General features: G+C 39.0%; 3 protein-coding genes across 4 annotated transcripts in view; 2 read left to right on the forward strand and 1 right to left on the reverse strand.

The window, feature by feature from the left end:
* Nucleotides 1–11,469: 11,469 nt before the first annotated feature.
* adcy6a (adenylate cyclase 6a) lies at nt 11,470–114,853 on the forward strand. Of its 2 annotated transcripts, XM_067446750.1 has the most exons (24): nt 11,470–11,743; nt 18,882–19,095; nt 20,055–20,982; nt 78,618–78,767; nt 80,080–80,201; nt 82,417–82,528; nt 85,830–85,957; nt 88,395–88,553; nt 88,659–88,800; nt 90,688–90,816; nt 90,983–91,011; nt 91,089–91,236; nt 94,353–94,450; nt 95,619–95,706; nt 95,789–95,905; nt 96,217–96,378; nt 96,472–96,647; nt 101,278–101,301; nt 101,401–101,430; nt 101,578–101,710; nt 102,180–102,443; nt 107,826–108,030; nt 112,346–112,470; nt 112,551–114,853. In XM_067446750.1, exons 3-24 carry the CDS (start codon nt 20,056–20,058, stop codon nt 112,677–112,679), a joined length of 3,597 nt encoding a protein of 1,198 aa, XP_067302851.1. In that variant the 5' UTR covers nt 11,470–11,743; nt 18,882–19,095; nt 20,055; the 3' UTR covers nt 112,680–114,853. The 2 variants fall into 2 exon arrangements, with proteins under 2 accessions (XP_067302851.1, XP_067302849.1); XM_067446748.1 differs by lacking the exons at nt 11,470–11,743; nt 18,882–19,095 and having other exon boundaries at nt 20,041–20,982.
* Nucleotides 114,854–118,956: 4,103 nt separating this feature from the next.
* Nucleotides 118,957–121,069, reverse strand: LOC137078921 (sperm microtubule inner protein 11-like). Its single transcript, XM_067446752.1, has 4 exons — nt 120,867–121,069; nt 120,702–120,767; nt 119,686–119,821; nt 118,957–119,582 (listed from the first exon to the last, which is right to left on the reverse strand). Exons 1-4 carry the CDS (start codon nt 120,955–120,957, stop codon nt 119,534–119,536), a joined length of 342 nt encoding a protein of 113 aa, XP_067302853.1. The 5' UTR covers nt 120,958–121,069; the 3' UTR covers nt 118,957–119,533.
* A 16,414-nt stretch (nt 121,070–137,483) lies between these two features.
* The window catches only part of LOC137078920 (polypeptide N-acetylgalactosaminyltransferase 6-like), a 7,995-nt gene continuing 1,299 nt past the window's right edge, over nt 137,484–144,179 (forward strand). Inside the window, exons 1-7 of the mRNA XM_067446751.1 lie at nt 137,484–137,574; nt 139,982–140,461; nt 140,579–140,751; nt 140,913–141,062; nt 143,063–143,291; nt 143,504–143,621; nt 143,914–144,114. Coding sequence (XP_067302852.1) covers nt 139,983–140,461; nt 140,579–140,751; nt 140,913–141,062; nt 143,063–143,291; nt 143,504–143,621; nt 143,914–144,114 — 1,350 coding nt within the window. The 5' untranslated portion in view covers nt 137,484–137,574; nt 139,982. The remainder of the gene's footprint in view (nt 137,575–139,981; nt 140,462–140,578; nt 140,752–140,912; nt 141,063–143,062; nt 143,292–143,503; nt 143,622–143,913; nt 144,115–144,179) is intronic.

Genomic DNA, 144,179 nt, shown 5'->3' on the forward strand with positions numbered 1-144,179 from the left:
AACAAGAAAAAAAAACTGCACCAGTAAACATCACAAGAAAAAAGAAGAGATGTCGCTGCAAGAGAGCAAGGGGAGAGGAAGGGGAAGCTATTTTAATTAAAGATTTTGAGGGCACATGAATAAAAAACATTTTTAAGACTCAGATCAAGAATTGTCCTTTCTGATTTCATGGTGACCTTAATTCTGCTTTAACCACATTTAGAACTGTTTTTACTGTCAGAACAGAAATGGACTGGTGATATTGTGCTTAAATATAAGTTACACCAGCGGTCTATTGCACAAAACTAGGATAAGTGTTTAAGCTGGGATATCTTGGTGATCCTGGCTCAATTTATCCACTAATATAGAGTTATTTTTCTTTATCGGTCTTGGTGTGAGTGTGCCTTCAGGGTACGTCGCTCGACAGCGGTGTACTACATTTTGCATGTAGATAACAAGATCACCAAGATATCCCGGGCCGGCTTAATCCCTTATCCTAGTTTTGTGCAATAGGCCCCAGATCAACGTATTGTTTCTTGAACTGTTTATGAAATATCACAATTGCGAGTCACATGGTGTTGTTCTGAATTTTAGGAATAACATAACTTCCTCCTCCTTCAAATCTTCTATTTAGGTATTGGCTTATAGACTCCTATTTCAACATCCTCATTTCTACAAACAGTATAAAACAGTTTTTGAAAAAAGACATGGCTAAAAAAATTATTTTATAATAGTAGCCTATTCAGCTGCTGATTGGTGTGGGAGTCCAAAGCGTCTTGTGTTGTGTGCATGTCCAAAGGCACTTCCTCCCTGTTTACGCCGTCACACTAAAGCAATCAGGCTGTCAATCACGTGAATGTAAACTCCTTTGGCAGCCACTAATCTTCAGACACTAAAATCATTCGGCCAGTGAGTCGATGTGACAAGTGATGGACCGCTGACAGCTGGACCCTGATTTGACTATGAAACAGCAGGGAGCCGTCTCTGCGTAATTACAGGTGATAAAGAGCTTTATTTGTTTTTTGTTTGTTTGTTTTGATTGTTTTCATGCCAATGGTTTTTATTGCACTTAAATATAAACTGTTATGTAAATGTATAACTTATGTAATATGTTGTTTATAATAGTATTCAGCTTATGTCATATAAGACAAGTGCTAATGTATTTTAAATGCTGGATGTGTAAAACTCAAAGCCTGTCATATGAAATAATAATAAGAAAGATTTTATTTTTAACCTTTAGACAAAATATGTATATTTAAATAAAGTTGCATATGTGTTTTTTTTGTGGGGGTCAGGATTTTATAGATAATATTGTATGATATAGTGAAAATATGGAGCTCACATTCAAAGAGAAATAAACTAATTTTATCCCAGACTGAGCAAAAATATGCAATTGGTTTCAGTTTCTGATATTTATGTCCAAATACCAATACTTTTTACTTGTTAAGAAAGTAGAAAGTATAGACGACATAGACAAATACACTGTAAACTACACTAAGTTTTGAGACGCCTGCCTTTACATGCACATGAACTTTAAAGGGATACTCCACTGTTTGTTTTTTTCATATTAAACTGTTATTCCCTTAATTGAGACAAGTTTATACATCCCTCTCTCGTCTCAGTGTGTGCTCTTAATCTCTCTGACGCGCGGTGATGATCTGATAGCATTTAGCTTAGCCCACTAAGCCCAGTTCATTCACTATGGTACCAAACAGAGATCAAGTTAGAAGCGACCAAACCCTCCACGTTTCCCCTATTTAAATACAGTTACACGAATAGTTGAACGACCAAGTATTGTGACACAAAATAAACGTGCCGCTTTTCAAAGCGGGTTATAAAGGATAACTATAATGTATGGTGGAATAGCACTTTTAAGTACTTTGACTTGGCGCAGTAATGAGTAATGACTTTTACTCTTTAATGAGTGTACCTTTAATGACATTCTTAATCTGTAGGGTTTAATATGGAGTTGGCCCACTCTTTGCAGCTATAACAGCTTCAACCGCTCATCCGCGTCTTTATGGACCTTGCTTTGTGCACAGTCATGTTGGAACAGGAAGTTGCTGAAGTATTAAGAGTTCCTTTCACTGGAACTAAGGCGCCAAGCCCAACCCCTGAAAAAAACAACACCACACCATTATCCCCCCTCCACCAAACTTTACACTTGGCACAATGCTGTCCGACAAGTACTGTTCTCCTGGCAGCTGCCAAACCCAGACTCATCCATCAAATTGCCAGACAGAAGCGTGATTGGTCACTCCAGAGAGCACGTCTCCACTGTTCTAGAGTCCAGTGGCGCCGTACTCTACATCACTGCATCCCACACTTTCCATTGCACTTGGTGATGTAAGGCTTAGATGAGCTGCTCGGCCATGAAAACCCATTCCATGAAGCTCTCTACACACTGTTCCTGAGCTAATCTGACCCCGCTCTGTGATTTTATGTGGCCTACCACTTTGTGGCTGAGTTGCTGTTGTTCCCAATTGCTTCCACTTTGTTATAATATCACTAACAGTTGACTGTGGAATATTTAGTAGTGAGGAAATTTCAATAATTAACAGGTGGCAAGTTGGCAACGTAGCATGGTACCACGCTTGAATTCACTGAGCTCCTAAGAGCGACCCATTCTTTCAAAAATGTTTGTAGAAGCGTCTGCATGCTTGGTTTTGTACACATTTGGCCATGGATGTTATTGGAACACCTAAAGTCAATGTTTCAGAGGGGTGTCCCAATACCCAGTGCGTCTGTGTATGACGCCAAAGGTTTCTCACTGAAATGAATGGAACACCCAGCGCGTCGAAACATGACGCCTTGGGGTACCTTTTGCGTCTTTATTGTGACGCGGAAGGCACTTGACCATGCTTCGGTTTTTGACGCCTTGGGAGTGAGAATGGGTTGCAATACCTTTGGCAATATAGTGTATGATACAGTAGGCTTTTTAGGATTAATTAGTGCACGTATATACTCGCAAGCTTGGCTTCCTAATAACAGAAGAGCTAATTAAGGTATATTATGTTACGGTTTCACCATTACAGTACTAGAATACACAAGTTGCCCTCGGAGGTCGAATTAAACAAACGCTAGCGCTGGTTCAAATAGCAAGAAAATAGCCCTACCTTAAGGCAATCAGGAACCTCTGAAGGGCAAAGATCTGGCAGTCTATCCAAACCTATTTGTCAGCTGAGCATTAGACAAATAGTTCTGTATTTGCTCTACCCTTTTTCATGTCTACCGTCACTACAGAACAGCAACATCCAGTGTACAGCTGCACTACATTACAATTATGTAAACAGCAGACAGAAATCATTCCAAGCTTTTGTTTAAATGAAAAGCATGCTGCTTATATTTGTGTCCTTAATGTGTGTTAGATGTTTAGATCATAATCATTTATCATGCTTGCCAGACATATCCTACTGCACTTCAAGTAGAGGGTGTACTGTGTTGAAATTAAACAGGTTTGTCTTCAGTAGTCTTTAGTATTCTTACTAGCTGTATTTGTATGGGCTCTGTCTATTTAAATGTGCATTGAAGAATGTATATCAAACATTTACACACAATAACCATTCATAGTTTCATATTTGGCTCTCTCTTTGCATAACTACACAATTCAGTACAGCTATAAGAAGTTAGATAAGAATTCATTGCCTAGTTCTGTTTTGCTGTGCATCATAAAAGCAGTTCATTTGGAAAGTCGTATCGGCGCTATTTGAATATACTTGAGTGGTTTAACTCAAATGGGTTTTTATGAGACTGTCTTTATTTGCATTATTCAGTATGGTACATATGAGTTTGAGTCTGCAACCATCTGACCTGCATTTGATGATGTCGACAACATAATGATATGACATTTCTTTTTTAGTATGATGAGACAGTCATAATCATTTACCCTATACAGTTCAATAATTTGCTTACCAAGGCTGCATTAAAAAAAGTAATTTTGGGAAATGTTATTACACTTTAAAATATCTATTTTATATTTTAAAATGTAATTTACTGTGTGATCAAAGCTGAATTTTCAGCACCATTACTCCAGTCTTCAGTGTCACATGATCCTTCAGATATCAGTCTAATATGATGGTTTGATGCTAAAGAAACATATTATTAGCATATTATTATTATCATATTTTTGTTGAAACTGTGATACATTTTATCAGAATAGAACGTTCAGAAGAACGGCATATATTTGTATTACATTCTCTGACCTCAAACTTTTGAAATTACTTTGATGTCAAAAAAATCTGTGTCTAAATCCATCTATTTGGCAAAAAAGACTAAGGTATTCACTGGTGGATCTATGGAGAAAATGTACAATAAGCACACAGAACGGTATATTTTGGCTTTATATTAAAGTTGGGGGAAACATGAGTAACTTAATCCGATTACTTTTTCAAGTTACTAAGTAATGCACTAATTTATACCTGAGTTACTTTTTCAAATAAGAAATGCATCATGGCAATATCCTTAGATAGCTTAGATATCCATGGATAGCTTTCGATTCACTACACGTTTGTCTTGTCTTGCGCTGATTGCCTAGCCTGACAAGCCAGACCCACATCAAGATGTTTGGTCTGGAAACTCACCATAGACAGGGCTCAATCCGAGGGGCGGGATAAACGGTTGTCTTTCAAACTCCCTCTGCACGCGATAGGATAGCGCTACACAAACCGGAGCAACGACGGTGAAGGGGAGCTCGCTGACTGATTAAACATTCGCCGTATCCGGTCGGCTAAACTCCGAACACATCTTCCCTTTTTAAGAATGACTTCAGTGCCGCTCTTTGTTCTTTTCTCAGAGGAAAGCTTAACTCCAAGTCTTCCGGAGGCGTGGTCAGAGCTGATTCGAAAGACCGCCGCCGTTCGCCAGTTTCTGTGTTGACTAGAAGCACGCAAACGCAACTCGACCGTTGTCATTATGCCCGCCGACTCTATACACAACGTGATTGGGCCGTCCAGATTCTGAGGAATACAGCTCAGATAGGAATTGAGAGTTGCTAGACCACACTTGCGGGCAAATTAAATTTGCTGCCGCTAGGGTGCGTCTAGATTTCTAGGCTACTGATTGCCAATAAAACACAGACATTTGATGCAGTTTCACTCACCTCCTGCGGTTTCGACTCATGACGATCCCTTACGAAAAACAAGTACTACAAGTTAATTTTATGAAGAATACTTAAGTAATGTTCAAGTATATTTATGTAGTAAGTATACTAATATCAATGTGTACTAGTAGTAAACTTGTAAGTGTACTATTTCAATACTGCTTGGGACTACATATTTAAGTGTACTATAAGTGTAACAGTAGTAAACTTTAAGTGCACAACTACATTTATCATTTGTACTGCTTCTGTACTACAAGTGAACTTATACGTTTACTAGTAATTTACTATTTTAATATTTGCAGTGCATTCTTTTTTGTTTATGATAGTACACTTTAAAGGGGGGGTGAAATGCTGTTTCATGCATACTGAGCTTTTTACACCTTTAAAGACTTGGATTCCCATCCTAAACATAGACAAAGTTTCAAAAACTAATGTTGGACGTTTGATGGAGTATTTGTGTTAAAAATACTCCTTCCGGTTTCTCACAAGTTTCGGCGAGTTTTTTTCGAGTATGGGTCTACTTGACGTTAAATAGATCGGAAGGTCCTTGTATGGGCCGTACGGGCTCCTGGTAGGGTGCGCGCGCGCGTAACAAGAGGGAGAGAGAGGAAATGCACGCCGTAAACAGTCTCTCAGGTGCAGAACCAGTCGTCCGTGAACACTTATGACGCGCCACGCTCCACTTTATTCCTATGGGTGACGTCGAGCGACTTCAGCGCTTCAGTACAGCATTCCGGGAAGGCAGCGCTGCATTTGAACCGATTTGAACGCAGAAATGACGGGAAGCTTCAAGGCATCGCTTCAGTCGCGTCGCAAAGTGGATTTCCACGGTCACTGCTGTCACAGGACTTCACCAAATCATACCAAAGAAGTGTGTTTTTGACAGAGCGGTCCCAGCGATAAAGGTTCGGTCCTGCTTTGGAAGCAGCCGGTGAGTAAATCAACTTCAAATGTCTCTGCTGTTGGCTACCGTCGCATGAGTAAACATCAGTAAACGATACGATCGCGTGCTTCGTCATTCAAATGCGCTAACGGTTACTCCATTGTTGTTCTGTATAACACTAGTCTGACTCTGACGTGCAAAACCGTTTTGCTTGCTACCTCTAAGGTCTAGTCACATACAATAGTCCATAAACCGAATCATGTCCTCATAAACTGCGCGTAAAGACACGCAAAGGCCCCTAAATATAGTACATACCACAGAGACGGACATCCTGATGTTGCCGTTTCTCCTGTTCAATTTATTTCAGCCTCAGATTTGATTGTGGATCATTATCTGTATTAGCTGAGATAGCCATGGGTTCCTCCACGCTTGAGGACGTCACCGCTTTGTGCACATTCGTCATTCTTTAGCTCCGCCCACACGATACGCCTCCAGGCGGTCGTTTTTTTCCGGAAAGACTCGGTACAGCCCATATTTCTTTTATAAATATGATAAAACTAAAGACTTTTCGGAGATATGAAGGATGCAATACTACTCTATAGGTACTCAAGATTGACATGAGATTGACTGAAACTGAGTGTTTCACCCCCCCTTTAAAGTATATTATCGGTAATCTACTGGTTTAGTAGTTTATACTGCAAGTATACTTGTAAGTTTTCTTCAAGTGAACATAACATCATACTTATAGTTTACTATTTATATATTAATTTTGCAGCACATTAATTTTGCAACACAGAAAACACAGATGGAGTAGATCTAGTTAATACCCCCAAAAGCTTCACAGTCGTTTCCTGTTCATGGGTTCATCATTTCATTCAGTCACATTACGCCGCATTCACACGGGGCGTAGGCGTTAACGCTTCCCATTTACTTTGAATGGGTGACATCATCCGTTGCCGAACTGAATTGTGGGTTCCGTCGCGGCGCTTCACTCGCGTTGCAAGCGGCAGAAGTTGAAGAATTCTCAACTTTTCAAGCGCCAGCGCAGGCGTCATCCAATCAGATCGCCGTATGCAAATATCCTCAGCAGACGCTAGCCAATTGCGTTCATTACTGCTCCGTGAACCATCCAGACCATAGACCGTTAAAAATCCAGACGCAGCTCCTGGACCACTACGTGATATTCTTCCCGCTGTCGGCGCTTTTTCAGGATTTAATGTACTTAACAGCTTCGTGCACCTGTGCAGTGCGCTGACAACAACTACACGGGCAATCGCACTCGCACATACAACCAAAAAAGGCGCTTGTGTTTTGGTCCAAGCGGCAAGTTAATGTGATTGGCTGTTGTCACTATGACGATCGCGTCAGCACCCAGCTTCAGCCACGCCCTCCGTCAAGCGTTAACGCCTACGCCCCGTGTGAATGCGGCGTTAGGCAGTTTTGATTTACATCACGTTTAATGTTTGATGATCACGTTGCAATCTTCTATCACTTGTTTCTGCTTCTTCTTCCCGTGTTTTGATCAGGAGAATCTGTACTCTTTCAGAGGATGTGTAATAGCTCCCCCTACCATATAAAAGTGAAAACACAGATAGCCAGAAAATTCAGTCATGGTTGGGAAAGAGTGAAGTAGATTTTAAGTAAATTCCTATGTACACAAAGTGGACTCATTCATTGATCCTATATGACCACCAGTGGACTAGCCTACACAAATCTGAAACTAAGAATTAGGAACAAATATGCTTTTGTTTCTATCTTTTTTTTTTACAAATCAAAAGTTTTTTATAAGAATGTATGTAAAACTATGTTTAAAAAAAGTATATTTAATAGGCTGCTCAAACAAAAGAGTAAACACAACTACAAGCCAAGCATACTTTGTATATCCCCATAAGAAGACTAAGTATAGGCCAAATATACTAAGACTTTTCTGTCAGTATAAGTCAAGTCATATTAAAGTGCAATTTGAAGTATATTTCTGAGAAGTATACAAAAAGTAGACTGAAAGTATATTTTCTTATTTTTAGTAAAAAGAAGTATACAAGCACACTTGAATAAACATATTTTTCGTAACGGCAGGAACAAACGCACACACTTGTAGAACTTTGTTGCTGCTCCAGAAAAACAAACTGCAACCACTGTTTCCTTAACGCTGGGTTATTTGGGAATCTGAACAAAGTTGTCTTTCCCTCACAACCAGAAACACACTTCTTTAGTGACGTTGTTGATTTTGTGGTCTAAAAACGAAATGACAGCGCTGCCACGGCTTCCATAGCCCGAACGAATATCATTGATCTCGAAGCTCACTCTCCCCCTCACCCTCTCACTTCCGTCAATAGAGGGAGAGGATTTTTCATCCGGGACTTTTTACTGCGCCGAGTCGAAGTACTCTCAAAAGTGCTATTCCACCATACATTATAGTTCTCCTTTTTAACCTGCTTAGAAAAGCGTCATGTTTTATTTTGTGTCACCATACTTGGTCGTTCAGCTATTCGTGTAACTGTATTTAAAAAGGGGAAAGCGTATCTAACTTGATCTCTGTTTGGTACCATAGTGAATGAACTGGGCTTAGTGGGCTAAGCTAAATGCTATCAGGTCGTCACCGCGCTTCAGAACGATTAAGAGCACTCACTGAGACGAGTGTTGAGACGATAGTTTAATATGAAAAAGCGGTAGAGTATCCCTTTAACTTCACTACATTTGAAAGACAAATATCGTACTTTTTACTCCACTACATTTCTATCAAGGTCATCAAAGTCAAAAGTCGTTTCTTTAGCAGCTCTGAAAGTCAGTGGATGATTTTTTTCTTCTTTAAAAGGTGTTTGGATTTTTGCAGAAAGCCTATCAGGAATCACTCTTGTAGAGTCTTGTGAAGTTCAATGATTTCACCGAATTTTTGAACACTGTAGTTTATATCAAAATGGAAGGAAACCGACGTCAAAATGCTCATTTTGTTGAGTATTCACATGAACAAAGTTGATTATGTCTTAAGTGAACGTGAACAGTTGGGAGAATATCAGATGTGTATCAGTGTATTGTATCCATGCATTCGGCCTTAAAGTGACAGCAGCTTTGTAACTTATATAAAAGTATTTAAATGAGTTAATTTAAGTTAGTCATATGCTAGCATCACTGACTGGCTTAAAACATAATGGCATAATGTGCATTCATACAACAATAATTAAATAATGCGTTGACATGAAAAAGGAAATTTACTTTTGATACTTACTTCTGTACTTTTACTTAAGGAAAAATCTGCTTTTTTACAACTTTCACTTGTAACATAGTAATATTTGACCAGCAGTACTTTTACTTTTACTCAAGTGATGAAGTTGTGTACTTTGTCCACCTCTGACATCCAGACGTTCCTCTCTGTCTGGCCACATAATTTCATCTACATCACAGCAAATATCATCTCTTGCAAGGCAGCAAGGAAAGTATCTAGTAAATGTGTAAAATTAGTTTGACAGATTTTGACAACTACTTCAACATTTTGACTCAGGCAATGAAATATGGAATGACTATTCAGCATTCACAAGTATAGTTCACTTTGACTGGCATGACATACGCAAATGATAATGTTATAAAACAGCAGAGTTTTTGCGATTGATGCACGTCCAAAAGCATTTGCAATTTGTTGGAAGGAATGAGAAACTGCTATTATGATGTGCACAAATGACTAAATGTTGTGGAAGTTGAACTAACTGTTGTGCAAATGTAAATAGTGATGTGAGAAATGCGTCAAAGCGACTGAGAAAAACTGTAAATGATTGAATAACAGATAGCAAAATGAGACGGAGATATTTGAGAAGTCAGTGTTCTCCAATGTTATTACCAACTTTCAAAATATCTTCTTTCATGTTCCTCTTAAATGATTAGTTCACTTTAAAATGAAAATTACCCCATGATTTACTCCCCCTCAAGTCATTCTTTCTGATATATACAATCAGAGTTTTATTGATAAATATCCTGACGCTTCCAAACTTTATAATGGCAGTCCATTGAGCTAAACGTAAGCCCATCCATCCATTATAAAAGAGCTCCACAGGAGAGGGGGTTAATAAAGGCCCTACGAAGCGAATCGATGGGGTTTCGCAAGAAAATATCCATATTTAAAACTTTATAAAGTAAAATATGTAGCTTCCCACAGACCGCCTTCCGTATTAATAACTTGCGATAAAAGCATAACTGGTGTGGCGTATCACTAGAACGTAGTGTAAGCGGTTTGAACTGCAATAGTCCTCCTTTCTGCGTAAGTTGAACATGTAAGGTGGTCTGGTGGAAGCTATTTTACTTTATAAAGTTTTAAATATTGATATTGTTCTTACAAAACCCCATCACGTCACTTCAGAAGGCCTTTATTAACTTCCCGGATCCATGTGGATTACTTTTATGATGGATGCACTTTTTTGAGCTACAAACTCAATGGTCTCCTCCACTCCCATAAAGCTTGGAAGAGTCAGGATATTTATTAATATAACGCTGATTGCATTCATCAGACAGAAGAAAGTCATACACACCTTGGATGGCTTGAGGGTGAGTAAATCATGGGGTCATTTTCATTTTACTACTCCTTTAAGAATAAAATTACACATGAGGGTGAGTAAATTATATGCAAGAATGTTCATTTTTGGGCCCTAAGACCATAACCACATTCAATATTTTCTGAAAATATACTTTAGGTTAGATAAATAGACATATATAAGTAATATAAATGTGCTTAAATAAAAATTCCTCACTGAAGAAAGTTCATAAAAAGAGAATTTAAAAATTCATTTAAAGTCATATGTTTCAAGAAAAAAAAAATACTTAAGTAAAGTACAGATACTCAAAAAGTGTACTTGTACTCAAGTTCTCCACCACTGCTGGATGTGCATGAATGATTACAGTATATTGTAATTATATTACAATATTGCAGTATTGAAACTGAACATACAACATATATAGTATATGTTGTATGTTCAGTTCCAATACTGCAATATTGTTTACAGTTGTGCATGGCTCTACCCAAAGGTAGAAGGTAAAGGTAAAGTTTTTTACTGTAAATAAGGGTGTATTTTTTTCTTTTGCATAATGCTGTGAACAAATTAGAATTGCAAAGAGCATATGCAGTAAAAATGTGAAAAATACATATTCAGTGTCTTGTACTCACTAAATACATTAATGTGTAACTGTACTGTATTTTTCAAATGGCTGTGCAAATAGTATAGTGCTGTCTTGAGCATTTTCAGGTAGGAAAAAATTATATATATATATATTGCTTGAAATGGGAACTTGTGGCATGTGGCCACAAATAAATGTCAATGGTTTTGACATTTTATGTAATATAGCCTAACTGTGGTTGGTTAGAGATAGATAGATAGATAGATAGATAGATAGATAGATAGATAGATAGATAGATAGATAGATAGATAGATAGATAGATAGATAGATAGATAGATAGATAGATAGATAGATAGATAGATAGATAGATAGATGAGAGCAGAGGAGGAGGACAGGTAAAGTCAGCTGTCAGTGAGGAGCTGCTTGTTCGCAGGCCTTTAGGGGGAGTGTTGAGACGCGTGGAGACTGACACTGGCACCGCGTCTGTGTGAAGGGGGAGAGGCTGGGAAACGACGGGAGCACAAGCAAGGCAGAGCTTCACCGTCTTTGGCCCTCTGTCCCCTCGTCCTCGATGCCTGCAAAAAACACATCGCCCTACCGATAGCAAGGACACCGAGCGACCGAACGCCCGCGCGCGCTCGAGACGCCACCGCTGCTGCGCCCGACACGGAGAGATGTCCACGGTGAGTCAGATCTTTTTCTAGGGTGATCAGTCATGTTTTATGTAGGGCTGCTTTCTAGCATGGTTTCAGATGGTCAAACGTTATACAAGCGCTTGCCATTTAGCTATAGAGGGCATTTGGAAGAGTCAGATGCGTGCGTGTGAAAGGTTTTAATGCAGCACTAGCGACGAATAAGCAGGGGCCAACTGCAACACCCCTCTCTTCATTCACACCAGCGATACATTCAGGATTAAACGTCCCGATGCGATTCCTATCTTAGCTCGCACTGCTGATGTTGCCCTAAAGGTCGAACGGTCCCGCGGAAAACGTGAAATAAACAGCAAAACACCAGCTGCCGGTTTAAATAGATGTCATACGTGAGGCTTAAGGCATAAGGCTTGATGTCCATTCTGATGGTTGACTTGTGCGTGTTTGCCTGTATAAAAAGAGGCGATGATGACTGATGCGTTGGAATGTTTCGCACGCTATGATCCCCGTAACATGTCCAGCGCATATATGGACGCGTTCACGGCCTGTAGCGCGCTATAATTCAGCTCGTTTGGGTGAAGGACGGGGCTGGATAGACCACACTTGGCGGTCGGGTGTGACATGCTGTGCTGCAAGTATCCGCACACTGTTACTGTAACAGCCTCTACACGGTCACTGCTGCGAATATGGTACACACACAGGCACACTGAACACACACTCCGTGTTATGTAACGAAACATCTCCAAACGGCCTATGGGAGAAATGCTGCATAGTTCTTCTGGCAACATGAGCCATCGATGAAGCGCTGAAATTATGCAGCATGCATATGTTATGGCGATGGCGAACTGTCGATGCTCGAGTAAATATGTTTTTTTTTATATTCGTTTTTAAAGGGCAGCACAATTTGACTGCTCGTTTCTTTAAGATTTAGATTAATAGCAATTAGTGTTAATTGTGACTGAGGCGACACTGCGATTTCTACATTTGCATTATGTAACATCAGCGCGCGGCTGTTGAAATGTCGTGCAAATGTCCCGGAGGAATACAGCACGATACGAGCGGATGCAGGTTACAGACACAGCCACAGCCACATTTGTGCAGTACTCCTCTTTATATAGCCTCTACCAAGACAATGACTCAGAAAAGATTGGTTATGGGTGTTATACGTACTGTAGTGTGGCATTTGTGCGTTTTCGCATCAATGAGCGATGTTCGGTTTGGTCCGTGAACGAATCCTTGTTTGAGTTGGATCTTGTCGTTGAATCGGTTCACAGAACTGAGCTGAATGATTCGTTGGTAAATCGGACTGAAGCGTTCCGAAGCGGTCTCGAATGTACTTAAAGGCACAATACGCAAGATTTTTGGATTAAACTATCCATCCAATTTTCTTGTGTACTTACATTATGCCAGATGTTTCCAAAATGTTTAGAGAGAAATAACCCTTTTTTACCGGGACATGGAGCACCGTGTGTCGCCTATCAATGACATCATACCCTCATTACCCTCGATTTCTGTTTTTTTTTTTGTAGAACCCATGGAAACACCAAAGACTTTTAATGTGTTTATAGACAGAAAGTGAATCATTGTTATAGAGCTCAACACAGTTAGCCTTATTGTTTGAATCTCTTTTTCTTGATTTACCGCGAGTACCATGTTTTACCATGCCTAATATCCATAGGCATCGGAAGCAAAACAAATGTGGGTGGGTCCTCTCTCTCTCAGAATTTTTGTTTTTACTGGAGTAAATGCCATTTACAATAAATACAAATATACAGCTGTTTACTTACCATCTGATTGGGCCAGACAAAATTGCAGAAATCACTGAATCATCTACAGTGGCAATAGTGAAGGGGTAAGGTTCACTCAAGGTTTGAATCCACTTTTTGTCAAAGTCAGTCTACCAGGGGCAGCGTTTACGTATATCTGATTATGGCAGTTGCCATACCCTGGCATTCAGATAAGGAGTCCACTGCGTAACCCGCACCAGTGCGGGCTCGGCAGAAGTGCGCATCTAGGGCACATATCGATCTCAAAGGGGGGAGCTTGTGAAAACACCCTTCTGAGGCTGGCAAAATGGGACAAATGGGACTCTGCGTTCTTGTGGATGCGCACACAGCGGCCATTGTAATACGACAAGATCGAAAGTGCACATGAAGTGTGTCATTTGGGGCAGGGCCTATGTCAGAGACGCGATGCAACAAGATTTTCAGCGGCAAACCTGACACGGCCCGAGATCAATCAATCAAAATTCACAGCCAATCAGAAGAGCTTGTGTGGGCTCTCTGCATGTGCACTGACTGCATTCAAGATGAAATGGATAAGTACCACATTGAGTTCTTAAATCTTACAACATTTTTGCATGATTAAAAATACTTACTGAGTGACTAAAACTAGTTTATTATCATAGAATACACTTGTTTGCTCACCTTGAGTTGACATTTTGTAAAGTTGTTTCCTTTAATTTTTTTGTTAAGGTCTGAGGTGAATTATCCATTGTTGTTTTCAGTAAGGCTGTCTATAAAAGGTCACAAAAAATGATATCAAACTCACTTTAAATTCATTTATTACACGGCTCTGTGAAATACTTGATTCTGATTGGTCAATCGCGCATTCCAGCGGTATGTTATTTCCAGATAACACCCGCTCATACGGGTACTACGAGTTATCTTGACCGGTACTACTTCTATGCTTAACGCTGGCGCCATCTTGTGGCTTAAACAGCCGTGGGTTTCAATGGAAGACTTAAAGGCAGGTTTCCTTTATAACGTTTTTAATATAGATCTTTTTCTTACACAAACGCATCGATTCGAATAAGAAGGCTCTATTAACCCATCGGTGTTGTGTGGAGCACGTTATTTGACGGACAGCTGCATTTTTCATGGACTTCAAACTAGGGATGTCAACGATAAATCGATGATCGATTAATTGTCGATAAGACATTTGATCAATAAGACTTATCGATCATCGATTAAGCAGGGTCATGCGCGTGTCAGCTGCTTGGATTAACGTTAGCCTGGACTTTTTAAATATAACTCCGATTGTATTTGTCTGAAAGAAGAATGTCATATACACCTATAATGACTTGAGGGTGAGTAAATCATAGGCTTGGTTTCATTTTTGGGTGAACTAACCCTTTCAGCATTCATTTTCAACATTTAGCAAGGGCATATGGCAAATCTTCAGCAATAGATAAAGGCTTAAAGCAGGTTGGAACTGTTTTTCTTCGCGGAAGCTTTGCGTAACAGCTAATAAAATATTTAATCTCGAGACAATATTTTGTGTCTAATAATTATTTATTTGAGACTAGTAGCCGTGTAATAAGCGGGATAATGTACACCCTCCGCTTCGCGTCGGGGTCCTGATCACTCTGTCAGGGTTTATTCTGCGATAACAACCGGCTGGGTGTACATTATCCCTTACATAATCTGCACTCATCATACTTTGCGTTCCAGCCACAATGCCGCAAAAAAAAAACAAAAAAAAAACTGTTTGTAAAAATGAATCGCCGTGAATCACCATTGCGTCTGGTTTGTACAAAAAACTGATTAACATGGAAAAGATCATTTTTTTCATGTGTTGCATTTGGTTAGGTCAAAGTGAAGAATTATAAGGCTGTTTCAGTATTTTAGCATTTATTGTTCTTAAGTCTGTTGATAAGTTCTTTTAGTGGATTTTTATCCACATTTTGTTTCGAAATAGGCTAATGTGATTATCTGGGAATGTTTTTGTATGGCCAGAAGGACTCATGCCATACCCTAGGCTTTTGTGAAACGCCGCCACTGCACTTTACTCCTATTTCCCATCACATATCAGATCAAAAAGGTGTTTATTTTCAATAAAAATTAAGAAAATATTAGAAAAGTGGAATTAAAGCATCTAACCTGTGTTTAATAGCATGTGTTTATCGGTTAGGGGTAGGTGAACAGACATGCACTGAATTAGAGACGATAAAAGTGAGTGGGTCCAATATAATTGGTCGTAAAAAGTGGGTGGGTCTAGTCCCACCCATACACAATGGTTTCGACACCCATGCTAATATTGCTCTCGCTCACTGCAGTGTGAACAAGTGTCTCAGAGTAGGTGCCGAGTGAACACACATAGTAGCATTCAACACACTCAAATGTTTCTAATATAAAACAGCACTGTGTTAGCCTTACTGTCAGTGCCGCCGCTCCCACCACGAGCTGCGCGTAGGGCACCAAGTGCTGAGGGGGGCACCACGAGAATTTTCCCCACCCCCTACACTATAAATAGAAGCTGAATCTGCAGCTGAAACCGGTCACTTGTTCACTCATTTACTATTTTCTACATGGTGAATGGCACATAGTGCACTACATAGGGGACAGGGAATGATTCAGACAATGTAGAAATGCTTTCGATTGGGGAGAATGAAGGCTTCACGTTAGTGTCATGCGAACCGCGGCAGTGCGCACACAGTCTGCTCCGGTCCAGAGACACGACAGCACTGAACAGATCATATGCGTGAGTTGGCGCAGACCAGAAAACATATCTGACATGTTTGAATTCTGCACAGGATGCTGTATTTTAAACTGATATGGAGGAGATTAAGAGGAGAAATGGTTAGCGATTAGAGAGAAACTGCAGCTTTACTGTAGTGCATTGGCCAGACTATGACATAAACAAAACACTATTGGCTATTTTAAAAAGGGGAGGAGTTGTTCGATTAGTCCAGCCCTGTCTTCCTTTTTCAATGAATATTACGTCAACATAATGAATAATGCTGTGTGTTTCAAGGCACTTCAGTGGGCCTTTAAGACTTGGCTGACAGTTTATCGCTAAACATATTAAAATAGCTGAATAAATTATGATTAATATTAGTATTTTAAATGTAAATTGTCATGTGACTGATTAATCAGCTGCCTGAATCATAGCTGAAACCAATTGAACTAGTACACTGAATTATGAAATTATAATAAACACACGTTTATTAATTAAATGTAAAATAAAAACCATAATAAACCTCATTATGTGCCTATGTCTTTACTGAAACGTTTTAGAGTAGACTATATAATTTAGTTTATTGGGATGACAGGGACCCCGTCATTACGTAAAGAACCACTGAGTCCTTTTTTTGAGCCGGTTTGAAATGAACGAATTGGAAGAACCGATTCACTGAGTCAGACTTTCCGTTCAAAATGACCTGTACAAACGAATATGTGCCAGTAAAGGGCTGAAGACAGACAGTAACACATTCCTGTTTGTCCATCAATACCTTTCAACATCACCAGCTGGCCCAGATCCTGATATGTGAGACAAAATATTATGCTGTGTGGCTGTGCTCATTTGTATAAGAATATTGTTAATTCATATTCATTCTACTGGTTTAGGCCGGTCAGGACTGAGTGATTGACAGCCGGAGGATCCGTTTAAGTTGATCAAGTCTTACCTCTGATTATCTGTCGTTTTCTGATTAGGCAGGATATACCGGGACTGTTGTTTTCGGATTAAAGAAACAATTATCATTAATAAGGAGTGCCATGTCCTGCTACAGTATATGATTGATTTCTAAATATAATACAGTATGATATAGAAGTGTAAGATAGAATAGTTAGGCAATGAGTATTAATGCAAAGTTATAAATTAATGATGAGCAGTCAGTTATACAGAGTTGCCCCGGGCAACTGTCATTATTCAGAAATGTTTGACTGGATGCCACAACTGGCTGATGAACATCATGTATCCTAGAGAACAGTGTAATATGATCTACTTCATATACAGTGATGATTTTTATATGCAGTGTTGGAGTCATCAAAAATGTATCTGCATGATTGTCAAAATGTCAAAACATAAAATAAACAACACAAACACTAAAGATGATCAGAATAAAGGGCAAAATACAACAAATGGACTCTAGAATCTTTAATGAACCTGTTATAAAAATGTACAGTGCGGCATAAGTGTAAATGGCGATTTAGTATTAAAGAGGTCATGACGTGAGAAATCAAATTTGTCTTGCTTTTTGTTTTTTCAAACAAGGCACAGTGTAATTGAGAGTTAGCAAAGAAGCTTTTTTGTTTTAACCCCTTAAAAGGTTAGTTCACCCAAAATGAAAAGTATCCCATAATTTACTCACTTAAGCCATCCTATAGGACATTCTTCTTTCAGACGAATACAATCAGAGTTATATAAAAATGTTCCTGGCTAATTCAAGCTTTATAATAGCAGTCGAACATTTGAAGACCAAAGAAGTGCATCCATCCTTTATAAAAGTACTCCACACGGCTCCGGGGCCTTCTAATAAAGGCCTTCTGAAGCGATTTGATCGCCTTCTGTATCGCAATTCAAAATGCCTACGCTACGTCTGACATATTGTGCCAGTTACGCTTTTTTTTCATTTTTTGGTGAACTATCCCTTTAAGTAAACAATTTAATAATGCTTTGTCTATAAATGACATTATTCCATATAGTTTTTTTATGTAACATTTTATTAACATTATAGTAGTAAAATGGAGACATGAAATTTGAAAAGAGTATATTTAGATAGAATGACAATGTACTATTTATTATATATGCATTTATCTCACTTGTACTCACAAGTGTGTGGACCTCTTGAATTTCATTTGCTTCAGAGTTAGTTATTTGATCTGGTCATCTAACTGATATGTTGACTCTTCTCTGCTTTCTCATTCATCTTCCAGTCTTGTGACCCACGGCCATGCTAGAATAACATTTAAAGCTCAGAATATCTTAAAACGGCAAGGATTAAATGTGAAGCTTACATCTAATGTTACAGTTTCTGAGCCTTCTTAACTGGTTTACTTAGGCAAATGCTTATTAATCATTGCTGATAAGGAAGTGAAGTGTATATAGATTTAAGAGCTGCCAGTCATTGATTAGAAATACAGTGACAGTTTAGGGAAATGGACCTGGTGCTTTCCATATTTTTTAGCGATTGTTTTATTGCTTTTTTAAGGCACAGTGTAATTTCAACCTGTTAATAGTGTACCTGACAGAGGAAGGGAATGTAAAAGCAAGGGTTGTGATAACCATTTATTACTAATCAAACATTTGCATCCTTAAGTAGGAAAATGCATTTGGATGTCTTATAGAAAATACTGAGTTTTAAATATTCAACAGTGAATCTTTCCACATTTTGTTCATGTATTTTATTGATCTCACATTGTTTCTATTGATGGTTTGTCGTCAACAGATCCAGATGTTGTGAAGATACAGTTGAACAAAGTATCAGTAAAAGATCTTCAAACCCATCGGGCCAGTCTACAGTAACTAAACGCTACTGGACTCCCTGATAGCCATCACTCACTTGTCTGAACTACACATTTTTGCTTTCACTCATCCACGGCTCTAAATGAGTGTCTCAGACAGCAAGATCAGGGCTGGGTCGCACACCAGAACCCACACAGGTAAAGAGATGCACAAAACCTCAATAAAAACACACACATTCGTATCAAATTAGCATGTTTTTAATATCTCAATTCAAATTCCTTTGGATTTTTTTTTTGAGAGCATAAAATATTTCTTATTATTATCATATTACTATCATAATAATAAAAAAATCCTCGTAACAATATTGAAATTCATTAAAAGAATACCTTATTTGGTAGTTTATTGTAAAGTGTGCCCTGTGTTATTATTTAAAAAAAAGCTTATTATCTATGTTAAGCTGTCATATGTCTCGACTTTCCAAGAAGATAATTATGAATACATTTTTTGTGATGTTTGTAAAAAAAAAAATGTTTTAAAGTAGAATTAAGAATTTTTTTTATGATTAACTGTAAGGTACTGAAAGTATGTTATTGCTTTTTTACTTAAAGGGATAGTTCACCCAAAAATGAACCTTTTATTTTTATCTGCTTACCCCCAGGGCATCCAAGATGTAGGTGTGTTTGTTTCTTCAGTAGAACACAAATGAAGATTTATAAATGTCAATGGGGTGTATTTCTATGAGAGTAAAAAACACATAGACATATGAATCCATATTAAACCCTGTGGCTCGTGGCGACACATTGATGTCTTAAAACACACATATATATATATATATATATATATATATAGATATATATATATATATATATATATATATATATATATAGATTCCTTATTAGTGCCTGTGCGGATCGGTCAAATGAGGCACCTATGTACACACATCTATGATCACTATCCCTTTAATAGCTACGCCACTTGACATTTCTTGAAATGTTTTTTCAAAACCATATTAAACCAACATGAATAAATGACTTCAGATGTGGCACATGTCTTTTAAACTAGATTTTTAGACGTTTTTTTGTCTGAACCGCATAAGCATGGTACAATACCATCATACTCTGTCTCTGACTTTGGTTTTCCTCATGTATCCTCGCAGAATGTCCTGGATCAACGGCTTCCTAGTGGCCAGAGTGGATGATCGTAAGACCGTGTGGGGCGAGCGCAATGGCAAGAAGTCCAAGCGCAAGGTTGGCTCCTCTCTCTGCAACCCACGCTACATGAGCTGCCTGCGGGACGTGGAAGCCATGGAGCCTCCTCCCCAGCCGCCCCACTCTCAGGCCACCCGGTCTGGAGGAGGAGGAGGTACGGGCGGAGGCAACTTCGGCATGCGCTGCGGATGGCAGGAAGACCACTACGGGAAAGCAGGGGGTGGGGGGGAGGGGATGGGGCTTAAATCTGTGGACCTGGGTTTCGAGGACGGCGAGGTCAAGGGGCGGAAAGGTGACGGCTCAGGCTGCGACGGGTCCAGCGATGACACGGCCAGTGGGACGGGGTCAGTCTCGGCAGCGGACTGCTGGCAGCGGGTCGTTCGCGTGTTTCAATCCAAGAAGTTCCAGTCGCGCAAACTGGAGCGTCTCTACCAGCGCTACTTCTTTCGGCTCAATCAGAGCTCCCTCACAATGCTGATGGGCGTCCTGGTAATCGTCTGTGGGGTCATGCTCACCTTCCACTGCATCCACGGGCCGCCCGACGTGGTCTACGCCTCTGTGCTGTCCGTGGCGATGGCCCTCTTCTTGGCGCTGATGGTGGTGTGCAACCGAAACGGGTTCCACCAGGACTACATGTGGATGGTCAGCTACCTTGTGATTGGAGTGCTGATCGTGGTGCAGGTGTTCGGGGTGCTGATGGTCGCCCCCCGCAGCGCCTCGGAGGGGATCTGGTGGTCCGTCTTCTTCATCTACATCATCTACACGCTGCTGCCCGTGCGGATGAGGGCGGCTGTGCTCAGCGGAGGAGTGCTGTCCTCCATACACCTCCTCACCACATGGAGGATCAATCAGGAGGATGAGTTCCTCTGGAAACAGGTGGGTCCTGCGCTGTAGTCCTCCATTTTAATTCCAACTTTGATGTTTATCTGATTACTTCTTTATATTTGAGAATTTGACTATGGTTGGGAATTGAGAATGGTTCCATTTGAAAAGAACACCTCCATTTAAATGAATACTAGGGCTGTGCGATGTTGAAGAAAAATGCGATATGCAATACCTTGCTAAATAATGCGATCTTTGATATGCGATATGATAATGCTTTTAGCGTGTAAAATCTATTTAAATTCAGTTAAAACAATTAGTGTGTTTGGTAGTTTGAGTGTGTAACAAGACACGAAACAGAACTGAAGGGGTCACATGCCTTCAGAGAGGCCGCTTGTGCGCACGTTTCGGTGTGTGTGTGTCAGGAAGCGTGAAACTGCAAGTTGTTTTTTGCAAGTTATTATGTATAATAACTCTTTTTTTAAATGGGTGGTTGCATGCGATTTGACTTTTTTAACTTTACTGTTGCTGCTTGAGCATAAACAGTAGCTGCAAAGTTACAGCGCTGAAAGTTCAATGCAAACGGAGATATTGTCTTTTAAAGTTACGGCAGTTTATTGCCTACAAAAACGGCCGGTTTGGACTAAAACAAGCTTCTTCCTGGGTTGGTGACATCATAAACCCTCGCTAGTCTCCGCAGATGTGACTTCTGCCCGTAATGGTGAGGGGTGTGGCGCTTCCAGACAAACTGTGCTTGGCACTTCAGCCAATAAAAACTAAATTTGGCCATCTAATCAATCTAAGACCATTGGGTTTTTCATAGAAGCAGGAAGTAAACGAGCCGTTCAAAGGACAGTAGAGACAGCGGTGTGGAATAAAGGTAAAATATAAGAAAAATACAGCGTTTAAAAAAGTATTAAGACATGTTATACTGCACACCATAAACACAACCAAGCCTAGAAAAAAAAACACGGAACCACCCCTTTAATGTCAAGCAAGTCCCATAAGAAACTGTAGTCGTGTGCCCAGTCTATTCTCTGCTATATGACAACCTAAAAGTTACATTTTTCACAATGTTAATTTCACAAATGCCTATTAAAATCATTCAGATATTGCGTGCCGTTGCGATATGCATATCACGATATGTACATTTGCGATATTTCGATAATTTCGATGTATAGCGCAGCCCTAATGAATACCATTTAAAACCACTGCTAAAGCAATCAAAATGCAGATGCTTCGGTCATGAGCCTTTTCAAGTTAAAAATTGTTTAAAGATGTGAGACAGCTGCATTCTGTCCCATTTTTTTCCTTTGAAGATCACATTTTTTAAAATGAAAATCCCCATAAGAAATGTTAATTGTTAGGGCTTCCAGTTAAGGGAAGTGCATGAAAATGGCATTTAGAGATGCATAGAATTTTTTGACATATCTGAATTGAAATGAAAAAATGCCTCATTAAAAGAGAGAGAGAACCCCTGCAGACGCTCGTGACTGTGCGTCAAGTTCAATGAGTGTCAAATCAGATAATTGGATCGTCATATGACAAGGCTCGGGTTTTGAAATGTAATGCAGTGCAACACCTCAACAACCTAATGATATTTAGGGATTATTAATTATTGATAGTTGTAAATAAATATTTTGAACTAGAATAATATTTAAAAGAGTAAATATGTGTCTTACAGTAAAGACATGCTATATTGTACAGTGTCAATTATGCAAACACTCTGAATTGAATTCCACCATGTAATCAGTCACCTGATCATATGTGCACTTCCACCCACGGCGCTGACATCCGTGAGTTTGTTTGAATTAGTGTTAGTGTCTTTACTGCATTAGCACAATTGCAGGCACATCTAGTATGGACATTTCTCTTCCTTTAATGTGTGTGGCACTGTATGTATGTATCATCTTGGCCATTATATATTAGCCTGTCATTAGGCTAAACCATGTGAAATAGAATGCATTCACAAATATTTCCTAAAAAAAGAAACACTAAGCTCATGGGTTTCAGCAGTTTACATGAACAATAGTAAAGCAGCACAGTGGAAAAACATTGACCTAGCTTCTCAATGAATGGCGCTAATGAAACATCAAACCATTCTTCTACTAATTTAACCAGTCAACTAAATGTTAACTACAACTTTTTCCTCAATAAACTCCTAATTACTGCTTATTAATAGTTGGTTAAGTTTAGGTATTGTGTGGGACTTGGGTAGTATTAACGAATGTAAAAAATGACCATACAGAATAAGGAATTAATATGTGTTTTATAAGTAATAATAAACCGCCGATGTTCTAGTTATATGCATGCTAATAAGCAACTAGTTAAAGGCACAATATGTAATTTTCACCGCTAGAGGGCACTTATTCAAAACAACGTCGTTTGATGACGCCTTGATTTTGCGGGATCATGGGAGATGTTGTCTTCCCCTCAGGCAGAAACCTAATTCATGGATGAGCTAATGCATTAAAGATTTATTCATTTTGAAAGTTATGATATAATGCTACTCTATGCGATCGCTCGGCGGCTACTATGAGACACTTGTTCACACTGCAGTGAGCTAGAGCGATATTAGACATGGTGAAACATGGAACTCGCAGTACAGCAAACAGTTGCTGTCTATTAAAACATCATATATTAAAGTGTCTTTGATGTTTCCATGATTTCTACAAAATAAAACCGGAAATTGAGGGTAACTTGGATATAATGTCAATGATAAGCGACGCACGAACACGGTCCGTGTCCTGGTTAATATCGCTTATTTCACTGGCCTTAAACATTTGGGATAATTTAATACACAATTCAACAAAATATATAACATTGTTCTAGTAGTTTTGGGATATTTTAATCCAAAAATCTTACATATTGTGCCTTTAATTGTGAGAATTGGACCTAAACTAAAGTTTTACCTTTTAACCAGTCAGAAAGGGTCTTTGCTTGTGATTCATGTAGCACTTTTTTGAATGACTGGCATCTGGTTGGCTGAGATGTCTTTGAAGAAAGAGAGAGCGAGGGCGTGTCATCAAAAGAAGCGAAAATGGCGGAAATGATCCAACTGGCTTACCGCAAAACGTATACATTTGATTTGAATAGGGATTTGGTGGTTATGTGTGTGATGTATTTGTTCATATTAGCATGTTAGCATCATCTGTGATGGTAGCATGTTTGAAACCGCTGTGCCAGGCTTTGGCTGTGCTGTCTGTGGCCGCAAGTGTGTTGTTGTGAGTCAAGCCAAGGACCTCAGGGGTAGGATGAAGGTCAGGCAGTGTGGTTGAATGAGCCGCCCCGGCAAAGCTGATCCTTTTCTCTCCTCGCGCTCCTCCCATGAAAATATCAGCATCATGTTAAGCACTGTCACCCAGGCCTCTGTGCTCCTACACAAGGGACGCTTTGTACTTTTCTTCAGGGTGTGTGTGTGTTTGTGAGGAGTTTTTGGGGACGGGAGGAGGTCGTGGGTGTGCATAAAAGGAGGGAGGACGAGGTCTTGACCTCACGGTCAACGTACGACCATAGCGCACTGTACAACTGTTTACTTCTACTGTACAATGCAGTAGGAGAGAATGGGAACAGGAGGTCATTTCATTATAAACAATCAGGAAGACAAAGCAGAATGCTTGGCCCCATTAATGCAGGAAGGAACGCTTGCTTAGAACACATTTCCATCCTTTAATTAAAGGACTGGTTTGCTGGTTAGCAGATCTCTGAGAGGATTCCTTTGCATGTTATGGAGGACTGTAGCCTATATCTAGCTGGATTATTTGCGTTAGTCCCAATGTTTGCAGTATGCCTGTTCCTTTCATCGTAAGCCTTTACATTTGATTAAGTCAACACATATTAAACTGACTGTCCTTCTTTCTTTTTTTTGAGATAAACTATGTAGATCTGGCGAAGTTGGCTTTAGGTATTGAGACATTAAGCAGAGACCTCAGTTATTAATCTGTGGTTGTTAAGAGAGAATCGTGGAATGTAATACGAATATTGTTGGCTCAGCTCAATTGATTTACACTGAAAATTATTTAAACTCGTCCCTGCATTCGTAAAAACAAACAAAATGGGTTGACAGTCAAGAAAATACAATAGAAGTCAATGGTGTGATAATAATGGAATGAGTCATTATGCTCTTTTGTTTGTTTTTCAGAGTCTAAATTATTTTCTGTGCTAGTCGGTACATCTTAAATTTGACCCACTATAATTCCTTCAGGGTTTTCCTTCCTTATCAAAGTTGCTGTTGATTATGTTTTTTTAAGCCATCAAGATTTTAATTAATGGTCCATTTAATGTTTATTCTCCATGCCGTGGGAACCAAAAAATAAAAATAATATTTTCACTGAGGACCAAGATATGAAAGTACAAGATGAACTTTGGCAGAGAGATTAGATGAGGAGCATCTCTCTTATAATTTTTAAAGACATAGTTCTCCCAATGAAAATTCTATAACACAGTCTCATGACAGTGCACAACTACTTTATGTTTTGGCAAATCCATAACGAATCGGTGCGAGTTCTGTCATTTGTGCGTTTTTATGATGCTCATGCCTGAGAATTATGTTTAGCGTTGCATGTAAATTCTTAAGTTGTTTTCATTGCAAATCGGTTCCTACAAACATTCCTACAATTTCCTACAAACCGCATAATACAAATTCATACAACTTTGTGAAATACCTGCTTTATGATGAATAAACAGGTTCTTCTTAACCCTGTTAAACCTGACATGTAAAATAATAGATTTTTTTATTTTGTTTATGGCATCTTCGGACACACACAAAAACGAAAAGAAATGGGTTTTATGTTATGTATCATATTTGATATATCAGGCTTTAATGTCTCATATACTGTAGAATAATTTAATATGAAGAATATGAATATGAGAATATGAAGCTCACAATCAAGAACGAGAAAAAAGAAACTGAGAAAAATATGCAATTTGGTGCAGTGTGTTGTTATTTATATGGCCAAAAAGTATTTTTTTTAAATCAATATAGATCAATATAGCAAAATTATTACTTTCATTAAATGCATATAAATATCAGTTGTCATGTCACTTTATATATTACAATAATATGTCTTATTAAAGGTGTCATAAACTGTTTTAAAAAAAAAACAAATTATACTGTTGTCTTACGACGTTTGCATGGTTTTTACCACATCATAACTAATAAGTAATAGGCTATTTTCTACTCTGGTTTTGAGGCTCTCTCCTGAATGCTGGGTTTTGATGGGCGTGACGCACCGGAGACTTTGAAGTAAACACCCACGGCTAGGATTGGAGAAGATTTGCATATTTAATGAGCTTCAGCTCCCCTGTCAGTTCAGTTCACATGAGGGAGGGATTGTTTTGAAAGCGGCAACCGGAATGATTCTCTCAATCACAGGACTCGTAAACGTCTTTATCAAACAAAAACAATGATTTATCTCTCATCCAGATCGGTGGATATAAGCGCGAACCACACACACACACACACACACACACACACACACACACGCGTGCTTCAAATATCAAGTCAAGAGTAGGGATGGGTACCGAAACCCGGTACTAAACGGACCCCGGGGGTGAATCTTGAAAGACCGTTGTATCGATAAGCTCGGACGTTATCGGTTCTGCTTTCGGTAGCCTACTTTTTTTTTAAAAATACACGTGACGAGAGAGAGAGAGAGAGAGAGAGAGAGAGAGAGAGAGAGAGAGAGAGAGAGAGAGAGAGAGAGAGAGAGAGAGAGAGAGAGAGAGAGAGAGAGAGAGAGAGAGAGAGAGAGAGAGAGAGAGAGAGAGAGAGAGAGAGAGAGAGAGAGAGAGAGAGAGAGAGAGAGACGCAAAACGACAGCCCTAATGAGTGATGACAGAGGACAGAACTAATTTAAACATAGCCTGGTTACACTTTAGATCTGTGATAGTCTGATTTTATTTTAGATTTTGGCTTCCAAAGATTATAATTATAATATTTATGTCCAGCGCAACTTTGCAGCAACGCTGTCATTTCTCACTAAAACTCAAACGCAATGACAGAATCAGCCTGGTCAGTGATTGTTGTAAAATACAGTCTAGCTACTGTTGGTAAATTGTGGGACGCGTTTAATAATAAAAATAGCGATTAAAAGCACAAAAATGTGCTCAAGAGATTGTTCCCAAGTCGGCACGCGCTCCGAAACAGCCCGCAACGAGACGAGCAAATTACACTTTCGGTTTCACACTCGCGTCGAAACGATCAAATGTACACAAACATCTATGTCAAAATGACCGGCCTGGAGAGTCTCTTAAACACAATTTGTGTCTAAAATAAAGGTAGTTTTTATGGATATAGTTGAGATTATATATATATATAATCTCAAAAAGTACCAATAAGAATACCGTTAAAGTACCGGACCGATAAGCAGTATCGATAAGAGTAATACTGTTGAAACCTTAACGATACCCATCCCTAGTCAAGAGTGTGAACAATGCAGATCAAGAAAGGAACGTTATTTCATCCAGTTATATATCCATTTTATTTTTGGAAAGTTTTGATCATGTTTATCATTTTCAGCCCTTACAAACTCATACATTAAAGGTGATACAGTAGGCTTTATAGGGTTAATAAAATAAACCAAAAATATGTTTTTGACTTGAAATCTTTCCAACTCTAATACAGTGAAAATCAATAAAATGACTTGTGTATGATGAATACTTTATTTAAAAACCTGTATATGGTTTTACCTTCTTTTTGGCTACAAGGAAGTATTCAAATAGACAATGATAAATTCCCAATAAACATCCGTCACTGTACCTGCATCTGAAACTACCTTGTTTTTTCATAAATCTTTTCAACGTGACCTTTGTTGTCGGTCAAGTTTTTAAGAAGAGCAAGCCATGATGACACGTGCACTTATCTCTAATAGGCTGAAGCGGATCTGAGTGTGGATTTCTCAGAAAGCTGCAGTGTTATACAGGCCAATTTATCCTGCCGTGTGGACACTGCATCCAGGCATTTCCCCTTTCCTCTGTGACTCATTAAACCAGCACACCACCCCTGCTGGAGCATCTGTGTGTTTCTGCCTTCAATAATCTTTGTGATCTGAGACTTAGCGTTTGTTTGCAGCCGCCCCAGCGGTTAAAACTGACCGCAAGAATTACAACCACACCAAATTTAAGTTAATACCACACCATAGATCCATAGGTCCTATTTATAGAACAATTCAGACAGTCGTAAATCTATTTTTAAGCTGTGCACGTGCGTGCGCTCTCTCTTTCTCTCTCCTACAGATTAATTGTAGTACATTGATGTGGAAGGGGTGTTTGGACTCTGGGTGGATGACTCACAAATCTAGTTTCAAGTCTTATTTTAGTGTGTATGTTTCCCACAATTAGGCACAATTTTCCTTTGTTCTGTCTACACATGCTGCATAATGTGTATTTGCAGGTTGCGTTCATGCCATCAACACAATGTTTTGGAGGGTGTGTGTGATCTTGAGTGCATTAGCCTTTTTGTTTAAGGGGACGGTTCACCCCAAAATAAGAAATTCTGTCATGATTTACGCATTCGTGAGTAAAAGTTAATGGTAAAAATATCTCATGATTCATGAAAAAAATCATTTTTTGAGTCGGATCTATTCAATGTATCGTTTAATCTACTTTCACAAAACCAATTTGCATAATTAATTGATTAATTGGCGACATGAATAACATGAGTGCGAGTAAATAATGGCAGGATTCAAATTTTGGGCAAACAATTTTATTTTATTTTATTTTATTTTACAGTTTAGTGATTTTTTTTCTTCTCCAAAGAAGGAAACTCTAGGTCAGACTCATGGATGAGTCATGGGTTTCTAAATATTGGTTGTCAAGTGCCGATTTTATTCTTAGCCGTTTTTATCCTGAGATAATGATGTTAGAGAAGCACTAGCATCTTCCCAACTAACAGGGAACTTCAGCTAACGTTCTGGCAAGGTTCTCTCTAAGTTATGAACAAACATTAATCCAGTATTATCAATAGATCCTTGGTCAAATTTATCCGGTCTTTAAAAATGTCAAAACATTATTTATAAATCAGTCATGGAGTGTTTGTCTGAATTGTTTTAGGGGAACATTCATATAACATATTCAAGCATTTCTTTAAAAAAAAAAAAACAGAAAAAAGAAGCTAATATTACACGTGGAACTATCTCGAAAACTTTTAGCACATTTGTACTATTACAGATCTCAAGATGAAGTAATCATGAAAAGTGCTGCTTATAGAATTATATTTATATCTATAGCGATCTGTGGCGTTATATTTAGCTTATAGCATTATATTTAGATCTATAGCATTATATTTAGATCTTTGGGATTATATTTAGATCTATAGCTTTATATTTAGATCTATAGCATTATATTTTGATCTATAGCATTATATTTAGGTCTATGGTGTTATATTTAGCTTATAGCATTATATTTAGATCTATAGCATTATATTTAGATCTATGACATTATATTTAGATCTATAGCATTATATTTAGATCTATGGTGTTATATTTAGCTTATAGCATTATATTTAGTTCTATAGCATTACATTTAGATCTATAGCATTATATTTAGATCTATGACATTATATTTAGATCTATAGCATTATGTTTAGCTCTATGGCATTATATTTTGGTCTATAGCATTATATTTAGATCTATAGCATTATATTTAGATCTATGGTGTTATATTTAGATCTATGGTGTTATATTTAGTTCTATGGAATTATATTTAGCTCTATGGAATTATATTTAGATCTATAGCATTATATTTAGATCTATAGCATTATATTTAGATCTATAGCATTATATTTAGATCTATGGTGTTATATTTAGATCTATGGTGTTATATTTAGTTCTATGGAATTATATTTAGCTCTATGGAATTATATTTAGATCTATACCATTACATTTAGCTCTATGGCATTATATTTAGATCTATAGCATTATATTTAGATCTATGGTGTTATATTTAGCTTATAGCATTATATTTAGTTCTATAGCATTACATTTAGTTCTATAGCATTATATTTAGATCTATGACATTATATTTAGATCTATAGCATTATATTTAGATCTATAGCATTATATTTAGATATATGGTGTTATATTTAGCTTATAGCATTATATTTAGTTCTATAGCATTACATTTAGATCTATAGCATTATATTTAGATCTATGACATTATATTTAGATCTATGGTGTTATATTTAGATCTATGGTGTTATATTTAGTTCTATGGAATTATATTTAGCTCTATGGAATTATATTTAGATCTATAGCATTATATTTAGATCTATAGCATTATATTTAGATCTATGGTGTTATATTTAGATCTATGGTGTTATATTTAGTTCTATGGAATTATATTTAGCTCTATGGAATTATATTTAGATCTATACCATTACATTTAGCTCTATGGCATTATATTTAGATCTATAGCATTACATTTAGATCTATGGCATTACATTTAGATCTATAGCATTGTATTTAGGTCTATACCATTACATTTAGCTCTATGGCATTATATTTAGCTTATAGCATTATATTTAGTTCTATAGCATTACATTTAGATCTATAGCATTATATTTAGATCTATGGTGTTATATTTAGATCTATGGTGTTATATTTAGTTCTATGGAATTATATTTAGCTCTATGGAATTATATTTAGATCTATACCATTACATTTAGCTCTATGGCATTATATTTAGATCTATAGCATTACATTTAGATCTATGGCATTACATTTAGATCTATAGCATTGTATTTAGGTCTATACCATTACATTTAGCTCTATGGCATTATATTTAGGTCTATAGCATTATATTTAGATCTATAGCATTATATTTAGACCTATATCATTTTATTTAGATCTATAGCATTATATTTAGATCTATAGCATTATATTTAGATCTATAGCATTATATTTAGCTCTATGGCATTATATTTAGCTCTATGGGTTTATATTTAGATCTATAGCATTATATTTAGATCTATAGCATTATATTTAGACCTATATCATTTTATTTAGTTCTATAGCATTATATTTAGATCTATAGCATTATATTTAGATCTATAGCATTATATTTAGCTCTATGGGTTTATATTTAGATCTATAGCATTATATTTAGATCTATAGCATTATATTTAGATCTATGGTGTTATATTTAAATCTATAGAATTATATTTAGCTCTATGGCATTATATTTAGCTCTATGGGATTATATTTAGATCTATAGCATTATATTTAGCTCTATGGGTTTATATTTAGATCTATAGCATTATTTTTAGCTCTATGGCATTATATTTAGCTCTATGGGATTATATTTAGATCTATAGCATTATATTTAGATCTATAGCATTTAGGTCTATAGCATTATATTTAGTTCTATAGCATTATATTTAGCTCTATGGCATTATATTTAGCTCTATGGGTTTATATTTAGATCTATAGCATTATATTTAGATCTATAGCATTATATTTAGCTCTATAGGATTATATTTAGATCTATAGCATTATATTTAGATCTATAGCATTTAGATCTATAGCATTATATTTAGTTCTATAGCATTATATTTAGATCTATTGCATTATATTTAGCTCTATGGCATTATATTTAGCTCTATGGGATTATATTTAGATCTATAGCATTATATTTAGTTCTATAGCATTATATTTAGATCTATTGCATTATATTTAGCTCTATGGCATTATATTTAGCTCTATGGGATTATATTTAGATCTATAGCATTATATTTAGTTCTATAGCATTATATTTAGCTCTATGGCATTATATTTAGCTCTATGGGTTTATATTTAGTTCTATAGCATTATATTTAGATCTATAGCATTATATTTAGCTCTATAGGATTATATTTAGATCTATAGCATTATATTTAGATCTATAGCATTTAGATCTATAGCATTATATTTAGTTCTATAGCATTATATTTAGATCTATACCATTATATTTAGCTCTATGGGTTTATATTTAGTTCTATAGCATTATATTTAGCTCTATGGGATTATATTTAGATCTATAGCATTATATTTAGATCTATAGCATTATATTTAGATCTATGGGATTATATTTAGATCTATAGCATTATATTTAGATCTATAGCATTATATTTAGACCTATAGCATTATATTTAGATCTATAGCATTATATTTAGTTCTATAGCATTATATTTCGCTCTATGGGATTATATTTAGATCTATAGCATTATATTTAGATCTATAGCATTATATTTAGACCTATAGCATTATATTTAGATCTATAGCATTATATTTAGATCTATAGCATTATATTTAGTTCTATAGCATTATATTTAGCTCTTTGGCATTATATTTAGCTCTATGGGTTTATATTTAGATCTATAGCATTATATTTAGCTCTATGGGATTATATTTAGATCTATAGCATTATATTTAGACTATGGTGTTATATTTAGATCTATAGCATTATATTTAGCTCTATGGGATTATATTTAGATCTATAGCATTATATTTAGACTATGGTGTTATATTTAGTCTATGGTGTTACATTTAGATCTATGGTGTTATATTTAGATCTATGGTGTTATATTTAGATCTATGGTGTTATATTTAGATCTATGGTGTTATATTTAGATTGTGGCATGAAAGGTTGCAGTGATGAGCATTGTAGCCATGTCATGTCATAAACTTGTTGATCACATGAATGCTCATCACTGCAACTATATTTCTGCACACTGATGCTTTCATCATTACTAACAGTACAAAGACAATGTAAAGAGATTTGTTGGAGTTTTGCAGAGAGTCCAGGACTCAATCAATGATAAACGCATGCTGTTTGATTGACAGCTCCAGCGACTATATCGGGTGCTTTCTTTGAGCACTTTATATATAAAATTTAATCACAGTTTAAATAACAGTTTACTTTCATCCTACTAAGAGAAACAATGTGAGGTTGACCATCTAGTCACTGGTACATGAATTAGTCTGACTGGACATGAATCATTACATATCAGAAATCAGGCATTTTTAATTAACACAATTACTGACATGTAGTTGCATTACTGTCAAGTCCATATCATAAATGTCTGTTTGCAAAACCTGCCCCGAAAATTGCTGCTGCTGCACATGTAACATCTACAAATAAACCCCCATAGCAGATCTATACAGGTGGAGCTGGGGAAGGGTTTCTGAAAGCGCACGGCAGACTGCTAACAGCAACGCTACCGATATTTTAATGTTGAGCCGCAGCTCATGGGCTTCTGATGCAACAACCAATCAGCTGTGCTCTGAGATAATGACTCAGTTAAAGACCCATCAACCTGCGCCAGCTACAGTCTCATTCATTATTTATTATTATTATTTTTATTTATTTTTAATTATTATTATTATTATTATTTTTTTTTTATTTTATTATTATTATTATTTTTTTTTAATATTGTGTTTACCATCCCTGTTTTATCTGTCTTGATTTTACAAATGTGTAGTGCTCTGAGAATTTACTTTTAAAAGCGCTATATAAAATAAAGTTATTATTATTATTATTATTATTATTATTATTCCAGAACTAAGTATTGATACAATATTAATTATACTAAAATTATACTTATTTTTTTAACCCTCAATAACTTCTGTTTATATAAAAGAGCATAATGTACAGTTATTGAAATTTACTAACACAAAATTAATTGTGGTTAATTACCTATAATTTACACTACTGTTATTAGCAGTTTTTACTAATAATTTATTGTAGTTAGAGGGAGGATAGGTAGGAATTGGTTAAAAAACTTGTTTTCCACATTTCTTTAAACTTTCTTTATATATCAATACATAATTAAAATGTAAGTACTCTGAAAAAGAAAGTATAAAAATGAGTGTCTTTAGACCTCTCACGACTGTTTTAAAGACAGCTCATTATTTCCATTCACTCCACCTTCTCCCTTCTGGGCTCTTTCCAAAGCCACGCCCCCAAAACACACAAACGCGCCTCACTGGCCGCTCAGCTGGAAGACGCATTTTTGACCTGAGACGAGCAGTGTGCATGTAGTCACATCATGTCAGAATGTAATAAAACATCGAACTTTATCAGTATGAATATAAACAAATAAGATGTATTTTAGTACTCACTATCAAGCTAGAATACCGATACTGGTAAAGTTTAAAATATATTTTTGTTTGATTTGGTAACGAGTTAGTTATATTTATAAGGCAAAGAAAACGGGTAGCATCATGCTTTTCCAATAACATCAGTTATACTGTGATGAAGATGAATTTCGTGTAAGATTTATAACATACTGTGTTTTGCATGTAAGAGTTTCCATGATGAAAGCATTGTTGATCAGTAGCTAAAAAGCTGCGGTGTACTAGCTTTTACACATGCATTTTGTTATCTAAAGTTAAATTTTGCGAAATTCAACACAACGGCGATCAACTTGAGCTAAACATATTGAGTATTTATCATCTCTACTAATGGCTAAGTGTATAACATTGTAACTTTATGCTAAGTAATGTTATGTTAGCTATATTAGGCAGCTTCATGTGCTCTTGATACATGCTTCATGAAAACATAAACTGAAAAAAGGTATAATCAAAATGAAAGATTACCTGTAGGGATGCACGATATTATCGGCACGACATCGGAATCGGCCGATAAACGCTTAAAATATAAAAATCGGCATCGGTCGATATGAAAACATTATGCCGATATGCCTTGCCGATATGATAACGTGTTGATATGCGCCTGCAATAACTCACGTGTGCAAGGAGTGCTACAGCGATAAGACCATGTCAGCACTGCAGTCATTCTTCAAGTGAAAACAAGACAATACATTGCATGTACAGTGATTTATATTGGCTGTTTTTAAATGCTGCCTTGAATTTCTGAATGCACGTACAGAAGGACGTGACCGTCAGCAGCAGATTTGCCACGTTTTCACAACAAAACTAGCCCAAAACAAGCCCAATCGCGTCTCCCCACTCTCTAGCACGTGCGGCAGCCTCCACAGCAGCAGAAGCTCCTCCAGGTCCTAGTGCCCTCCCGCTAGACCGCTATATATTTATACATGTAGTGGGTGCGCTGTTGTTACACTAATACAATGAAAAGTAGAATACACAAATAAATTGAAGTTACTTCTTGTTCTGAATAAACAAATCAGTAATGATGTCATAAATCACAAGCATGACACTTGTAAATTAAATACTTTTATATACAGTGTATTAATCTGTAATAAAATTTTACGAAATGGATGATGAAAAATAATCCAAGGAGCTCTACAATAATTGTAGAATTAAAAGACAGCATCAATGGATGTCATGCCACCCCCACTTCATGTGCACAAACGTTAAATCCAAAAATACAATATTTAGGTTACAGCTGCATCTGGGGTGAAAAATTACTGACTTTATTATTGTTATTTTCAGAGCTTTTAATATACTCTTATCATAAAAAGAACTTTATTAACATTTATTTATCTTCAACAAGAATCCTTTTAGTAAGGATACCTCAGAAATCTGAAACCAGAATGAAAAAAAAATAGTTTTTGCTCAAAATGGTGTTGTTTCCAAACAAAGGGAAAAAATAAACATATATCGGCATTGGTATCGGCATCGGCCTAAATGAGCTGAAAAATATTGGCACATCGGATATCGGCAAAAATCCAATATCGTGCATCCCTAATTACCTGTGTAGCAGAAATACAGCCAGCAATGAGTCGTTTTTCTGGTCCCTCAGTTCTCACCATCGTTGAAAAGCCACGCAGATATTTACTCGCGTTTGATTTCTTTGTTTTCCCAAAAACTTTCTGTGCATTGCCTTTTCTCGTACTGTCTTCCTTTTTTGCATTGTTTGCCTTCGCTGACTGGAAAACCCTGCACTGGGAATTTTGAATGCTCTTTCTCTGCCATTATTTTGCCTATAGGTTTCTTGCCTCTTGAACTGCTCAAATCAAATGAGCGCGTGCATGTGGGCGGATCCTGTAGCGAAAGCGGTGGTTGCCATGGTAGCGAGAGAGAGTGACAGTCGCCCAAGCCAATCATATGTTTCGTCCTGAACGAAAATAATGAGTGGTGTTTATTGCAGATTAAAAAGTCTAGAGTCACTCGATCTTTATACTCTCCTTTTCAGAGTACTTACATTTTAATTATGTATTGATATATAAAGAAAATTTAAACAAATTTGGACAAAAGTGTTTTAGATCAGTCCTACCTACCCTACCTTTAATGTATATTATAGTTATAGTTATTTTACAGGGGGCATTTAAATATTGTGTTGGACGGTTAGAACCATTGATGTAGATAACATTGAAACGATTATTATTACAAATATCATTAAAACCTTTTAAAATACAAAAATATATTAAAAAAAATCCACCATTTGTCTTGAGGGTTCCTTCACCTTTAGCCATAAGAATTCCCATTTGCTTTGAGTTGGTTTACTTCAGGGAACTTCCTTTCTCTTCCTGTCTACTATTTCATTGTGACAGTGTTTCCGTCAGGACTAGGTCATGAATGCACTCTGGCTGGAGACGGATCTTAAATCTAAATCTGATCAGTGTGACATTATGATCTATGGGACACATTTTCAACAATAAAATGGGTGAGAATCCCCCAGACTTACACTGAAGGCGTGATGCAAGCCATCACTAAAGACAGGAATATAATTTTTCTTTGGAAAATGCTAAAAAGATTGAAGTTTAGGGACTGACTTTTGTCATATTTGCTGTAGTAAAGAGCAAGGGCATTACTGCAGTGCCACAGCAGACAATTCTGTCTGAAAACATGGTCATGATCCTGTAGATCTGAATTTATGGTTATCCGTTTACTTATCCTTAAACTTACCTGGGTATGTTGCATAAACTGCTTTCTAGAATGCCCCCGGGTATCAGAAATCTTATTTGCATATACATAGTGTCTGTACTTTGTAGTGCTTAAATAGAAGTATTGCAGTATTTAGCTAGTGCTAGTACAGAGAAGGGGATGCTGGGAGGTGTTTTATAGATGTTAGAGCTTAGAAAAAACAGATAATGAAATAGATTAAATAAAAAAAGCAAAGAAAGACAGAACTAAAGTGTGTGTGAGCTCCTGTTAGATCACCTGCCACTATTTTACTTCCTGTGGGTAAACAGTCATACTGCACTTTCTTTCTCTCACTTTCACTGCCTTTCATTCTTTTTGCTCTTTCCATCCATCTTCTGAACCTATGAGTTGATGTCCTCTCTCTAAAACCAATTGGCACACCAAATACACAAAGGCCCAAACAAGCACGCTCAATACAATCTCCTGTTTCTTCCAGCCAACACCAGACATCAGCTGTTGTGTGTGTGTGTAAGAGAGAGAGAGAGAGAGAGAGAGAGAGAGAGAGAGAGAGAGAGAGAGAGAGAGAGAGAGTGTGAGTGTGTGTGTGTGTGTGTGTGTGTGTTCGTGTGTGTGTGTGTGTGTGTGTGTGTGTGTGTGTGTGTGTGTAAGATAGAATGTGTCTGTGTGTGTGTGTGTGTGTGTGTGTGTGTGTGTGTGTGTGTGTGTGTGTGTGTGTGTGTGTGTGTGTGTGTGTGTGTGTGTGTGTGTGTGTGTGTGTGTGTGTGTGTGTGTGTGTGTGTGCTTGTTTTTGTGAAATATCAGGACACAAATGTGTATAATGACATGGGTATGACAGGTATTACAAGGAGAGGGTGACTTATGAGCACAGTCGCCATTTTCAAAATGCTTATAAATCACAAAGGATGAGTTTTTTTTAAGCAAGTAAACTGTGCAGTTTCCTGTGATTGGGTAGGTATAGAGAATACAGTTTGTAAGGTATAAAAACCATTACACCTATGGAATGTCCCCACAATTAACAAAAACAAACAAGTGTGTGTGTGTGTGTGTGTGTGTGTGTGTGTGTGTGTGTGTGTGTGTGTGTGTGTGTGTGTGTGTGTGTGTGTGTGTGTGTGTGTGTGTGTGTGTGTGTGTGTGTGTGTGTGTGTGTGTGTGTGTGTGGCCTGGTAATCCCTACGTTATGGGGACAAAATGTCCCCACAAAGATGGCAATATCCGAAATCCTTGTCCTTGTGGGGACATTTTTAAGTCCCCATAAGGAAAACATCTTATAAATCACACAGAAGGAGTTTTTTTGAGAAAGTAAAAATGCAGAATGTTTCCTGTGATGGGTAGGTTTAGGGGCAGGGGCCCTAACTGAACTACATTAAACTGAATTAATTTTTTTCAGTTCAGATCTTTTATTAATTTCAAATTATGTTAGAAGTTTAAAGTCTCAGTGAACCGGAAGTAGCAAGTGAGTTTGTTTCAGTGCTGTGGCGTATTTCCAAGTGAAAGTGAATATTGAACAGAGGGCAGAGTTTTACCTCAGCGCTCCTCCTCTCCATCTCTCGCTCGTAGCAGACGAATGGCTGGAGGGGCGTTGTGAAGCATTTTAAACCGCAAGCCGTCAAACTGACATCCAGACCGGAAGTTACTTTTCATATTTTAATTAAAGATTACCATGGCAAACAGTATTTTTCTGTGCATTAACTTGGACTGATGAATTGTTCACCCTAAGACCGTTAACATGTGCGAACAAAGTAAATAAAAAATAAACAAAGTCAATTTTGATTTCATGAGGACTTTAAATGAATTATGTGGGAATGTTTTCCACAATGGCCACTGACCACAGCGCTTCAGAAATGCCTTCTTATATTCTCTGGGGAAGAATTGGCTTTTCTCACTCATTGCCTTTTTCAGTTTGCTGTTTTTGAGCTGATATTTAATACATGGTGTCATGTTTGGTTGGTGTGGATTATATATAAAAAGTAAAAATGTTATGTTAAATAAAACTATGAAAATAGTTTTAGTTATTTGAAATATAGATGAGATCAAAATGAATATATAAAATAAACTTAAAAAAACATTGCCTTGGCAAATAACACAAAGAAATGTTGCCTTGGCAAATAACAGAAATATGTTTATGTTTATGTTGATGTAACGAAAACCAAAGTTAAGTAGAAATATAATTTTTTTTAAAGTAATTAAATGACAAAAGCTGAAATCAAAACTACTGAAACTTTATTTATATTTAAATCAATTATTTTGTTTTAATTATTTAAGTTTTAATTTTTTAAAACTTTATAAAGTAAAATATCTAGCTTCTGGCGGACTGCCTTCCGTATTCAACTTTCGCCTCTTGCAGTTCAAACGATTATTTTACATCCCACGTCATTGTCCTGCCAGTTATGCCAGATATTTTACTTTATCAAATTTTAAATATGGATATTTTTCTTACACAAACCCATCAATTCACTTCAGAAGGCCTTTATTAAAGGGATAGTTACCCAAAAATGAAAATGTGGTTTATCTGTTTACCCCCAGGGCATCCAACATGTAGGTGTGTTTGTTTCTTTAGTAGAACACAAATGAAGATTTTTAACTCAACCGTTGCACTGTGCCAGTCCTATAATGCATGTCAATGGGGTGTAATTCTATGAGAGTAAAAAAAAACATGCACAGACAACTTCAAATTAAACCCCGCGGCTCGTGACGACACATTGGGTGCGCTCTTAAGCTGATTATGCCTAATAAGCCGAAACTGAAGATGGTCTTGTAAACGCGGTAACCCGTTTTCTTTTATCTGTGTCATAAGGTCATAAACGGCGTACGAATAAACCGGTCAGGACAGGTAGTTTTTTGCCTCTTACCCTGATTTTATAATGCATATAAACGCATTAACCTGCTTTCTGTCGGCTTATTGAAGTGCGCATGTGTGATACGTGACAAACGCGCAAACTTAGAGCAGATTTGAATGCATCCAGATAGAGCGAGCTAGCGTTTTGCATTAAATAAAGACATACCGGTATATCACAAGCACAGACTCTTTCAAGACCCAGACAATTGTAAAGATGCGTTCTCATCTCATGCAGCAGAAGTAGAAGAGGTTCAGTCTAAACGCTGCATCTGGAACTGCATGAGGGATTATATGAGCCGTAAATCTCCCACTGACACGCTGCACGCTTTATTTAACATCACAACTGACTAACATTGGGAAAACACTGAGTCAGATAGGGACATTATTATTTTTGACGTCACTACAAGGAAATAACCCGGTTTATTAATAAAGTCATGTAAACGCGGTGTACTTGCGTTGTCAGTTTACTGGTTTGCATGTAAACGGGGAAACTGGTTATTTCAATAAGCTGATATTTGTGAGTTATCAGCTTACTGGTGTGCGTGTAAATGCACCCACTGATGTCTTGAAACGATCGGTTTGTGTGAGAAGCCGAAAAGTATTTGTATAATTTTTTTTACCTCAAAAACAACACTATTTACAACAGCCAGGAGCACGCCATCACTTCAGCTGGGTAAGGTCAAAATACACGATTTCTGACTGACACCTCTAGTCAGTGCAGCTTTCCCAGTGAAGGTATTGTAGCAGCTTAACATTTAACAACAATGCTTTCTGGATGTCTGTATCCAAATATTTGTCAAACTCCATTAAATTCTCTTTTTTCCTGGTCACAGTTGATGTACCTATGACAGAGCATGAGGAAATAAACTCAACCTAGCATTACTGCGACGGTATCAGGGTGAAACCCTCGCTCTGGCCTCCTTCAGTTGTTTTGGGCACCATGGGTTTATCTGTTGACCAGCAGGCTGGGCTTTCTCTGACTGTGCACTTTGCTATCATGGAAGTTGTTTTATTTTGTGCCATATGCAGGATAAGAGATTCCAGAGAGCTGCTACTCTTTGCTGGCCATGATTGCACTAGCCGTCCTTATGATCTTTTAAGTAAAGTTCAAGTAAGACTTGTGACATTTTAACTACAATTTAGTTTGAAACTACTTTTTTAGGTGCACTGTTTGTCCCTAATGCAGCTCTTAGCTGGCTGGAAGCTCTACATAAACTAATTGATTAAGTTATTTCTGATGTTACAATATTTGATTATTTGTTGTTGTTTATCTTATGTATTATAGACAAATTAGTATAGATTTTAATATCAGCCATTTATCAGATATTGGCCATAACATAAAAATAACTATTGCCTTATCAGGACCGTAACTGTTTTTTTGACCACTGTTTTTTTTGTGCTGGCCTGTATTGGTCTACAGGGCCGGCCCGTGGCATAGGCGGAATAGGCAAATGCTAGTCCATAGGGGCGCCAAAATGAGTGATTTTTCCGGTTTTATTACTGCTACTTTTTATTAATATTAATTCGAAATATTACCAAAAAAAACCTTAAACAAATCCCCAGACTCTTCCCAGACCACCGCATGAATCTCCTCCTGCCCAGCGAGTGCTTTAGTGTGTCCGACATTGAACGCGTGATCAGTTTAACGTTGGGAATTTGTTGTCGCGTCGCCTCTCGCGCATCTAACAGACAGGAATGCTTTCGCTTATAATGTGCTTGTTTGCTCGCGCCAGTGAAAGTTGGAAAGTTGCCTAATTATTTATGACGGATGGCCAATGTGTCAAAAAGACCGAAGCCCTCTGATACAGGAATATAAAGAAATAAGGAGATAAAGACGATGAAGGTAAAGTGATGAAATGAATGAACAGTTTATCTAAATGCATTATCTAAATATGAATGTTTGCTAATTACTTCCAGTTATTTTTATCTTAAACTTTATGTAAGCAACTGTTCTGGGTGATCAGAATCTGTAAAAAATCATGTCAGTTGTTTATAAACATAATTTTTTTTTAATAGCCTAATGTTTTTACTCAGTTGTGCAATTTTAAGGGAATATATGGCGTTTGTAAAATGTATTTTCTGAAATTAGTAATGATATTTATATACAGGTTTATATAAAATAGCTAAAAAATAAAATAAAATGCACACTAAATATAAACATTTCTTAAAAAGTTTAATTCATGGTGAAAACATGAGCATGCATAGTTTAGTAGAGGATATACGTACGTATACACACATTTTTGTATATATATATATGTATGTATATGTGTGTGTGTGTGTGTGTGTGTGTGTGTGTGTGTGTGTGTGTGTGTGTGTGTGTGTCCTTGTTTATATTACATTGTGTGGACCAAATGTCCCCATAAGGATAGTAATAGCTGATAGTAGTCACTTTTCAACCGGCTCATTTAAAAGTGAGCCGGTCCCCACTTTTCAAAATGCTTAAAAATCATACAGGATGTGTGTTTTTTTGTGTGCTTTCAATGCTTTCATCATGGATATGTGTACATGTTTTTTTGAGAAAGTAAAAATGCAGAATGTTTCCTGTGATGGGTAGGTTTAGGGGCTGTGTGTGTGTGTGTGATGGGTAGGTTTAGGTTTAGGGGCTGTGAAGGGGGATAGAAAATACGGTTTGTACGTTATAAAAACCATTACGTCTATGGAGAGTCCCCACAAAGATAGTGAACCAGACGTGTGTGTGTTTGTGTGTGTTTGTGTGTGTTTGTTTATTTTTATTTTAAAAATTATAAAAACACAACCAACATATAAAAACCTTGATACAAGGGGCACCAAGTAAAATCTTGCCTAGGGCAGCAAATTGGTCAGGGCCGGCCCTGTTGGTCTATATTGAATATTAGCAGCTGGGTATTTAATTTTGTTGTTGTTGTTGTTATTTACTTTTTCACAAAATTGTTATATATTTAGGCCTTTGGTGTCCTCATCAGAATCACAGTCATCATGAACCGAATGCAAAATAATGAAATACTGAGGTTTAATGATAAATGACAACACACTTACATATAAGTGCAATGATAAATCTCTTGAAGTTGATGAGATTGCTGTCCACCTTTGGGCAGGATGTGGAATAGTATGTTTTGTCAAAAAAAAAGAAAAAAAAGAAATGTGTTCTCCGATTAATCAGCCAGCTATTTGATTATCAAAATCATCATAAGCTTCAGTCCTGAATCATCTATTGGTTATCGGCAATAACATGAAAATGTTTTTTTATATATGTTTTAATACTACAATAGATTTATTTTTATTTTGGGTGGTTATTGGCATAACATTAAAATCATTAGCAGCTTTGAATATTTATGCTGATACAACCAGACCATTACTTAAAGTCGACATGAAACAAGCTGCAATAGTCTTTTCTTCCCTATTATGGTGTATATCCAAGTGCAACGAGAAAAAAATGAGGATGTTGATTGGATGGTTGAATGGTTGTGGTTTGCCTTTGGCCGATCTCATGTGAGCTCTCAGGAGAAGAGAAGAGGTGTCGATGCAAAAAAGAGGGGAAGTTATTTTGATTCAAGATTATTAATTAAAAAATAATAATGATGTGCACAGATGAATCATTTATCATTTAAATGTAAGCATTGCTTGTTTCGTCCCTTGTGAAAGAAAGCCTCAAACAGTAATGCTGACTGTCTGTGTCTGTGTCTGTTTAATCGTATATCTGACGAAACAAAGGTTTAATCATGGTGGCCGAGCTCGTTAGGCTGAAATATGAGGGTGGGAGAGAGGGAATCGTTCTCTCACGCGCTCTCGCAGAAGAATAAAGAATATGAATGGTGCACATTGTTGCAGTTGCTGCATGTTTTTGAGGGGGTGGAGGTTTGGGTGAGTGAGTTGGGAATTTTGTTTGAATGAAGACAAAGCATGTGGTTCACTGGAACGGCATTATCCGTGAGGAACTTAAGATGGCATCCTGAATCCGTCGGACCATCATTTGAATGAGTTTCTTGCCAGAAGAAGAGGCAAAGTATGAGTGTATACCAAAGGTGAACCAAAAAAAAAAATATTACAGAAATTAAAGTAATGTTCTGGTTGCAATGAAACGAAACCCCTAACAATAAAATAGTCACCTTGTCCCTCAGATTATAAAAACAATCTTTAGTAATTTAGTAATTAACTTTGGGGAAGGCATGGCATGAATACACACTCACCTAAAGGATTATTAGGAGCACCATACTAATACTGTGTTTGACCCCCTGTCTCCTTCAGAACTGCCTTAATTCTACGTGGCATTAATTCAACAAGGTGCTGAAAGGGTTCTTTAGAAATGTTGGCCCATATTGATAGGATAGCATCTTGCAGTTGATGGAGATTTGTGGGATGCACATCCAGGGCATGAAGGTCCCTGTGGCGAGGTGAACGAGCGAGAGACATGGGAGGAGCAATTGAGAGTCCTCTCATGAGGGAGCTCGGAGGCATTTAAGGACGAGCGACATCAGTCAAGGACGAGAGAGGACCAGGCCTGGACTTTACGTTGAGTTTTGTTTATGTTTTGTTATGTGTGTGCTAGCAGTCGTCCGTGAGGGGCTGCGGTTTACTTTCGTTTTGTTTATTTAAAAAGATTTGTTGAACGTTCGCCGGTTCCCACCTCCTTCCTTCCCATCTACAAATGTTATTACATTAGTGCTGAAGCCCGGGAGGAAGGAGGGACACGCTGTAGAAGAGCCCTCGCTGCTGAGGGGGATCGCGGTGCTGAGGAGTTCGGGCAGCGCGGATGAGGAAAGGCCGCGAGGGGTGCTGGAGCGAGTGAAGACTGGTGGGACGGAGAGCCCGCTGCCATGCCCTGGGTTGAGGTGGGGTGGCGGCCGTCCTGGAGGGAACGGAGGAGTCAACGGTGTTCGCCGTGGGCCGGAGCCTGCTGCAGTCCGCCATGATGGGGAGGAGCAGGGATCACAGGGCTCACTGCCGACTACCCTCAATCGGAGGAGTCACCGCCGGCCACCAGGGGGCAGAGGAAGATCAGGCCGTCCACCGGGCGTCCAGCACCATCGCATAGCACCGAGAGGAAGAGCCTCTCGGCTGGTGAGGACCGAGCGGCAGTGTGTCGGGGAACGGGACCAGATTTTTAAATTTTGTCCTCTCTCCACTCTCTCGTCCTGTCGCTCGGTCTCCGTCTCCCGCTTCTCTCATCTCGTCTCGTCTGCCCATATCCCAGACGCGTGAGACGCGGAGATTGGGCCCCCTGGAGGGGGGAGTAGGCGCAGTCTCGGGTGTACCCCCCGGCCTGCGAGGGGCGATGGGGGTATGTGGTGAGGTGAATGAGCGAGAGACATGGGAGGAGCGAGTGAGACCGGGGACGTGATTGCGAAGGAGCGTTTTGTTTATTTAATAAAAGTTGTTGAATGTTCGCCGGTTCCCGCCTCCTTCCTTTTCCATCTAACGTTATTAATCTCCCTTTCCACCATATCCCAAAGATGCTCTATTGGGTTGAGATCTGGTGACTGTGGAGGCAATTTTAGTACAGGGAACTCATTGAAATGAGTTTTGAAATGATTCAAACTTTGTGACATGGTGCATTATCCTGCTGGAAGCAGCCATCAGAGGATGGGTACATGGTGGTCATAAAGGGATGGACATGGTCAGAAACAATGCTCAGGTAGGTTGGGCATTTAAACTTAGTGCCCAATTGGCACTAAGGGACCTAAAGTGTGCCAAGAAAACACCCCCCACACCATTACACCACCACCAGCAGCCTGGACACTGGGAACAAAGCATGATGGATCCATGTTCTCATTCTGTTTACGCCAAACTCTACCATCTAAATGTCTCAACAGAAATCGAGACTCATCAGACTAGGCAACATTTTTCCAGTCTTCAACTCTCCAATTTTGGTGAGCTTGTGCAAATTGTAGCCTCTTTTTCCTAATTGTAGTGGAGATGAGTGGTAGCCGGTGGGGTCTTCTGCTGTTGTAGCCCATCTGCCTCAAGGTTGTGCGTGTTGTGGCTTCACAAATGCTTTGCTGCATACCACTGTTTAACGAGTGACCAGGACCACACCCCTAAATGCATTGAAGCAACTGACATGTGATTGGTTAACTAGATATTTGCATTAATGAGAAATTAATAATTGGAATAATCCTTTAGGTGAGTGTATATATATATATATATATATATATATATATATATATATATATATATATATATATATTTAGGGGTGTAACGGTTCACAAAATTCACGGTTCGGTTCGATACGATACACTGGTGTCACGGTTCGGTTCGGTACGGTTCGGTATGTTTTAGATACAGCAAAAAGAAAAAAATGGCAGAAATTACCTTTTTTTTATTATTTTTTTATTAAAACTAACAAAGTATGATTTTTTGTTGTTGTATGATTTTACCCATCTTCTATGTAGTTACAGGAATAAGACATTAGCTCTTTACATTAGCATGTGCGGTGCGTTGCAGGAGCCCCACACCCTGTAGTGCTTTCACATATGCTGCGTTTGCAGTCCGCAACTGATCCGCTGTTGCATATCACAAACACAGCATTTATTCATTATTTTTTATTTAAAATCCAAAAGTTTTTACTGAACATGCCTCGTCAGAATTCCAATTTTCTTTGTTTACTCTTTAATAGAAGTCAGGTTACGTAGCCTACTACATTTAAACATCATTTTATTAAATTCATTTATTCATATTTATATACTTTGGATTTAGCTCACACAAGTGGCAAAACATTTAAACATAGTTTATAGCCTAAATCACAAACATTTTAAATTAGAAACTTACAATAGTCTATTCAAAAACAGCCGACTCTCGTCTTCTCTTTCGTTTTTACACCCTTTTAAAAGAAATCCTGCAGGTCAAAAAGAACTTTGCTTTTCACCTCCAAGAAAGTACGAGTGCTCTCCATTATGGCACATTTTTTTTAACCTAAATGCCAGGTAAGGTGTCGTTTTGTTGCTTTACTTGAGAAAAAAAAAGCCATGTGTTGACTTTGAAACAAGAGTATATTTTAAATGATATGCATCTGTGGTGAAATTACTAGATTTTCGCGTCAGTACATGTTTATTTTAATGCGAACAATGTTCTACCACTTTAATGCAGCAACGCAGCGCAGCAAAAAATAGACTCGGTACGAAAACGATCCGTGCACTGCTGCAGACGCAGCGCATCTGGAACAGACTGACGGACCGCACCCGCGTGCAGTTTGAAAGCTGTCATCCCATGGGTACGGGAAAAAATACACACCGCACACGCACTGCAGACGGAGTATGTGTGAAACGGGCGTTAGGTCTCATATCCGCGGCTATAAATGGACCACTCGCCGCGGTGATGTCTTTTGCCATTTGAATAAGTTGGAAATGTCTGTCTAAATGCTGCGTGGATAGTTTGTGGGATAGTTTGTGGCTGTTTCTCCTTTTTATCGTCTTGTTGTCGGCGTAAAGACAACAAGATCGTCTTGTTGTCGGCTTTGATTGACATGACATGAATTATTCCCGCTGCTGTACCATCAGCAAATGCGACATACCGTTGTTTTTTAATCCATCACTCTTGCCAACACCATCATAGCTTACCAAAGTTCACCCAAACACCAGGACCTGTTGGTTATTGGAGGATCTTCTATTTCTGGTTTGTTAAACGCAATTGCCATTTTGCCACGAGCATTCAGCTGAGTAAGCGAGCACCTGACTGAGCAGCCTAAAACATATTTGGTGTTTTTTTTCTTTCTTCCACTTCGGCGGTGTCAGGGGCATTGGCTGTTATGTCGTTTTGGTTATTGGGCTACCTTGTTGAACGCATATTATTATATTTCACACACTTTTTTATTTTCCAAATCTAATTAATTAGTCCAAGAACCGTTCGGTACATAATGCGTACCGCGTACCGAACCGAAAGCCTCGTACCGAACGGTTCAATACGAATACGCGTATCGTTACACCCCTAATATATATATATATATTTAAAATAATTTAATACATTTTTTTATTTTTTATTTTTTCATTATATTATTTTATGTTTTTTACAATTTTTTAAACTAGAACAGATTAATTTTGAAATGGCTCATCTGAATTTTTCCCGACAGCTTTCAGAATGTATGCTACCCTCTCACATACGTCACACTAGGGGTGTAATGTTACAGATCGCTCACGGTTCGGTTTGTATCATGGTTTTAGGTTCACGGGAAATCAAGTTGAGGAAGACTGGGGAGAAGGAAATGTCAAAATGCCTGAAGTCCAGTGTCAAGTACCCACAGTCAGTGATGGCCTGGGGTGCCATGTCAGCTGCTGGTGTTGGTCCACTGTGTTTTATCAAGGGCAGGGTCAATGCAGCTAGCTATTAGGAGATTTTGGAGCACTTCATGCTTCCATCTGCTGGAAAGCTTTATGGAGATGAAGATTTGGTTTTTCAGCACGACCTGGCACCTGCTCACAGTGCCAAAAACTACTGGTAAATGGTTTACTGACCATGGTATTACTGTGCTCAATTGGCCTGCCAACTCTCCTGACCTGAACCCCATAGAGAATCTGTGGGATATTGTGAAGAGAAAGTTGAGAGACGCAAGACTCAACACTCTGGATGAGCTTAAGGCCGCTATCGAAGCATCCTGGGCCTCCATAACACCTCAGCAGTGCCACAGGCTGATCGCCTCCATGCCACGCCGCACTGAAGCAGTCATTTCTGCAAAAGGATTCCCGACCAAGTATCGAGTGCATAACTGAACATAATTATTTGAAGTTTGACTTTTTTTGCATTAAAAACAATTTTCTTTTATTGGTCGGATGAAATATGCAATTTTTTTAGATTTCATGAGTTGTATGCCAAAAACATCAGTATTAAAACAATAAAAGACCTATTTCAGGAAGAAATATTTCAGTTGGTGTGCAATGAATCTAAAATATATGAAAGTAAAATTTGTATCATTACATTATGGAAAATAATGAACTTTTATCGCATATGCTAATTTTTTGAGAAGGACCTGTACAAGTCTTCTTGAAATACACGTCTAAAGGAACTAGATCTTCAAGATGCAACCATAAAAAGGACAGAATGCTTTTTCTTTTTCTGTTTTTTTTTGTGCCATAAAGTAGTAAGCTGGGGGTTTCGTTAGGCTGGCCACACACTTAAAGATTTTAAGCCCGATTTGCAACCCCAAGCAATCGGGAGGTGTGTGTGCTTCTGTAAATAAAACTTGGCAGCCAAAAACATGCCACAAAAGTGGAGTATTGAGGAAGAAGATCATCCATTTTCTTTTTTCTCCTTTGTTTAACAAAATTCAAGCTGACGACCTCGATCGTCCTACATTTGTTTTTCTCGGGTCACGCGAGTCTCATTGCGGAAATGTTACAATCAGCAGGTGTGTGGTGTCGCAGTCTGGACGGATGTATTCTAGTTTATTCTAGATTCTAGTGTGTGCATTTGGGGGATTATAATGCAAAAAATTGGTTGAAACTGGCTTTATGTCTGTGGTCTCCCACAGTTTTAAAGTTGGTCTAGATTTGAAAATTGTCTAGTGTGTCCCAGGCCTTAGTTAGCTCATGGAGACTCAAATAACAGATCATCTGATTTAGGGTCTGGAGTGTGGAGTTGGATTTGGATTGGGTTTTGACTCTTTTCTCAGTCTGAAGGAGTCATTGCGACCTGATTCGCTGGCAGATCCTACATGTCTAACGGATAAATTCCTGACACTGTTTTGACCCCTTTTATAAGCTTTGTGAGTTCTCAGCTAGTAAAAATACCATCATATGTACACATACAGCGAGCCCAGAAAACAGCATAGTTTTGGGTGTTGGACACCACAAGTTCTCACAAAATGACATTGTGAAAGATAAGCAAACCAGGACTAAATGCAGCAATTTCTTTTTTGGTCCGGACCAAAAGAACCAAGAGAACTGAACATCAAGTGTGATGTTCTATCTATAATAGACCTCTCCAGCCTATTTGCCATTTGGTAACAGACATTGTGGATTAAATTGATCTCTTGTCTTTCTCTAAGTGTATCCATTAAACCGTTAATGTAGAAAAACGAAAAAGATGACTCATCAGTCCATATCACTTTTTTCCATTGCTCAAGTGTCAAGGTTTTGTGGCCCTTGTACTGGATTATGCATCTCTAGGCTTTGTCGCTAGATACACATCGTTTCTGAATAGCAGTCCTGTCATAAATTCCAGCTTTGACATGTACGTTTTGTTGATGCTGGGTCACAGAGAGGCTGATTTAATTCTCTGCTGAATTCTGAAGCTGGGCATTCAGCAATCATCTTATTGAAAGTCTGTGTAAATCCTTGTTGGTGGTTGCCAGTTTGTTGGTGTCAATGTGCCAATGTCTGTTCACCTTGACTCTTTAAATAATTTAGTGTTTTCTGTGAATGATCCTTTTGCAAACATGGCAGCATTTATTTGATCTTTTTGAAACTGTTTTAGCTTCTTTTCTAGCTATCAACATTAATGACATATAATAACTAATGTGACTCACCTTTCCAGCTGCTTTGTTAAGTGAGATTTGATTACTTCAGTAATAAGCTCTTTTTCCTGCAGCGTTTCTGTTAGTTTGTCCCTCCGCTGTATGTTCAAAAATAATTTAAGGGATAGTTCATCCAAAAATGACACTTCTGTCATCCTTTCCTAACCCTCTTTTCATTCAAACCTACATGACTATCTCTCGCGAAACACAAAAGATGTTTAGCAGAATGTTCACGTTGCTCTTTTCCATATGTAAGCCGTATGAATACAATCCGATTTCAGATTCCGAAAGTTTTGTTTATAAGGACACTAAACTTTGTGTTTCAAGCAAAACTTATTTCAGTTTTTTAGAAAATAAATTGTCAGTATCTTGCACTGAACAATTCATAAAATGCAGAAAATAAAAAGGTACATGTACATTTTAAGACATAAATGTATGTAAATACAATTCATGGTAATGCTCTTAAAAATACCATAAAAGTATCATACAAACTTCTCATGTAACTTCAACATCAAGGAATTAATATATTTTAAGGGGGGGGGGGGTGAAATGCTGTTTCATGCATACTGAGCTTTTTACACTGTTAAAGACTTGAAAGTTTCAAAAACTAATGTTGGACGTTTGATGGAGTATTTCTGTGTCAAAAATACTCCTTCCGGTTTCTCACAAGTTTCGGAGAGTTTTTTTCAAGTATGGGTCGGCTTGACGTCGATAGATCGGAAGGTCCTTGTATGGGCCGTACGGGCTCTTCTCCCGGTAGGGTGCGCACGCGCGTGACTAGAGCGAGAGAGGAAATGCACGCCCATAAACACTCTCTCAGCTGCAGATCCAATCGTCCGTGAACACTTATGTCGTTATAGTCCGCGCTGCGCTCCACTTTATTCCTATGGGTGACGTCGAGCGACTTCAACGCTTCAGCACAGCATTCCGGGAAGGCAGCGCTGGATTTGAACCGATTTGAACGCAGAAATGATGGGAAGCTTCACAACATCGCTTCAGTCGCATCGCAAAGTGGATCTCCACGGTCACTGCTGTCACAGGACTTCAACAAATCATACCAAAGAAGTGTGTTTTTGACGGAGCGGTCCCAGCGATAAAGGTTCGGTCCTGCTTTCCTGCTTTCGGTCCTGTTCACGGTCGGTGAGTTAAACTGCTTCAAATGTCTGTGCTGTTGGCTATCGTCGCGTGAGTAAACATCAGTAAACGACACGATCGCCTGCTTCGTCATTCAAATGCGCTAACGGTTACTCCATTTTTGTTCTGTGTATAACGTTACACTAGTCTGACGTGCAAAACCGTTTTGCTTGCTACTGCTAAGGTTAAGTCGCATACAATAGTCCATAAACCGAATCATGTCTAAACTGCGAGTAAACACACACAAATGTTGACAGGCCACTAAATACAGTACCAGAGAGACGGACGTCCTGCTGTTGCTGTTTCTCCTGTTCAATTTATTTCAGCCTCCGAATGTGATTCTGGATCATATCTGTATTAGCTGAATCCGATCGATAGCCATGGGTTTCTCCACGCTTGAGGACGTCACCGCTTTGCACGCACTCGTCATTCTTTAGCTCCGCCCACACGATACGCCTCCAGGCGCTCGTTTTTTTCTGGAAAGACTCGGTAGAGCCTATCTTTCTTTTATAAATATAATAAAACTAAAGACTTTTCGGAGATATGAAGGATGCAATACTACTCTATAGGTACTCAAGATTGACATGAGATTGACTGAAACTGAGTGTTTCACCCCCCCTTTAAGTGACTCAATTTGATAGTTTTAAATTGAATTTTATATGACTCCCTGTCATGATTCAGACATTCAGGCACCCTAGCGGCAGCAAACTTAATCTGCCCACAAGTGTCGTCTAGGAACTCTCAATACCCTTCTGAGCTGTAAACACCAAACTCTTGCCGGGCCAATCACGTCGTGTATAGAGTCGGTGGGCGGGGCCATAATGACGACGGCTGAGTTGCGCTTGCGTGCGTCTAGTAAACACAGAAACTGGCGAACGGCGGTCTTTCGAATCAGCTCTGACCGCGACTCTGGAAGACTTGGAGTTAAGCTTTTCTCTGAGAAAAAAACAAAGAGCGGCACTGAAGTCATTCTTAAAAAGGGAAGATGTGTTCTGAGTTTTGCCAACCGGATTCGGTGAATGTTGAGCCCTGTCTATGGTGAGTTTCCAGACCAAACATCTTGATGTGGGTCTGGCTTGTCAGGCTAGTTAAATGACTGAATTATAATACTGCACTAACTGGTTGACAAACTTGTAGCTAGCAATAGCACATATTAGCATCTTAAATGCTATGCATTAAAAGCTCCTTCAGCAAAGCCGTAATAACATAATTTGTTTTAGTCCACAGCCTAAACAAATGCTCCACTCTTCTCCACAATGGTAACCCACAATAATTTAATTTGTTTTAAAAAAATTCAACATAATTGAATATTAAACTCTATTGAACACAGTCAAGTCTAGTGAAAAGCCCCTTTTTCATTTTGCTAAACACACACACACACACACACACACACACACACACACACACACACACACACACACACACACACACACACACACACACACACACACACACACACACACACACACACAAAAACACCTTTACATATATAATAACAACATTTACTCTTTCTTGATTTATCCATTATGCTGGAACTAACAAGCCCCGCCCGGTTTCAGTTAATGTAATACAAATCATTAATGTAACAACACAGACGGATTAAGTTTGACTTCAATTTGACTTATATTTAAGTGGCTTGAACGCAATCAAATTAAGTTTGGACAAAATGTATAGGAATTGTGTTGCTTCAGCTCATTTTAATTAACCAATTTGAAGAGTGTAGAAGAACAGTAAAATAATTATAATTTATCATAACGTAATCAACTTGAGATATTTGCTAATAATATTTTAATTTTAAATATGCAAACATCTTAATCACAGGCCTAATGTGTCAGAAAATGTTTCTTGTCTAGTCGCTAGTCAAAGCACAAAATTAAAAAAATACAAAGACAAAGTGTGCATCACTGGATATTATTGTCATTTAACATTACTATAAAAAAACATTTCAAATAGCATCAAGAATATCAAATATTGGAGGGACAATTTAGCCATTTCTAATTATTATTTAATCACATTTGCACTTTTTAGTTTTGGTTAGTAGTAGTTTTATTAAACGTTTTAATAATAATGGTGGTCAAAACATAAACAGATAAAACATTAGTACAGTTAAATAACCAAAGTATGTGTTTTATTAAAGAAAAAGCATTTACTGGTAAGAGGTTAAATGTTCTGCAAAAAAGCAAATTTATATTTTTTCAGTCCGATGGTATCTGTGTTGAATTTAGAACCTGAAAGGCCTGTTTTAGTTAACTTGGTTAGCTAAAGGCTGTCATACAACCTGTTTTTTTTTTTTTTTTTGCGTGTGTATCTATGTACATGTCTAATATGTACACTGATTGTTACCTCCCTTAAGAGTGTGTGCTGAATGTCTTTAGCCCATGAAGGCTTGACATGGATGTGAGTGTCAGTTATTTCCATAATCTTGCTGAACATTTAGACGATAAGAGACTAGTTGTGGTGGAGTCTCATCACTTAGTTCTGTATGACTCTGACAGATAAGATAAACTACAGAATGAAATACAGGGAAATGCCTTGCTCTTCTACTGCAACACAGCACATGATTATAGACAAAAAAGTTCATACATTAAACTTCCAGATGTTTCTTCAGAGTCATTGCCCGACACAGGAAACACCTTAGAACTGTTTCAGAAAGTGCAGTCATTGCACTAAGAGGAAATCAACTTTGCAACTTTCCCATCTTCCATGTTTTATTTTTATTTTTAAAGGCACAATATGTTAGATTTTTTAAAATTAAAATAGCCAAAAAAAAACACTAGAACAGTGTTATATATTTTGTTGACTTGTGTACTTGCATTATCCCAAATGTTTCCAAGAATGTTTAAATTGTTATACAGCTCAACAAAGTTTAAATCTTATCTTGATTTACCACAAGTACCATGTTTTACCATGTCTAATATCCATCTAGCTCACTGCAGTGTGAACAAGTGTCTTACCACAGAGTGAATGCACATAATAGCATTATAACATCATTTTAAACACACAGTAACATTAATAAATCTTTAATACTTTAAAGGTAGGATAGGTAGGAATTGGTTAAAAAACTTTTTTTCCAAATTTGTTTAAACTTTCTTTATATATCAATACATAATTAAAATGTAAGTACTCTGAAAAAGAAAGTATAAAAATGAGTGTCTGTAGACCTCTCACGACTGTTTTAAAGACAGCTCATTATTTCCATTCTCTCCACCTTCTCCCTTCAGGGCTCTTTCCAAAGCCACGCCCCCAAAACACACAAACGCGCCTCACTGGCCGCTCAGCTGGAAGACGCATTATTAACCTGAGACGAGCGGTGTGCATGTAGTCACATCATGTCAGAATGTAATAAAACATCGAACTTTATCAGTATGAATATAAACAAATAAGATGTATTTTAGTACTCACTATCAAGCTAGAATACCGATACTGGTAAAGTTTAAAATATATTTTTGTTTGATTTGGTTATGAGCTAGTTATATTTATAAGGCAAAGAAAACGGGTAGCATCATGTTTTTCCAATAACATCAGTTATACTGTGATGAAGATGAATTTCGTGTAAGATTCATAACATACTGTGTTTTGCATGTAAGAGTTTCCATGATGAAAGCATTGTTGATCAGTAGCTAAAGCTAAAGCTAACTTAGCTCTAAAAAAAAAGTTCCTGGATGCGGTGTACTAACTTTACTCATGCATTTTGTTATCTAAAGTTAAATTTTGCGAAATTCAACACAACGGCGATCAACTTGAGCTAAACATATTGAGTATTTATCATCTAATGGCTAAGTGTATAACATTTAGGGCTGTCCTCGACTAAGGATTTAGACATTCGAATCAGAATTGTCGAATCTCTCTATGGTCGACTGATAGTCGAATCATCTGTGTGTGTGAATGGGTTGGGAGGGCCACGACACTTGTCAGCACGAGGGTAAAACTATTTTTATTTTCCTTTAAACACTGCACACAGCAAAAACTTTTAATAAAGCGACCAAAACTGCCTGCCAACTGACAGACGAACTGACAATGGCTTTCTTATTTAGGTTTAAATAAAAGGTAATGTGGTGGATAAACATTTGTAATCCGTTTTCTTATAACATGCTAAAGCCGCGGTCGAAATACAGAACATAAAACAAATATATAAAAGAACATTTTGATAAATAAACCTAAAAAATACCTGCCTAGAGAGGAAATGAGCACTGAGTGCGTTTATATGCACGTTCTTAAACCGATTGTGCCTAAAGGGGGTCGCACACTGGACTGGAGCTCAGCGCCGTCTCTCACACCAGACGTGCACATAATACACGCAAGCTCAATTTTGAATCGACCTCTGACAGAAGAGCTGCACGATGAGTGTATCTTGTAGCACAGGGTGAAATCAGTACATTCACGATTTGAGGGAAATATAGGCTAATATACTGTAAATTTAATCGCCGCGGACAGGTGCCGAATGCCACCGCCGGTGTGTGTGTTCGAATTTTAAAAGCGCTGCACGTCCGGTGCGAAGCTCAGCGCCCTTAAAGGGATCGCTCAGCGCTGCACCACATCTTTTTAACACTGCCTGCGTCTCAATCAGCTCCCTAGTTCAGTAATCAGGGCACTGATCAGGACATAAGTCAATGGGCTGACTCCCTAGTCAGTAGGGAGCTAGTAGGGAACTAGTAGGGAGCTGATTGAGACGCATCCCATTAATATTGAGCACCCTCATATTGCCAAAATGGTATGATCCTCATTTCATAATACCCGCTAAGATTCGACCGTGAGATCGGTGGTCGAATCCGGTCCCGCATATCGATGCATCGAATCTTCGACTATTAGGGGTCACCCCTAATAACATTGTATCTTTATGCTAAGTAATGTTATGTTAGCTATATTAGGCAGCTTCATGTGCTCTTGATACATGCTTCATGAAAACATAAACCAAAAAAATGTATAATCAAAATGAAAGATTACCTGTGCAGCAGAAATACAGCCAGCAATGAGTCGTTTTTCAGGTCCCTCAGTTCTCACCATCGTTGGAAAGCCACGCAGATATTTACTCGCGTTTGATTTCTTTGTTTTTCCAAAGACTTTCTGTGCATTGCCTTTTCTCGTACTGTCTTCCTTTTTTGCATTGTTTGCCTTCGCTGACTGTAAAACCATGCACTGGGAATTTTGAATGCTCTTTCTCTGCCATTATTTTGCCTATAGGTTTCTTGCCTCTTGAAGTGCTCAAATCAAACGAGCGCGCGCATGTGGGCGGATCCTGTAGCGAAAGCGGTGGTCGCCATGGTAGCGAGAGAGAGAGTGACAGTCGCCCAAGCCAATCATTTGTTTCGTCCTGAACGAAAATAATGAGTGGTGTTTATTGCAGATTAAAAAGTCTAGAGTCACTACATTTTTATACTCTCCTTTTCAGAGTACTTACATTTTAATTATGTATTGACATATAAAGAAAGTTTAAACAAATTTGGACAAAAGTGTTTTAGATCAGTCCTACCTATCCCACCTTTAATCCATGAATATGATTTCTGCCAGAGTCCCGTTGGATTCTTACCACCGGCTGTAGAGGTGAAGACAACTCCCATGATCCCACAAAATCAAGCTACGCCTCTGTTTTAAATAAGCGACCTCTAGCAGCCAAACTTACATACTGTGCCTTTAATGGTACAATTCAATTTTCTTAGGCCTCATTTACACTGCATGGTTCAAGTGACCCAATTCCGATTTTTTCCTCTCATGTGGCACAGATCGGATATGACATGTGAACGTGTGAGCAGTAAAAAAACGCATGAATTCCGATATCCTCAGATCGGATTTAGGTCTCACTCATATGTGGTAATAAATCCGATATGATTGGATGCGTGCATTAGCGTCTGCCATGTAAGCGGTCAAATCGGATATCCCCCAGTAAATGCAAGTCGTACGCCACTGAAAAAAGGACGAAGGCGAATGACGTCAACTCAGGTGGACACCAGTGTTGCCAAGTCTGCGATTTTCATGCGGAATTGGGCTACTTTAACACAGTTTTGAGTTGCAATTGGGCGGGTTTTGTTGTGAAAACCTGGCAACCCCGTCAAGGGCTCTCCTCTTTTTCTCCGCCTTAAGAGAGAAATGTTTTGCTGACCTTTAAAGATGTGTGGAACAGTGCAGACAGCAAAACATTGTGCAATCATTTTGTCTGCGTCCATCGCATATTACGCTGTTTTACTTCCTTTCACCGGTTAAGAACGTCTTGGGCTGTTTTGCCAGTGTGCAGTGTAAATGCAAATATCGGATACGGGTCGCTTTTGAAAAGATGATGTAAGCGGGTCGTCAAAAAAATCGGATATAGTTACCAAATCGGAATTGTGCATCAAGACCTGCAGTGTAAATGCAGCCTTAGAGGATGTTTTTATATGCACTACTGGTCAAAGGTCTGGGTTCAGTGAGATTTTTTTTAATGAATGTTTAATGTTTTTAAAATAAGTTTTACTCACCAAGACTGCATTGATTTGATTAAAATGTAAAATGAATAATATAATTAGTATGCATTTTATTCATAGGCACCTGTCAAGGACACCTTACGAGCATTTGAACACATAAAACATAAAATAGCAGAAGGCCATCAGTTTGGCCTTAAAGCACAGAAATCCTCAGTGCTAGCTTAAAAACATAACAAACAATAAAAATGACATTGTCATGTGAAGGTCTGTCTAAAAAGGTATGTTTTTTTTTATCACGAGACTTAAAAAAAGAAAGAGTGTTACAATTTTGACAATCTTTTGGAAGCAAGTTCCAACCCAGCAAGCAATAGCCGTCAATAGCCGTCCAATTTGGATAACTATAGACCCGATATAGTCTATGAGTAACTCACTTCTAGCCAAAATAACTTTGAGTTTGGTTACATGCTGGTTTTGCCAAAATAACTTGAAAAATGTACGATAGCATCATGTATGCAAAGTCAACAGTGATTACAATGTTATTGGTTTTATTTATTTTTTATTTTTGGTTATACATTTATTACATTTTCACTGACAGCCCAAATTATGCCTTGTTTTAGCCTAGACGTCAGGGCTGATATTGATATGTTTGGATGGATATTAGATGTTTTTTTAAATCCAAAATGGCTTGCTGGGATAGATGAGGGGCAGCATAGCTAAAAGCTTGAGATCCCATGAAGTCACACACATGCGTGGAAGAACTAAAGTGAATGCTGAAGATGATCTAAAAGTGGAGGAGGGAGAGATTATGGCAAGAAGATCAGACAAATAACAAGGAGGCAAGTTGTGGAGCCTTATAAGTATACACCAAAATCTCAAATTCAATATGTTGTTTAACGGGAGCCAGTGCAGTTGTTGGAGCACAGGAGAGGTGTGCTCTGAGGAAGGAGTTCTGGTGTTGAGTTCTGGACTAAATGAAGTTTGATTGAAGTTTATCATTACAGTAAGCAATGTGTAATGTGGTAGTAGAGCATGGACCATAAATGGCAGTGCTCCTGTTGATAGAGTCGGAGACAAAGACGGTTAATGTTACATATATGGTAGTAGACTGTCCACATAACATTGTTCATGTGTGCTTGAAATATTGTCAAAAATAACACCCAAGCTCTTACCCTGCATAGAGAGGGATACTGGAGATTCATCAATACACATAAAGAAGCCATTAGACTTTGCCAGATTATTTTTGAACCTTGAAGAAAAATGTTGCTGCGATTAAGTTTCGGAAAATATCTTGAAAAACAAGTTTAAGCTTTGTACAGGCAGTTAGAGAGAGAGAAAGGAAGAACAGAAGTATGCTTAGAGGACAAGATGGGTATCATCAGCATAATAGTGAATGTGAATGCCAGATTTTCTGAAGATGATAAATAGCAGCGGGCCAAAGACTGATCCATGAGGAACACCAAAAGTGATTTGGGATGACTTTGATCGAAACTGCCTTAACTGTACAAATTGAGTGCATCTAAGAGATTTAAAACCAAGCCAAGGAAGTACCAACAATTCCTACAGATTATATATAACCTATCTAGTACAATAGTGTGCAAGATAGTGCCAAGCGCTGCAGTTAAATCAAGAAGCATTCATATAGATCGAAGTCCAGAGTCAGACGCTACCAGTACGATATCAGAAATCTTAACAAGAGCAACCTCAGTACTTTGATTTAAACAAAAGCTCGACTGAAATTGTTCATAAAGGTTGTTTTCAGGGAGATGGTCATGTACCTGAGTTGCAGTATTTTAGATAGATGGTAAATGATGGATAAATGGATAAATGATCAAAGTTACTCATAAGCTCCTGGCTTCATGAGTACCAGAGTTACTATTGCAGTTTTTTAAAGTGAATATGGAACAACAATACCAGAAATAATAGATGAATGAATGATATCAGTGATGAACAAAGAGAGAACAGGTAAACAAACTTTGACTAAGTGGGTTGGTAAAGGGGCTAATTGACACATAGTGGAATTAGATTTTCGAGTAATTGTAGTTATTTCATCTATTGTAGGAAGAACTAGTTTAAATGTAGAGAAGAGCACAAGATGGTTGAGGAAGATGAAAAGACAAGAAGAATAGGCTAAATTCAAAGCCAAATTGTATTATACTAGCATAACTGTTCTCAATATATAAAGTTATTGTCTTTCAAAAATTAAGAGTCAACTCTGAGTCAATTAAACAAATCATTTTTAAAATTAATCCCAAGTCGTTTTGTTGTGTTGTCAAGACGAAACATTAACATATTGCCCGCATTTTCAGCCTCCCTTGGCTTTTACTGAACTATAAAATGTGTGTTACGCTTTACACTGAACTATAAAATAGTGACAGACAACAAAGATTAATCAGATTACAGCACGTCACGTCACTCAGACATTCTTACTCCGATTCTGCAAGTTCAGTCGGCCTGAAGTGCCATAAACTCCATTGACAAAGGCACTGCTCCAGTGGTGTTTGCGATTGACTTTCTGGTTCATCAGCAACTCTGGACATTTCCTCATTGGACTCTGTCTCGAATTGGTATGGCAAAATTGATGCCATGTCTGTTCATACACTGTATACAATTTTTAACACTTGACAAGCCGTAATCCAGTAATCGTGATAGGCGTTCCATGTCCGACATGCTGCAGATTAGCGTCACACAAAGGAGGGGTTTGGAAAAAATCATCTTTGAGGGCATCCTTTGGGAATCATTGAGAAATAAAGGTAAAAATAAATGCATATTATAAGACAATAAAACCTGGCATGCATGCAAACCTGTTGTTGGAGACTTTCAAAACAAAAAAATATTTGTATCTCTTATAAGAGCGAGCCTTTCAAATGGCCTAATAGGGTCAATTTAAGTAAAATCTTACTCAAACCAAAATTTGTAACGGTTTTCATGAATTTTCAGTGTTAGGCGTATTATGGTTTATGGTTGGTTTATATAAATAACAGTCTACAATAAAGAAAAGAAAAATCTGACCCGCTTTATATTAGGTGGCCTTGACTATTATGTACTAACATTTTAATTAATCATTTGATACAATGCACTTAGTGTGTACATAAATGTTTTTACATTGTACTTACATTTTAAAAATACCTGCATGTAATTACGTCTGTAATTAATTTCTGTAGTTACATTTGTAATTACACAGTGGACACTTCCCTTACCCCTAACCCTACCCTTGAACTGACCCACACCACCACACCTGCCCCTAACCCTACCCTTAATCTGACCAACACCACCACACCTGTCCCTAACTCTACCCTTAAACTGACCAACACCACCACACCTGTCCCTAACTCTACCCTTAAACTGACCCACACCACCACACCTGTCCCTAACTCTACCCTTAAACTGACCAACACCACCACACCTGACCCTAACTCTACCCTTAAACTGACCCACACCACCACACCTGTCCCTAACTCTACCCTTAAACTGACCCACACCACCACACCTGTCCCTAACTCTACCCTTAAACTGACCCACACCACACCTGTCACTAACTCTACCCTTAAACTGACCCACACCACACCTGTCCCTAACTCTACCCTTAAACTGACCCACACCACACCTGTCACTAACTCTACCCTTAAACTGACCCACACCACCACACCTGTCACTAACTCTACCCTTAAACTGACCCACACCACCACACCTGTCCCTACCTCTACTCTTAAACTGACCCACACCACCACACCTGTCCCTAACTCTACCCTTAAACTGACCCACACCACCACACCTGTCCCTAACTCTACCCTTAAACTGACCAACACCACCACACCTGTCCCTAACTCTACCCTTAAACTGACCCACACTACCACACCTGACCCTAACCCTACCCTTAAACTGACCCACACCACCACACCTGTCCCTAACTCTACCCTTAAACTGACCCACACCACCACACCTGTCCCTAACTCTACCCTTAAACTGACCCACACCACCACACCTGTCCCTAACCCTACCCTTAAACTGACCCACACCACCACACCTGACCCTAACTCTGCCCTTAAACTGACCCACACCACCACACCTGTCCCTAACTCTACCCTTAAACTGACCCACACCACCACACCTGTCCCTAACTCTACTCTTAAACTGACCCACACCACCACACCTGTCCCTAACTCTACCCTTAAACTGACCCACACCCACACACCTGTCCCTAACTCTACCCTTAAACTGACCCACACCACAACACCTGACCCTAACTCTACCCTTAAACTGACCCACACCACCACACCTGTCCCTAACTCTACCCTTAAACTGACCCACACCACCACACCTGTCCCTAACTCTACCCTTTAACTGACCCACACCACCACACCTGTCCCTAACTCTACCCTTAAACTGACCCACACCACCACACCTGACCCTAACTCTACCCTTAAACTGACCCACACCACCACACCTGTCCCTAACTCTACCCTTAAACTGACCCACACCACCACACCTGTCCCTAACTCTACCCTTAAACTGACCCACACCACCACACCTGTCCCTAACTCTACCCTTTAACTGACCCACACCACCACACCTGTCCCTAACTCTACCCTTAAACTGACCCACACCACCACACCTGTCCCTAACTCTACCCTTAAACTGACCCACACCACCACACCTGTCCCTAACTCTACCCTTAAACTGACCCACACCACCACACCTGTCCCTAACCCTACCCTTAAACTGACCCACACCACCACACCTGACCCTAACCCTACCCTTAAACTGACCCACACCACCACACCTGTCCCTAACTCTACCCTTAAACTGACCCACACCACCACACCTGTCCCTAACTCTACCCTTAAACTGACCCACACCACCACACCTGTCCCTAACTCTACCCTTAAACTGACCCACACCACCACACCTGTCCCTAACTCTACCATTAAACTGACCCACACCACCACACCTTTCCCTAACTCTACCCTTAAACTGACCCACACCACCACACCTGTCCCTAACTCTACCCTTAAACTGACCCACACCACCACACCTGTCCCTAACTCTACCCTTAAACTGACCCACACCACCACACCTGTCCCTAACTCTACCCTTAAACTGACCCACACCACCACACCTGTCCCTAACCCTACCCTTAAACTGACCCACACCACCACACCTGACCCTAACCCTACCCTTAAACTAGGGATGCACCGAAATGAAATTCTTGGCCGAAGCCGAAACCGAATAATAATGAAATGCTTGGCCGAAGACCGAAGGCCGAATACCGAACGCGGTGTTTCGCATTTTTTCCATTTATTTGGCAGTTTTTTTTTACCATTACAATAATTAAATAGTAAAAATTTGCTTTTTACTATTTTGTGTTGCTTTTCAGAGAAATAAATCAAATAACAAAAATACAATTTCAAAATATTTATTTAACACTGAATTTTTTTAACATTCCAGCAGATATTATACAAACTAAGCACAACATAACTTAAAATAAATAATTAGTAAAATAAAAAATATATTTTTATTTGGCCATCTTAGAAGCCCCCCTTCTTGAATAGCCTACGTTAGGCCTATAACTGACTGCTGAAAGAATGTAACTCTGTATGTCTACAACAACTAATGTGCATTGAATAGTGCAAAAAATGTGGATGAACCCACAACAAATAAATAACTGTCTTAGACATAAGCCTACTTAGCCTACTTCTTCAGGAAAAGTGGCAGGTTCTTCTTTATGAAAAGTAGCTTCTCTGCTTTCTCACATGAAAGTCGGTTCCTCTTCTCATCGATGACATGAGCACTAAATTTCAGCACTAAACAGTGCTTCCACACTGCTGACATGTTTGCTGCATAAAGCACGCAGCTCTCACTCTACGTGGGTTACTTTTTGATCGCGTCATTAAAAACGTCATTGTTCGGCCAAAATTATTCGGCCTTTTTACTTATTCGGCCGAATGCCGAAAGTGCTTTTTTTGGCTATTTTCGGCCGAATAATTTCGGTTGCCGAATATTCGGTGCATCCCTACCTTAAACTGACCCACACCACCACACCTGTCCCTAACTCTACCCTTAAACTGACCCACACCACCACACCTGTCCCTAACTCTACCCTTAAACTGACCCACACCTCCACACCTGTCCCTAACTCTACCCTTAAACTGACCCACACCACCACACCTGACCCTAACTCTAATAATAATAATAATAATAATAATAATAATAATAATAGATTTTATTTATAATGCACTTTTCATTCCGAAGAATCTCAAAGTGCAACAAAGGGGGGAAAAAAAAACCAAAACAAAACAATGAATAACAAGTAAAAATGGATACTACAAACAATCAACCAACACAGAAAACAGAACAGAAACAGAGCTGATGGTGAACAGAAAACAGCTGATGGTGGAAGTCTCTGTTAGCTCCGCAGCACACTGTGGTCCACTCCATGTTTTAAATTTCTCCCAGCGGCAGTGTGTCCTGATGACATCGTCGAGACATGACAGCTGAAGACCAGAGATGATGGGTCCTCATGACGATTCAAACGATGGGGATCGCCGCAGCACCAAGCAGGAGGCAGAACATTTTTCCGGGCACTTCTGTGGACACACCGGGGTCGGCGCAGAAGTCCAAGCCGCTCCACGGCCGCAATGCAGGACGGAACAGCGGCGCAGCCGAGAAGCGGAACATCCCAACATCATGCCGGACGCCGACGACGAGAGCCCGAATGACGCTAGCCCGGTGCAAACTTCAGCCACCATGCAGCTCAAGCCTGAGGGAGACAACCAGTGAGCAGCCGCGGCGAGCAACATCAAATGTCCTCCAAACCAGAACCAACCGCAGCAATTCAAACATAAACATCAGAGAAGCGGTGGAAAACGGCGAAGAGACGTCCTCTCAGTGGCTGCCAGCAATCAGCAACAGTCCCAATTGTAGCTCTGACTGTAAGACTAGTCACAAACATAAGAAAATAAAATAAAATCTAAATCTAATAGTACATTAACATGATTTGTGGGTGGAGAAGCGGCGAACAGACAACGCCAGCGTCCTCTCCCCCACGTTGCCTAGCAACCCAACTCTACCCTTAAACTGACCCACACCACCACACCTGTCCCTAACTCTACCCTTAAACTGACCCACACCACCACACCTGTCCCTAACTCTACCCTTAAACTGACCCACACCACCACACCTGTCCCTAACTCTACCCTTAAACTGACCCACACCACCACACCTGACCCTAACTCTACCCTTAAACTGACCCACACCACCACACCTGTCCCTAACTCTACCCTTAAACTGACCCACACCACCACACCTGTCCCTAACTCTACCCTTAAACTGACCCACACCACCACACCTGTCCCTAACTCTACCCTTAAACTGACCCACACCACCACCCCTGACCCTAACTCTACCCTTAAACCGACCCACACCACCACACCTGACCCTAACTCTACCCTTAAACCGACCCACACCACCACACCTGTCCCTAACTCTACCCTTAAACTGACCCACACCACCACACCTGACCCTAACTCTACCCTTAAACTGACCCACACCACCACACCTGTCCCTAACCTCTACCCTTAAACTGACCCACACCACCACACCTGTCCCTAACTCTACCCTTAAACTGACCCACACCTCCACACCTGTCCCTAACCCTACCCTTAAACTGACCCACACCTCCACACCTGTCCCTAACTCTACCCTTAAACTGACCCACACCACCACACCTGTCCCTAACTCTACCCTTAAACTGACCCACACCACCACACCTGACCCTAACTCTACCCTTAAACCGACCCACACCACCACACCTGTCCCTAACTCTACCCTTAAACTGACCCAGACCACCACACCTGTCCCTAACCCTACCCTTAAACTGACCCACACCACCACACCTGACCCTAACTCTACCCTTAAACTGACCCACACCACCACACCTGTCCCTAACTCTACCCTTAAACTGACCCACACCACCACACCTGTCCCTAACTCTACCCTTAAACTGACCCACACCACCACACCTGACCCTAACTCTACCCTTAAACTGACCCACACCACCACACCTGTCCCTAACCTCTACCCTTAAACTGACCCACACCACCACACCTGTCCCTAACTCTACCCTTAAACTGACCCACACCTCCACACCTGTCCCTAACCCTACCCTTAAACTGACCCACACCTCCACACCTGTCCCTAACTCTACCCTTAAACTGACCCACACCACCACACCTGTCCCTAACTCTACCCTTAAACTGACCCACACCACCACACCTGTCCCTAACTCTACCCTTAAACTGACCCACACCACCACACTTGTCCCTAACTTTACCCTTAAACTGACCCACACCACCACACCTGTCCCTAACTCTACCCTTAAACTGACCCACACCACCACACCTGACCCTAACTCTACCCTTAAACTGACCCACACCACCACACCTGTCCCTAACTCTACCCTTAAACTGACCCACACCACCACACCTGACCCTAACTCTACCCTTAAACTGACCCACACCACCACACCTGTCCCTAACTCTACCCTTAAACTGACCCACACCACCACACTTGTCCCTAACTTTACCCTTAAACTGACCCACATCACCACACCTAACCCTAACTCTACCCTTAAACTGACCCACACCACCACACCTGTCCCTAACCGTACCCTTAAACTGACCCACACTACCACACCTGACCCTAACCCTACCCTTAAACTGACCCACACCACCACACCTGTCCCTAACTCTACCCTTAAACTGACCCACACCACCACACCTGTCCCTAACTCTACCCTTAAACTGACCCACACCACCACACCTGTCCCTAACTCTACCCTTAAACTGACCCACACCACCACACCTGTCCCTAACTCTACCCTTAAACTGACCCACACCACCACACCTGTCCCTAACTCTACCCTTAAACTGACCCACACCACCACACCTGTCCCTAACTCTACCCTTAAACTGACCCACACCACCACACCTGTCCCTAACTCTACCCTTAAACTGACCCACACCACCACACTTGTCCCTAACTCTACCCTTAAGTTTTTATAAATCTAAAATTTTATGATAATGGTATGAAATAACTTTTATACCATTATCAATAAATGCCACAAGAAAGAATCATATGAATGTTAACATCCTAATAATTATTTTAAGTTTTTTAAGTTTTTTAAAGCACTTTTTATTAACAAATGTAATTTATCATTTTTAAAGATTTTGGGAAGTTGCATCACATGACATTTTACAATCTGATTTTAATAAATTAATAAATTATTAATTTATTAATAATTCATAAATTCCTTGTCATGAATAGTTCAAATGATCTTGTTGATACATTAGGGTCTACAAGGTTCCTCTCTGATATAATTAACTGTTTTATGTTTAGTTTTTTTTCTGCATGCATCACTTGACTTAGATTTGGCGAATAAACGTATGTTAATAAAAAAAAAATCTGAAATAAAAAAAATGTCATAGAGGTGTATTCTGTATGTACTAATCGCATGTTTGATGCATTTTTGAATAAATCAATAGATCCAGACACAAATTAAGAATCATGTCACTGGCCCTTATGTGCTCAGATCATGGCATCACTCACTCCTGCAAATCAAATTTCAGATGAAAGTGACATGTAGTCAATCTCAAGAGTTATGAGAATTAAAGTTGTGTTTAATGAGAGTGGAAGAGAGCGCTGTTCATTTACTCCCACATTACCTGCCAGTACTGATTCTCGAACCCATGTCCTTTGGGTTAATCTGACTCTCTACATTAGGCCCTATGAATTCATGAAGCATGTATTTTGTATGATGACAGAAGAATAGCATTAGACTGTGCATGACTGGCGCAATTTGGAGATGATTGAGATTTAAGATTGTTGGTTTGAACACATTTCTCGGTTGAGGGGAGCCTATTATCTTGTTATCTGTGACACTGATACTCTGATGAAAACAGTGAGCCATTGCCATTTAGCAAATTGCATTTCCATTGAATTCTTGCTTTATAATTTTTTTTATTATCATTTTGCAGTTTTTTCTTCGCCAAGAACTGCCCACATAAACAGGAAGAGGCCATCTGACCAGCATGTACAGTGACCAGCCACAATTTGTTTTCCTTTTATGTTTAGTGGCAGGTAAATCTGAAATGAGTGAATCCACAATAGTATCCCTTTAAAAATGAGTATAAACCTGCCAATCAGAGCTTGAGATTTTGCCAAGTGCTTGATGTTTTTGTTTGCATTACTCATCCTGTGGTCTCTGAATGGACTGTGGGCTGGTACTAGTTCATATGCAACTGGACGATGGGCTCTCTGGTCATGTGAGCCTTTGGAAGGACATTGTGGAATTTGGGCTAGAGTCGCTGAAAGAAAGTCAAAGTCGTGATGGCTTGTGGACAGCTTGCCATCCTCACGCCTTTACAGGAGCACTGCAAGCTTGCTTGATGACACTTCTGCACTCTCCTGCTTATTAAAAGATCAGTTTTGCAGTTTATAGGAAAAGTTGGGTTACTTAGACAGTATCCCTCGGCCAGCTTTAAAGGTTGAATTAATGCAGCAGAGGGTCTCGAAGGCATTAGCTCAGTGTTAAATATTCTTGCTGCTCGACTGCTATGCCACTGAGGTAGCACATAGTCACTAACCTCTTGTGTGTAGAAGATTAAAGTTCATGTGGACACAGACACTAGCTTGGTTAAAAAACGGTGTGTTGCCCACATCAGTACACTGTAAAAAAGGAATTGTTGAAAAAACCTTACAAATTTGACCAGACCTGATGCATTCAGATTATCATTGCTATTATTATTTTTTACTATATTTACCTACATTTTGTTTGCTTGTACATATACAGAATCTCAGCACTATCAGTGATTGGGGAACACATTACAAGACATGTAATCAGATTACTTTTTGAAAGAACTAATAAAGTAACAGATTACTTTTAAATTCACAAAAAAATATCTGTTACTTTTTTTAAAATTAGTGCAAGTTACTTTGTTTTTCAATTTATTGACTGACAGCTCTCCTGTCCGAATGTTGAGAGAAATCAGAAGTAGTTTTAGACTAAATATTTTGTCATGTTATTGTAGTTTTTGTTCCTTTTTTCTGACAGTGTTCTAGACAATAAGGTCTCTATTTCAACAATTGAAGCACATGGTCTAAAGTAGGCTAGACGGCGCAAGAGCACTTAGGGCATGTCCGAATCTACTTTTGCTAGTTTAATGTCAGGAAACATGGTCTAATAGGGTAGCCCCTCGTCTCTTAATGAGGCATGGGTGTTTTTTGGGTGTAACATGCAATTAACCAATCAGGGTCTCATCTTCCATTCCCTTTAAAAGCCACCATGGTGAATTCACTATTTACATGGTGGAATTTAGTAGACACCCTCAACCTGACGAGTCAGTTTAAAAATGGGTTAAATAAGTAGCCAATATAATTCGTCATTACTGCAGATGATACATGCAATGATCATGGCATGTAGGCATTTTTATCATTATGAACACAATAATAATATTTCACCTTGTAATGTCCTAAATCATTTTATTTTTAATATTTGGCATGTTTATGTGCTGCACATCCCTTTGTGTGTAACAATCAGAGTGTACGCACGTTGTGCACCCGCCTATAGGTGCACATTACTATCTTGCCCTTTAAATAACCAAAAAAATACTACATTTTCAGTAGCCCACGTGCCAACAATGCGCCTGAACACACCTGGTTTTCAGACCAGCACGCCCATTGGTGCACAAATGGCGATGAGTGCATTTGCTATTTAAAAAAAGAAAAGAAACCTACGTCAGAATTAAACTAGCAAAAAAAAAAAAAAACACTTGCCTGGCGCCACATTGCACCAGGTGTATGACAGGACCCTTAAATGTGAGCATGGATTTACTCATTTCACTTGCAAAAAAACAGATTCAGTATACCTTAAAATGAATAAATATTTTAAATACAGAAAATTACACAAACCTGCAAAAATGCAATGTTAAATAACAAAAATATACTTTATGTATTTAATCTCACTTTATTAACCAATGTCTTTGCTGCTGACTTTTGTTGATCCAATTCAGCCATACAAATAAGCAAAAAATGACTTTAGATAAACATCACATTTGTTTCATCTTGTTGTATTTATGTCTGAATTAAGTCGTGATTAGACTGGGTAAACCCAGCCTGATCTGCCGGTGATTTGATTTCTCTCTGCAGCTCTGGAAACCTGTACATTCATTTCTACTGCTTCTGTTACACTTTTGCGGGAACCAATCACAGACTGGTTTATCCACCTGACGCGCTATTGGAGGGTTTAACATGATGACGGATAGAGAAGCGCTGGGTCGTTGCCCGTTGATCACGCCTCTTGTGCTCTGATTGGTTGATGGACTATCTAACTGCGTACAGAGTTATTTGAATAATGCCCGTTGATCACGCCTCTTGTGCTCTGATTGGTTGATGGGCTATCTAACTGCGTACAGAGTTATTTGAATAATGCCCGTTGATCACGCCTCTTGTTCAGTAGAAAATACAGAGCAGACTGACTCTCAGTGTTCAATCTTAAATTGAGCTTGGTCTGGTGATAGCCAGACAAAGTCCTGATATTCTGAGATCCAGAATAGCAGCACAGCCTGTTTGTTTGAATTGTGCCTTCTACTTTATATGAATTTGCCTTTTCTTTTATGTTTGCACTTTTAGTGTGTGAAATGGCCAAAATGTAACTTTTTTATTATTATTAAAAGACAAACCAACAAACCCATCCCAGGTGAAAAAACGTGAAAGAAATATAACACTTTAATTTCCATACAAAATGACTAAATAAAGCATTTTACAATATATAGCAAATCTCTTCAGCACAATTTTATATTTTGACACACAATGTAACTATATTATTGCCCTGTTCTTAATCTAAAATTGGATATAAATGTATACCCAAGTTTATCCCCATACATACAGTACATTCACATGGGCGATGTGCAGGCTACTATACAGCAAATACAAATTGCTTGTAATGTTGCGAAATCTAAACTGTATTATATAAACTGCTACATATGACTATAAGGCATGGCGATATTATGATATTGTTACTGATATTGATATTGAACATCGTGATTTCCTGTAAAACTGCTTTGAAACCATTTGTATTGGGAAAAAGTGCTATATATGACTAACAATAATGACACACTCAAAAAATGTATGATGCTGTTTACTTTATTTAAGCAATTCATCTTGATTTAACGCCATTATATCAGGTTTCTGGTTCAAATGTAATTGCTTCATGTTATAATGACTTAAAACCGTTACTCTTTGACATAACTTGATGTTTTTATTTTCAAATAACATGTTTCAATCAAGTAATCCAATCAAACAGGACATTCACTTCCCATCATGCTTTGCAAAAGGGCTGAATTCGGAGAGTAAATGTTTAAATAAAGTGCTATTTTATGCATTTTTAACAAGATGGAAAAAAGGAGACTTTTTAATGTTTAATGTTCTGTTATGTTGGTATTTAAAGGTTTGTGTTATGTCAGTGTACTGTTTTTAGAGGTTACCATTGTGGTGAAGTGTAAAGCATGTGCTCAGGGTGAGGACCTGCTAGGTAAAAAACTAATATTTTGGCCAGGCGATGGATGGAACAAAATGTCTTCTAAGATTTTGTAAAAGATTTTCTTGTTAGATAACATTTGTAATTTTGTATTTAGACTGGATTTGATATGTTTTTTGTTTGATATTAATTTTAGATTAATTGTATTTAATCATTTTGGACAAAATTAAGAATGGTTACCTGATTCAACTAAATAGCATTTAATTAACCTTACGTTAAAATATATATATTTACTAAAATAAACAATGTTAATTAAATTCAACATAACCCAGTTACGTGGAATCTGTTGTCATAAAAAAAAATAGGTAAACCCAACATATAATTTTTACTACACAAAAGTAAAAAAATAAAATAATAATATTAATAATAGCAGTAACTGCATAATTATTCATGCTATTTTCTAACTGTTGGACTTACTGGGACTGCAACAGATTCCACATAACTGGGTTATGTTGACATAAAAAAAAATAGGTAAACCCAACATATAATTTTTACTACACAAAAGTAAAAAAATAAAATAATAATATTAATAATAGCAGTAACTGCATAATTATTCATGCTATTTTCTAACTGTTGGACTTACTGGGACAACATTTGTGGGAATTCTGATGGTCTAACAAGGGTTTTTATGTAGTGTCAAGTAATTCACTTTACTTTACTAGTATTTGTAACACCAAAGGTCCCGCAAACTGTATAGCAAATAAGTAGATGTCGACCGATCATCTTTTTTGATGATGCTCATGTAAATTGACCTAATGCCACATTAAGCGCTTGTTCAGACTAAGTCATTCATCATATAAGAGCGGTACTGTACCTTTTTAAACACCATCTGTCTTTTAAGGTTGTCATCATGGAACATGTTTCAATCACTGTCCCACTGTTCTCTCACTATCTATTTCCGTCCCTCTTACTTCATCCTCATAAATCCCATCCAGATTTTCAAGGCGACAGTTTTCTACATGTGGGAATGGACTATTTGTCAAAGCCCAGTAGTTTCATGTTTCCACAGGTTTCATTGCAGAAGCGAGGCGTATTGTCCCACCCCACCCCCTTTAGCGGCATCACAGCGGCCAGACATAATCTCCAATGATCATAATGGCTTTATGTAATATCTGGAGCAGCCACAGGTAGATAAACACAGACCAGCACAAAAGAGGATGAATGGGCCTACAAACACAAATGATCTGAAAAACATCACAAATACCTGGAAGCGGTGAATTGACAGATGAACAGAAGTAAAAGTAGACATGCGCTATAAGCAAAATCATACTTTTATGCACCTGATTTTTCTGGGATCTGCCTGGTTTGTGTCTTGAAATTGCCTGACACAGAAAAAACAACCCTCAAGTCGGCATGAAATGGAATATTATGATAATCTTTTCTTCATAGCTTGATAGGACAAATAAATAAAAAACTTGTACTGAACAATACAAGCTGCACGCTTTTGCTTTCGATGTGTTGTCCCATATTCTTCCACTGTTAGCATAACTGTAAACTTTTTTTTTTTTTTAGCTCTTATATTACATTCCTTGGTAACCGACATCATGCTGCAGATGCTGTTCATGGATATTACGCCCGGATTCCTTAAATGTTCTTTGTCTCACCAGTCTGAGTAATAAAAAGACTGCAGTGGACATTTGAATTGAGCTGTAGTTTTATGAAGGTTTCTACATGTCGCTTGTTGACTTTTACTAGAAAAATTTGGCAAGACACAAGATGGCTATCTAGACATATTTTAAGGAAAGAGATGTTCTCAGTGTCAGCAAATATGTCACTTTGAAGCTAGTGTGTGCTGCGAGGGAGTCAGGAAAATATATATTTTTGATGATTTGTGAGTAAAAGGCTAAGAAAAAGAAACAAAGGGGAAGATTGACAGAGCGTAAAGAGGTGAAGGTGTCTCTCTCTCTCTCTCTCTCTCTGTGTGTGTGTGTGTCTCCCAGCGCTTGTGATGGTTATAAATGTGATGCATATAAATCTTTAGCGTGAAGGAGAGAGGTGTCAAGTTGCGCAAACAGAACGGCCAAGTGTGTGCGTGTGTGTAAACCCACTGACCTCGCCCTCTGGTGAAGAGCGAGCAATTAGGACCTGCCTGTGATATACACACACACAGCTGACAACACACACCGATCATAACCATTTCTTGAGTGCAAGCAAATATTCAGTCACATGAAGGCGAATGTTTGGAAGTTGTCATTTTTGTCAAACAAACATGATTAGATTAGAACTGCTAATCGATTTTAAAATGTAATCAAATTAATTAAGATCTGCTGATTATAAAGAGAAATTATTACATCATACATTATACAATATACATATACATTATTATTTATAATTATGTTATATTGTTTATAATTTATTATTATTTAGATAATAATTTTGGTGACATAAGTAAAGAGAAATTATAAGAAATCAGTATAGAGGTGCACTAATATTGAAATTCTTCAATAATATTAATAATATTATTTAAAAAAAATAATTAAAGCAACTATTTTCATGTTAAAACATAAAAATAATGTAATAATCATTATTTTATGGTCTAACTGATAAAAGATAAAGTGCCTACAATGGGAAGAAGGTTGCCTGGTCCAATGCGTCCTGTTTTCTTTGGTGTGCGCCATTTACCTGGGGAAGTGATACACTAGGATGTACTGTAGGACGATGACAAGCCAGTGGAAGGAGTGTGATGCGCTGGGAAACAATGGGTCCAGCCAATCATGTGGATGTGAATTTGACATGTGCCACCAACCTAAACATTGTTGCAGACCAGGTAAAACCATTCATGACACTGGTGTTCCCTGGGGGAAGGGCCCTCTTTCAGCAGGATAATACACCATGTCACTCGGCGCAAATTGCTCAGGAATGGTTTGAGGAACATTATGAACAGTACAAGGCGAATATGTCATGTCTTTCTGTTCTTGGCAAATTGCACCTATTTTAAGATCCTTTGTCAAATTAAATACTTAAATACTTAAATCCAAATTAAGGTCCTATAATGCCCCTTTTTACAAGATATACATCTCTTATGTCCTCAGACTGAGTATGTGAAGTTTCAACTCAAAATATCCCACAGGTAATTTTTTATAGCATGTTAAAATTGTCACTTTGAGGGTGAGCAAAGTTTTTGCTTTTTTTCACCTTTAAATGCAAATTAAAGGGGGGTTGAAACACTCAGTTTCAGTCAATCTCAAGTCAATCTTGAGTACCTATCGAGTAGTAATGCATCCTTCATATCTCCAAAAAGTCTTTCGTTTTATTATATTTATAAAAGAAATATAGGCTGTACCGAGTCTTTCCGTAAAAAACCGAGCGCCTGGAGGCGTATCGTGTGGGCGGAGCTAAAGAATGACGAGTGCGCGCAAAGCGGTGACGTCCTCAAGCGTTGAGAAACCCATCGCTATCTCAGCTAATACAGATAATGATCCAGAATCATTCGGAGGCTGAAATAAATTGAACAGGAGAAACAGCAACAGCAGGACGTCCGTCTCTGTGATATGTACTGTATTTAGTGGCCTGTCAACATTTGTGTGTCTTTACTCGCAGTTTATGAGGACATGATTCGGTTTATGGACTACTGTATGCGACTAAACCTTAGCAGTAGCAAGCAAAACGGTTTTGCACGTCACTAGTGTAACGTTATACACAGAACAACAATGGAGTCCGTTAGCGCATTTGAATGACGAAGCACGCGATCGTGTCGTTTACTGATGTTTACTCACGCGACGGTAGCCGACAGCAGAGACATTTGAAGCAGTTTTACTCACCGGCTGCTTCCAAAGCAGGACCGAACCTTTATCGCTGGGACCGCTCCGTCAAAAACACACTTCTTTGGTATGATTTGTTGAAGTCCTGTGACAGCAGTGACCGTGGAAATCCACTTTGCGATGCGACTGAAGCGATGTTGTGAAGCTTCCCGTCATTACTGCGTTCAAATCGGTTCAAATGCAGCGCTGCCTTCCCGGAATGCTGTGCTGAAGCGTTGAAGTCGTTTGATGTCCCCCATAGGAATAAAGTGGAGCGCGGCGTGACAGAAGTGTTCACGGACGACTGGATCTGCACCTGAGCGAGTGTTTATGGGGCGTGCATTTGCTCTCTCGCTCTAGTCACACGCGCGCGCACCCTACCGGGAGAAGAGCCCGTACGGCCCATACAAGGACCTTCCGTTCTTATTAACGTCAAACCGACCCATACTCGAAAAAAACTCTCCGAAACTTGTGAGAAACCGGAAGGAGTATTTTTGATACAGAAATACTCCATCAAACGTCCAACATTAGTGTTTGAATCTTTGTCTATGTTTAGGATGGGAATCCAAGTCTTTAACAGTGTAAAAAGCTAGTATGCATGAAACAGCATTTCACCCCCCCTTTAAGCTCCAAGAGCTCGTGTTAGCAGCTCCAATTACCTCATGCAGACATTCATTGAAAATGTAGGAAACTGTTCAGCCTTTTATGTTCAAAATGAAGTTGTGGACAATGATGGAGAGACTCAAGAAGAATTGACAACATGTAGAATGAGACAGGATGTTTCTGAATGCCTAGTTGATTCATTTATGTAGCAGATGAGGAGTTACTGTCTTTAAGTCATTGATTAGCATATTCTGTCATGATAATCTATAAATCGCTCATGTGAGAACTGATGTAAGATGCTCAGAGCCAGATAAGATAGAAGGTGTAGTTTAGTTTAATTACGGTTATAACTCATGTTGTCATCGTGCTCTTATGACATGCTATTGGATTTGTGTTACGTACTATATTGCAATAAATGTGAAAAACGGATGCGACAGCTTGAGCAGTCTCCCAAATGTGCTTTACCACAACAACTCTTCCTCTTCTCAACATGGCCTTGTTGCGTGTTCCCATGGGCAGGGCTTAGGGTTTAAATGTAAGGGTTAGGGATGTCACTAACACATGAAGAAGCTTGTTGTAGTCCCTACCAGCTGTTTGTTGTAGTCGTAAAAAAGTGATTTCTTTAAAAATAAATATTTCCTTTTGCTTTGAACTTTGAGCGTTGTAACTTTGCAGATATTGTGTATGCTCAAACAGCAACATTACATGCTAAATAAAGTTTAAAAAAAAACTGAAATCATAATAAACCCTAATCACCACTTTAAAAGTAGTTAAAATTATTTCAAAATGTATCCCAACCCTTTAGTCTTAATGTCTCAATATATTTGAGCACAAGAACACATTTTATGTGGACGGCAAAACGTTCTTAACATTTCGATGTTATTTCAAGGCTAAATTGGTATGTACAAGTCAGAGGGCATGATTAAAAGCATACATTTGTTAAAATACATTTTTCATGATTAAAAGTGTTCAGTTTTTAACTAATATTCTGTAATAAATTCTATTAAATTAACATGTTAGACTGACAGCTTGGATATAGCGCAATTGTTGATGTCTATTGTTGATGCACTAAAAGTGTCCATTTGTGTGTCCACACACACACACACACACACACGCACACACACACACACACACACACACACACACACACACACACACACACACACACACACACACACACACACACACACACACACACACACACACACACACACACACACACACACACACACAACCAGGCCTGGTTTTGCTTGAACAGAAACTCTAATGTAAACAGAGCTCACAGCCATCTGCCTAATGTCAGTGTGGCCAGCAGGCTCTGTCTCTCTCTCACACACACACACACACGTTGTGTTTTACAGGGACTCTCCATAGCCGTAATGGTTTTTATACGGTACAAACCGTATTTTCTATCCCCCTACACTGCCACTGCCCCTAAACCTACCCATCACAGGAAACATTCTGCATTTTTACTTTCTCAAAAAACATCACTTAGTATGATTTATAAGATGTTTTCCTCATGGGGACCAAAAATGTCCCCACAAGGACAAGTATTTTGGATATTGCAATCATTGTGGGGACATTTTGTCCCCGTAACGTAGTTTACCAGGCCACACACACACACACACACACACACACACACACACACACACACAACGCTCTACAGCTTCACCTCTTGCCTGTCCCTTTGGTTTCTCATTTCGTATACTGTGTGCTGGAGCAAACCATTGTTTGTAAAATCCATTGTTTTATCTTTTGTATAGCAGCATATAGTACAACATTGTCTCTGCTATCATTTCAGATAAATCCTCTGTAGTTTTCTAAACCGCACAGACATAAACTATCCAGTTAGTTATAAGAGGCTATTAGAATGATATGGCTACTATAAACCTGCCTGTTTGACACAGTAAAGTGGCACTGAGAAATTATTTAAGTTTATTGCTTACTCTTAATATCAAATGGTCATGCTTGGTCTGCGCATTGCTTAGTGGATGACAGTGGAAGAAGGGTATAATATCGGCTGATTGCTTTTCCACCATTAACAGCTCTTAATTTAGTGTCGATTGACCGCTGACTGTGTCCATGCTGCAAAAAACAGAGCTACGGCTCATCCAAGAACAATAACTATAAAGAAAATGATAACTGGGCAGAATCCACACCAATGCACAATATCGTTCGGTTTATTATAAGCATGCTGCAGTTTTGTTGTCTGCCGCTTTGAATGCTTGAGCTCTTTAAAGCAGGAGGGATTCTGATTGGTTGTCAGTGTGTTTTCATTCATCAGCTGGAAAAAATGGTTCGGAAAGCGATCCCAATGACATCATTTCTCTGTGCCGATAGCGTTATAGTTGTGTACTCTGCTATTCATTAATATTCAGAACAACTTTACATCTTTATCGTTATCAACATACCATTATTATCATGACAGATATCTTTTTTAATTATTATTATTTGTATTTATTTTTTTAGGTTTCTGGTATCACAGCATAGATATTTTAATATATTTTATTTAAACCATATAATGCTGGCCACTATATATATATATATATATATATATATATATATATATATATATATATATATATATATATATATATATATATATATATATATATATATGTTTTTTTTTTTTTTTTTTTTTTTATAAATGGCTCAAATATATTTTGGCCAGTATCCCCTACAATACAAAATCTGAACTGGATGGAATCTGCAGTGGCAATATCAATTTGACTTTTTAAAGACTTACGCTTACCCACAGCCACGTGTGTCCTCTGGTGTGACACGGAAGTAATTATTTAGCATATATTGATAGGCCAACAAGTGGTTAATAATGATCCTGCAATGCTTTTAGCAGAGTGTAATGGTGTGAACCATGTGACCTGGAGTAACCCATCACTCTCCCATTACCCCCTCTCTTCGTTTACCCAAAGGAAGTAACAGTGTTGGCTCTGCTTCAGGCTCCATTTTTAGCTCCGTTCTGGCTCCCCTAGTGTAAACTTCTCTACAGGAAGTAGCCTCTCTGGGTCAGAGGTTGGCTTTTTTCCCATACTACAGTAGAGTAAAGCCCCAGAGAACGATAGATGTCCCAGGGCTACAGAGTGCTGATCTAAAGCTGGTTTTGTTGAAACTAAAGTTTAACTGATCACTAGAGAGACATTGAATGAGTCTTTTTTTCCTCTCCTCAGTTGAGTGCAAACGTGCTGATCTTCCTGTGCACCAACATCATTGGGATCTGCACCCACTACCCAGCTGAGGTCTCTCAGAGACAAGCCTTTCAGGAGACGCGAGGCTACATCCAGGCCCGACTGCACCTGCAAAGAGAGAATCAGCAGCAGGTCTGTTATCACATGGCTCTTAAAGGGATAGTTCACCCAAAAATGAAAAGTATCCCATAATTCACACTCAAGCCATCCTAGGTGTATATAACATTCTTCTTTCAGATGAATACAATCAGAGATACATTAAAACATTTTCTGGTTAATCCACGCATTATAATGGCACTGAATGGGAGCCCAAAACTTTATGCCCATAAAAGTGCATTCATCCATTATAAAAGTGCTCCACATGGCTCCAGAGGTTAATAAAGTTCTGAAGTGAATCGGTGGGTTTGTGTAACAAAAATATCCATATTTACAACTTTATAAAGTAAAATATCTAGCTTCCACCAGACCGCATATTCAACTTACGTCATTGTCGTGCCAGTTACAAAAACGCTATTTTCGTAAGTTTCATATTTTTGTAAGTTTCGTAGATATAAATAGAATAATAAAAGGCAGTGGACCAGCCACCAGTATATATACAGGTGCTGGTCATATAATAATCATCAAAAAGTTGAAAAAGTGAAACTTGTATATTGTATTCATTCATTACACACAGACTGATATATTTTAATTTTGATGATTGTAACTGACCACTAAAGAAAATCCCAAATTCAGTATCTCAGAAAATAAGAATATTACTTAAAACCAATACAAGGAATGCGACAGCTGAAACCCATGTACACTTGTACACTTTTTTCTAACACTTCTTTTCCTTCTCTTCGCCTCTCTATTAATGTGCTTGGACACCGAGCTCTGTGAACATTGATCTTTTGCAATGACATTTTGTGTCTTGCCCTCCTTGTGCAAGGTGTCAATGGTCGTATTTTGGACAACTGTCAAGTCAGCAGTTTCCCCATGATAGTGTAGGCTACAGAACTAGACTGAGAGATCATTTAAAGGCCTTTGCAGGTGTTTTGAGTTAACTGGCTGATTAGAGTGTGGCACCAGGTGTCTTCAATATTGAAATATTTCATAATATTCAAATTTTCTGTGATACTGAATGTGGGATTTTCCTTAGTTGTCAGTTATAATCATCAACATTTAAATAAATAAACATTTGAAATATATCAGTATGTGTATAATGAATGAATATAATATACAAGTTTGACTTTTGGAATGGAATTAGTGAAGTAAATAAATATTTTGTTGATATTCTAATTATATAACCTGCACCTGTATAGACTGGGTTGCAGAGGTTTTACATGCAATGAGCAACTACATAAAGAAAGGATGGTTGATCTTCAGTGAGAAGAACTGCACAGTAATCTTTCTTTCTCTCTCTCACACACACAAATTCCCCCTCTTCTCTCCTCCCTACAATTTACAGGAACGCCTGTTGTTGTCTGTTTTGCCAAGGCATGTTGCCATGGAAATGAAGGCTGACATAAATGCAAAAAAAGAAGACATGATGTTTCACAAGATCTACATTCAGAAACACGACAATGTCAGGTGAGCATTGCTGTGTCAAACTGTGCCACATTAACTGTGAATTATTTGATCTGAATGTAAAAAGCAAAGCATGCTAGCTTATGACATTCAATATTTTTTCTACCACCCTCATGGCTTTAATTACATCAGAACAAAAGAAAAGTTAATTCAGAGTTGGAGAAACTTGTTGTTTATGAAAAGGCAAACATTTGTTCAATTCTCAAGTGAATGACCTCAAAGACAATTATTTTATTTAGAAAGAAAATGGGGTCCGTTTTTTTTAACCTGCAGAACTATTGACTGTTAGCATTAGCCTTTAGCTTGGTAGTTCATCTGCTTTTGATCATCTCCTTTGGCCATGTGTCCCTTTCTTTCTATGTTTATCGTCACTCTTCATTTACATCTACTGCTACTTTTACTCTTTTCTCTTTTCATTCAGCTCTGTGAGCTGGTAATAGGGAGCAATGGGGCTTTATTTTGAAAGGCGGTCAGCTAATTACGGCGAAAGAGGGAATAGTTAGGCCCTGTCCCAAATGGCACACTTCATGTGCACTTTCGGTCTTGTGGACTTACAATGGCCGCTGCGTGTGCGTGCCCGTTAAGTCCATGAGACTGCAGGGTGTCCCATTTGTCATTTTAGGTCTCAGAAGGGTGCTCGCGAGCGCCCCCCTTAGCGGCCGTTATGCGCCCTCGATGCGCACTTCTGCCGAGCCCACACTGGTGCGAGCTACGCAGACGACTTCTACCCGGCAGTCAAAGCGGCATTACGTCGTGAAAGTGCGGACTCAGAGGAAGAACGTGAGGGTTTAGGGTGTCATTTGGGACAGGGCCTTAATTATCAGTCACTAGGCTAGCGCTAACCCCAGAAGATACTGAAATGAAGCCGCGATTCAATTAAAGTGCTCCACAGCGTCTGCCACTACACAGCCACAGAGTGACTTTCCCCTCAGCTCAAGGGATTCAAACACAAATATTTTTCACCTAGTTGTTTAAAAAAGGTGATGTTATTGACCTATGTACATTCATGTACATTAATTCACCATGTACTTAAAGGTAGGGTAGGTAAGAATTGTTTAAACTTTATTTATAAATCAATACATAATTAAAATGTAAGTACTCTGAAAAAGAAAGCATAAAAATTGAGTCTCTGTAGACCTCTCAGGACTGTTTTAAAGACAGCTCATTATTTCCATTCACTCCACCTTCTCCCTTCAGGGCTCTTTCCAAAGCCACGCCCCCAAAACACACAGACACGCCTCACCGGCCACTCAGCTGGAAGACGCATTATTTACCTGAGACAAGCAGAGAAGAAGGAGCAGAGTGCGTAGTGACATCATCATTCAAATGTCACATTGCACGCATAAACAGTCCTTTGACAGTCCATTCTGTCACATTTGCCGGTGTTCTCCTCCGAGATGTGCTTTGATTCATGACGGGCAGCATATATCTGCTGCAAATGCCCCATTCCCAAACACACATGGATATAATGTGCTGTATACGTTGTTCACTTGATAAATGTAACATTAAAGTTAAGATAAGCTTAGTTTAATCATTTAAACAGGCCTTCGAAGCTTTGGGCAAAATCTTGGGAAAAAAATCTTCTGGCAGTGATGTGTTTTCGCGTATTTTATTATTTATTTCACAGCACTGGTTGTTATGTGGTGATTGTGAAAATCACAGAACACTGCACTTTAAATACTCTTACATTTAGTTTAATTTAAACACTTTCAAAGGGTCAATGTTTTTTTTCACCTACATTTTCCATCTACGTATACATATCTAAGCTTGAACTCCTCAAATCAAGTGGGTGCGCACATGTCGGAAGATCTGGTTGTAAAAGTGGTGCAAAAGAGAGAGTGACATTCGCCCAAGCCAATCACTTGTTTCGTCCCGGACAAAAATAATGAGCGGTGTTTATTGCAGATTAAAAAGTCTAGAGTCAATCGATTTTTATACTCTCTTTTATAGAGTACTTACATTTGAATTATGTATTGACATATTAAGAAAGTTTAAAAAAATGTGGACAAAAGTGTTTTAGATAATTCTTACCTACCCTACTTTTAATTCATCGTTTTATTGGTATGACTTTTTGCCATTCAATATTACCAAAGCGTTTAATCAATACAGGAACATTGTTATGAATGTTATGGTATGTTATGTTATGAAAAAAGCAACAGTGCATAGTTTAAATGTCTCTCTCTGTCTCTCTCTGGCTCTCTGTTTCTGTGTCTGTCAGTATTCTGTTTGCAGACATTGAGGGTTTCACTAGTCTGGCGTCGCAGTGCACTGCTCAGGAGCTGGTCATGACTTTAAACGAGCTGTTTGCCCGCTTCGACAAGCTGGCCTCGGTGAGCACGACTACTAACACTACTCTAAAGATGTAACTGGATCATTGTTGCAGCATTATATGTTTATTATGGTGACAAGATGAAGTGGTATATTCAGTAAAACAGATTGCAAGATATTAGTTCTATATTACACTTACCATTTACAGTTTTCATTTGAATGTTAATACATGTTTAAATTATAAAATAATACAAAATACACTACCATTCAAAAGTTTGGTTGGCTCCTTTTTAAGTGATTATATTTAGTAAAGACGTTCATCTGTTTCCACCTATATAATAATCAGCAAAACTGTTTTCAATATAGATAATAATATGAAATGTTTCTTTAGCAGCAAATCAGTGTATCTGAATGATTTCTGCAGGATCACGTGACACTGAAGACTGGAGTAATGATCACAGAAATAAATTGCATTTTAAAATATATTAAAATAGTTGTTTGAAAAGTAACATTACAGTACTGTATTACTGTATTTTTGTCTTGGCGAGTCTTGGCGAGCAAAGGAGACTTCTTACAAAAAATCTTAACCCAATATTTAAACGTTATTGTGTATTATCTAACTGTAAAATATTATTTTGATCAAAAGAAAACAGTTAAATTATTAGGGTCAGTGAGAGGATAAAAAATGTCTATGCATGAAAACCGCATTTATGTTTTTGGTGAAATTTTCCATTATATGGGTGATTTTTTTACCAATAGTATAGGGCTGGAGTTTACCAATAGGGCAAATGTGTGAGCCACCGGTAAATGAGGCACATAGGTTGTGAGTCTAAACTCCAGGCTGTGGGAATGAGGCTTCCCATTGGGCATCCTCTGCACGGGCTCCTCCACAGCGCAGAAGCGGTTTTAATGGCCCAGTGTGGTGCATAAAAACAGGCTCTGTGTCCTCCAAAAGAGCCGAGGCGTGAGCCCTTGTGGGTGCTGGACGAAATGTTGGAATGACAGCACTATTTCTAATGTAGTGCTCCTCCAAACCCCAGCCACTTGGGCAGCCTGGCCTTTCTACCTTTTCTTTATGAGGGCTTCATTGAATTGTTCACTCAAATGATTTGTTCAAAAGAGTTGCTCTGAATTGACTTCATTCATTACCTGTTACTCGCATGTCCATTGTCAAAGGTTTCTGTCTGTTCTCTTGAATTTGTTCACACATTAGCTGTGTCCCAATTCATAGGATGCATCCTTCAAAGGACACGAACTTCAAAGTCTATCCATTGCCTAAAGAGGATAGCTCGAGCGGCGAGTTTATTGAAAGTTATATTCAACTGTCTGAAAACAACACAGGGATCCCAATCTGTCTAAATATGCTCCGCTTGATCTATTCATATACATAATAAAGAGTATAAACTCTATAAAATAACATTTTACTAAGACAAATCAACATTTGAGCTGCTTTAAAGTTTTTTTTTTTTTTTATCACTAGATAATCTAGTTAGTAACCCAATACTTACAGTTACCCTTTAAATGCATGGATGTTACAACAATCATTATTACATATTTGGATCTTTGGCAACCCGGATAAATATCTAACATGGATGGATCTCTACTTGTCGTGATAATATAAAACTCTCCTTGTATTAGAGTAACAGCTACAAAAGAATACAATAAAGCATATTTTGTTAACTTTTGGATGTTGGAAGGGTTCAGTTTGAGCAGATGTTTTATACCATCATCACTGTCCTCATCAGAGCTCATTTCCCAGTACATTCAGCATCTGCCTCATATTCAACATCTCAAACATATTCTCAAAACTATCATTTTCAACATCTTCCCAGATCCACCATCAAGTTTGTCTGGCTATCACTAGACCAAGCTCAATTTAAGATTGAACACTGTTCTGGGGAGTCTGCTCTGTATTTTCTACTGAACAAGAGGCGTGATCAACGGGCATTATTCAAATGACTCTGTACGCAGTTAGATAGTCCATCAACCAATCAGAGCACAAGAGGCGTGATCAACAGGCATTATTCAAATAACTCTGTACGCAGTTAGATAGTCCATCAACCAATCAGAGCACAAGAGGCGTGATCAACAGGCATTATTCAAATAACTCTGTACGCAGTTAGATAGTCCATCAACCAATCAGAGCACAAGAGACGTGATCAACAGGCATTATTCAAATGACTCTGTACGCAGTTAGATAGTCCATCAACCAATCAGAGCACAAGAGGCGTGATCAACGGGCATTATTCAAATAACTCTGTACGCAGTTAGATAGTCCATCAACCAATCAGAGCACAAGAGGCGTGATCAACGGGCAACGACCCATCGCTTCTCTATCCGTCATTGTGTTAAACCTGCCAATAGCACACCAGGTGGATAAAACAGTCTGTAATTGGTTCCCGCAAAAGTGTAACAGAAGCAGTAGAAATGAATGTACAGGTTTCCAGACTGAGCTGCAGAGAGAAATCAAATCACCGGCAGATCAGGCTGGGTTTACCCAGTCTACCATCAAGTGGCAGTGACAGTAATATTTGACTGCGTTGTACTTGCTTTGCAGTAAATCACTGAGCCATTTCAAGGTTTGCTGATGATGCTTCATATTCTTTTGTTTTCTGCCTGCGATAACTATGAATGAAGTGTCACTTCATCATTGTGTAAGACATTGCCACCTTGTGGAATAAAGGTGAACTGCACTTATTCAGTCATCAAAGATTCAATTATTGTTGTGCAGAAAAAATATAATTACACTGTTACACACCTCGGGTCTTTAACGAACCTAACTTTTACAACAAAATTTAAACAGGCATACTTTTATCATTTTATAATTTTTTCTTGTTATATTGTTTATAATGAATTGATTTAGAAATACTAAGAAGGCTGATATCTAACTTTAAAAAATGAATGAGGTGGGGGGACATCCCGGGTCACTGAAGACCCCAGGTATGCCTTCAAGAGTTCAAAGTGTAATCTGGAAATTTCTGTCCAAAAAAGTCCAGTCCTCCCTTGTGCACAATGATTCTTGGGATAGGCTAGTCTACATAGAATCCACTCGTTCTATCATTCTTGGCCTGGAAAACAAAGGCCACATTTGTAGGCCGGATTTGAAGAAGCCTTCGAATTAGGACAAACGTTGTCGCGCCACTGTGACGCATTTGGCCTCCTAATACAGCCTTTGAAGGATGCAGTGTCTGAATTGGGACTCAGCTAGTATGTCACACGCACACACAAAAATCACACACACTCTCTCTGTATCACACACTAAGCAGAATGACTACCCTCTTTTTACACCTCAGCGTGAAGCTGCCATCTTCCCAGCTTGAAACTTTCTAATTAACTTCTGTTCCCTCTTGTGTGTGTGTGCAGGAGAACCATTGCTTACGGATCAAGATCCTGGGTGATTGTTACTACTGCGTGTCAGGCTTACCTGAGCCCAGAGCGGACCACGCTCACTGCTGTGTGGAAATGGGGGTGGACATGATCGAAGCCATTTCGTAAGTCTCACTTCGCTGTCAGACAATAACATTCATCTGACCTTTTTGAAATGTATTCCATGTGAACAGTTGTGAGGTTAAATTATATCATTTCTGATAGTGATCTGTTAGTTTTGTTGAATATTAAATGTTTTATGAGGGATTTGTGAACAAAATAACACAATTAGATTTTTATGATAACAAATATGAATTTTTTATTAAATATGTTTATTATTTAGAAACCCTTGTTCCCAGCGACACCAGTAGCCACTCATGCACACAAAATGCCCGTTATACTCACAGTGAACCGGAATCGGAACCGGAATCGTTAGGCGGAAAATTTCTCACGATTCCCAACCCTAGTCTTCTAGTAGTTGTGGAAAGTGAAATCTGAATCATGTTGTTTAAATGTTTTCTCCCGTTGCTTTTGGCTCACTATCCGCTTCTCCCCATTCTTCTCCCTTGACTTTATCAGACTTTATGTCTCCACGTCCCCCCGACTGCCTCATAGACAGTAAAAGATTGCTTTTGAGCGTCTCCTCCTGTCTATACGGTAATTTCTCAACTGTGCGACAGAGTCGCGTTGGTTATGACGCAATCGTTAGCCTATTTTTACAAAAACAGCTTCTACGGGGCGATAGTGTAAGATACAAGGTAATGGAGCCTTTTATGCATTGTCGTGTTTCTTTATAAATAAACAATGGACAAATGCCCTGCGTCCCAATTCGCATACTATCCATCCTAAATAGTATTCGAAAATAGAATTAGTATGTCCCAAATCATAGTATGTTGAAAAGAGTATTCCAAAGATTCCCGGATGGTTTACTATTTCCGGTCCGAATTCGAAGTATGAATCGATGGGCACTCTAACCTGGGCTGATATTGCCCACAACCCACTGCGAGGTGTATGGGATTCGACTAGAACTACAAACGCGGATAAAAAGCGTTAAAAACTACAAACATGACGGATGTGCGAGTTCGACGGTTAAGTAGAGAAGTTTAGATAAAGGGGATTGAGTGACCAACTATCAATATTTAACCTGACAAAAATATATTTATTCAGTGTAGTCACATTATATTTCACCTGCAGCAGCATTGTGAACTTTTGTAATGACACGTTTGGCCATTAACTTTTAAATGCATCATTATATTGCAAATACATGAGGAGAGTCTGCATTAAAGACCCACAAATGGCAGATCAACGAGCGGCTACATTTCTGTCCGATACGGTAAGAGATTAATCTGAATGTGGAGGATTTGAACTGACGAATCTGACGATGATTGACAGGGCAGATAAACTGTGACGGGATGCACGTAACTAAGCGACAGAGTCCGTTAAAGATGGCGAAGTAGTGTGTCCCGAAGCTTGCATACTTTTCTGCTACACACTCAAAAGTATATACTTTTTCTTCACAAAAAGAGTACATACTTTTAGGACGTAGTATAAGTAGGCGAATTGGGACGCAGCAATGGAGTCTTTAAACGCCTCAGATGTAAAGTTATTCACTGTCAAAGTGACTCAAAAGTGAATGGGAGTCAATGGGATGATAACAGCAGGTGAAGGCTTGGTTAGCAATGGCAGCCCCTATGGGTGGAATGCTTTCCGAGTGCTAGATTACCCCCTTGTTGAAAACATGCAGAAATGGCTCCCTCTGCTGGCTGTAGTCTTTAGCCTCTGGCCAAAAATTCCTCCGATGACACAAATTGACGATATTTGCATCATCGGAGGAATTATTCCAGAAATAAAATGCCTAAATCTCTTGTCTCAGGGGGATATTAGCGGGGAGAGCACAATCATTCGAATATACTCCAGGGTTTCTACTGATACAAAGCCATATGCTAATCGCTGAAGTAAGTCAGAGAATGTCTTGTTTTTCATTAAGCTGTTCACACATTAGCCAAAAAAAAAGTTTACATGTTGTCCCTTTAAATTTTTAATTTAAAGTTAGACCCCTGGGATAAGATGTCGGCATGATGGTTGGGCAAATGGCTAGCGTTTTATTCAATGTAATAGTTATTTATATTATTTGATAATGGTTATTTTTTAATAACTATTAATAATTATTTAAAATTATTATATGTACAATCATAGAATTATATATTGCAGCCACTGTTGTTTAACTAAAAGTATATTAATTATATAAGTAATTTTTGTTTATTTAAATAAAGCTGAAATAAATTAAAATATTACATGAAAAACTTTGCTTTAGCAACTAATTGAAATACGTTGAAGTACTACATTTACTAGAACTAAAACTGAAATCAAAATAAATTAAAGTTAAATAGATTTTTTTTAAAAATAAAACAAAGAAAAACAAAGCTTAAACTAAAATGCCAAAGCTAAAACTAAAGCTAATTCAAAATATGAATAAATACTATAATAGTATACAATTAATACTAAAAAAACACTAATTGCAGCATGTGTTTTATTGATAATATGCTTATGTTTGTGTCACAGATTGGTGCGAGAGGTCACGGGGGTCAATGTGAACATGCGGGTCGGTATCCACAGTGGTCGCGTTCACTGTGGAGTTCTTGGATTGAGAAAGTGGCAATTCGACGTGTGGTCCAACGACGTCACGCTGGCCAACCACATGGAGGCTGGAGGCAAAGCCGGGTGAGAGTCTAAGACTGTACACAGATACACGCGTCACACATGTACACACAGCTATACATAAAACTGGACAGACTGTTTAGTAACGGCAAAATAAATGTTTCTCAGGAGGATCCACATCACTAAAGCTACCCTGCAGTACCTGAATGGAGACTATGAAGTGGAACCAGGTTTTGGAGGGGAGAGAAACGCCTATTTGAAAGAGAACAGCATTGAGACCTTCCTAGTGTTGGGCTGCAGTCAGAAGCGGGTTAGACACGTCAACAACTCTTTCCCTACCAGTGGTTTTCTTTTTTAAATGTTGCCAGCTGCCAATAATTTTTGTGATCCTTTTCACAAAACTTTCATGGCCCCTAGAATATTTTGTTGTATAAATATCTTATATCTGAACATGCAATGTATCAAAAGAAAGAACAGACCCTCTGTTTAAAATATATTTTTCATGCATTCTTTTTTAAACAACACTTAAATTTGGGTAAGTTTAATAAAAAAGCAATTTTGAACAAAAAGACTACAACATGCCAACATTCAAAGACTACAACATGCATGAGCAATGCTTTTATCGCTTGTTTATGCTCCTTTTTCACCTGTGTTTTGATCTGGAGATTCAGAGGTGATGCGTAATAGCAACATATCTTATAACAGAGAAAACACGGAAAACCGAAAAATTCCATCAGTGCCGGGGAGAGAATGAAAGATATTTGAGCTATATCTTTAATCTTCAAATGCCACCATCGACCCACATTTCAGTTATGAATATATATATATATATATATATATATATATATATATATATATATATATATATATTCATAACTGAAATGTGGGTCGATGGTGGCAGTGGCATTTGAAGATTTGAAAATTATAAAAATATTAAGAAAATTAAGTTGTCCAACTGGAGTCCTTAGCAAGGCATATTACTACTAATTATTAGGGCTGTCAAAATTAACGTGTTAATCATTTTAACAGCACTAGTTTTATTAACATGCGATTAACGCAGCGTGCATTTTCTGTTTGATCCATGGCCCATAGTTGGAGAAATTGAGATCAGCCATAGACATTAATAGGGAAAGAAAAGAGTTAGCAATAACATTACTCTGAAACAAGTGCGGTTATAGCCTACATAAGCTACCATATTTTCTGCTTTACTTTTATTAGACTCCAGGTCGAAAGAAAAGTGTGTTTTTTCACTGAGCACATTCTCTGCAGTCCGAGCGTGATGCACTACAAACTCACTCTCGCTCAGGTAAATCATTAACACCATCAATTACAATACGTGTTTTATTAACTAAATACATTACAGTCGGCTAAATCAAATACACAGGTTACTTTTCTGAACAAGAGCGCTCCCGAATCCATGTTCTTCACACTGTTCACGTAAATCGCGTCACAGTTCGGCGGACACACACAAAATACCAGCAGTTCAATAGGCAGCGCGCATCTCTTAAAGTGGCCGCACTATATTCCTACTCCAGGTGTGGACCTCCTCCAGGTATGTTGTGGTACTGGTGCGCTCTCAGGTCCGCATGACAGCTTTCTAATTTTTCATGCAAACTGTGCCCTGTTCTGAATTAAACTGCAGTGTGAAAACACCCTTTATTTACATTCTTAAAATGAGAGAAATCACTGCTTATTCTGAATTTTTAAGCTTAGGCTTAAGAGACATGAACAAGTTACTCAAGTAATTAGCTCTAGTATTCATGCCAGGCCGGTAGATGGCGAAATCCCTTTGCAAAGAAATACTACGCACCAATTGACTCAACACATAATATGCATGATGTCACTCTTTCCACAAATTCACATTTTTGTAGTTTACATGGCGACGATAATGGTAGCATTTTACAAAAAGGTGCACTTTGAAACCGGTTTTCAAAAGTTAGCATTTGCAGGCCTCAAATGGCGTTGCTGTGTACACTAAATATACAGCCAAAATGCATACAACTGTTTTTAGTTGAAAACTGTCTTTTATTGTTTTAGTTTAATCTATTTAGACAAAAAAAGATCATTTTTAATATTGGTTAAGATTTATTGGTAATGTGCATGAAGATCCTTTTAATATTGCTACATCCCTAATATTCATTCATTTTATTCAAGAATCTTGAGCACAGTACTTTTCCTTTGCCCTTGACTGTTTCAGAAAGATGAGAAGGCCATGATGGCTAAGATGCAGCGCACGCGGACAAACTCTAACGAGGGTCTGGTACCGCGATGGGTGCCTGACAGATCCTTCTCCAGGACTAAAGACTCCAAAGTCTTCAGACAGATGGTGAGACCCCACATGACCTGTCGCTCAATCTGTCACCCACTCCCTATGGCACTCGCCTGATCGCTCATTCGTTTTCTACCCTAGCGTTGTTCTTTCTGTCCTCCTATATTACTCTCAGATCTTTCCGATCTACTCTGACTAACATTTGCTGCTCCTTTTCACTCAGGGCATTGATGAAACATCCAGCAAAGACAAGTGAGTGTTTTTCTGGTCTTTTTGAGAAATGCCTTGTTCCTTTTGCGTACTAACTGTTTTTCTGCTCACAAACACAGCCGTGGAGCTCAGGAGGCGCTGAACCCGGAGGACGAGGTGGATGAGTTTTTGGGCCGTGCCATTGATGCACGCAGTATTGACCAGCTCCGCAAAGACCACGTGAAGAAGTTTCTGCTCACCTTCCAAACCTCCAGCCTGGAGAAAAAGGTCAGATTCAAAGACACTGGCTGAGTTCCAGCTTCCCATCCAGATCTCCCCTCCCGTTACAGTTTAATTTAGTAGTGCCGATCGTCTAGCAGACTTACAGGATGGATGAGGTTATGTGAGATCAAATGTCCTCCAATTTCCTGTTTGGTATTTAAGATAGAGAAAACTAGGAGACTGAATTCTTTGGAGTTGTTCAGAGTGGATTTTAGCATGTCATGTGGTTAACAGGGTCTTCTAGGTGGTTAAAGCCCATTCACAACAAGGACAATAACTGTAACAATAACAATAAAGAAAGATATATTCTCAAAATCATTCTGAATATATAAAAGTTTTGCTTTATCGATCATGTTACAGAGGAACAATATTGTTGGAATTGATTTTCCAGCTAAAAAAAAAAGATTAAACATTGACAGCCAGTCAGAATCCATTCTGCTTGAGCTTGAGCATTTAAAGGGGTGATGAATTGAGAAATCAACTTTCTCTTGAGCCTCTGATACATAAAAGGTCATGGTAATATTAGGAATATCCTGTAAGTTTCAGAGCTGGAAACTTCTTTTTTTAGTAAAAGAAAAGCTATTATAGACACCAGGCCCAGAAAACGAGAGCTCTCAAATCAATGACGCAATAGAAGGGTGAAACGTCGCCTCTACAGATAATTGTGTACGCTGCTTCTGTAGCCCCGCCCACCAACTTGTGGTGTTAAACGAGCAATACACATGCCGAAAATAGCAAGATAATCGTTTGTAAACAAGATACAGGTCAACACTGGATTTGCAGACATATTGAGATTAAAACACAATGTTGTTCCTTCCATATTGGATACGGCAGGAATGGTGCAGCACACTTAAAGGTGCCCTAGAATGAAAATTTTAATAAACCTTGCCATAGTGAAATAATGAGAGTTCAGTACATGGACATCAGTGAAAAGTTACAGTGAGTCTCAAACACCATTGCCTCCTCCTTCATATGTAAATCTTGTTTGTGAAAAGCAGCAGGGAAAAACAAGCGATTCTGAACATAACACCAACTGTGATCATTAATATGTACGCCCCCAACATTTGCATATGTCAGCCCATGTTCATGACAGGCAGTCGAATCATCAGGTAAACAAGCGTAACGTGAGGATAGGGAAAACGGCAGCTCATGGACACAAATGTCATGTTCCAGGCAGGCTGTGCAGGGGATGTGAGGACTTTTCATACCCTTCCCACAGATAGAAAATGTCAACAGTCATGGTTGATGTTTATTATAATCGGTAACCGCAACAATTTAATTCAAAATCGTTCGTATGTTCAGCCCATTTCACCACAGAGAGTTTTTCTAACCTGGGAATATCAAGTAAGCTTTGCTCAGCGTCTTAAACTGAAGAAAGGGGCAACTGTATTCCTGCAAGCAGTAAGTAGCGTAATTTTATCCACTTATTCACTTATTTACTGTCTAAGAAATTTGATTAAATTGAAAGTTTCTTAGAGAGAGACAGCATTGTCTAGATAATGCAAGATGCTAGTACAGTAACAATAGGAAACTCCAAGTACCATACAAAACTAAATAGTGTGTCTAATGACAAAGGTTATATTTTGTATTACAAAATACAACCATAGATACGCTGCTTACAGATCGTTCACTCGATCCTTCTAGCAAACGTCACTTTTTCCACCATATAAGATAAAACGAAATTTGACAAGGCTTGTATTAATTTTGTAAAAAATATATATTTATATTTTTGAGAACTGAAGTATGATGTTTTCGCATATTGTATTTCAGAGTACATCACAGTCACTGTGTAGCCTACATTGTGACAAACGTTATATAAACAGGCGATATCGTAAAAAAAAAACAAAAAAAAGATTAGTCTTGCTTGCGGTTGCCAGATTTCAGTAATTAAATCCCCCAATCAGAGATTCTTTTTTTGTGTGAAAGAACACATATACAATCCAGTGTTTTACCTAAACGTGCAATCTTGCAACCATATGCACGCGAGCTCTCTCTTTCGCGCGCTCGTGCGCCCGCGGATGATCTGAAAACACCAATAAACAAGTAAGCTGCATTTTAGCTGCATTGTTACAGATCGTAATGATTATGTGTACATGTCTAACAGAACATACTGTCACAGGCGGGATAATCCCTTATTTGTTGGTTCATTGCGATTCGGGATCAGACTCCCAGGGCTCGCAAAGCCCAACATCTCTGGCTATGTGTTTTCCAGACAGGCTACCAAAACGGGCTGGTGAATCTTAAATAGTGAAATAACGTAAATTTCTTGATCTGCGTTGTGTTTGAAGAGCGCGTGTGTGTGTGTGGTTCACGCTTGTATCCACCAGTCAGGTGGGCCAAGAAATAAAAAAATAAATCAATTGGGGGTGGATGAATGATAAATCATTGTGTTTGTTTGATAAATACATTTTGAGACTGAGCCCAGACAGAGAATTTTTCCGGTTGCCGCTTTCCCAGCGTTCAAGAGATAGACTCAAAACCAGTGTAGAAAATAGCCTATTACTTATTCATTAGGATGTTTTTTAATGTGAAAACCAAGCGAATATTATAAGTTGACCTCAGACAACAGTCTAAAAATTTTACAATGCCAGTTCATGACAACTTTAAAGTGGCAGACAACTAAACTGCAGCGTACTGAAATAAACAGAACATTATCATCCGCTGGTGTGGATGCGAATATAGCTATCATTGTAATATGTGAACCTGGACAACAAAACCAGTCATAGAGCTCAATTTAAAAGCTGAATAAAGCTTTCCAATGATGGATGGATGGTTTGCTAGGATATGACAATATTTGGCTGAGATACAGCCCAAAATTCGCCCAAATAAAGTCCTTAGCAACGCATATTACTACTAATAATACATCTTTGCTATATTTATGGCAGGGAATTTACAAAATGTCTTCATGGAACATGATCCTAATGATTTTGGGCTTTTTTTTTTTTTTAACAATAGCTATTGCCACAAATATACCCGTGCGACTTATGAGTGGTTGTGGGGTCATGGTCCATGGTCAACTTATTCTATATAGTTGTAATTTGTGGTGTATGCAGAACTTCTATTTGGCACAGATTGTTAAGTCAACATGTTTTGATGATTTTATTTCCTTGTCTTGTTTCTAGTATTCTAAGAAGGTTGATGATCGTTTCGGCGGTTATGTGGCCTGTACGCTGCTGGTCTTCTGTTTCATCTCCTTTATCCAGATCGTCATATTCCCTCAGTGAGTGATCAACACACATCCACGCACACACACATCTGGTTCGCTATCTTTGTAGGGACTCTCCATAGACGTAATGGTTTTTCTACTGTACAAACTGTATATTCTTTCCCCTTACACTAACCCTATACCCCTAAACCTACCCATCACACAAAACTTTCTGCATTTTTACATTTTCAAAAAACTGTATGAATTCTGTAAATACTTAATGATTTATAAGCTTATTTCCTCATGGGGACCTCAATGAGTCAGTGTGCATTCAGGCTAATGTCGCCACCAGGATAGAAAAACATGAACAAACACACACACACACACACATTTACTTAGCTATCTTAATGGGGACATTCTCATTTGTTGTTTTTATGTACAGCTAGTTACAAATACTATAACCTAAAATGCTGGCAAGGCGTTTAGAAGTCCGTGCAATTGGAAGTTTCGCACCAGGGTAAAATATTTCCCAATACAGATTTCGTTCATCTTCATGTTGGTCGCGCTATTTTGTCATATTTCCCAACGGCTGCTTGGTTTGACATTGACTGTGTGAGCAGTGCTTCATGCGTTGATTTCCTACGCTCTTGATAATCTGCCGCTTAAGTCTGACATCACACGTCACTGTTTTTCGGTCCAAGTGGGCTCAAATCACATACCAAAAGCAAAAAACTAATGGTGCTAATAGACACTCACATTGTGCTTTAAAACTTGCGAAAAATCATAATAATCGTGAATCTAACCTTTATCTCCATATCAAAATCCCCGATGGCCAGACAGTGTTTCGTCGTTTATGAATCGTTAAAATATTGGTGTCCGGGATGGCATGAGCCCAGACACTGTAGTATACACATGAGTTTATAAAAGGTTAGCTTAAATGTGTAACATGAGTAGTGCTCATAAATGGATGTTAAAACAATATTCTCACTTGAAACAAGTAGAGGTTTGGATCCGCAAACGGTAATCCTTACTTCACAACTCAAGCTGGATCGCTGAAATGTCACGAATGCACATGAACCCTAACATTTTTACTATTAAAAAACGTTGTTTACTTCGTATTGTTTTTACAAATGGAGACGTCTCCAAACTGACAGGTTTAGCTCACTTCTGGATACATATTTGGCCCCAAATTATAGTTACGTTGTCTGCAACCTCAGTCTGAAATCTCCTTTGTGTTCTGCAGTACTCTGGTCATGCTGGGAATTTACATCAGTATCTTCATCATTCTTGCCAACATCCTCTTCATCTGTGCCATTTACTCCTGCGTAAAGGTAAGCAGTTAACTTGCGCTGCTTTTCATTCTCTTGCATTTTACAAATGCGTACAATTGGCCTGTACGTCTCTGTCTCGCAGCTCTTCCCCGCTGCCATGCAGACCGTGTCCAAGAAGATTGTTCAGTCTCGCACAAACAGCACACTGGTGGGAGTTTTCACCATCATCCTCGTCTTCATCTCTGCCTTTGTCAATATGGTACGCAGAGCTGCCAAATCACTTCGCACACAACAGTAGTGTTTCTAACACTTCAGCTAACAATTGTATTTCTTCCAAAGATACCGTATGATCACAAATGTTGCTTAAAAGAACAATTCTGTCATCATTTCCTTACCCTTATGTTGTTCCAAAACAATTATAACTTTCTTTGACCTATGAGAAACAACATTTTTCTGAATTTTCAAAGTGTTGTTATCTGAACAATAAAAATAAATGAATACCAGGGTGGTCAAGCTCACAAAACGGTTGTATATTTTGGAGCCTGAGTGTGTGTTTTTTGTTTCCTGCAGTTTTCCTGTAATACACAGAGGCTGGTGGACTGTGTAGCAGAGCAGTTTAATTGGTCGTCGTCAGAAAATGTGACTCCCTGTGTCATTCACAACTTGTCTCGCTCTGCAGTCGACGGCCTGGATATCTGTCCCAGCAGCACTCCCTCCTGCCCTTTCCCCGAGGTAAAAAGAGTGCATAATCACACCAAGATCAAAAAACTGACACATGTAGGTTCCTTACTGACTTCAAGTCACTTACCTGATGTCCTGTTTCAGTATTTCAGCTACAGTGTGCTGCTGACCCTGCTGGCCTGCTCAGTGTTCCTGCAGATCAGTAGTATAGGGAAGCTGGCTTTAATGCTGCTCATCCAGCTCACTTTCCTGCTGCTTGTGGAGTGGCCAGAGGTGGCACTATTTGACAACGCAGACCTCTTTGTTACTGCAAATGCCCTGTAAGTACCCCTGCCAGCCACTAGGGGGCACCAGTACAGCTCAGTCTCAACTGAGAGAAGCAGATTTGTACTGGCTTTATGTTTAGATGTCAATAGCAGGGATAACGTATTTTTGTAGGGCAAAACCTGGAAACGAATTCGCCTTTTTAGCACTTCTGGTTCCATTGTTCTAAAGTCAATGGGCTTTTTGAATGGGATTTTGGTAGTGGTGGGCCGAGCAAGGTTTCGTGAAACCAAGCAGCAACCTCCCCCAGTTTCTTTTGAAGCCAATACATAAGTGACTTAAACTGGCCACTCGGGACAGGCTCCAGAAGGGAGCAGCTTATTGAGCCTAATGTTAAAATGCCCAACTTTAGAGCAGAAAAAACTTATTTACAGCCTGGTACAAATTGTGGTTTTGGTCTATACAGCTAATTTTGCTCTTCATGACAACTGTGTTATAATTTTTTTGTGTGTTATAACTCATTCGTTTAAATTATATAAATCCTTAAAGTTCTGCATAATTAAGGGCGTGGCCACTTTGAGTGACAGGTGGATAGCCGTTTATCCGCCGTCTATAGTCATTGCACCTAAGCTCCACCCACATCCCTTTATTCTACACCGCTCTGTCCCTCCTTGTAAAAACGGTCTGATGGTTTCCAGACTCTATGAAGCCGGTCCCTTAAAAATACGCAATGGGCTCTGATTGGTTAACTGGCCCAGTGTTGTGATTCGCTAACCACCTAGTGCACTTATTTCGGAAACCCCTTACCTTTACCGCTAGTCTGTAAAGACTGCAGATCTATAGTGATGATGAATGGCACCTTTTGTATTTTTATAACAATTATAGTCAAATATCTGTCGCAAGAACTATTAACCCAAAACAAACACTAAACACTGGCTTTACTATAGTAGCCAATTCAAACACAGAACCATTTTAGCATGCCTGTAGATAAACAAGCATGTAGAAACAACACATAAAAACTCTAATCAAATAATAATTTACACTAATTCCAAGCAAGTTCGCTGTTAAGTTTTAGAAATAGTTTGTAACATTGGGTGTTTGTCAGATAACGTTAAGTATGAATGAGCATTTAAAAAACTGGTTTGCAGAGCCAAACAGCGTTGTCATTTGTTTACTTCCTTGCTACAACGTACAATTAACAATACAAACTATTACAGGAAAACCCATCAATGAAAAATAAATCATACGTACAGGTTATGGCCTGTAAACAGCTTCTGTTTTTAAAGTCTGAACTGCTCCATCTTTCCAGACAAGCCGTTTTGCAAATCCTACATTGAACTCGCAACGATTGTGGAAGCTTTCCTCCGTAAAATGTGCAGCACAGTGAGATTTGGATAATAATTATGAGGGATGGAGTTAAAAATTCATCTTAACCATTGATCCCTAACTCCCCTGTCCATAGCATTGCACAACACTCCAGCCTACTACCTATACCACAACAACTCTTCTTCACCAAGCGGCAACCTCCCGCGATCTCTCTTGAAGCCAATACGGAAGTAATGTAAACTGTAATTCCTTAACTGGCCGCTAGAGGCAGTTACAGCAGAAAAAAACATGTTTACAGCCTGGTACAAATTGTGGTTTTGGCCTATACGGCTAATTTTGACCTTCATGACAACTGTGAGGGGGGTGAATTTTTTTATAACTCATTCGTTTACGTTGTATAAAGCCTTAAAGTTCTGTATAATTAAGGGCATGGTTACAAGTGGATAGCCATTTATCTGCCGTCTATAGTCATTGCGTCACCTCAACTCCGCGTCCATCCCGCCTTTTTGCCCATCTTCTGTTATCCGGGAGTGACATGCGATGACTCGCTCACAAAATGGCAACGCCCAGCTTGACCCTACTTTACGCTTCAGTACGGCTTATCGGAATCCTATGGGTGACGTCACGGACACTACGTCCATATTTTTTTACAGTCTATGTTCTCCACAGCAATAAAACATGGCCTCGCCCCCCTTTTTTAATATTCTCGGAGGAGGGGTTTATGTAAATATCGGAGCTGGTGATGTCAGCAACCCAGGAGGAAAAGTCTGTAGTCCCTACTGGCCGGCCGTTTGCTGTAGTCCTTAGAAATTGATTTCTTTAAAAGCTAATATCTCCCTTTACTTTAAACTTTGAGCATTGTAACTTTGTAGATGTTGTGTATGCTCAAACAGCAACATTACACACTAGCTAAAGTTAGAAAAGTAAAATCATGTTTCACCACCCCTTTAACTACTATTATTCCTTTTAATGATTCTAATGTCTCATTAAAACATCTACAAATGTATAAAAGTGATCAGAGATCAGGTAGATCACTAGATTGTGGTAGTATGTGTGTGTGGGGGGGGGGGGGTACATTTTAGCATAAAACTTGCTAAATGGGAATACAGATGTTGTCACGGACATGAAACGTCATCACATCAAACAGGTAAACTCACTCACTAGTTTACACTTTGTGACCCTTATTGGGTTTATAAATGCACTTGTAAACTACTTAAATTCACACTTTCAGGGAAAATGTTTAATAAAAACTGAAAGAGTCGAGCGACTGGGGTATAGTTTGTTTATAGCCTAAATCTAGCTTTTTATTTCTGGTGATTGAATATCGGCTCCAAATTCCTGAATGTTGTGCTCATTTGTGAAACTTATCTTGATCGACAAAATGTGCAATGATCATAAACCTTTGTTGATCCCAGAGCTTAGTGTTTGAAATAATCCATAAGCCAGTGGAAAAATCCTATGGGGTATTTGTCGAGGGAACCAGCAGTGTGATGTGAACTTCCGGGTTTGTCTACAAAAATACATTATCCCTGCACCTTTGAGCCTTAACTTGATATGTCCCGTTGCCTGTTGGTTGTGATCAGATTGAATAGTATAATACGATTGAATTATATTAATTTAGTAATGAAAATATTAAATTGATAGATCAGCCAAAAATTATCTCATAATTTACTCAGCCTCAAGCCATCCTAGGTGTATATGACTTTCTTCTTTCAGACGAATACAATCTGAACTATATTAAAAAAAATTCTGGCTAATACAAGCTTTATAATGGCAATGAATGGGAGCCCAAATTTGAATCCCAGAAAAGTGAATCCACCCAATTATAAAAGTGCTCCACACGGCTCCAGAGGTTAATAAAGGCCTTCTGAAGTTAACAGAAAATATAATATAATTTAAAATATAATATGTATATATATATATATATATATATATATATATATATATATATATATATATATATATATATATATATATATATATATATATATATATATATATATATATATTCCTGTTTTAGTAATTTCAGCTATTGCAATTTTATTATTCGTTTTGGTTTAATATTTAGGTTTAATATATTTATTTCAATTCATGACAATTATTTTAATAATTTAAGTTTTTTTAACACTAACTAAAGTGGTTTACAATAATTATTATTAAAAAATACTTTTTGTTCCCCCCAATACTGAAAATGTGGTTCTATCTCTGATTTGAATATTCAGTTTGTTATGTTTGTGTTAAAGCAGCACTTGGCAACTTTTGCTCTCGGGGTCCCCCTACAGTTGGGAAAAAATAATGTCCTCAACTACTGTCGTAAGCTCAGTCATCCTACAACAGGGGATGCCATCGCGCGTGCATTTGTTGACATGACAACCCTGATAGCCCTGAACTAGTGATGCGCGGGTCGTCTCATAACCCACGGACCCCGTATGTCTATTTAATGGTCGCGGGTGCGGGGCGGGTTGTAAAAATATATACAGTGGTGCGGGGCGGGCCAGATAACTTCATAAAAGCGGCCCCGCGGGTTGGTGCAGAACTAACAGTTACCCTGAACACTGCAGGAGTTCACATGCAGGTGTTCTTCTGGCGGCGCGTGTGAAATGTCTTCATCCCAGGTACAGTCAATAACATATGTTTCAGCATGTCATATGAATATAATTTCATGGGTTTTATTTTTTTCAAACGCCAAATAATCACGATGCTCACGTTTACAAGCCAGCGTCATTATAGTAGTCTATTGGTTACCGTTTTACAGAATCTATATGATACTTCAGTTCAATGTTTGAGTGGTAGCTCACCATAACAAGCAGGACAGCATCGGTCGGGCACGCCTCCTTCAGCTCACGCCAACGAGCAAACGCTGGTCACATGTTGATCCTTGTCCTGCCTTTAATCCCATCACTTTTTCGTTTCCTCTTATTGCGTTCCTCCAACAAAACCTTTTCTTTCTTATTTGTCTGTGCTGCTTCGGACATGGCTATATTATCCGAGGAACAAAGTTGGGCTCGCACGTCCGAATTTAAGGAAGTGTGGGTGTTGGTGGAAGTGACGTATATGCCGTAAAGCAGTCGAATTTTGTAGTTCTTTTTTTTCTCGGGTTACTACCCGAAACCCGAAGTTTAAAAGTATGATTAAAAACGATACAGACCCCATCAAGCTATGGCAGACGTGTCATACAACCTATTGTAAGTCGATGTATCATCACAAGAGTCTTGAAAATATATTATGAAGGTTGAACAGTTACCTAGTGCTGCTTTAAAAAATAAATGCTGTAAGGTTTAAGAATTCGTTCGATGTGTACTTTTGCACTGCATATTTATGTTTGGTGTTAAACAAGTGTTCTTGCTGTTCTTTTTTCAGAGTTTTCAATGAAACTCTGCAATGGTGAGACCTGTATTCATCTCTCATGCTTCTTATTATTCATTTATGATAATTTATTGTTTTTATAAGTGCAGAAATTTAATTTTGATGGTTTTTCTACAGGTCCAATCTCAATACAACTACTGAACAGTGGTATGTCTTAATAGCCTTTTTTTAATTATTTTTATTATGTTTACCTGGAGACACCAAATTTTTGTTGTGTTTGTGTGTGCAGTATTCTGTTACATGCAGCGATGTAAATAATTCATCCTGTGGCTTACCTGATCTCTCTTGTTGCAGTACTTTCAGGGTGACTAAAGTATCCCTAAAGGTCATGACCCCAGTGATCCTCACTGTATTTGTACTAGCACTGTACCTACATGCCCAGCAAGTGGAGTCAACAGCTCGTCTAGACTTCCTTTGGAAACTTCAGGTCAGGAATTGAACCTACATGATTAAAGGGATAATTCACCCAAAAAGGGCAATTCTATAATTAATTTCCTACCCTCATGTTGTTTCAAACCTGTAAGACCTTCGTTCACCTTTGGAACACAAATTAAGATATTTTTGATGAAATCCGAGAGCTCTCTGACCCCTCCATAGACAGCAATTTAATGAACACTTTCAAGGTCCAGAAAGGAGTAAAGACATTTTTTAAATAGTCCATGTGACTCTAGTGGTTCAACCTTAATTTTATGAAGCAATGAGCATACTTTTTGTATGCAAATTAATTACAAAATACAATTTTTTGGGTGAACTAAGCCTTTAATCGAACCACTTTGCTATGCCAGCATTTTTTTTTCTTTTTATCTTGGTTCACTAAGATATACAATAACGATAAATATTTTGTTCAATAAATACATCAGGAATTTGAAATACGTCATTTGTCTGTTCCTCCACAGGCCACAGAAGAGAAGGAGGAGATGGAGGAACTTCAAGCCTACAACCGTCGGCTTCTCCACAACATCTTGCCCAAAGATGTGGCCGCCCACTTTCTAGCTAGAGAGAGGAGGAATGACGAGCTGTACTACCAGTCGTGCGAGTGTGTGGCTGTCATGTTCGCCTCCATCAGCAACTTTTCCGAGTTCTACGTGGAGCTGGAGGCCAACAACGAGGGAGTGGAGTGTCTGAGGCTCCTCAATGAGATCATCGCTGATTTTGATGAGGTTAGAAGGCCGGAGATTAAAGGGATACTTTATCGCTTTTTCATATTAAACTGTGTTTTTCCCTTAACTAAAACGAGTTGATACATACCTCTCTCTTCTCAGTGCGTGCACTTAATCTCTCTGACGCGCGGTGACGATCTGATAGCATTTAGCTTAGCCCACTAAGCCCAGTTCATTCACTATGGTACCAAACAGAGATCAAGTTAGAAGCGACCAAACACCTCCACCTCTATTTAAATACAGTTACACGAATAGCTGAACGATCAAATATGGTGACATAAAATAAAATGTGGCGGATTAAAAAGGAGAACTATAATCTATAGCACTTCTGAGAGTACTTCAACTCACCGCTGTAAAAAGTTGCGCCTGAAAAATCCTCCCTTACATCTCCCCCTCCATCTCATTTCCATCAATAGGAACGTTTCAGCCAGGACTTTTTACTGCGCCTTTTTTACTGCGCCGAGAGTACAGCAGCGAGTCGAAGTACTCTCAGAATTGCTATTCTGCTATACATTATAGTTCTCCTTTTTAATCCGCTTAGAAAAGTGCCACATTTTATTTTATGTCACCATTCTTGATCGTTCAACTGTTGGTGTAACTGTATTTAAATAGGGAAAACCTGGAGGTGTTTGGTCTTCTAACTTGATCTCTGTTTGGTACCATAGTGAATGAACTGGGCTTAGTGGGCTAAGCTAAATGCTATCAGATCGTCACCGTGCGTCAGAGCGATTAAGAGCACGAACTGAGACGAGAGAGGTATGTATCAACTCGTTTTAGTTAAGGGAATAACAGTTTAATATGAAAAAGCGGTGAAGTAACCCTTTAATGTTCAAAGAGAATGAGGGAATATTAATATATTAAACCAATCAGTGTGACAATATGACTTTTATACATGAGTACACTACCATTAAAAAGTTTGGGGTTGGTTATATTTTTGAAATGTTTTTGAAAGAAGTGTCTTATGCTCACCAAGTCCATTAATACAGTAAAAACAGTAATATTATGAATATTATAATTTAAAATAATTTGAAAGCTGAATTTTTCAGCATCACTACTCCAGTCTTCAGTGTCACATGATCCTTCAAAAATCATTCTAATATAATGATCAAGAAACATTTCTGATTTTTATCAGTGTTGAAAACGGTTGTAATGCTATATATTTTTGTGGAAACTGATAAAAAAACATTTTCAGGATTTGTCGATGAATAGAAATTTCCAAAGAACACCATTTATTCAAAATAGAAATCGTCCCTGGTTACGTATGTAACCTTAGTTCCCTGAGAACAGGGAACGAGACGCTGCGTCAGCTGACGCTACGGGGAACGCCTTCAGCGTGACAGGTGTCTGAAATCGCTATCAAATCACAATCCTACTGACCGTCGGCAGCTGGTGATGTCATCACCGTGCGACCAGGAAGTATAAAAAGGCACCGTGCCAACATGACAACATCCGCTTCGTCTGAAGGGACTGTGGGCAGGCACACCTTGAAGCATGGCCATGTGACGCAGCGTCTCGTTCCCTGTTCTCAGGGAACTAAGGTTACATACGTAACCGGGGACGTTCCCTTTCGAAAGGGAACTCGCGCTGCGTCAGCTGACGCTACGGGGAACGATATACCCACGCCGCCATGCTGAGGGGAGTGCACGCCCCTTACTGGCAGTGAGAACTGCCTGGACGAGTGTTCGCGGAAAGTCTGAACCACTCCCCCTCTAGCCACACAGGCTGCCAGTGACATAATTTCCTATGGTCATAGCCCAAGCTATATGCCTAAGAGAGAACCTAAACAAGTTTTAACTGAGGTTTCCTACTCTCGGCTTGCTCGAGGGCCTGGGACCTACTACTTTCGAAGGAAGGAGTCCCTTAAGGGAATGTGGCTAGGGGACCCGAGGGCGCCACCAGCCGTCACTAATTCGGGAAAAACCTTCACCGAATGCCACCAGGGAGGCCTCACCTGGCATCACTTCTGTGGGACACCCCAGCTTGGCCAACCCTGTCTGTCAAAACAGAGCCTCCGGACATCGCTCTTACTTGTGAGCCTCCAGACTGAGGGACTGCAAACTGGCAATGTCCTCCTCAGACCGGAACTCGGAGACGGGAATCCTGGAGAGCAGTACTCAGCTTAGTGCTTCTTACCCTTGCCATCGAGGGGAGTCTCTTCTGCTCGATCCTAGGATCTACTGAACACATTTATTACAGGGGTGCTCAGGAGGCCTAAAAAGGCCTATGGACTGATCTACCCGGGAGGCCCCGAGGGGGGCCTTCCCGTCTGATCAGACTCAAGCGGCCGTGGGTCTTAAAGGGGCAGTAGCATTCACTGCTTTCTGTTTCATGTCAAACAAAAGATAAAGACATCACTCACTGCTCCTGACTGCTTTTGTAAGTTTAATAAGGATTATTTTTTAAATTTTAAACAGTTAAATGTGTGGTTATTTTACTTTTGATTACTTCATTCCATTTCTCTACCTAAAAACTAATGTTGGACCTACCTGAAAAGCATTGTTTATTTTATTCTCATCTTTGCTCAATAGTATTTATTTGTGCTGCTGCTTCTATTTAAGTTATCTGTTCTTATTTTCTTTATTTTCATTTGACAGTAGTCCTTTTTCCCCTGAACATAGCAAATACCGAACTGTACTGAAACGTGAACCTAAAACTGTGATACAAAGCGAACTGTGAGCAGTCTGTACTGTTACACCTCTAGCGTAACTTATGTGAGGGGGTGCCACAGAATTTTGAAAAATTTCAAAGGGTAAAAAAATAAGTCGTTAGATTAGTCGACTAATCGAAAAAAAATAATCGTTAGATTAGTCGACAGAAAAAATAATCGTTAGTTGCAGCTCTACCGTCATCCCATCAACAGCCTAGGCCAACTTGATGCACTAGCATCGGTCTGATAATCCCACACACCACGGCCCTAAACAGGGCTGGGACAAACCTTACTGCAGTTCATGCGTTAGCCTAACCTCACATATTCATCTAGATATTTCACTAGCAGAGGTGCCACCGCTACCCGGAGGTGGCTACAGCTAAAAAGGTTCGCCAGGAGAACATACATCAGTCTATATCGCCGCTACACGCCTGCGGCATGTGCGGCGGCCTCAACTGCTCATATTACACATATCCAGAAGAGAAACAGCCTTATAAACTACTGTTGCTACACTAGCAAACATCAGCCTACAAACACACACTGTGTTTATACAAACATCGTTCTAGCCACCTTTACCGGGGAACTACAGGCCCACATTTCCCTCTGTTAATACTTTCCTTCAACAAAATATCCCTCAGGGAAGCATAGAGTCCAAACATACGGCATTGAAAAGAAGAATGTTTGCCCTAAAAGGGGACTCACCCCCTGTCTTCAGTGCCTCATCGCTTCATGTAACATGCATGCTTCGTCGCACTAACCTGAGGGTGGGGCGCTCTCACACACCGGCCTGGCAGGCCGTCAGAGTCTCACATCCGCTCATCATCGGCCCGCGTGGCCTGGTGTAAAGCTCGCCCGGGGAGAGAAAAGAAAAACAACAGAAAAACAAAGGAGGGGACACCACACTCACTTCCACGCCCTCGGGGGCAGAGACTCACCACCTCGCTTCCGGCGCTGGAAGCGGTTCTTCTCCCCGATGTCCCTCCTCCTGTTGCAGGTGTCCCGCCTCTTCTGCGTCCTATTCCTCCACGGAGGGGGCGCACGAGAGGCCACGCTGCTGCGTTGGCCCAGTCGGTGATCCTCGAATCCCGAAGAGCCAGGGACACCCTCCTGCCTGGGCGCCACCCCGGACCTCAGCGGAATACATGTTCTATACGCCGCTGAGCGCGCCCTCGCCTCTCTGAACTTTCCCACCACCGCCTCGACGGAGGTGCCGAAAAGTTCAGAGGGCGAGACCGGGGCATCAAGGAGAAAGGCCTTTTCTTTCCCCCCGATGTCCGCCAGGTTCAGCCACAGATGCCTCTCCGTGGCGACCATAGCCGCCATCGATCGTCCGATGGCGACTGCTGTGTGTTTGGCCGCCCGGAGAGAGAGATCCGTGGTGCGGCGCAACTCAGCCATCGCATCAGGGGGTAGGCCCTCCCCCTGATCGAGGTCCCTCAGCAGATCGGCCTGATAGGCCTGCAACACCGCCATTGTGTGCAAGGCCGCCGCCGCCTGACCTGCCGACGTGTATGCCCTGCCCTTAAGACGCGAGGTCGTCTTCAATGGTTTAGACGGCAGGGCAGGAGCTCTTAGTGTCGATGGCCGCCCAGACGCGAGATAGTTCGCGAACGTCTCGTCGATGGGCGGCATCGACACATACCCTGCCTCGGCCAATCCCTCGACATCAGTGAAGTTAAAACGCTGATGTCGATGGATTCGCGCCGAGTAGGGTTTCTTCCATGCCCCCACGACCTGCTCGTGAAGGTCGGGGAGGAATGGAAGGCTCCCGGGAGCTGGGCGGCTATGGTCGGGGAGAAACCGATCGCCCAGTCTGTCAGGGCGGGCGGCCTCTCCCCTGGCTCTCTGCCACGGCAGCTGAAGTCTCAGCGCCGCGCGCCCCATCACATCTATCAGCTCCCCATACACGGGGCAGGATGGCTGGGAGGATTCAGCCTCAGCTTCATTTTCCTCCTCATCCACAGCCATCCTCTGATCGACCGGAAAAGCACGGACTGACGACGGAGTCTCCATCCGACTCCTCCTCCGTCAGCCTGCTCTCGCGACCTGGCTGATCATCCGCGAGAACTGTACTCTCCAGACGATGAGCCAGGTCCATCTGGGAGCCCCAGGACAGACGGCACCGCTCAGCCTCAGCTTGAGCGGGACCGCTCTCAGATGCTGGCTCTTCCTCCCTCGAGAAGAAGGCCAAGCGAGAGCGGAGCGTCCTCAACGGAAAACGCTCGCATTTTGCGCAGGAAGCCCCCTCGAGAACCTCCCGCGCATGCTCTTCCCCCAGGCAGAGCACACAAAGGGTGTGTGTGTCCTCAGGCGTGAGAAACCTGGGACACGGATCAGCGCACTTCCTGTACGCTCCCTTCACTTTGCGTGTGCACTTCATTCTGACTTTCCAGCGAACCAGACAAAACAGTCCCTGAAGACGAAAGGATGTTGTCATGTTGGCACGGTGCCTTTTTATACTTCCTGGTCGCACGGTGATGACATCACCAGCTGCCGACGGTCAGTAGGATTGTGATTTGATAGCGATTTCAGACACCTGTCACGCTGAAGGCGTTCCCCGTAGCGTCAGCTGACGCAGCGCGAGTTCCCTTTCGAAAGGGAACTTTTGTTACATTATAAATGTCTTTACTGTCACTTTTGATTCGTTTAATTCATTGTTACTGAAACAAAATCATACTGACCCCACATTTGTGGAAAGTAGTGTATATTGATAAAAACCTTTCTTACTATTACAGCTCATCAGTGAGGACAAATACAGACAACTGGAGAAAATAAAGACCATTGGCAGCACGTACATGGCAGCATCTGGCCTTAACGACTCCACCTATGACAAGGAAGGCCGCTCGCATATAACCGCTTTGGCCAACTACGCCATGGAACTCCGCGAACAGATGAAACATATCAATGAGCATTCCTTCAACAACTTCCAGATGAAGATCGGTAAGTGTCCTACAGAGTATCATAGGAGTCCATTGTTCATCATTGTTCAAACATTTGAAAATGTTTGGTTTGCCAAATCAAAGTCCTGTAGTGCAACCAAGTCTCTTAAAATAGCAAATAATTTGACAATATCGTAGTTCAGGTTGTAAAGTGCCGTGTGGTGTGACTCCCCGCAAATAAAATGGTATTTTTAAATGAATTGTGCATGAAGACTCTTTGAATAAGGTGTGTACGCATGTTTTTAACGTGTAAAGAAATATGTCTTTTAAATTGGTTACACCCAAGTGTTGTTGTTAACTAAAACTATTAAAAATGTTTTGTTAAAGGTACACTATGTAGTATTTTTGCAGTTAAATATTTTGTTCAGTTGATGTCTTACAATATCACAAATGTTTCCAACTATTTGTAAATTGTGAGAAAATTGTTATTTTAACCAATGAACTGGGATGTCTGAGGGAGTTGCTTATCAATTGCGTCATATCTGCGTTACTCTCGGTTTCTGGTTTTATTCTGCAGAAGCGCTTTACTCTTAGCAGTGTGAACAAGTGTCACAGCAGCCGCTGACCGAACGCACAGAGTAACGTCAGAACATCATTTAATACACACTTACATGTATTTAATATGATAAACAGTGCTGCGTTACCTCATACTCATGACCGGAAAAGCAGAAATAGTGCCGGCCACTGTGTCCCGTCCCGTCACAATAAAAGTCCTGTTGTTCGTGAGGCGGGTGTTTAGATAACAATCGCTCTAGCGGCCGTGCTCAGCTCCTCAACACTCGGTCCTGCTCTGCTTAACACTACAGTAGCGTTAATAACCGCATCCACGAACATGATTTCTGCCCGAGTCCTATCCCGACTCTTTTCCACTGGTCCACATGTCCCAAGATTCTGCGCTCAAAATTGGTGTCATCAAACTATGCCTTTATAGTTTGGCTATATGATAGGCGCCCTCTAGCAGACAGAAAAGTTACATAGAGCACATTTAATTGAAATAAAGCAGATATAAAGAAAAATATTAGATGACATTTTTTTTAATAAAGACTTTAGAAATTAGAAATATTACATTGGCAACTGACTAAAATAAAATTGCTAAAACTAAAACAGAAATAATAAATTAAATAATTAAAACAAAAACAAATACAGATGACAGATAAAAATAAAAGCTAATTCAAAATATGAAACAATATAATATTATATTAAAAGAACACTGGTTACACTACATGAAGTCAATTTAAAATGAAAGTTTTTAATTACCATTTGAAACCAACATGAATACTAAGGGCGCATTCACAGTGGTGGTTTAGTTTGAAATGGGCCACGGTTTGCTAATGTAAAAGCTGTCATGCAAACCCAGAAGTGCACCAAGGTACCGGACCTGAAAATACCAGTAGGAGGTGGTCTGAGTTTGGTCACACTGGAAGAAACTGTGGCGCATTTCGCATGAATGTGAAACTCAGGCTGTATCCGAGATTGTATATTTCCCTACTAAATAGTAGGCAAAAAACAGTATGCGACAAAAGAAATATGTCCGAATTCACGGTACTCAAAAATGAGTAGGCAAAAAGTACCCAGGCACAATTCTGAAGTTTGCATACGATGGACACTTTACTATCCCATGAGGTCGCGGGAAAGGATTTTTTGCTCGATTAGCCGGCCCTGGCCCACTTGGAAGAGGTGGACCAGAGCACGGTTCAGTTGGACTCGGGCGCGGTTCGCATGCAGTGTGAGCGCTAACCGTGCTGGAGTCTATAATCAAAGTTGCAAAGTCCTTGCTGCACTTCAGTTGGTACTGTAAGGCCGCCCAAATCGTCCCAATGGAGGCTAACGATCGGCGGGTGAAGGTCGCTGTGCGTTCGGTCTTTTCAGCGGGGAAAGGGGATTTTATTCCAATTTCTCTTAATCTGACTCCATTTAATCACAATTTAGAATTTAGGTTAGAATGCCAATTGGTTATTTGGTCATTTATATTTAATAGTTCATGTACACATTTAATTATTCCGTTTAACCCTTTGTTGAAATTATGTCCGTTCGTAACCTAAATAATTCCAGACCAAGTCAGAATCAATCAAAGTGTAACAATTTATTAACAGTCAGGTAAATGTATAAGGCCAATTACATAATCAATTCAAAGGTATACTTCACATCAAATACTCTGAAGTAAAGAATGCGATGTATACCTGACTTATCAAGGTTACATAATGCTGCATGAGTTAAAACTTCCAGCATTACGGGCTGACCTGAGTACAGTATCGAGCCCTGAGCGCTTTGCAACATTTCCTTAAATACTCAGAACCAGATGCATACCCAGAACCATTTGAAACTCTTTCAAATGGAAACACCAGTTCACAATAGGACTTTGCATTGATCAAGTCCTATAGACTTGTATGAAAGAAAGGCCAAATGGCTGAAAGCCACACCCACCATACACCAAGGAAAGATATCTTTAAACCCTTAAAACATTTACGATGTTCTAGTTTACTTCTGTGGAGTTGAGATATTTGTACCAGTCGCACTGAGACATTTCGAATGATATCAAACACATATATGAGGATTGACATTGTAACAAAGAGATTTCTGGTGCATTTCAGGTGATCTCAATATGAGGGGGAGCAGGCGTTTGGGGGAATTTTCATGTGAAAGGAAAGGCATGTAAATTAGAGTCATTCATAGATGGTTCACTCAATGTGATGTCGTCTCGGACAGAGACGCTAACTGTATGAATGAGCTCAGATGTTAATTTCCTTTGTTTTCTCAGAGCGATTAGACATTTCGGCAGTACAGTACCTTGCAAACCTCCTCATACGAGCAGCACGATTACGTGAAAATTTTCGCGCCACTAAGGCGACACATCTGTTTAACATCAGGCTGTGAGAAGGCTGTGGACCACCGTGGACCAAAAAAAAAAACGCAGCCTAAGACTCGGGCGTGCACTTGTTTGGGAAATAAAGTAACCGCCACATTGAGTTTTAGACCTCTTCGTTGCTGCCAATGACCTGTAAGTACCGATGCCAGCCACCAGAGAGCGCCGGGACTGAGTGTGCCGTTTAAAGGACAACTCCGGTGAGAAATAACCCTATAGGGGTAATTAACAGATGGTTACCGAGTAGATCGTTCTCTGGGATGCGTTTTCATAAAAATCGAATGTAAAGAGTTTTATCTCTAAAAACAGATTCGCTTATAACGCTTGTCTATGGGGCACAGGGTAAGTGAAATTAAATCGCTAGTTAATACCACTAACAAGGCTCAAAATAGCCTCACACTAACACTGCAGCATAATGAGGGTCCCTACATGCAAACCAAAGCATTGAGAACTTTGCAAGTGTACAAACAGTTTAATAAGAAGATACTTTATAAAGACAGTGCATTACTTGTTTAAAGACAGCAGCCATCTTGGAAAACAGTCTCGACTAGTCGAGTTAAGAACGCTGTGCTAAGTGAGCTGGTCGATAGGAATTAAGCTTGTAAAATCTAATTACATGGAAATGCATGAATTATACCTGTTTATTTAAATATATGGTTGACTAACTACAAGGGAAGAAGGTGTCCCATGTGAAATATGTCCAAATCACAGTTCATCACTTAGCACAGCGTTCGTGGCTCGACTGGTCGAGACTGTTTTCCAAGATGGTGCCTGATCGTGAACGCTTAATGCACTGTCTTTATAAAGTATGTTCTTATTAAACTGTTCATACACTTACAAAGTTATCAATGCTTCGGTTTGCATGTAGGGACCCTCATTATGCTGCCGTGTTAGTGTGAGGCTATTTTGAGCCTTGTTAGTGGTATTAAGTAGTGATTTAATTTTACTTATTCCATGCCCCATATACTCTCGTTGTAAGATAATCTGTTTTTAGAGATAAAACTCTTTACATTCGATTTTCATGAAAACGCATCCCAGAGAACGATCTACTCGCTAACCATCTGTTAATTACACCTAGGGTCATTTCTCACCGGGGTTCTTTTAATCGCGCATAGTGAGTGCAATGAATGGCTTGCAGTGAGGTTTCTCCTCAAAACAATCAATTTTCAAAGCAGCAGAAATCCACCTTCATGCCACGCACATACAGCAAACAAAAATTATCATTCACTCTGCTGTGTACAATAGCACTAAATTCATGAACAACACAATATGTTGAGTTTCTATCATGTGGCATGCACGTTTGTGATGATGCAAGATGAATGCAGGGTTCAATAGAGTCAAGTTGAGTGTGAAACCTGGGGGAGGCACTGAGAACACATTCGGCAAACGTGCCCAGTGGGAAAGCCCCCATAGAGTACACTTCTAAGAAGTTGGCATATGCGTGTGTGTGCAGGACTGAACATCGGGCCAGTGGTTGCAGGAGTAATTGGAGCCAGGAAACCCCAGTATGATATCTGGGGAAACACAGTAAACGTGGCCAGTCGGATGGACAGTACAGGGGTACCAGACCACATTCAGGTAAACCTTCAAGATGCTCACAGCTTCATCGTCATTGTGAGCAAGTCACGTAGAAGTGTTATCTCTTGGATCTCTTGCAGGTGACCACAGACCTGCACCAGGTGTTGGCCATTAAAGGTTACCAGCTGGAGTGTCGAGGGGTCGTAAAGGTGAAAGGCAAGGGTGAGATGACCACTTACTTCCTGAACAACGGACCTCCCAAAAGTTAGCAGTGCACTAGAATGTCTTTGGATTCCCACAATTCCCCAGAGAGGAGGATTTCTCCAGGCAAGCTGAAGACAAACAAGTAGCCATCGCTATCACTTGAAACAAAAAAGGAAGATTATTGAAAAAACAAACCAGACTCCAGACTGGAGGGTTGTGGCGGCCGTGGATATGCCTGTGCACCTTGAAGGACGATTGTTTTTAAGCCTCTCCCTCAGGCTGCTTGAAAGATGCAAAGTCTGTTTATTTAATAAAGGCCTTTATTTGCCGAAGAAAAACGCTGTACATAAGGCATTTTCTCCAGTTTTATTTTTGTGACATTTTTTGTTCTGTTCCTCTTTTATTTTTATTTCAGGAGAATATAAATACAGGTACTCATGTTTTGTTCAGAATTCCTTATTTATTTTCATCTTGATGTTTTGTGCAAAAAGTCATTTATGGAAAAAGTGTGGAAAACCCGTACACATTTATACCGTACATAAAGACGTACGCTCGTATATTTGTGTGTGTACGAATACAGTATCTGTATAAATTAAGAAGAGAACTATTGACCAAAGACCGAAGTATTTAACAGAAAAGTAGTTGTCAAAACGTTTGCGGAAGTTTTGAATATTATGTAATGCTCTGACATCCTCATCCCTTGATTTTTCCTGTTTTTATGACGTTTTATCATTTAAAGTAAATCCCACTGATTGACCAGCCATCTGGGTGACTGGCAGAGCGTTGTGCTCCGGATCGTATGAAGGATTGAATGATTTCATTTAAAGTCTTGCTTTTCCTTCAGAATGACAAATTATAGAAGTGTGTGGAAAGCTGTGGAAAAGTAGGGATTTTTATGTTTTATTTTTTACTTTTTTTGGAAGTACAACCAGGTCTGGGCCTTTAATACATCCTCAAGGAAGACTTCAGTTTAGTTTTGTGTGTTCCGTCAACCATTTCTTCTTTTTTCAAAGAAGTATTTTTGGTACAAAATGAAATAAAAGGAAAAAAAGAGTTTTTCGGAGGCATCTGGGGAAAAGCCACGGCATTGGATACCACGGTACAAGACAGTTTATCGAGATCCAATTCATTCTAGAAGGACTTTTTTTTAAATGAAAGAAATATATCTATAAATTATGACTGAATACTGTGCTTTGTAATCTCGAAGGGGCATAACTCTTTTCACTGTGAGGTTTCTATGATACGACTAGCTGCTTTCTTGCCAAACTAAACAGCTCAAAAGCATGTCTGATTGTGGTATCTTCTCTACGATTTTTGTTTGTTTGATTCCCTCAAGTTTTAATGTTTGGGTATTTTGTATCACCTCTGTATCCTTTTTTATTCCAATTCTGGTTGTTCTTATCTACTCGATTATGATTCCATTCCAGCTAAGGAGAGGGAACAAAGAGAGAATTGAGACGTTCAAGCTAGTTGGTACTAACTGATCAACTGCAGTCAGTGACGTATGAAAAATATTCCCTCCACTCCATCTCTTTAAGGAAAAGGCCGCATGGGAAAATGCATCATTAAAACGTACACTTCAAATTCATTTCGATGTAGAACCGATAGAGACTTCCCATACACTGCATGCGTGCAGTGTGAATTGCAGTGCATTTGCCTTAATTGAACAAACTTCAGTACATGATAACAGTGCCTCTTTAAATCACACGCTCTACAACCCAAACCACGCAACGCTCGTTAACTCGTTCACCTCTTTCAGCGAATTGACTTGCATGATGGCCAAAGCACTGTCATTCTCCTGCTGTGTGTTCTTCACTTATTGAAAAACTTGCTATGATAGCTTGGTCATTGCATGTCAGTTGATCACGTTCGTACCAAAGGCAGGGCGCCCCGTTGTTCCGTCCAGTATGTGCAATAAAAGCGTACATGAATGCAGATTTAGTGTGAAGGAAGGCAACATATTATCTGAGGTAATGTGGACAAGCAGGAGTGTATTTTAGTACTACTGACTCTCACACCGGGGCCTCTGTCTACGTAGATCAGGGCTGAATGACTCCTGATCGTCTTTTTTATTTTCATTTACCTTTTTGTTCGTTTGTTTGTTTCATTCTTGTTTTTTACTTTAGTCGAAGGATTAGAAAAGGGACGAGCTTTTCAACTTTGCAAAGGAAAGTTGAGAAAAGACTCTTAAATATAGACAAACTTTTCCCCTCTAAAAATAAAAAAAATGTCTGTTTTATTTGTTTTTTGTGATTGCCTTTATTGTGGTTTTTAGATAGTTCACCCAAAAATGTAAATTCTGTCATTAATTACTCACCCTCATTCCAAACCCGTAGGACTTTGATTTATCTTCGGAACACAAATTAAGATATTTTTGATGAAAGCTGAGAGCTTTCAAAAAGTTCACGAAGAGATTGCAAAACTAATCCATATGAATCGAGTGGTTTAGTCAAAAAAATTTAAGGCGACACGATCAATTTATATGATGAACAGTTTGAATTTAGACGTACATTTTTATTCACACATAAACATTATTCAGCAAACAGATGCTCAAACGAACCTACGTGACAGTTGACACACGAGAACAAACCTCTTCTGGAAGCTCGAACGTGCTGCGTAACACGAGAATGAACCTCATTGGTTCTTGTGGAAGCTCGAACATGCTGCGTAACCAAGCGGCAACCTCCCGCGATCTCTCTTGAAGCCAATACGGAAGTAATGTAAACTGTAATTCCTTAACTGGCCACTAGAGGCAGGCTCCAGAAGGGAGCAGAATCTCATTGAGCCCCATATTAAAATTCTCAACTTTAAAGCAGAAAAAAAACATGTTTACAGCCTGGTACAAATTGTGGTTTTGGCTTATAATGCTAATTTTGATCTTCATGACAACTCTGAGGGGGGTGAATTTTTTTATAACTCATTCGTTTCCGTTATATAAAGCCTTAAGGTTCTGCATAATTAAGGGCATGGTTACAAGTGGATAGCCATTTATCTGCCGTCTATAGTCATTGCGTCACCTCAGCTCCGCGCACATCCCGCCTTTTTGCCCATTTTCTGTTATCCGGGAGTGACACGCGATGACTCGCTCACAAGATGGCAACGCCCAGCTCGCCCATACTTTAAGCTTCAGAACGGCTTATCGGAATCCTATGGGTGACGTCACGGACACTACGTCCATATTTTTTTACAGTCTATGTGCGTAACACGAGAATGAACCTCATTGGTTCTTGTGGAAGCTCAAACGTGCTGCGTAACACGAGAAAGAACCTCATTGGTTCTTGTGGAAGCTCAAACGTGCTGCGTAACACGAGAATGAACCTCATTGGTTCTTGTGGAAGCTCAAACGTGCTGCGTAACACGAGAAAGAACCTCATTGGTTCTTGAGGAAGCTTAAACGTGCTGCGTAACACGAGAAAGAACCTCATTGGTTCTTGTGGAAGCTCAAACGTGCTGCGTAACACGAGAATGAACCTCATTGGTTCTTGAGGAAGCTCAAACGTGCTGCGTAACACGAGAATGAACCTCATTGGTTCTTGTGGAAGCTCAAACGTGCTGCGTAACACGAGAATGAACATCATTGGTTCTTGCGGAAGCTCAAACGTGCTACGTAACACGAGAAAGAACCTCATTGGTTCTTCTGGAAGCTCAAACGTGCTGCGCAACACAAGATTGAACCTCATTGGTTCTTGAGGAAGCTCAAACGTGCTTCGCAACACAAGAAAGAACCTCATTGGTTCTTGTGGAAGCTCAAACGTGCTGCGTAACACGAGAATGAACCTCAATGGTTCTTGTGGAAGCTCAAACGTGCTGCGTAACACGAGAATGAACATCATTGGTTCTTGAGGAAGCTCAAACGTGCTGCGTAACACGAGACTGAACCTCATTGGTTCTTGTGGAAGCTCAAACGTGCTGCGTAACACGAGAATGAACATCATTGGTTCTTGAGGAAGCTTAAACGTGCTGCGTAACACGAGAAAGAACCTCATTGGTTCTTGTGGAAGCTCAAACGTGCTGCGTAACACGAGAATGAACCTCATTGGTTCTTGTGGAAGCTCAAACGTGCTACGTAACATGAGAAAGAACCTCATTGGTTCTTCTGGAAGCTCAAACGTGCTGCGCAACACAAGATTGAACCTCATTGGTTCTTGAGGAAGCTCAAACGTGCTTCGCAACACAAGAAAGAACCTCATTGGTTCTTGTGGAAGCTCAAACGTGCTGCGTAACACGAGAATGAACATCATTGGTTCTTGCGGAAGCTCAAACGTGCTACGTAACACGAGAAAGAACCTCATTGGTTCTTCTGGAAGCTCAAACGTGCTGCGCAACACAAGATTGAACCTCATTGGTTCTTGAGGAAGCTCAAACGTGCTTCGCAACACAAGAAAGAACCTCACTGGTTCTTGTGGAAGCTCAAACGTGCTGCGTAACACGAGAATGAACCTCATTGGTTCTTGCTGAAGCTAAAACGTGCTGCGTGACACGAGAATGAACCTCATTGGTTCTTGTGGAAGCTCAAACGTGCTGCGTAACACGAGAATGAACATCATTGGTTCTTGAGGAAGCTCAAACGTGCTGCGTAACACGAGACTGAACCTCATTGGTTCTTGTGGAAGCTCAAACGTGCTGCGTAACACGAGAATGAACATCATTGGTTCTTGAGGAAGCTTAAACGTGCTGCGTAACACGAGAAAGAACCTCATTGGTTCTTGTGGAAGCTCAAACGTGCTGCGTAACACGAGAATGAACCTCATTGGTTCTTGTGGAAGCTCAAACGTGCTACGTAACACGAGAAAGAACCTCATTGGTTCTTCTGGAAGCTCAAACGTGCTGCGCAACACAAGATTGAACCTCATTGGTTCTTGAGGAAGCTCAAACGTGCTTCGCAACACAAGAAAGAACCTCATTGGTTCTTGTGGAAGCTCAAACGTGCTGCGTAACACGAGAATGAACCTCATTGGTTCTTGCTGAAGCTAAAACGTGCTGCGTGACACGAGAATGAACCTCATTGGTTCTTGTGGAAGCTCAAACGTGCTGCGTAACACGAGAATGAACATCATTGGTTCTTGAGGAAGCTCAAACGTGCTGCGTAACACGAGACTGAACGTCACTGGTTGTTGCTGAAGCTCGAACGTGTTGCGTAACAAGAATGGACCTCATTGGTTCTTGCTGAAGCTCAATTGTGCTGCGTAACACAAGAATGAACCTCATTGGTTCTTGCTGAAGCTCAATTGTGCTGCGTAACACAAGAATGAACCTCATTGGTTCTTGCTGAAGCTCAAACGTGCTGCGTAACAAGAATGAACCTCAATGGTTCTTGTGGAAGCTCAAACGTGCTGCGTAACACAAGAATGAACCTCAATGGTTCTTGAGGAAGCTCAAACGTGCTGCGTAACACAAGAATGAACCTCAATGGTTCTTGAGGAAGCTCAAACGTGCTGCGTAACACGAGAATGAACCTCAATGGTTCTTGAGGAAGCTCAAACGTGCTGCGTAACACGAGACTGAACGTCACTGGTTGTTGCTGAAGCTCGAACGTGTTGCGTAACAAGAATGGACCTCATTGGTTCTTGCTGAAGCTCAATTGTGCTGCGTAACACAAGAATGAACCTCATTGGTTCTTGCTGAAGCTCAATTGTGCTGCGTAACACAAGAATGAACCTCATTGGTTCTTGCTGAAGCTCAAACGTGCTGCGTAACAAGAATGAACCTCAATGGTTCTTGTGGAAGCTCAAACGTGCTGCGTAACACAAGAATGAACCTCAATGGTTCTTGTGGAAGCTCAAACGTGCTGCGTTACACGAGAATGAACGACATTGGTTCTCACACGTCAAGCGATCATGCTTGAGCTTACCACAACTGTTGTGTGAGCTGATGAATGTTTATATGTGAATAAAAGCCTAAATTTAATCTGTTCAGTGATCATGCCTCTTCACAAAAATTTGGACTAAACCGCTCAATTATGGATTTCGATTTACGATCTCATTATGAACTTTTTGAAGAGGAAAAGTGTCAGTTGTGTTGCTGTCATTGGAGGGATAGAAAACTCTTAGATTTCATCAAAAAGATCTTCATTTGTGTTCAGAACAAAAGTCTTGCGGGTTTGAAACGACATGAGGGTGAGTAATTAATGACAGAATTTTCATTTTTGAGTAAACTAACCCTTTAAATCCCCATGTGTTGGTATATTTTAGTCATTATATTTGAGTGACCATAAATGATGCATCATTTGAAGGGTTTTACTTGCTTCAAATTATTGATATGCACATTGTAGATTATCCCAATTATTGAGTGAAAAATGGGAAATATATTTTAATTGGATTGCAATGAATAATAGTGACTTAAATAAATCAAACTACTATCTCTTTAGTAGCTTCAATAATCAACTTCAGTGACTTCCATAATCAAACTGATTAATTTAATCTTGAAACTTTACCTGTAAATAGAGATGCCTTGCTCAGTTAATATTTTATGCATTTGGTGAGTTGAGCCATTTTGTCATTCTAATACCAATGCTAAGGTAACTTAACATTTGCTTCTAGATCAGTTATTTCATCCTGCTTTAGACTGTTTCTAATACAAATGTAAGAAAAAAACGAAACATTAAGTAGTCTACAAAGAACTAACTCAAAAAGAAGTGAAATGAATGAAAGCAGCCTCAGGTAAAATGTAAAGTTTAGTCACAAATAGTAATATTTTTTATTAATAATGGATTTTGCCGCCAAAATACAGGTACATGCAAATAATAACATTTAGCACATACAGTATGGGACTAAATTTATAGCACTAAATTCTCAAAACAATATGGCACATTCATAGATGTGTGTAGTGGATACACATTACATTTGCGTATCCTTTGCACCTCCTCTTCCGCAAGGCGGCGTGACATGGGACAGTGATCACTGTAGTTTCAAATCAGGGATCAAAACAAGCTGAAGTCTGGGTAGGTCATTGACATCTCATTCACAAACCTGAGAAAATAAATGAAATGTATGTAATAAGGCGTTACACAATTCTTTGTTAGCACACATTGGCCTACACAGAGTTTGACTCATAGCTTAAGATTCATCATACTGTGTCATTTCGCTGTTTTTGCGTGGGAAGTGTCGAGTCCGAGTCCAAGGCTCCTGGTTTTTCCGGCCTCCAGTGGGAACCCACCAACCATACTGCTGGTTGTCCGTCACAGGTGCACGATACAGTTCTTTAGGAGCTGAAAGGGAAATTATCTCTTAAGTTTTTACCATGAATTTATCTACAGCAGTGCTGCCAACTTCTCAGTTCAGCTTGGATTGAGAATTATAGAACTGAAACAAAATTCACAGTTCGGTTCTATTCATAAGATTGCAATTTGATTCTGATCTTTATTTTTGTAAGAGATTTAATGCTCATTCATTTTGATATACTTTATATTAGATATAGTGTGTTGTTATTTTTTTTAAAGTAAAAAACATCTCTGAACTACTGCTGTAAACTAAAACCTCCAAGTGCAGCTGTATATTATTACTAAAAGTTACAATTAACAACTTATAGGTAAGTTAACTTAAATGATTATTAGTTTCATTCATTTGTAATACAATTACATATAAGCCAGTTTTTATAATAACTTTTTAATGACATAAGTGAATGTAGGTTTTTTTTCTTTGCAAAATTCTCCTCTCTAGAGTTCATTTTTCTAATTGTTCCATACAATGGCCATGAAGCTTGTTTCATGCAATAAAACTATTTAAAAGATAATTGCGACATTTATCTCACAATTCTCACAAAAAAGTCACAATTAGGAGATAAAAAATACATACATACATAAATAAAACATATGTGTGTGTGTGTGTGTATATATACACACATACATATATCGAGATCTCATACATTCTTTCATATATCTTCCTTTGTGTTCAGCAGAACAAAGAAATTCATACAGGTTTGTAACAACTATAATTCAACTACCTTTAAGACTAATCCGTTAAAAATGTACATAAACTGGTACTGTATATTACTTATTCATTTCTGTATTTTGGGAAAGCATAATTGCATGACCTATACATCTATCTTGGGTGAGTAATGCTCTATGTGGGTGTTTTTAATAAACTTACACCTCCGTACGTGTCTGATCGAATCCTGATATCGGTTCTGACTGCCAAGATGCAGGCCTGATGAGTCTGAAGGGAAAAAACAAGCATACTGGACGGCATTACTAAACAGATGTGCTAAAGACATTTCGGCAGTGCCTGTATTAAAGTCGAACCAAGCGGCCATACCTCGTGTATCTAGTTTGTTTTGGAAAGATGGTAACATCTTGTCCCCGACAGGGTTCTGATAGCCCAGATATGTGATTCCGAAGAAAGCCATAATCAAAGTTGTATAATAAGTTATCGCTCAAAAAGAGCTGAACTAAACGAGCACCAGGCCACAACACGAGCTTCTCTCGCCAAAGTTTAATGTGTTGTCATGGATACTAGTCTTGAACTGCACTGCGGTCAAGCCAGCCGCGCTTCGAAAATACACGGTCAAGCCAGCCGCCCTTTTTTTTTGTATGCGCGTCTAATAGTGCTCTTACGGTATGGGTGCTGGAAGCGGTCAAAATGGTTTTAAAGACTCTGTAATAAAGGCGTTTCATTTATACTTTTGCATTTGTCCCTAAAAAGAGTAAGACCATCATTTTTCATCTTATTAGGACACAGAAAATACAATTTAATGTTTTAAATAAACATGACTTATTTTTATTTTAATGTTTGCATATGCTATACATTAATTATTATACGTAATTTATTTTTATTTTTATAACTTTTTGATTGTAATGTTTTCTTATACTATACATTAATTACTATACATAACTTATTAATTTTATTGTTATTACTTTTTATTTTAATTCATAGTTAAGTATAATATATGAATTATTATGCATAATGTATTACTATTAATTATATTACTATGATTTTAATGTTTTATAGGCTATATTATAATAATAATTATATATTATTATTATTACAATGAATTTGTTAATATTCATGTTAAAATAATACATCATTAATGTTCATTTTTTTATGTTGGTATACGCTATACATTAATTATTATACATTTATTAATTTAAATTGTATTATATATATATATATATATATATATATATATATATATATATATATATATATATATATATATATATATATATATATATATATATATATATATATAATATATTTTATTTGTAAAGCCCTTTTCATAGTTAAAAACAATCCCAAAGTGCTACACATAAAACAAATAAAACAAAATTAAAAACTGGGAAAAAAGAAAAAGAAAAAAAAAATTATTAGCAAAAAGTAAAAAAAATGCTTGTTTAAATATATATATATATATATATATACATATATTATTACTATTAATTAATGTTATTCATCCTTATATCTAAATTAATGTTACTTTTTTAATGTTTGTATATGCTGAACATTAATTATTAGTCATAATGTATTAATTTTAATTGTATTCATGTTTTTTATTTTAATGTTTTATATGTATTATATATTAATTATTATACATTCATTACTATTAATAATGTTAATATTCATGTTAATTATCATACATCATTAATGTTACTTTTTATACATAATTTATACAAGCACTTGCTCTGTTCAATTTTCAAAAAAATCATAGAAATCTTTCCTTCATAGGTTTGCTCATTCTGTCAATTGATATTTGTTCAGAGTGACCCTGACTATTACTGTATTTATTTACAAGTCATTTTACTGTATAGTTTTGGAGAAAAGTACAGTCAAACTCGCCCCAACAGTCATTTAAGCACTTACAGTCCAATATTCAAAAAATCATAAAAATCTTTCCTTCATAGGTTTGCTCATTCTGTCAGTTGATATTTGTTCAGAGTGACCCTGACTATTACTGTATTTATTTACCAGTAATTTTACTGTATAATTTTTGAGAAAAGTACAGCCAAACTCGCCCCAACAGTCATTTAAGCACTTACAGTCCAATATTCAAAAAATCATAAAAATCTTTCCTTCATAGGTTTGCTCATTCTGTCAGTTGATATTTGTTCAGAGTGACCCTGACTATTACTGTATTTATTTACAAGTCATTTTACTGTATAATTTTTGAGAAAAGTACAGTCAAACTCGCCCCAACAGTCATTTAAGCACTTACAGTCCAATATTCAAAAAATCATAAAAATCTTTCCTTCATAGGTTTGCTCATTCTGTCAATGGATATTTGTTCAGAGTGACCCTGACTATTACTGTATTTATTTACAAGTCATTTTACTGTATAGTTTTGGAGAAAAGTACAGTCAAACTCGCCCCAAAAGTGAATTCAAACACTGTCCAATTTTCAAAAATTCATAAAAATATTTCCTTCATAGGTTTGCTCATTCTGTCAATGGATATTTGTTGAGAGTGACACTGACTATTACTGTATTTATTTACAAGTCATTTTACTGTATAGTTTTTGAGAAAAGTACAGTCAAACTCGCCCCAACAGTCATTTAAGCACTTACAGTCCAATATTCAAAAAATCATAAAAATCTTTCCTTCATAGGTTTGCCCATTCTGTCAATGGATATTTGTTCAGAGTGACCCTGTCTATTACTGTATTTATTTACCAGTCATTTTACTGTATATTTTTGGAGAAAAGTACAGTCAAACTCGCCCCAACAGTCATTTAAGCACTTACAGTCCAATATTCAAAAAATCATAAAAATCTTTCCTTCACAGGTTTGCTCATTCTGTCAATGGATATTTGTTCAGAGTGACCCTGACTATTACTGTATTTATTTACAAGTCATTTTACTGTATAGTTTTGGAGAAAAGTACAGTCAAACTCAGCAAAAAACCAAAAGTGAATTCAAACACTGTCCAATTTTCAAAAATTCATAAAAATATTTCCTTCATAGGTTTGCTCATTCTGTCAGTTGATATTTGTTTAGAGTGAACTTGACAATTACTGTATTTATTTACAAGTAATTTTACTGTATAGTTTTGGAGAAAAGTACAGTCAAACTCGCCCCAACAGTCATTTAAGCACTTACAGTCCAATATTCAAAAATTCATAAAAATATTTCCTTCATAGGTTTGCTCATTCTGTCCGTTGATATTTGTTCAGAGTGAACTTGACAATTACTGTATTTATTTACAAGTCATTTTACTGTATAGTTTTGGAGAAAAGTACAGTCAAACTCGCCCCAACAGTCATTTAAGCACTTACAGTCCAATATTCAAAAAATCATAAAAATCTTTCCTTCATAGGTTTGCTCATTCTGTCAATGGATATTTGTTCAGAGTGACCCTGACTATTACTGTATTTATTTACAAGTCATTTTACTGTATAGTTTTGGAGAAAAGTACAGTCAAACTCAGCAAAAAACCAAAAGTGAATTCAAACACTGTCCAATTTTCAAAAATTCATAAAAATATTTTCTTCATAGGTTTGCTCATTCTGTCAATGGATATTTGTTCAGAGTGACCCTGACTATTACTGTATTTATTTACAAGTCATTTTACTGTATAGTTTTTGAGAAAAGTACAGTCAAACTCGCCCCAACAGTCATTTAAGCACTTACAGTCCAATATTCAAAAAATCATAAAAATCTTTCCTTCATAGGTTTGCTCATTCTGTCAATGGATATTTGTTCAGAGTGACCCTGTCTATTACTGTATTTATTTACAAGTCATTTTACTGTATAGTTTTGGAGAAAAGTACAGTCAAACTCGCCCCAACAGTCATTTAAGCACTTACAGTCCAATATTCAAAAAATCATAAAAATCTTTCCTTCACAGGTTTGCTCATTCTGTCAATGGATATTTGTTCAGAGTGACCCTGACTATTACTGTATTTATTTACAAGTCATTTTACTGTATAGTTTTGGAGAAAAGTACAGTCAAACTCAGCAAAAAACCAAAAGTGAATTCAAACACTGTCCAATTTTCAAAAATTCATAAAAATATTGAGACGTTCCCTTTCGAGGGAACTTCACACTGCGTCCACTAGGGACAGCTTAGGGAACGAAATACCAAAACGCCATAATACCAAATGCCTGTCATGTGAAACTGTGGCACATTCAAGACAGGAGCACTGAATAACCTGGAGCACACTCCAGGTCAAGATCATAGTATCTCACAAACGCGAGAGGCGAGGACCAACCAGCCGCGTCGCAGACTTCTTTGAGGGAAACCCCTGATACCAAGGCCTTAGAGGCCGCCATACTCCTAGTAGAGTGGGCTCTGACAGCTAATGGACACTGCTGATCAGAAGACCCATAAGCCAGTGAGATAGCCTCTACTATCCACTTGCTCATTGTATGTTTGGACGCAGGGAGACCCCTGTTATGAGGTCCAAAACAAACAAACAATTGATCTGCTTTCCTCCACAGGGCAGCTCTGTGGACATAAGCATCCAGTGCTCACACTGGACATACAAGGTTCAAGCTTTCCTGGTCTGAATTAACAAATGGAGGAGGACAGAGAGCTTGCAGCACTATAGGCCGTGGAACATTGGTTAACACCTTCGGAACATACCCTAATCTAGGGTAAAGGAAAGCTTTAACCATCCCTGATGCAAACTCCAAGCACGAAGGGGATATTGATAAGGTCTGAAGGACTCCTACTCTCTTAACAGAAGAGATGGCAAGAAGGAAGATGGTTTTCAGAGTCAGAAACCTTTCTGAGATAATGTCAAGTGGCTCAAACGGAGCCGCAGATAAACCTTCCAACACTATAGCCAAATCCCAAGTAGGAACTCTAGTGCGCACTGCAGGCCTCAGCCTCTTAGTGCCACGAAGGAAACGAGTTACCAACGGGTTCCTCCCCACAGTGATACCATCCACAAGGGCATGGTAAGCTGAAATAGCTGATATATACACATTTAGTGTAGAAGGGGTTAACCTGGAAGAGAAACAAACTTTGAGAAATTCTAGCACTTAACGGACAAGGCAGTTGACTGGATCTAACTGTCGTTCTTGACACCAAGAAGTGAACAACCTCCAGGGCATATAGTCTCCTCATGGATGGAGCTCTGGAGCTAAGAATGGTCTCCACTACCTTGGTAGAGAGACCAGTGGCCAAACCCACAGGTTCCACATTTCTGGGCGGGGGTGAAATATTGAGCCCTCCGCCTGAGATGGAAGATTCCTCCTGATGGGAATCTTCCATGGTGAGCCATCGAGCAGTTTTACGAGGTTCGAGAACCAAATCCGGCTCGGCCAGTAAGGAGCTACTAGCAGTAGACTTATCCCCTCCCGGCGAACTTTCTCCAGAACTCCCTGGAGCAGAACAACTGGGGGAAATGCGTACAGACGCCGCCTTGGCCACGTCTGCACCATGGCATCCAGTCCCAGAGGAGCTGGATGTGTCGAAGAGAACCAGAGTGGACAGTGCGTCGTATTCTGAGACGCAAACAGATCCACCTCCGCCTGGCCATAAATTTCCCAAATGAGCTTCACCACCTCGGGGTGAAGTCTCCATTCCCCTGGCCTCAGCCCCTGTCTTGACAGGATGTCCGCTCCTATATTCTGGCCCCCCCGGGAAAAAGATTGCTCTCAAGGAGCGTAACTTCCCCAGAGACCACAGGAGGATCTGGTGCGCCAGCTTGCACAGTGGGTGCGAACGCAGACCCCCCTGACAATTTACAAAGGAAACCACCGATGTGTTGTCTGTACGGATCAACACATGATGGCCCCTCAGGTCCGGGAGGAAGAACTTCAACGCATTGAAGACTGCCATCATCTCCAGGCAGTTGATGTGCCACGAAAGATGATGGTCCCCCCACAGACCCTGGGCTGAGTGGACTTCCATTACCGGTCCCCAGCCCGTGAGAGAGGCATCTGTCGTCAGGGTGACTCGATGACATTGTGCCCCAACACCGGACCCTGGGACAGGAACCAGGCTTCCTTCCATATGACCAAGGCGCGGAGACACCACCCCATGATCTTGATCATACGAAAAGGGTTCCCCCTCGGGGAAAACCCTCTGGTCCTGAGCCACCACGGTAAGGGCCTCATGTACAGCAGACCAAAAGGAATCACGTTGGACGCAACTGCCATTAACCCCAGCAACTTTTGAAACTGCTTGACAGTGAATGACTGGCCTAGTTTTACTCTCTTTACAGCTGACAGAATCGCAGCGATGCACGTGGGTGAAAGCACTGCCCACATTGCTACAGAATCCCAAACCACGCCTAGAAAAGTGGTCCTCTGTACTGGAGAAAGCACACTCTTCTTCGCGTTCAGCCTCAACCCCAACTTTTGAATATGCGTGAGGACGACATCTTGATGCCGAACCGCCATCTCCTGCAACTGTGCCAGAATCAGCCAGTCGTCTATATAGTTCAGAATGTGTATGCCCTGCAGCCTGAGCGGGGCCAAGTCTTGCCTGGAGACAAAACATCTAATTCTTGCAATATTTTTTAGATGATAGTAAGCTGATTTAGTTATTGCTTTGACATGATTACTGAAACTCAGGTCTGACTCCAAAATCACTCCAAGATTCCTGACTTGATTTTTGTTATCACGCTTTTAGCCTCAATATATGCGTTCACCTTGAGAATTTCATCTTTGTTTCCAAATGTAGTGATTTCGGTTTTGTCTTTTGTCTTTTTTAGGAGATCTGCTTCTAAACAGTTAAACACACTTGAAAAAAGAAGTGGGGAGTGTGTCTAGGGCACAGGTTGATGTTTTAAGATGCTGTACTGTGTCTTCTAAAATTTTGCAGTCAATAGCTTCGAAATCTGACATGGTAATTTTCCGAGGGTTTGGTATGATCTGTCTGACCCCAGAGCAACTAGAGGATGTGCTGATCGCCTTTTTGATATTATTGATTTTCTCGTAGAAGTAGGAAGCAAATTCACTGCATTTACTGTCTGAGAGCATTCCACTAGGAGTGTGACTCGGGGGGTTTGTTAGTCTCTCGACAGTAGCAAAAAGAATGCGCGTGTTGTTTATGTTTCTGTTTATAATATTTGAGAAGAAGGTCTGTCTAGCTTTGCGTAGTTCAACATTGAAAGCATGAAGGGTGTCTTTATAGATGTTATAATGGACTACAAGTTTTGTCTTCCGCCACATGCGTTCAGATTTTCTGCATTGTCTTTTCATTATTTGTATTGCTGTTGAGTTTCTCCAAGGTGATTTTTGTTTGGTACTCTTTTTCCTGACTTTTAGAGGAGCAATATCATCAATTACACTCTTTACTTTTGAGTTAAAGGAGTCAAGGAGAAAATCAACAGAGTCTGCAGATATGCTTGGTGTTAGAGATAAAGCCTTCATAAACAGCACATTAGTGTTCTCATTTAAGCATCTCTTTTTGACAGAGACAGATCTAGCTTCAATAGCAGGAGAGATTGATATATCAAAGAAAATACAGAAATGATCAGACAGTGCCACATCCTTAATAACAATTGATGAAATGTTTAGACCCTCACTGATAAGTAAATCTAGAGTGTGTCCATGATTGTGTGTGGGTCCATTTACATGCTGTGTCAAATCAAAAGTGTTAAGAACAGTCGTGAGCTCTTTTGTTGTACTGGATTCAATATTTTCTATGTGAATGTTAAAATCCCCAGCAATAGCAAAACTGGTATGGGGAGCGTGTGGTCCTTCAAGGACGATGCTAAAGCAGGAGACAGATAACTAGCAAGCGTCTGATCCACTTAAGGGCATCCCCCCATAACCATATTCTTTCAGCCCCCTTATATTACTATATGTTTTACTTGAGGGCTGAAAAGACGTGATGAATATGGGTTATTCCATAATCTACACAGCTCACTGTGTAAATCAGGAAAGAAAGGAAGGCCCCGTGGTGAAGGTGACACATTTGATGACAAAAAGCGCTCGTCTAACTTGCTTTTTGGACGAGCGCCTTGTTTCTCGGCTGGCCAATCAATATTTACTTCGCCACAGCGCAAGTAATCACCTCCACCAGCTCTTCGTGTGCTGGGGAAAGAGATGGCGAATCATCTTCCCCTAATCCGACGCTCAACACATCTACCTCCTCAGAGCTGGAGTGTTGCAACGACGGGCTCTCACTCTGGGCGGAAGAAGCCGCAGCGCGGGCTCCCGACACCAGTGATTGAGCGACAGATCTCGCGGGTGAAGGCAGAGAAAGAGCGCTCGCGCCCGTCTCAAACCCCTCCGTGAGATCCATCTGCGATCCCCATGATGTCCTTGCAGCGGGTCCAGAACCAGAGGGAACGCGAGCCTGATCACCCTTCTCGAAGAGTGACAGGCGGGAGCGGAGCGTGCGAAGCAGCAGCCTCTCACAGTGCTCGCAGTCAGACCCCTCGAAGGCTGACAGAGCATGCTCTACTCCCAAACACATCACACATAAATCATGTGTATCTCCACCCGTAAGGAAACGGGGACACGGAGGAGTACACTGTTTGAATACTGAAGCAGTCGCCATTTTTCAACTGTTTCGAATATTGTGTTTTAGACAGACAACAATAAATAGACAGACAGTTTTCACATAGATCGCTTAGCTGAGGCAAAAAAGCTGAGGTCTGATCGGATCGGAGGTATATTTATCCTTTACTGGTCGTGACGTCACCCGCCCGTGACGTTCACGTTTGCCATTGGCTGAGTTGACATACATGCATCAGAGGCTATCACGCTGGGAGCGTTCCCAAAGCTGTCCCTAGTGGACGCAGTGTGAAGTTCCCTCGAAAGGGAACTGGAGTGTTTGAATTCACTTTGATTTTTTTTTTGATTTTTTGATTTTTTTAAGGTGTAAGGTAAGCCTTTATTTGCCTTTATTCCCGCAATGGGGAAATTGCATTTAGCAACAGCAGGGATGCAGGGGTAGGTAAAGTAATAATCTCACAAACACTAAAAACATCAAATAACCTATGAATAACTAGATTAAATTATGCCCATCGGTATTGCACATTACAGGTAATTGCTCAGTCAAATAGCACATTACTTATATAGCCAAACATAAAAACATAATATAAAACATTGCACAGTAAAAAGGAGTTTTCTGTTAGGAATGATCATTGTAAAGTCTGACTAAAGCAGGAAGAAAAGACCTGCGGAATCTTTCCATCACACACCGAGGATGGAGCAATCTGTCACTGAAACTACTCTCCAGAGCTGACAATGTATCCTGCATGGGGTGTGCCTCATGGTTCAGCATGGATGACATTTTTGCCAGAACCCTTCTGTCACCTACCTCCCGCACTGAGTCCAGAGGACAACCAAGAACAGAGCTGGACTTACTGATGATCCTGTCGAGCTTCCTCCTTTCCCTTTCAGTGATACTGCTACTCCAGCAGGCCACACCCTACAGGATGGCTGATGACACCACGGAATCATAGAAGGTTTTCAGGAGCGCCCCCTGCACTCCAAAAGACCTCAGTCTCCTCAGGAGGTAAAGCCTGCTCAAACCCTTCCTGTACAATGCCTCTGTATTGAGAGTCCAATTCAGTTTATGGTTAAGGTGAACACCCAGGTACTTATAAGAGTCCACTCTCTCAATGTCCATTCCCTGGATGTTCACCGGTGAGGAAGCAGACCGGTGTCTGCGAAAATCCACCACCATCTCCTTAGTCTTCCCTGCGTTAATAAGGAGGTGGTTTGGCCGGCACCAGTCCACAAAGTCCTGCGTCAGTCCTCTATACTCTGCATCATCGTCATCACTGATCAAGCCAACGACCGCAGAGTCGTCAGAGAACTTAAGCAGGACACAGCCATCAGTGTTATATCGGAAATCTGCAGTGTAGAGGGTGAAGAGGAAGGGTGCAAGTACCGTGCCCTGAGGGACACCCACACTACAGGTCACCTGATCAGACACACAGCCCCCGGCCCTCACAAACTGAATCCGGTTTGTCAGGTAGTCCAGGATCCACTCAGCCAGATGCAAATCCACACCAGTCTGCACTAGCTTGTCCCTCAAAAACACCGGCTGAATGGTGTTGAATGCGCTGGAGAAGTCAAAGAATAGAATTCTCACAGCGTTGCCGGGCTTCTCCAGGTGACTAAGAGCACGATGTAATAGAAAGATAACAGCGTCCTCCACTCCAATCTCGGGCCGGTAGGCAAACTGCAGTGGGTCCATTGCTGAGCTCACTTCTGAACGGAGGTGAGCCAGCACCAGTCTCTCCGATGTTTTCATCAGATGTGACGTGAGAGCCACCGGCCTGAAGCTGCTGAAGTCCCTAGCGTGTGGTGTCTTTGGCACTGGTACTACACAGGAGGTCTTCCATAACTGTGGCACAACCCTCAACTTGAGGCTCAGATTGAAGACATGCCCAATAATCCCACATAGTTCATCTGCACAGGATTTCAGCAGCCTGGAGCTGATGCCATCTGGTCCAGCTGCTTTCCGTGCTTTAATTCTTCTCAGCTCTTTTCTCACCTGGACCGATGTAAAAGTTAGGTGTGCGCTGAGAGGGTGGCTGATTCCATGGGACAGTGAGGAGGTGTTGAGGTGTGTAGGGCCAGAGCTGTAAAAGGCTGGGGGTGTGTGGCATTGTCCCGGTGACAAGGTATGGAACAGCTGCGGGGGAGGAGGAGGGGGTGACTGGTCAAAACGGTTAAAATAACGGTTCAAATCGTTAACCCATTGCAAGTCACCCACAGCCTGTGAGTGGTGTGCTTTGAAGCCCGAAATGGTCTTTAAGCTCCTCCCCACACCCCTGATGTTCTGCTGCTGCAGCTGCTCCTCCATCTTCCTCTTATAGCTGGCCTTACCCTCCCTGATCTTCCGTCTCAACTCCTTCTGTACAGCCCTAAGCTCCTCCCTATTCCCTGACCTAAAAGCTCTCTTCTTCTCCTTTAGTAGAGCTTTGATGTTAAAGGTCATCAACGGCTTGTTATTTCCAAAGCACCGTACCGTTTTGGAGCGCACAGTATTTTCAAAACAAAAATTAATATAGTCCGTTATAGTGTCTGTGATCACATTAATATCCTCTCCATGTGGGTCACAGAGCTCAGTCCACACAGTGGTGTTGAAGCAGTCCCTTAGAGCCTCCTCACTCTCAGTAGTCCACCTCCTCACCACACAGTGCTCCACAGGCTGCCTATGCACTACAGGTTTATACACAGGCTGTAGATGGACCATGTTGGGGTCAGCTCTGCCAAGAGGAGGGAGAGCGGATGAGGAGTATGCCTCCTTTGAGTTGGCATAAAATAAGTCCAATGTTTTATTGTTTCTAGTGGGACAACTGACATACTGAGTAAATGTTGGCAACACAGAGGGGGGTGCATGGTTGAAGTCCCCAGAGATGAGGAAGAGAGCCTGTGGGTGCTGTGTCTGCAGGGTACTAATAGCTGAGAACAGTGTATCACATGCAGTATCCGCTTTAGCAGAGGGTGGCACATATGCAGCTAACACCAAAACATGGGTAAACTCCCATGGCAGATAGTATGGCCTCAGGCAAACGACTAACAGTTCAATTTCCCCTTTTACACAGATCTATTTTCACTGAACAATGTCACTGAATGTCACTATTTTCACTGAACAACTTTTGCTGAGTTTGACTGTACTTTTCTCCAAAACTATACAGTAAAATGACTTGTAAATAAATACAGTAATAGTCAGGGTCACTCTGAACAAATATCAACTGACAGAATGAGCAAACCTATGAAGGAAATATTTTTATGAATTTTTGAAAATTGGACTGTAAGTGCTTAAATGACTGTTGGGGCGAGTTTGACTGTACTTTTCTCAAAAACAATACAGTAAAATGTCTTGTAAATAAATACAGTAATAGTCAGGGTCACTCTGAACAAATATCAACTGACAGAATGAGCAAACCTATGAAGGAAATATTTTTATGAATTTTTGAAAATTGGACAGTGTTTGAATTCACTTTTGGTTTTTTGCTGAGTTTGACTGTACTTTTCTCCAAAACTATACAGTAAAATGACTTGTAAATAAATACAGTAATAGTCAGGGTCACTCTGAACAAATATCCATTGACAGAATGAGCAAAGCTATGAAGGAAAGATTTTTATGAATTTTTGAAAATTGGACTGTAAGTGCTTAAATGACTGTTGGGGCGAGTTTGACTGTACATTTCTCCAAAACTATACAGTAAAGTTACTTGTAAATAAATACAGTAATAGTCAGGGTCACTCTGAACAAATATCAATTGACAGAATGAGCAAACCTATGAAGGAAAGATTTTTATGATTTTTTGAATATTGGACTGTAAGTGCTTAAATGACTGTTGGGGCGAGTTTGACTGTACTTTTCTCCAAAACTATACAGTAAAATGACTGGTAAATAAATACAGTAATAGACAGGGTCACTCTGAACAAATATCCATTGACAGAATGAGCAAAGCTATGAAGGAAAGATTTTTATGATTTTTTGAATATTGGACTGTAAGTGCTTAAATGACTGTTGGGGCGAGTTTGACTGTACTTTTCTCCAAAACTATACAGTAAAATGACTGGTAAATAAATACAGTAATAGTCAGGGTCACTCTGAACAAATATCCATTGACAGAATGAGCAAAGCTATGAAGGAAAGATTTTTATGAATTTTTGAAAATTGGACTGTAAGTGCTTAAATGACTGTTGGGGCGAGTTTGACTGTACTTTTCTCCAAAACTATACAGTAAAATGACTGGTAAATAAATACAGTAATAGTCAGGGTCACTCTGAACAAATATCCATTGACAGAATGAGCAAAGCTATGAAGGAAAGATTTTTATGAATTTTTGAAAATTGGACTGTAAGTGCTTAAATGACTGTTGGGGCGAGTTTGACTGTACATTTCTCCAAAACTATACAGTAAAGTTACTTGTAAATAAATACAGTAATAGTCAGGGTCACTCTGAACAAATATCAACTGACAGAATGAGCAAACCTATGAAGGAAATATTTTTATGAATTTTTGAAAATTGGACAGTGTTTGAATTCACTTTTGGTTTTTTGCTGAGTTTGACTGTACTTTTCTCCAAAACTATACAGTAAAATGACTTGTAAATAAATACAGTAATAGTCAGGGTCACTCTGAACAAATATCCATTGACAGAATGAGCAAAGCTATGAAGGAAAGATTTTTATGAATTTTTGAAAATTGGACTGTAAGTGCTTAAATGACTGTTGGGGCGAGTTTGACTGTACATTTCTCCAAAACTATACAGTAAAGTTACTTGTAAATAAATACAGTAATAGTCAGGGTCACTCTGAACAAATATCAATTGACAGAATGAGCAAACCTATGAAGGAAAGATTTTTATGATTTTTTGAATATTGGACTGTAAGTGCTTAAATGACTGTTGGGGCGAGTTTGACTGTACTTTTCTCCAAAACTATACAGTAAAATGACTTGTAAATAAATACAGTAATAGTCAGGGTCACTCTGAACAAATATCCATTGACAGAATGAGCAAACCTATGAAGGAAAGATTTTTATGATTTTTTGAATATTGGACTCTAAGTGCTTAAATGACTGTTGGGGCGAGTTTGACTGTACATTTCTCCAAAACTATACAGTAAAGTTACTTGTAAATAAATACAGTAATAGTCAGGGTCACTCTGAACAAATATCCATTGACAGAAGGAGCAAACCTATGAAGGAAAGTTTTTTTATGATATTTTGAAAATTGGACAGTGTTTGAATTCACTTTGATTTTTTGCTGAGTTTGACTGTACTTTTCTCCAAAACTATACAGTAAAATGACTTGTAAAAAAAACAGTAATAGTCAGGGTCACATTGAACAAATATCCATTGACAGAATGAGCAAACCTATGAAGGAAATATTTTTATGATTTTTTGAAAATTGGACTGTAAGTGCTTAAATGACTGTTGGGGCGAGTTTGACTGTACATTTCTCAAAAACTATACAGTAAAATGACTTGTAAATAAATACAGTAATAGTCAGGGTCACTCTGAACAAATATCAACTGACAGAATGAGCAAACCTATGAAGGAAATATTTTTATGATTTTTTGAAAATTGGAATGTAAGTGCTTAAATGACTGTTGGGGCGAGTTTGACTGTACTTTTCTCAAAAACTATACAGTAAAATGACTTGTAAATAAATACAGTAATAGTCAGGGTCACTCTGAACAAATATCAATTGACAGAATGAGCAAACCTATGAAGGAAAGATTTTTATGATTTTTTGAATATTGGACTGTAAGTGCTTAAATGACTGTTGGGGCGAGTTTGACTGTACTTTTCTCAAAAAAATACAGTAAAGTTACTTGTAAATAAATACAGTAATAGTCAGGGCCACTCTGAACAAATATCCATTGACAGAATGAGCAAACCTATGAAGGAAAGTTTTTTTATGATATTTTGAAAATAGGACAGTGTTTGAATTCACTTTGATTTTTTTGCTGAGTTTGACTGTACTTTTTTCAAAAACTATACAGTAAAGTTACTTGTAAATAAATACAGTAATAGTCAGGGTCACTCTCAAGAAATATTCATTGACTGAATGAGCAAACCTATGAAGGAAATATTTTTATGATTTTTTGAATATTGGACTGTAAGTGCTTAAATGACTGTTGGGGCGAGTTTGACTGTACTTTTCTCCAAAACTATACAGTAAAATGACTTGTAAATAAATACAGTAATAGTCAGGGTCACTCTGAACAAATATCCATTGACAGAATGAGCAAACCTATGAAGGAAAGATTTTTATGATTTTTTGAATATTGGACTGTAAGTGCTTAAATGACTGTTGGGGCGAGTTTGACTGTACTTTTCTCCAAAACTATACAGTAAAATGACTTGTAAATAAATACAGTAATAGTCAAGTTCACTCTGAACAAATATCAACTGACAGAATGAGCAAACCTATGAAGGAAAGATTTTTATGAATTTTTGAATATTGGACTGTAAGTGCTTAAATGACTGTTGGGGCGAGTTTGGCTGTACTTTTCTCCAAAACTATACAGTAAAATGACTTGTAAATAAATACAGTAATAGTCAGAGTCACACTGAACTAATATCAACTGACAGAATGAGCAAACCTATGAAGGAAAGATTTTTATGATTTTTTGAATATTGGACTGTAAGTGCTTAAATGATTTTTGGGGCGAGTTTGACTGTACTTTTCTCCAAAACTATACAGTAAAATGACTTGTAAATAAATACAGTAATAGTCAGAGTCACACTGAACTAATATCAACTGACAGAATGAGCAAACCTATGAAGGAAAGATTTTTATGATTTTTTGAAAATTGGACTGTAAGTGCTTAAATGATTTTTGGGGCGAGTTTGACTGTACTTTTCTCAAAAATTATACAGTAAAATGACTTGTAAATAAATACAGTAATAGTCAGGGTCACTCTCAACAAATATCCATTGACAGAATGAGCAAACCTATGAAGGAAATATTTTTATGAATTTTTGAAAATTGGACTAAGTGCTTAAATGACTGTTGGGGCGAGTTTGACTGTACTTTTCTCAAAAATTATACAGTAAAATTACTGGTAAATAAATACAGTAATAGTCAGGGTCACTCTGAACAAATATCAATTGACAGAATGAGCAAACCTATGAAGGAAATATTTCTATGATTTTTTTGAAAATTGAACAGAGCAAGTGCTTGTATAAATTATGTATAAAAAGTAACATTAATGATGTATGATAATTAACATGAATATTAACATTATTAATAGTAATGAATGTATAATAATTAATATATAATACATATAAAACATTAAAATAAAGAACATGAATACAATTAAAATGAATACATTATGACTAATAATTAATGTTCAGCATATACAAACATTAAAAAAGTAACATTAATTTAGATATAAGGATGAATAACATTAATTAATAGTAATAATATATGTATATATATATATATATTTAAACAAGCATTTTTTTACTTTTTGCTAATAATTTTTTTTTTTCTTTTTTTTTTTCCCAGTTTTTAATTTTGTTTTATTTGTTTTATGTGTAGCACTTTGGGATTGTTTTTAACTATGAAAAGGGCTTTACAAATAAAATATATTATTATTATTATTATTATTATTATTATTATTATTATTATTATATTATTATATATATATATATATATATATATATATATATATATATATATATATATATATATATATATATATATATATATATATATATATATATGTAATACAATTTAAATTAATAAATGTATAATAATTAATGTATAGCGTATACCAACATAAAAAAATGAACATTAATGATGTATTATTTTAACATGAATATTAACAAATTCATTGTAATAATAATAATATATAATTATTATTATAATATAGCCTATAAAACATTAAAATCATAGTAATATAATTAATAGTAATACATTATGCATAATAATTCATATATTATACTTAACTATGAATTAAAATAAAAAGTAATAACAATAAAATTAATAAGTTATGTATAGTAATTAATGTATAGTATAAGAAAACATTACAATCAAAAAGTTATAAAAATAAAAATAAATTACGTATAATAATTAATGTATAGCATATGCAAACATTAAAATAAAAATAAGTCATGTTTATTTAAAACATTAAATTGTATTTTCTGTGTCCTAATAAGATGAAAAATGATGGTCTTACTCTTTTTAGGGACAAATGCAAAAGTATAAATGAAACGCCTTTATTACAGAGTCTTTAAAACCATTTTGACCGCTTCCAGCACCCATACCGTAAGAGCACTATTAGACGCGCATACAAAAAAAAGGGCGGCTGGCTTGACCGTGTATTTTCGAAGCGCGGCTGGCTTGACCGCAGTTGAACTGCCCCTCTGTCATTTCCTGTTCAACAAGTCAAAGTTTGATTTTAATCACATTCAAATCCACAAACACATTGCTTGCTTCCTAAATATCACTCCGGCCACTTATTTATTTACGGTTCTTTATTGACCGATTTGTTTGTAGAGAAAATAAACTAGTTAAATTATTCAATTAGATGCACCTGGTAATGACTGAATAAATACGAGCCGCGTTTTCACAATCTTCTGTGGTGTGTTGGCTAAGTTTACAACTGTAAAGTGGTCACAACGCTTCACTTTAGTGCAGGTGAGTGGATACTTGAGTTGAAGCACCACTCTTTAAACCACCTCAGTCCTTTTCATGAAATACAAATGACAGAAATGCTTGAGGTTCGCATCAGTCTATGGCTGACATGGAAGATTCTGCCACTGAATAATTGCGCCTTTTTTCCTTAGCGACAGCGTGATATAAATTTGTAATTGATAGTTAGTCAGAATTGTGAGATAAAAATTAGCAGTTCACCTAAAAATGAAGCTCCAATATTAGGGGGTTGGGGGAAAATATGGAAGTTAAGGGATCTATCAGAAATTCTGATATTCTATTGTTTAAAAAAATAGACTTCCATATGGCTTCATTGAAGCTGCTGTTCTGATATTTTGGTAGGTCATCTTTGGGAGATTAAAATAAGTGATTTGTTAAATATGGTGGCCCAGTAGTGCAGCTGTACTAAATTAAACCACAACACAACGAATTTGCCACAACACAACGAAATCACCACAAAGGAAACGAGCCACAACCATAGACCGTAAAAAAATACAACACGAAATCACCACAGCACGACGGAAATACTCCCGAGTCCCGTTTTCTTTGCTCTATAGATTGGCCAGTCTTACAAAGATATAATCCCTACGATCAGTTTCAAGTGTGTAACCATGTATATTGACATGAAATATCAACTCAAAATCACCTACATGCATTAAAGCTGCATATTTGTACTCAAAAACGCTTTAACTCGCGATCACGGCGCTTAATGCCTATAGGGAACGTCTGCCAATTCCACCAAGTGGTTGAAACGTATAATTTTATTAATTAACATTACTTTTTTAAAATTTGGTTGAAATGTTCAAATTCCAATGTTATGCATTGAGTCAGTTTTTTAGAATAAAACAAAGCTGTGGGATTTTAACATGTGTGTTTTTAAATGTTAAAAGTAATTTAAATTCATACAAATTTAAGTTTGTTTAAATCTAAGTGCCAGGTGCGGCAGCACGTAGCTTGGTGTGTGTGGTAATCCCTTGTCCTATTGCGTCACTACGCAACTTTGAGTGAACTTATGAAAAAGAACGTCTCAGGTAACAGGTTACTCACGTAACCTATGTTCTCTGAATCATAGACAGTAAAAGAAATGGACAGAGCGATCCCATAGATGTCAACGGCGGAAAATGAGGTCAATTAAGCTCATTTCACACTGCGATTCCGGCAAATACACGGATAATGCGACCCGGCATTTGTTCCCGGGCCGCTAGATTTGGTCCATTCACACTGCCAGCGAAATACCGTAATATGTGCGCTTTCACACACAACGCTTAAAACGGTCCCGGGTCGAGTTGACACGTGACATCCGGATGTGACGTATAATGGCGACCGATCTCAGCTTCAGCGCGGATAGTAAGGAGCTCCGTGGTCTCGACTTGTGTCCATTTCTGGTTGTTTAATTTTAGTTTATTTTGTATACGAACACTCTCTGCGTTTAAAACACCGACTAGCTCTTCTGGTACTGCAGGGTTGTATTATTGAAAAAACAAGCTCTAGGAGTTGCACGATAACTACGTACACCTTGCGGCATTAGTTTCGGCTTTTGTTCACACAGCACTCGTCCGGGTCGAATCCCGCAATATTACTAGGTCCCCGACCCGGGTCGAATTCGGTAATCAATCCCGGGACGTGGTTGCTTTCTCACAGAAGGTGTTGAGCAGAGGGTGCTGTGTTGCACCATCAGCCAATGATTTGGCGTGGTTCTATAAGGGCTTCAGACAATCGGCACACCCACAGGGCGTTCCCCTATTGCATCACTACGCAGCGTCTTGTTTCCTATTTAGAGAACATAGGTTACGTGAGTAACCTGAGATGTTTTTTTTTAGTAAAATGCCAAAATGGTTGTGTGTGAAAATATGTCACACGTCATTCACCCGTGTGCAATATCCAACACAGAAAAAAGTAGCTCTGGACTGTGGCTCTTTTATGATGAGAAGTTAGCAATACAATGAATGAGAACAATTTATCATGGCTCGTTCAAAATGGCAAAACCTTTGGGCAGTCACCAGTTGTAAAAAACAATTGTTTTTGTCATCGTGTCCATGTGCTTGATATCCAGAATCCATGTGTACACCTGTGGTTCAATGGAGCAAAGCCAAAACAATGTTGCAATTTATGTTGTAACTGCAAGAAGGCCAAAAGTTGTGATTAAATTTGCTGAAATATTCCATGTTTCCTTCATAAAATGTTATTTATAATATTAATATTAAATTCAGAAAATGTTGTATATTGTATAACATCACACTGAGGGACACTTATTAATGATCTTCTCAAAATGAAAACAATTCAAAGTAATTTATTTAGCAGAAATGTTCTGGTTCTACGACAAATGAATGATGTTACATGAAGTTCTTGTTGAACCAGAGTTTGTGATCCAGTTTGGTTTGTTTTCACAAAGGATGCGCTTAACTCCCCAATGTCCACTACCCATAAAACTGAGCTTCTTGGGACTGACCCTTTTAATCACCATTCTATGGGTATATCAGCTGGATGTAGGGGTGTGGAAGTCTGTCAGCTGGTTTCAAGGTCTCTCCCTAAAGCCAAGATACAGAGGTAGTATCGGTTGGAATTCTAGCAGCATTTGGCATCTTCAGATGGATGCCACAGTACTGCCGTTTAAAGAGGCTTCAGTATTATCTGGAGAGGCCAGCTGTCCCTCTGGGAGCTATACCACGGAGGAGCTCAGGCCTCATATAGCCAGACCTCTGGAGGACCCTGGAGGACCTGGAGCTGATGGAAACGCCTTCATAACTGGCTTCATGTCTCCTGTGGATCTGAAGGAGAAGCAGGAGGGTCTTTCTAGAAATGGCTTCAACCAGTTTGCCAGTGACCGCATCTCCTTGCACCGTAGTCTTGGTGTCGATACACGGCCCCTTGAGTGAGTATCATGGCAGACTGAGCAAAAATATTCTTAGAGTTTTTATACCTTTTGATCGCAGTTCTGGATTAATTCCAAAATATATATTCTCATCCAATTCTCTGTTACTCGTTTAAGATGCATTGCGCAAAAGTTCAGCAGATGTCCACAGTTACCCATTACCAGTGTGATAATTGTGTTCCACAATGAGGCATGGTCCACTCTCCTCCGCACCGTCTACAGTGTCTTGCATACTTCACCTGCTGTTTTACTTAAAGAAATCATACTGGTGGATGATGCAAGTACCCAAGGTTAGTCAAGGCAAAGGTGCATTGAATTTTAGGTACTTGGTATAAATAAGGTTGACAATAAAACAAACAAAAACAAATTCCATAGACTTTCACTGAAGAAGAGACCCGAGCCATATCTTGAGACCAGAATATCACCTGTGCATTTACTTTTATAATTTCAGATCATCTAAAAGGCCCACTAGAACAGTATGTCCAGTCTCTTGAGATTGTGCGTGTCCTGAGGCAGCGTGAGAGGAAAGGTTTAATTGCTGCCAGACTGTTGGGTGCACGTGAGGCTAGCGGAGAGGTGCTTGCCTTCCTGGACTCCCACTGTGAGTACATGCTATCGAGGACTTAGTGCTCCTCATCCTTTAGCTTTCACAGAAACTGAAGTGACTGGAGATATCAAATTGTAGACCTTTAAAAGGTGAACATGATGTATTCAGGCAGTCATGAGGAGTGAGTCTAACCAAAGGAGAATTATTTTTATCTACAGTGGTGGTCAAAATTGTTGGTACCCCTAATGAATCAAATATGGCTGTAAAAAAAGAAATCTGCATTGTTTATTCTTTTGATCTTTTATTTTTTTTTAAATCACAAATCTATCCTTTCATTGAAGTAAAGAATTGAAAATGTGGGGTAAATCACATTATGAAATAAATGCTTTTACACAACCTCCTTTTCCCAAGATAACCGCTCTTAACCGATCTCAAGACTCAAGATAACGAGTCTTCTTCTATAATGCCTGATGAGTTTGGAGAACACCTGAAAAGAGATCAGATTCCTCCATACTGAACCTCTCCAGATCCTTCAGATCACAGATCCATGTTGGTGCTTCTTCTCTTCAGTTCAGCCACACATCTTCTCTAAGGTTCAGGTCAGGGGACTGGGATGGTCATGGCAGAAGCTTCATTTTGGGTTCAGTGACACATTTGTGTGTTGATTTTGATGTTTGTTTTGGATTGTTGTTCTGATGGAAGATCCAACCACAGCCCATTATGAGATTTCTAGCAGAATCCATCAGGTTTTGATTTTTTTTTATCTTTTGGTATTTGCTAGAGTCCATGATACCATGTTTCTGAACAAGATATCTAGGACCTCCAGCAAAAAAATAGGCCCTCAACATTAAAGATCCAGTGGTATTTTTAGCTGTGGGCATGGGGCACTTTTTATCCCGGTTTGCACCAAACCAATCTGGTAGATTTGCTGCCAAAAAGCTCTTTTTATAGTTTCATCTGACCACAGAACCAGGTCCCTTTTGACTTTCCAGTCGTGTCTGACAACTGAATATGCTGAGTTTGTTTCTGGATGAATGTTTTTTGAAACCCTCCCAAACAACATGTGGTATTTGGATGTTGAGGTGAGTTGTTTTTTTTTTTTTTTTTGACCTCTAGTAATCTCTGCGATTCTCCTTCTGTGATCCTTGGAGAGTCTTTGTGCACTCAAACGTTCCTCCTCGCCGTGCATTAGGACAATATACACACACAGATTTCTAGCATCTTTAGTTGAGGTGGCGGCAGTGGCTCAGTGGTTCATGTAGATGAATGTCTACAAACCGAAAGGTTGGTGGTTCGATCCCAGGTTCCACCTGACCAAGTTTCGAGGTGTCCTTGGGCAAGACACCTAACCCCAGCACGAGCTGGATGGCGCCTTATATGGCTGGATGGCTGACATCGCTGTTCGTGTATGAATGGGTGAATGTGAGGCAAAAATGTAAAGCGCTTTGGATGGCCATAGGGTCTGTTAAAAGCGCTATATAAATGCAGTCCATTTACCATTTGATTGCAGCTTCTTAATTATTGCCCTGATGGTGGAAATGGGGATTTTCAATGCTCTAGCTATTTTCCTACAGCCACTTTCTATTTTGTTAAGCTCAACAATCTTTTGCTGCACATCTATATTCTGTGGTTTTACTCATTGTGATGAATGATAAGGGATTTAGGGATTTTGTGCCTCCTTATATTTATACTCCTGTGAAACAAGATGTCATAGCTGGAAAATGTCATGTTCCTTGTCACATGGTGTGCTAAAATTTTTAAATATTAATTTAAATATACTTCAGAGATATTTTGCTCATAACGAATTCCAGGGGTGCCAACAATTGTGGCCGACATGTTTTGAAGAAAAGCATTTTTATTTCATAATGGGATTTCCCCCACCCCCATTTTCAATTATTTTACTTTAGTGAAAGGTTGGATTTGTGTTTTTTTTTATTTGTATTATTATTTTTATAAAAGATATTTTTTTACAGCCATATTTGATCCATTTTGACCAACACTGTATATTTTTAAGTAGACAATTCTTACTCTAATTTTGTGTGTGTTTTTCCCAGGTGAGTGTTTCTATGGTTGGTTGGAGCCCCTGTTGGCCCGGTTAGTTCAGGAACCTACCACGGTTGTGAGCCCAAACATTGTAGTCATCAACAAGGACAATCTACAGTTCATAAAGCCGTTTACCCGCACACATACCCGTGGGAAATTTGACTGGATCTTGAGTTTTGGCTGGGAGACTATTCCTGAAAAAGAGAGGCTGAAACGCAACAATGAAACCTGTCCTGTCAGGTAAATGAGACGCATGCATACACACACGTTTCCATGCTTTATTGGGACTTTCTATAGCCATTATCATTTTTATACTGTAACTGTATATGTAAACGTATTATGATTTATAAGACCAAAACAAAGTTCAGATTTCTGTAACACATTTTAAATAGTATTTATATCGCTGCTGCATATGAAACACCAATGAAGTTTTTTTGTTTTGTTTTTTGCAGGACACCTGCTTTTGCTGGAGGACTTTTTGCCATTTACAAGCAGTACTTTGAACACATTGGGACCTATGATGATCAGATGGAGTTTTGGGGAGGAGAGAACATAGAAATGTCATTTAGGGTAAGACCCTCTCACAGGTTTTAGCATAAAATTATTTTTTTTTTAAAGGATGTAAGCACATAACTGTTATGATTTCAGCCTGTGCGCCCTTGGTCCTGTTCGTACTTTTGTTGTTTCCTGTTTAACCGTTGTAGTTTTTTTTAAAGTGATTAGTTCTCTGATCATCCTGTGTGTCTTGTTCTTCCTTTTTGAGTCGTGTTCTTGTCCTACTGTCAAAATATTAATAAATACTATAATATATAAATAATACTAAAATGGCACTGTATTATATATTATGTATGGGCTCTTTCAGGTATGGATGTGTGGAGGTAGTCTAGAGATCATTCCCTGTTCTGTGGTCGGCCACATCTTCCGCACCAAAAGTCCGCATTCCTTCCCAAAAGGCATGGATGTCATCACAATCAACCTGGTTCGCCTCGCAGAAGTCTGGATGGATGATTACAAGAAAATTTTCTACAACAGAAATAGAAAAGCAGCTGCCTTTGCAGCAAAGGTGAGAGAAGTGTAAATCAGAAGTGTAATATTTTAACCGATTACAAAATGTCTTTTTTGTAAAGC

The sequence above is a fragment of the Pseudorasbora parva genome, chromosome 6 (assembly GCF_024679245.1).
Source record: "Pseudorasbora parva isolate DD20220531a chromosome 6, ASM2467924v1, whole genome shotgun sequence".
Lineage (NCBI taxonomy): Eukaryota > Metazoa > Chordata > Actinopteri > Cypriniformes > Gobionidae > Pseudorasbora > Pseudorasbora parva.

What these genes read in the sequence shown, in the direction of transcription:
- adcy6a (XM_067446748.1), top strand. Translation starts at nt 20,041, where the DNA reads ATGTATCCTCGCAGAATGTCCTGGATCAACGGCTTCCTAGTGGCCAGA. An exon ending in CCTCCAGCCTGGAGAAAAAG is followed by an intron (nt 91,237 to 94,352) that starts GTCAGATTCAAA and finishes TCTTGTTTCTAG; the next exon opens with TATTCTAAGAAGGTTGATGA. An exon ending in AATACAACTACTGAACAGTG is followed by an intron (nt 101,431 to 101,577) that starts GTATGTCTTAAT and finishes CTCTTGTTGCAG; the next exon opens with TACTTTCAGGGTGACTAAAG.
- LOC137078921 (XM_067446752.1), bottom strand. Translation starts at nt 120,957, where the DNA reads ATGGCTTTCTTCGGAATCACATATCTGGGCTATCAGAACCCTGTCGGG. An exon ending in AAACAAACTAGATACACGAG is followed by an intron (nt 120,768 to 120,866) that starts GTATGGCCGCTT and finishes TTTTCCCTTCAG; the next exon opens with ACTCATCAGGCCTGCATCTT. An exon ending in AAAAACAGCGAAATGACACA is followed by an intron (nt 119,583 to 119,685) that starts GTATGATGAATC and finishes TTATTTTCTCAG; the next exon opens with GTTTGTGAATGAGATGTCAA.